The sequence below is a fragment of the Doryrhamphus excisus genome, linkage group LG16 (assembly GCF_037039965.1).
Source record: "Doryrhamphus excisus strain RoL-2023G ecotype Guam linkage group LG16, RoL_Dexc_Guam_v1.1, whole genome shotgun sequence".
Classification (NCBI taxonomy): domain Eukaryota; kingdom Metazoa; phylum Chordata; class Actinopteri; order Syngnathiformes; family Syngnathidae; genus Doryrhamphus; species Doryrhamphus excisus.
This window is the reverse complement of record NC_136372.1, coordinates 14,093,768-14,215,663: the sequence shown is the minus strand read 5'-3', so window position 1 is coordinate 14,215,663 and position 121,896 is coordinate 14,093,768. Positions and strand designations below refer to the sequence as shown.

General features: G+C 40.0%; 1 long non-coding RNA gene across 1 annotated transcript; it reads right to left on the bottom strand.

Moving 5' to 3' along the window:
• Positions 1-4,596: 4,596 nt before the first annotated feature.
• LOC131103126 (uncharacterized) lies at positions 4,597-73,386 on the bottom strand. Its single transcript, XR_009119562.2, has 4 exons — positions 72,887-73,386; positions 27,658-27,716; positions 7,087-7,135; positions 4,597-5,074 (listed from the first exon to the last, which is right to left on the bottom strand). It is a non-coding gene; the product is annotated as an uncharacterized LOC131103126 (long non-coding RNA).
• Between the last annotated feature and the right edge of the window lie 48,510 nt (positions 73,387-121,896).

Genomic DNA, 121,896 nt, shown 5'->3' with positions numbered 1-121,896 from the left:
TATTTTATTTTATTTTATTTTATTTTATTTTATTTTATTTTATTTTATTTTATTTTATTTTATTTTATTTTATTTTATTTTATTTTATTGGTTAGGGTTTGGGTTTGGGCGGACGTTCAGTAATCATTCAGTAACTGTTACATTTGTTCACTTCCTGCTTTCCTAATATAGTTTAAGTTAATTTTTTTTTAATGTTTTTTATTTTTTATTTTATTTATTTTATATTTGTCACGTACCAAAGTACAAGGTGATATGAGCATCCAATGACATAATGTGTACCATAGTAACTGTCAATATAGTGATATATACAGTGAAATGTGTCGCTTTTAATAAACAGTCTGCTTCCCAGAAATTCACTTATCACTGTCAGGTGTGGAATCAATTAACCGTGATAAATGAGGGATTACTGTACAGATTTAGAGACGTAGCAAATAAGGTAAATCCATCACACAATTCATCACCTCTGTCGAGGAATGGCCGTAGAAAGACTGTGGAGTGAAAAAAATTCCCACCAGAGCAGAGCAGATCCACGTCATGGTCAGCGGTTGCCTACGGAGGTAACCGATACCCAGCCCGGGTACTCACCCAAGCCCCAAAAAACGCACGTTGTCCCACACGGGCCCCAGAAAGGAGGAACCGGCACCATTAATCACATCATAACGAGAAAGAAGGACTGTAAGCCGCAGAAAGTGAGTGGCACAAGTGGTGAAGTGGTGAAGATAAAGAGAGGAGTGCGTGTGGGAAAGAGAGGTATTTTATACGGGGCACGGCGTATACAACTGTGTAATATACGTCCATAACATGACAGCTGGACCCGCTCCAGGCGAGCGGTTAGCTGTGTCATTTTTCCCCTCAGATGCGGCTCCGTTTTATTTGGAGTCGGCTTCAAGGAGTTTTTTTTTTTTTTTGGAAGAACTGAGGTTTGGCTCCGTGCTGCATGTCGAGCTCACTTCCAATTATCCCCATTAAAAACATTTCCAAGTGGATATTGCCATTTTTGTCAACGTGATACTTTAGACATTTATGTTTATTAGTCCGTGTTCATCAACACGCATCAACAATGGTAATGGTTTCATTTCATTTGAACATGCATCAGATTACAATTGAATGCATCACATAATCAGTTCACAGTTCCACATGTCCAAAAGGAGTAGGAAGAAGCAAAGCTTATTAAATCCTACCCCTCCATCTGGTACTTTTAAATTCAGTAACTGTTACATTTGTTCACCTCCTGCCTTTAAAATTTTATTTTATTTTATTTTAGTAACCATTCAGTTACTGTTACATTTGTTCACATCCTGCTTTCCTAATATAATTTAAGTAAAAAAATATTTTTTATGTTTTTTATGTTTTATTTATTTATTTTTATTTTATTTTTGTCACGTACCAAAGTACGAGGTGATATGACAATTTTTCATCATACAATTATTTATGATGATTATTGGTTCAGTGATATACATTTTTAATTTAATTTAATTTAATTTAATTTAATTTAATTTAATTTAATTTAATTTAATTTAATTTAATTTAATTTAATTTTTATTTAATTTTATTTTATTTAATTTTATTTAATTTTATTTAATTTGTACCTTTAAATGGCATCATTGAAGCTAATGACTTGCTATGGCTGACCAAGCTAGGATACCTGTTATGTTGTCTTAGCGTTAGCATTAGCCTTCATTTATTTCACTGTTTAAAATAATCACAAATGAATATTTAGTACGTGGTGTTTTACGACTATGTTACACATCCTCTAGTTTCACTTTGTATGAGCAGAATTATTGATAATTACTTGATTTTGAAGTTTAGTAACCACGACAATGCTCTTGTTGTGTTAGCGTTAGCATCAGGCTAATATTACTCTTTAAGCTTGTGTGTATTGATTGTTTTGTTATTTATTAGATAAGCGGTAAAAAATGAATAAATGAATGAATATTATGAAACCACTAGTTTTACTCTGTTTTAGCAATTTATGCTAATTCGGGTTAGCTGAATGTGCTAGCATAGATTAGCATCTAGCTTTGTGTTTGCTAAAACGGTGAGAATATTTTTAAATTCAGGAATAATAATAATAATAATAATAATAATAATACTTTTGGTCATGTTTATTGATTAATTGTGACAAAACAACAAAATTGTTATATTTTAAGTTTCGATGTTTTGGTCCTAGCATGTTGTTTAGTAGAAAGTTATGGCAACATGGTGTAGTAGTAGTGACACTGCACTTTACCCACAAATTGATTTGGTCTCACTCCATCATGTCCTTGATTGCTTACTTTGAAGGACAAAGGAATGTCCGCCCGAGCTCATTATGGGCTGGCGAGCTGTTTATATACTGCCAAGTACTGCCCCATTTCCTGGGCCTTGCACTGTTGTCTTGGCAACACAGCATCCAAGAACATCAGCGAGAGTGGGGTGGGGGGCCGGGGGGGAGGTTGGGTCGCATGATGTCATTCCATGGCATGGGGTGGGGGGAGTGGAGTGGGGGGGGGGGGTAGGGGTCCAATCAAACCCTGAGAAAATTATGTCACCTTTTGTTGAGCCGCTCCATTCAGGACTATAGAAGTGCAGTGAATTGAGAGCTGCAGAGAGGTCATATTTTTCCTCTGCAGTGTGTATGTGTGAGAGAGAAAAAAAAAAAATAAAACGGGGTGGGGGGGTAGCAGGGAAGTGCATTGTGGTCATGCTAATGTTTAGGCGGGGGGGATAGAGATGGCATTAAGATGTCATGAGGCTCAACTTCCAAAACATTTGAGTTTTTTCACACGCCAATGACCTCGTCATTGGCAAATTTGATTGCTCGTATGAACTCTTTGGAGGATTTGTCAAAGGAATGTTGGGAACCTAAAGAAAAGCAGCTTCCTGATCATGAAAACCACTTAGCTATTAGTTTGAATATATAACGGTATATTATGTCTTATTACTCTTATTATGTCTACTATAATGGGGAAAAGGTACACACTACAAAGTATAAAAATATTTGGTTTGTAAATAAGAAATCTTACATGAGTTTTTCCTCTTTCCGAATGGAATCTTTATGAATGACTTTTCCCGAAAACACAGTATACATGAAAAGGAATATTGTAATCTCCTGTCCACATGCGCCGCTATAATAAAACAGAATAGTCAACAGGGCATGTGCAGTAAAACGTAAACAAAAATCAACATCATGTGATACCGACTTCCCCGAATTTTTAATTTAATTTAATTTAATTTAATTTAATTTAATTTAATTTAATTTAATTTAATTTAATTTAATTTAATTTAATTTAATCTTGAAATTTAGTTTGGATTAAAAACAAACTTTCCGCAGCAGTACAGTGCCGATTGCTGGCCTCCATTTTTAAAACCAAAGAACGTCTCGAACTGCGTATTACGTCATATCTGAGCATGCGCTGAAAGAACGTGGTCATAATTTCAACCAGACCATATTAAAATGTAGTAAAAAATATTTTTTTTGGTTTTGTATAATAGAGTTTCCTGACAAAATCAAAAAGCCTTGATGCAATAAACAAATGTTATGTGATTTTTTTTTATGCATTAAAATGTAAAACGGGTCGTTGTCGACCCTAACACAAGAGGAGGGTTAATGACGGCGAAGGTGTAGATGTCATTTTCATTTTGAGGATTTTAAGATAATTTTTTTTTGTGGAAAAAATATTATTCAAAGAGTATCATTTCAATACATTAAAGGAATTTTTAATTATTAAATTATAATTTATTTTAAAAAGATAACATAATTGTGATAATTGCAATTGTTTTAATAATATTATTATTACTATTATTATTATTATATTTCTTTTATTATTATATTTCTTTTGGTTAATTCTTCCCCATAAACACACAAAATCACACATACAATAATATACTGTAACTAAAACATACATGTAAGCCCACAAACAAAATGTAATAATTTCCTGCAAATGTAATAGTTATTACATTTGCAGGAAATTCAGTATTATGTTTGCAGTGGGCAAATTTTATTACGTTTGTGTTAAATTTATTACATTTGCGGAATTATTACATTCAAAGTTGCAGATTTGTATCATGTTTGTGGGTGTAACACACGTGTCGTGAGGACAGCACAACATTTATGATGGTAAACTGAAAATGTAATTAAAAAAAAACTATATTTTTCACACTAGAACCAGTAGCGTAAATCCACATTGTTTATTTACAATTATTGATTCAGTGATATTGTTAATATATATTTATTTGGGGTAAAGAAATGTAAGATTAGATGTTTTTAAATCCAAGCAGACAAGCAAAGAAGTCAACACATAATATGATTATTTTTAATTACAGCAAAAATTGAATACATATATAAATAATATTACAAAGACAATAATAAGCGCAAAGTGTCATGTCTTCCAGACAAACCCCAGGCCATAATTGGGGACATAAAGTTTACTTAGTAGCTGAGTGGCATTTAAATCCACATCCTAACCTCAACATTTATGACTCCATTGAACATCAGATGACAGCTTATTCATTTTGTTTCAACTGCACTAAACCGAGGGATTGAGTTCAGATTAATTGGCAATGAAAATTCAAAGCATGTGACGTTTTTTTTTTTTTTTTCGTTTTTTTGCGGTCTAAATACTGGCTCGGATTAACTTCTGATTATTTTCCTTTTGCAGTTCCAGCGCTTGTTGATGTATCCCGGATAACACAGTAGATGTGACATGGACGGCGTTTGAGCTATGAAAAGCAGATGTCCGCACGGGAAAATATTAATCCAAGCTCAGTGTAGAATAAGTCAAACAATATGTCCATCCGTTGTGGTTAACGAAGGTACGCTTACAGCGCATTCACCCAACTCGGCTTCGCTTTTCCAGCTTCCAGACAGGACTTGACTGATCTATCTCATAATGTCCGCGAAATCGAATCCTCTGCATCGTTCCTGCTGGGTTTATGTCAAACCTCTCCCCCGTCCAAAAGTAGCTGACGCTGGATCTTGACGGCGAGATTGTCAGTGATGTAGCACATGCTGTCTGACGTCTTGCCAGGATAAAAACATCTGCGGACGGTCGTGCACGTCGGCACGGTCCAAAAACCAGGATTTAGCCTGTTCCTAGAAACATAATACACAAAACTAATGATTGAAAAATACTTCCACATACATGAACACTGAAGTTGGACGTTTTAAAGACGTACAAATTGCATCCATAAGCTTTTTAATTTGAATTTATTTTTATTCATTCATTCATTCATTTTCTGCCGCTTCGGGTCGCGGGGGTGCTGGAGCCTATCCCAGCTGTCTTCAGGCGAGAGGCGGGGTACACCCTGGACTGGTGGCCAGCCAATCACAGGGGACATATAGACAAACAACCATTCACACTCACATTCATACCTATGGACAATTTGGAGTCGCCAATTAACCTAGCATGCATGTTGTTGGAATAATTTTACTTTATTTTTGTTTTATTGTGTGTGAGACTCATTGTTGTACGCCCCCCCTGCCCCAAGTGCACATTCATTCATTTTTTACCGCTTATCCTCACAAGAATCATGGGTATGCTGGAGCCTATCCCAGCTATCATTGGGCGAGAGGCGGGGTACACCCTGGACTGGGGGCCAGCCAATCACAGGGCACATATAGACAAACAACCATTCACACTCACATTCATACCTATGGACAATTTGGAGTCGCCAATTAACCTAGCATGCATGTTGTTGGAATAATTTTACTTTATTTTAGTTTTATTGTGTGTGAGATTCATTGTTGTACGCCCCCCCAAGTGCACATTCATTCATTTTCTACCGCTTATCCTCACAAGGGTCATGGGTATGCTGGAGCCTATCCCAGCAGAGGTGGGGTACACCCTGGACTGGTGGCCAGCCAATCACAGGGCACATATAGACAAACAACCATTCACACTCACATTCATACCTATGGACAATTTGGAGTCGCTAATTAACCTAGCATGTTTTTGGAATGTGGGAGGAACCCCACGCATGCACGGGGAGAACATGCAAACTCCACACAGAGATGCCTGAGGGTGGAATTGAACCCTGGTCTCCTAGCTGTGAGGTCTGCGTGCTAACCACTAGACCACCGTGCCGCCTTTATTTTTATTCATCAAGCCAAATAGATCTTATTCGATCAAACTGCATACAAATCACTGGCCCTCGTGATGACGCAACCGGATTCCAGAAAATGAACTGAAAGCCTTCCATGTTGCTTCCCATCATGAATCCTGAATTTAGTCAGTGAGGCTTTAGTCGCCATTTTGTTAGCTTATCTACTATACTATAGCACTAGACAACATCAATGGTATAAAATAAAGTTTTGCTAATCCCTGTAGCATCTCCTAAACTGCAATGTAACATTTAGGCCGAGCACTTGTGAGGATGCCGTCTAGTTCGAAGTTTGGATCGTTCCTCTGCATGGACTTCGCACCATCCCGAAGCTACTCGTCTGGTTAATTGTCTTTCAGGTTTACCTTTCAATTAACATCCGTCCTTCACCGTTCCATTTGGTTTTTCCCTTCTGTGATGCCTCACAGCTTGGCGCAGATCCAGTGCAGAGCAACATCAGCACACTGAACCAGGTCTCAACCTGCCTCCCAGCCTCAGCATGCCCACGGATGCCTGGGGCCGGCCCCTATCACCCTTCCTCATCAGCCCATCTCCTGTACTTGTTTGCGGGCACGCTGCCATGCTCTCACAGGCACATGGTTCTCCTTCATTTACACACAGAGACTCGCATTGAGGTCGAGCATCCACGTCTACCCTTATTGGTCTACAGTGGCCTTCATTGAGCCCGCTGGCAGCCCTGCGCAAGTCCATCATCGAGGTGCTTTGAAGGTCACCGACGCTGCGGTGGGCTATCTTGGCATATCTTCATTCGGGTTCCACTGGCAGGATGAGAGCGTTTGAAGCGATATCTCTGTGCCGCCGCATTCTTTACGGCGCTGTCACGACTTGACTTTCATAGCATCCTACTGAGACAGACTTCTGCTGCAATCTGTTTGATCAGCGAGCGCAGCATACTTGGGTCGTTGTGTCAAAGGTCAGTTTATATAAGAAGACGACATGGGATCATGCGGCATATTACGCTGAAAGATTACAGATCCTAATTACCTGGGGAACTCCATGGGATCTGGTTTCCAGCGTGCTCACCTGATATCATCTGAAAAAAAAAGAAAAAAAGAAAGGATGTTATTCAAAACGTTGAGTCCAACAATGCCTCATATGTAGTGTTGTGGTCACGAGACATCGGTAATGTTATGAGACATGACATGACCTTTCACCTTGCATGGAGACTGGCTACTAAAACAGCAGAGCCCAGCCGACATACCATGGCTGAGAAGAACATGCCATGGCTGAGATGAACATGCCATGGCTGAGATGAACATGCCATGGCTGAGACGGATATGCCATGGCTGAGACGGATATGCCATGGCTGAGACAGGCGTGCCATGCCATGTCTGAGACGGAAATGCCATGTCTGAGACGGACATGTCATGGCTGAGATGAACATGCCATGGCTGAGATGAACATGCCATGGCTGAGACGTACATGCCATGGCTGAGACGGACATGCATGGCTGAGACAGATATGCCATGGCTGAGACAGGCATGCCATGCCATGTCTGAGACGGAAATGCCACGTCTGAGACGGAAATGCCACGTCTGAGACGGACATGCCATGGCTGAGGCAGACATGCCATGGCTGAGGCAGACATGCCATGTCTGAGGCAGACATGCCATGTCTGAGACGGACATGCCATGTCTGAGACGGACATGCCATGTCTGAGACGGACATGCCATGTCTGAGACGGACATGCCATGTCTGAGACGGACATGCCATGTCTGAGACGGACATAACTCGGCAGAGACGGACATAACACGGCTGAGACGGACATGCCATGGCTGAGACGGACATGCCATGGCTTAGACGGACATGACACGGCTGAGACGGACATAACACGGCTGAGATGGACATGCCATGGCTGAGATGGACATGCCATGGCTGAGATGGACATGCCATGGCTGAGACGGACATAACACGGATGAGACGGACATGCCATGGCTGAGACAGACATAACATGGCTGAGACGGACATAACACGGCTGAGACGGACATGCCATGTCTCAGACGGACATGTCATGGCTGAGACGGACATGTCATGGCTGAGACGGACATGCCATGGCTGAGACGGTCATGCCATGGCTGAGACGGACATGCCATGGCTGAGACGAACATGACACGGCTGAGACGGACATGACACGGCTGAGACGGACATGACACGGCTTAGACAGACATGCCATGGCTTAGACAGACATGACACGGCTGAGACGGAGATGCATTGGCTGAGACGGACATGACACGGCTGAGACGGACATGCCATGGCTGAGATGAACATTCCAACACTACATAATGGTTAGTAGGTTTGTCTCACAATCAGGAGATATTAGTTTCGTCCAACAGTCCCACAACCAACATGCCCGGTCGGCAAACTGGAGACTCTTCATTGCCCGACTGTGACTGTCTAGGATTGGCCGGTGACCCTTGTTACTTGGAAGTACGTAGTGTCGCAAATGGATGGTCTGATGGTCTGGTAATGTAATCTTTAATTCTGGACCCTCCAGCCTTCCAACCTGTTGCTGTGTTTTTCACCCGAATGCGGCGTTATGCTAACCACATGGCTCATACTCTCCCTGGTATCTTCACGGACCATTGCAAAAATCCGGCGTTGATGAGTGACATACAGTAGATCACCTCAATCCTGAATGTGAAGCTAAGGTTTCAAGTCGGAGGTTGGCTGTACCTAAAATGTTGAGTCGTTTGAGTCCTTTGTAGCTATGCTAAATGTGCTGGTTGGAGTTATACGTAAAGGTCAACAGGTACAAGTCAGTATTGGATTGAGAAGTTGCAGGTTTCTCTATGCAGACATGTTTAAGACCAAAACTATGAGTGTTGGACCAAAGTCAGCTCAGACATTCATTCATTTTGAGGCCCTTGTTTCCTTGGGAACAAATGCACGGTTTCCGAGTGGCAATAACATCGCACCAGAAACAGCGGACACAACCTCATGATCTTTTCCCATCCCTTTAAAAATACCTTCACCTGACACAGCGCCCATTTCTCTTCTATCCTCTTTCGTATTCCCCCCCCCCCCCGCTGATCATGAGGTAAGTGAGTTATCATGTGGAACAGCAGGAGACTGGAGCTGCATGTGGCTAGGCTAAGCCTCCAGATGAGGTAATGCTTAAGAGGGCTGGCAAAGCCTGGCCGAGGGCTGCTCGGGTCTTGATTAGCTGGAGGGTAGGGGCTCTTTTTCTAATATCGGACGCCCCTTTGTGTGGTGAGATTAGTTCCTTATGAAAAAAACGCCCCTGCTGACACGCCTGATGGGATCGGAGCCTCCTGCCCGCTTCATCGTCTCGCGTATAAGCTCTCCACACAAGGCGGGTACAATCAACTGTGACGCTGGACACTCTCAGGAGTAAATAAACATACAAATGCCTCCTCATGGGGCATCCTCTTTTCCACAGCTAACATATGTCAGTCACATGGCTGAGACGGTTGAGACGGACATGCCATGGTTGAGTCGGACATGCCATGGTTGAGTCGGACATGCCATGCCATGGCTTAGATGGACATGCCATGGCTGAGACAGTTGAGACGGACATGCCATGGTTGAGACGGACATGCCATGCCATGGCTTAGATGGACATGCCATGGCTGAGACGGACATGCCATGTCTGAGACGGACATGCCATGTCTGAGACGGACATGTCATGGCTGAGAGGGACATGCCATAGCTGAGACGGACATGCCATGGCTGAGACAAACATGCCATGGCTGAGATGGACATAACACGGCTGAGACAAACATGCCATGGCTGAGACGGACATAACATGGCTGCAACGGACATGCCATGGCTGCGACAGTTGAGACGGACATGCCATGGTTGAGATGGAAATGCCATGGCTGAGACGGACATGCCATAGCTGAGACAAACATGCTATGGCTGAGACGGACATAACACGGCTGAGACGGACATGCCATGGCTGCGACGGTTGAGACGGACATGCCATGGTTGAGACGGACATGCCATGGCTGAGATGGACATGCCATAGCTGAGACGGACATCCCATGGCTGAGACAGACATGCCATGGCTGAGACGGACATGCCATGGCTGAGACAGACATGCCATGGCTGAGACGGACATGCCATGGCTGAGACGGACATGCCATGGCTGAGACGGACATGCCATGCCATGGCTTAGATGGACATAACACGGCTGAGACGGACATGCCATGGCTGAGACGGACATGCCATGGCTGCGACGGTTGAGACGGACATGCCATGGTTGAGACGGACATGCCATGGCTGAGACGGACATGCCATGGTTGAGACGCACATGCCATGGCTGAGACGCACATGCCATGGCTGAGACGCACATGCCATGGCTGAGACGCACATGCCATGGCTGAGACGCACATGCCACGGCTGAGACGCACATGCCACGGCTGAGACAAACATGCCATGGCTGAGACAAACATGCCATGGCATGGGGCATCCTCTTTTCCACAACTAACATATGTCAGTCACTTTATCGACGTCAATGAAAATCACATGGTGGACCACGTCTAGCTGATAATGTTGGAAAAAAAAAAAACATGATGAATCCGAGGGGATTTATTCCAAGTAGCACCGTAAAGACAACTGAGGCTTTAGGGATGATTTCAATTATTTGATATGATTTCTGATGGTCCATTAGCTCACAATAAAGCTGCCACTTTAGGAGATGTGTAAACAGGGACTTACAAACAAACCCCTCTGAACATTTTTCCAGATGCCTAATTGCCTCTCAATTAGAGACTTTTCCTACATGAAGCTCATTTAAAAGTTTTCAAACACAACCAAAAAAAAAAAATCTCATATCTGTCAAACACACAAAGTAAGTGGCCGCTGTATACACACACCGACACACACAAAAAGGCACAAAAACCAGTCAGGGACACTGGCACAACCTTGCGCCAGTGGTCCCTTTAAACCAGTCATGTGAAACGAGGCGTTTCTTTCTGCAAATCAGATTACATCTTCAAGCTGAGGTCTGCAGGTCCAAACACACTTTTTTTTTTTTTTTTTGCCTTCTTATTTCATCTAAACTATAAGCATCGGTAGAATACTCATAAGAAATAGCCAGCAATGTGCTGTTATAAAGCAGAAAATAGTCAAAGTGAATCATTTTCTTTGTCAAACATAATCACAGAGGTCTGTGCTTTCATAGCAGAGCTCGGCAAAGGAATGAGGCACTTGCAGCGGCATGTTTTGGCAGGAATGCAAAAGATAGATAGATGAACGAATAATTCATCTTCTATTCAATCTTGATTGACACCGTGAGAGGTATGACTTCAAGAACATGTTTGTTATTGTGATTGTAGTTTGCAGTGTTGGGGGAAAGTCCTGTGTCTTGACATGAGGGTTCAAAATGACAACTATGGTATTAATGGAAGAGTCCACTCCAGTATCTAAATTGATATATATTTTTTTTAAACCACATTTTGTTTTCCCAGGAAATTGTTTTGGAGATATGTCATGGTTCTTCTGTCATGACCAAACGTCCTATTTTATACCACATTGTCATGGTTGTCCTGTTTTGTTTTGGGGTTTTCTTTAAGAAAGCAATGAAAATGTCCTGAGTTTCATTGTTTTTTTCGTTGTGGCATTAACTTGACCGGCATTAGGAAAATCTGTTGCATGTGACTTAAGAGTTTGCGGGTGGGGGTGCGTGCCGCAACAAGGCCAAAGAAAAAGCAAAGTTACTGGGAATGCCACGCACAATGGGAGTTCAGGTTTCAGAGGGCACATTTTCCCCTAAAGTATTGGTTCCGTACAAAAACTTACATTTGATCTTAGGTTACTTTGGGGTTCTGGTTTTGAACATTCTTCCTTTGGAATTTGTGTTTCTATGTATTTCTATGGGGCTGCATGGTGGTCAAGTGGTTGGTGCGCAGACCTCACAGGTCGTTACGAGGCAAACGACGCAACAGCAACTTGTTGAGATGGGAGAAGGCACTTGGAATAAAGACATGGGAAGTGACTAGCCCTGTGGTGCCCAAAGTGCGGTACGGGGGTCGTTTGTGGCTTGCAAACTATAATAATAAAAGGTTAAATTGCAAAAAAAGCTATAAAATTATGAGAATACAGTCTACATATTTATATTTATTATTGGCCTGTGGCCTATAATGATATAATTACAAAAATATAATTCAAAAGGAGTAGAAAGAAGCTAATTTTTACTTTATCAGTTTATCATTGATGAAGCCTGTCACACATGTACACCCATGAAGCCTAATTCAGTCAATTGTCAATAGCACAATAGTGTCCCTGCAGAATCTGACACTCCTTTAGAACTTTATTCTGACCTGAACAATTCCAACACTGTACAGCAGGAGTGGAAAAACTACGGCCTGGGAGGCCACATGAGGCCCACCAAGCGTTTGAATCAGGCCCGCCAAAAACTCTCTATGTCAAGAGGTGCACGCTGGAAAAAGGTGGGATGAAGAACACATGAAGCCTAATCCAGTCAAGAGTCAATATCACAATAGTGTCCCTGCAGAATCTGACACTCCTTTAGAACTTTATTCTGACCTGAACAATTCCAACACTGTACAGCAGGAGTGGGAAAACTACGGCCTGGGAGGCCACATGCGGCGCATCAAGCGTTTGAATCAGGCCCGCCAAAAACTATCTATGTCAAGAGGTGCACGCTGGAAAAAGGTGGGATGAAGAACACATGAAGCCTAATCCAGTCAAGATTCAATATCACAATAGTGTCCCTGCAGAATCTGACACTCCTTTAGAACTTTATTCTGACCTGAACAATTCCAACACTGTACAGCAGGAGTGGGAAAACTACGGCCTGGGAGGCCACATGCGGCCCACCAAGCGTTTGAATCAGGCCCGCCAAAAACTCTCTATGTCAAGAGGTGCACGCTGGAAAAAGGTGGGATGAAGAACACATGAAGCCTAATCCAGTCAAGAGTCAATATCACAATAGTGTCCCTGCAGAATCTGACGCTCCTTTAGACCTTTATTCTGACCTGAACAATTCCAACACCGTACAGCAGGGGTGGGAAAACTATGCCAGTTGCTTTTTAAGTATTTCAACTTTTAAATTTCAAAAAATACAATTTTGTAGTAGGGCCACACCCAATATTTAGTATCTTTATTTAAGAGTCAATCTAAAAAAATGACCTTTTCTGGATAAGCGGCAGAAAATGAATGAATGAATGTATTTCTATGCATAGAATACTTATAGAACATATTGAAATTTTTGAGTTTCTCATTGATGGGTTGAGTGTCCTGGTTTTTGGTTGTGGATCCATTTCTTACCCCTTAAGGTTACTCCTCTCGTCTATTAAGATATACACATCTCACTATGCAAAGTACAAGCATTAATACGTATGCTGTACATACAGGACTATACACTGTACTTTTGATACAAATTGGGTATTGGATCTAAAAACTCACTGCCTACCTGAACATCCATATGCAATTACGTTTTATGTCGTTCAATCTGCGTTGAACTGTAAAAACTTGGACTTAATCAAAGCCAGACTACCGGAGGAAGTACGGAAGAAGTCGTTCCCGACCAGACTTAAATGAGGCTCCATGCTTCTAATCAGAAAGCCATTCAACAACATCAATGTATCCATCAGGGCTAATCAACAAGCAAACGTTGAAAGAAGTCAAGTACTTATTTATCAATTTAAAAAAACAATCACTGCGGTCTTTGCGTTCATCGTAATGAAGAAAATCCTATACACAGGCCGTGTGGTAACGTTTGCCCTTAGTGTTTTTTCCCTTATAGTGAAGCGTCAGCAAAGCTCAACTCAAGTTCAACTGGGGGGGGGGGGGGTATGGGAGGATCAGTCTATCTTCACAATGACACCTGAGATGACCGGCAATGGCGACTGGCGAGGAAACAGCAGGACGGCGCCCTAGTTAAGACTGCCATGGATGCCATGGATAAAAGGACAGGAAAAGGTGGAGGGGAGCCGGGGGGGGTAAAGCTGGCCGTGGTTCTAGTTACAACAGGAAGAGCTCTCTCAACCCTCAGATCACCTGCCACACCTGCAAAGGCCAGGATATGATTCAGTCCGATGCTGCCAGCGGAATGCGGCTAACAATCGGTCACCTGCGTTTCAGGTAAGACCTCCACATGGGGTACCCTCTATAGTTCCTGTGGTCTCAAGTCTTATCAGGGTTTTATCATTGGAATAAAAAGATTCCGTTGCAGGGATAATAGTGAGGTAGATTGTATCATGTACTGTAACTACAGAGGCATTCAAGGACTCATTGAATTACAGTAGAACCTCCAAACATAAACTGAAGTTCCAGCAACATGAGGAAAAAAATTTCGTGGTACGTATGTCTGTCTCAACCATGGCATGTTTGTCTTAGCCATGGCATGTCCATCTCAGCCGTGTTATGTCCATCTAAGCCATGGCATGTCCGTCTCAGCCGTGTTATGTCCATCTAAGCCATGGCATGGCATGTCCGTCTCAGCCATGGCATGTCCGTCTGAACCATAGCATGTCCGTCTCAGCCATGGCATGTCCGTCTCAGCCGTGTTATGTCCGTCTCAGCCGTGTTATGTCCGTCTCAGCCGTGTTATGTCCGTCTCAGCCGTGTTATGTCCGTCTCAGCCGTGTTATGTCCGTCTCAGCCGTGTTATGTCCGTCTCAGCCATGGCATGTCCGTCCCAGCCATGGCATGTCCGTCCCAGCCATGGCATGTCCGTCTCAGCCATGGCATATCTGTCTCACCCATGGCATGTCCGTCTGAACCATAGCATGTCCGTCTTAGCCATGGCATGTCCGTCTCAGCCGTGTTATGTCTGTCTCAGCCGTGTTATGTCCGTCTCAGCCATGGCATGTCCGTCTCAGCCATGGCATGTCCGTCTCAGCCATGGCATGTCCGTCTCAGCCACGGCATGTCCGTCTCAGCCACGGCATGTCCGTCTCAGCCGTGTTATGTCCGTCTGAGCCGTGTTATGTCCGTCTCAGCCGTGTTATGTCCGTCTCAGCCATGGCATGTTCGTCTCAGCCATGGCATGTTCGTCTCAGCCATGGCATGTTCGTCTCAGCCATGGCATGTCAGCTGGGCTCTGCTGTTTCAGTAGCCAGTCTCAATGCAAGGTGAAAGGTCATGTCATGTCTCATAACATTACTGATCATAACGCTACATATAACTTGTCATTCAATATTGTTTGACAAATACTAGGCCATAGTCAACCATGAAACAGCAATCATTTATGAATTAATTATCGTGACATAACGAGGGACGACTGTGCTTGGTTCAAAGTAAGGCATTCAAGGTCCATTTTGACCCCCACCCTTCCTGGCCAGATAAAGGGTTAACATGCACACAACACAAGGGTCAAATAAAGCACAGTGTAGTATCTTCATCTGGAGTGTATTTCCTGCCCGAGGGCTACGCGTTCCTTAACATAGAAAGACCAGAATTTCAGGACAAAGCCATGAACTTCTAAGTCAAATTCCAAAAGGGCGGCTTATGTCGGTTTAGAATGCAAACTTGTTGTTTGTCATTCTCTTACCAAGAAGCAAGATATGCACAATCATCAGTGTCGAGGGGGGGGGGGGGGGGTCCAAAGTTCAGTTTGGAAGAGAAATTCAAGAGGGTAATAAAATTACAGCAAGCAGCTCATTGAAAGGACAAATTAGACTACCTTCCATGCTTTTTCCTGGGAAAAAAAAGTGTCAAATTTTACAAGCTGACAAGTGAAGAGACAGTTATATTGTGCAACAACAGAGGAGGGTTATTATCTTGTCTGCACCAAAATGACGCCAATTGATTGTCGGCCATTTTTATTTGAAAGCAGCAGAGAGAGAGTAGCAAGCAGCCGTGCCCACGGGAGCTGTGAAATGTTAGTTTTGGAGTCAAGGTAAACAGCCTCTCCCATGGTGGGCCTGTACCCTACACAGAGTAAGCACATGTTTCCCATTGTGGTTAAAAGGGAAGGGGATTAACGTGGAGTGCAGCAAGAGCCACAGTCATACACCCCATGGTGGGATCAGAGTGCTGCTGGGGTCTTTCAGGACTGCTGATGCAGCCCGGTTGTGGAAGTGGATGGTGCACGGGGAGAAGTCATCCCTAGATATAGCCGACAAACCAGTCATGGTCCTCTAGAGGTCAGATTTGAGGGGTCATACATGTCAATATGTATGACGACATAAGAATCATGAAGATATAATATCTATAAAAAGAATCAAAGAACGAAAACAAAACATCTGGGTTTTTCCCGGAACCTCTGAGTCAAACAGACCGCATGCAGGTAGCACAGCGGACACTTTAAGGCAAGAGACTGTGACTGTGCAGCCAATTAAAGAACAATTTATAAAGGCAAAACGTGCAACGGGCCATTGAGGAAGATATGCATAGTGGAGCATATCTGCGTTTACCACAAAAGCTGCCAATTAAGTACCACCCCATGACACTTACACCCCATCACACTCGGCTGGAAAGCCCTCAGAAAAAGTCTTGCTGTACTGCGTAAGGTAGGGCCACACCCAATATTTAGTATGTTAAAATGCGTGAAGGAATTAATGTTACCGAATGAGAGAAGAAAATGTTGGTTATCAGAGGGAAAACTAAGCAAATCGATGAACATAAAAACTCTCTAAATTAAGAGGTGCACGCTGGAAAAAGGTGGAATGAAGAACACCTGATGCCTAACCTAGTAAATTGTCAATAGCACAATAGTGTCCCTGCAGAATCTGACGCTACTTTAGAACTTTATTCTGACCTGAACAATTCCAACACTGTACAGCAGGGGTGGGGAAAACTACGGCCCGAGGCCACATGCGGCCCACCAATCCCGCCCACCAGTTGCTTTCTAAGAATTTCAACTTTTAAATTTCAAGAAATTCAATTTCGTAGTAGGGCCACATAATCCAGTCAATAGCACAATAGTGTCCCTGCAGAATCTGACGCTCCTTTAGAACTTTATTCTGACCTGAACAATTGCAACACGGTACAGCAGGGGTGGGCAAACTACGGCCCGGGGGCCATGTGTGGCCCACCAAGCATTTGAATCCGGCCCGCCAGTTGCTTTCTAAGTATTTCAACTTTTAAATTTCAAGAAATTCAATTTCGTAGTAGGGCCACACCCAATATTTAGTATCTTTGTTTAAGAGTCAATCTAAAAAAATGACCTTTTGTGGATCTGCTTGTTAAAATGCGCTGAAGGAATTAATGTTACCGATGCAGAGAAGTAAATGTTGGTTATCAGAGGGAAAACTGAGCAAATCGATGTACAGTATCAAACAGGAAACATACAACGGGTGCGTTATTGGACTGTAAATAACACACTCCAATGTGTTTATTAATGTAGGGTAGAATCAAAATAATTTTGTTCCTCCCCTGAAGACTTCTGGTGTTTCAAAAAACGTTTTTATGTTCTGGGTCAACAAGTTAGCATGTACATTTTTGTGATTATTAGCATGTCAATTTTTGTGATTATTAACAAGCTTTCACACATTTAAAAAAAAAACATAAAAAACATAAAAACTTTCTATGTCAAGAGGTGCACGCTGGAAAAAGGTGGAACAAAGAATACATGAAGCCTAATCCAGTAAATAGTCAATAGCGCAATAGTGTCCCTGCAGAATCTGACGCTCCTTTAGAACTTTATTCTGACCTGAACAATTCCAACACCGTACAGCAGGGGTGGGAAAACTACAGTCTGGAGGCCACATACCAAGTATTTGAATCCGGCCCGCTAGTTGCTTTCCAAGTATTTCAACTTTAAAATTTCAAAAAATCCAATTTCGTAGTAGGGCAACACCCAATATTTAGTATCTTTGTTTAAGAGTCAATCTAAGAAAATGACCTTTTCTGGTTCTGCTTGTTAAAATGTGTGAAGGAATTAATGTATGGGTCAACTAGTTAGCATGTCAATTTTTGTGATTATTAACAAGCTTTCACACGTTTTAAAAAAAAAAAAACATAAAAAATCTCCAAGTCAAAAGGTGCACGCTGGAAAAAGGTGGAATGAAGAACACATGAAGCCTAATCCAGTCAAGGATTAGGAGCGGGCAAATATGACCAATAATAAACAAATGACTAACATTCCCAGTATGTGTGGTTACAAGCCCCAAGGCTCCAAGAGACCCCAACAGGGTCTGGATCCAATCCCTGCTGTTTATCAGTGTGAGTAGACGCCGCCACTTGTGAAACCTCGACAGAAAGCACTCTAGGGACAAAGTCCAACCCCCGAAATCCATCAGTCTTCATCAGATCTAAAAGCTTTTACAGTACACGACCCTATCCTAATCATCGGTCAAGTAAGTTTACCCATTTACGCAATAACAACATTTGACTATTTCCCCAAACTAAACCAGTCGGCGTAATCACCGAGTTATTAATCCACATGAAGCAACTCCTGACTGTAAAAGGAGTCATCAATCTCAAACACATTTTGTAATCACTTTTAGAGCCAAACCGCAAACGCCGAGTCAATAAGAAAACCACCAGACCAACATCTACCCCTTAACAATATTTAGAAATGGGGGTACTGCAGGGTCATGTTCAAGGGCAAGGAAGGGGGGGTCACCTTAACAATTTAAGAATGGAGGAGCGGCGTTATTGGCCAGCATATTGCTTGTTTGGTTGTGTGCTGCCAAGGAGATGATTGCAGCACATTGAAGATGGACGACATATGACTTTGACTGTTAACAGATGTGCTAATTAACAACGTGTCATGAAAATTGAAGCACTGAAAGACACAGCCAATGTTCTTCAGAACAAAAAATGTACTATTTGAGACTGAATCAACAGCGCCTCTATTGGTTGTGGTCAAGTAGAGCAGAATTTGGACAAAAACCGACAAAAATCCTACTGAATTGTGCCACACCATCTCAGTTATGATGACAGAGGTACAATAGTGTCCCGGCAGAATCTGACGCTCCTTTAGAACTTTATTCTGACCTGGAAGGTGGAATGAAGAACACATGATGCCTAACCTAGTAAATTGTCAATAGCACAATAGTGTCCCTGCAGAATCTGATGCTCCTTTAAAACTTTATTCTGACCTGAACAATTGCAACACCGTACAGCCAGAATGGGAAAACTACAGCCCGAGGCCACATGCGGCCCACCAATCCCGCCCGCCAGTTGCTTTCTAAGAATTTCAACTTTTAAATGTCAAGAAATTCAATTTCGTAGTAGGGCCACACAATCCAGTCAATAGCACAATATTGTCCCTGCAGAATCTGACGCTCCTTTAGAACTTTATTCTGACTTGAACAATTCCAATATCGTACAGTCGGGGTGGGAAAACTACGGCCCGAGGCCACATGCGGCCCACCAATCCCGCCCGCCAGTTGCTTTCTAAGAATTTCAACTTTTAAATGGCAAGAAATTCAATTTCGTAGTAGGGCCACACAATCCAGTCAATAGCACAATAGTGTCCCTGCAGAATCTGACGCTCCTTTAGAACTTTATTCTGACCTGAACACCTGTATATGCACATGCGGCACACCAAACGTTTGAATCCGGTCCGCCTGTTGCTTTGTAAGTATTTCAAAAAATTCAATTTCGGAGTTTGCTGTGGTCTGATGTTTAAAATGCTCCTGAAAAAAGGGGACATGAGAACACACAGCTGATAGTATGACACTTTTATAGATACAATTAAACAAATAATTCAATGCGGACTGTTTTTTATAAGCGTAAAATTGTGTGTGTGTGTTAAATATATATTCCGGCCCCCCAGACAATTTTGTTAACTAATAAAAAGTTTGCCCACCCCTACCGTACAGTATACTGTATGCATCTCCAACTCACTCTCTTCCTCATTGCAACAACACTCGACTACAGCAAGGGGCATTCAGGGACACTTTTTTTTTGGGTAAAAACAATGATATTGGATATCGACACTAAATCCAACTTTAACTTCTCCAAGCCTCAATATGACTGCGTTGGTGCGTATGATGAGCCAGTCACTCTAATCCACCTATTTTGTTCTGATTCAGTGTGACAAAAAGTCGAAAGGACGGCGTGTTGCCTTCTCCGCCTGTCTGGCCCACAATGCTTTTTGCCTGCTGAGCTCAAGAGATCCACCAAAGCCTGAAGGACTTTTCCTTCACAACCCCAAGCTGGTTTTCCCTCCAGCACAAAAGCCATCTGGGGTGCGACTTGAGAGCCTTAGATACAAAATAACTCTTTCAATCAGGGGGGGGGGGGTTCTGCGTGCTTCAGATTGCAGGGGCGCCGAGGTCGACGCCGCCAACACCCCACACCACCACCACCGCCGCGGCCATTCCAATCCTGGTCTACATGACTGACTCCGACTGAAAGCCCAACACGGCACAAAAGTGCTTCAACAGAAAGACCACCTGCTCATCAAACTAAATTGCACTCAGCAAGAGCGATGGGGGAATAGAGAAAATGGAAAAAAAGAAGGTGTATGACAGGGATGGGGACAAATGAACACAAAGAAATACATGTCTGTGATCTTGGCAAACAAAAGAACAAATTGCGCTTCGGCAGGCGCGACACCTGAGGGTCAAAATCGGCATAAGATCCCACTCAGCGCTGTTTGTACGCGAGTATGTGCATAAAGCTTCCATCAGTTCCCACGAGAGGTGCACACTTCTACCTTTCAGCCTTTCATCTTGGCTTCTTTTGTGTTCCGCTGCACTTGTTTTTTGTGTTGTCTGGCTCCTACAATTGACTGTTATTATTCCAAGCAGCATTATCTTTATTAATGCCACAGGCCTCCTCCGGACAGAGCGCCAGGTCCGGTCAGAACTGCGACCAATTTTCCCCCTGAGATAAAAGCTCAGCGGAGAGCTGTGTGCCAGCCAGACAGCTCGGACAGGCCTTCATCCTCTCGACTCGTTCTTGGAGAGAGGTAGAACGGATGTGGCTTTCATCTTGGCGCTCGGATCACAGGAAAAAAAAAAAAAAACATCACTCGCCATTTCAGCTTTTGTCAGAACAAACTGAGATTATTATTAGACTGAAAATTGAACACCAACCGGCGCAGTTAATGACGGCCAGCCGGGGCCATTTCCCAAAAGTCAGTCATGCATGATGAGTTGTTTTAAAGACGGTGTGGAGAGCTGACGTGTGGCCAGGGCGCCCCTCCACACCCCCCTCCGGGGGCTGAGCCGGGCCAACGAGCGGCCAGAACCTCGGCTTAGTGCCTCGAGCCCACCCCGCTCGCTCCGCTGGTCACACAGCATCAGCTCCCGTCCCCAGCTCGGACACTGATTTATGGGACAGGAGGATTACGGACAAGCCAGCCGTGAGGACCACCCATATGGTGGCACAGGGTGAGAGACCCCCACCGGCATACACAACTCATACGTAAAACAAATGAAGATTTACTTACGCGGACACCATGACAAACAATATTAAAAACATAAAAAAAAGTTTCTTTACTTTATTTGCGTTTTATTTAACCTACAAATGTAATGTTATTTAACCTACACATTTGTAATTGTAATGGTTTTATTTCATTTCAACAAGCATCAGAATGCATCCCATAATCAGTTCACAGTTCCACATGTCCAAAAGGAGTAGGAAGAAGCAAAGCTTATTAAATCCTACCCCTCCATCTGGTACTTTTACAATCAGTAACAGTTATATTTGTTCATTTCCTGCCTTTCTGATATAATTTAAATGTTTATTTTTTCATTTTTAATTATTGTTTTTTATTAATTCATATTTTTTTATTAATTAAGTAATATTATTTATTATTAATATTAATTATTTTTTAATTTTACTTATTTTTAAATTTTATTTATTTATTTATTTTATAATTTTTTTATAAGTGAAAATAATGTTTTACATTTCAAGTCATATAAAACCATTTAAATGAATTATTCTTTTTTAAGACTTACCATAAGACAGGAAACTAATTCACAATTCACAAGTGGATCCGTTTATGATCGGCCATCGTAATACAGTTTAAGGTTTTTTATTTTTTATTTTTACATTTTTTTTATTTTTTTGTCCCCTACCAAAGTACGAGGTGATATGGCCATACAATGACATAATGAGTACCATAGTAACTGTCAATATAATGACAGTTGTAGGTTAAATAAAAGTAAAATAAAGTAAAGAAACAATCAAGTCAAACAATCATTATGACCTTGAAGAGAGGAAGCTTTTCCTTCGTGATATTTGAGCGTTTCGCAAGTGATGGAGATGATGACTTTTATGATGTTTATTATGACATCATTAAAAAGTCTTTCCATCATAGGGACTGTTACACCCGCACACGTAATAACTGTCCACAAACGTAATAAACCACAAACCTAATACAAATCTGCAGCTTTGAATGTAATAATCCCGCAAATGTAATACATTTCACACAAACGTAATAAAATTTGCCCACTGCAATTGTAATACTGAATTTCCTGCAAATGTAATAACTATTATATTTGCAGGAAATTATTATTATTTTTTTTTGTGGGCGTACATGTGCGTTTTAGTTACAGTATATTATTGTATGTGTGATTTTGTGTGTATATGGGGAAGAAATAATCAAAAGAAATAAAATATAAATTTTAATAAAATACAAAATATAATAATAATAGTAATAATAATTAAAATACAAAAAAACAAAAAAATAAAAACAATTGCAATTATCACAATTATGTTATCTTTTTAATTTAAAATAAATTATAATTTAATAATTAAAGATTCCTCTAATGTATTCAAATGATACTCTTTGAATAATATTTTTTCCACAAAAAAAGAAAAAAAAGAATAATATTGTTAAAATCCTCAAATTGACATCTACAATTCTCCCTCATTAAAAGAAGAAAGAACAAACAACAACAACAACCCAAAACATCATTATTTTGTCTCATATTACATTTGTGGGAAGTTATTACAATTACAGATTTTCACTTTCCCACATATGTAATATTTGCAGGAAATTTGCAGGAAATTCAGTATTACGTTTGCAGTAGGCATATTTTATGACAAATGTAATACATTTGCGGGATTATTACATTAAAAGCTGCAAATTTTGTATTACATTTGTGGGCAGTTATTACCTTTGTGGTTGTAACAGGGACCCTTTAAGAGAGATGATGGTCAGGGTTCTTCTTACAAACAGCACCACAAAGTATTGCAGAACCGAAGCTGCATTGAACGCGTCAGTCGACAAAGACAATTTAGAAGAAGGATCCTCAGTTTATCCAAAAGGAGACTGAGGGCAGCAGGGAAATGGAACCTGGAGACTATGGAGTATGAGCATCAGGAGCTTCAGCTCCGGTTGTCTTTTTAGAGCGTTGACACTGCACACACTTGAGCTGGGTGGCCTGAACATGAAAAGCGGTGCTGGGCCGTTTGTCATTGCTCTGTTAACCACTCAAGTGGGAGGCATTAGCTCACTTGAGGCTTCCTCCTCGTTGCCGCAAAGCTCATCAGAATTCATACAAAATCCCCAGGATACAGCAGATTAGAGAAGGGATTCAGTCACGTTGTGTTATTTTGATTGGGTCTCTGTAGAGATGCACAATTGCAGCAAGTGATGTGGCACTCTGATTCAACACGCACAGCTCGTTCAAGGACTGCTCTCATTTATCGCGCTTAATCGTTTTCTCATCTCCCCCCCCAAGCTTGAGCGGAATGAAATAGAAAAAGAGGAAACGAGGAAGAAAAGCAGATATTTGTCACTTGCCTGGGGGGGCTAAGCAGAACCCCGCCGCGCACGGCGGTCGGATGAGCTCAACAATAAGACTCAGTGACAAATCGGACGTGGTGCATTCCTTGTGCAAACACGGGGCCTCATAAAGGGGGACAGGTAGGCAAACACTCACCTGCCCTGAGCTAACAACGCATGTGGAGGCCAAACGTGCACCGACACATGCGCACACTCGCATGTCGATATGTGGAGACAAGTGTTGGGGAGGAAATTGGTCAGGGACAAAAGCTGATTAAATGTTTTTTCCTGCCAAAAATAACTATTTCGCTTAAATGATTTTCACCTTTAGTGTCAAAAATGCAAATATCATGCTCAATTGGTTAAGAACATTTCCAAAAAATAGCATTATTTATATAATACATTCATAGTTAGAGCACAGAAATCCTGCTTATATGATTTTTTAACAGTATTAGAGCCCCCTAGAAATGAAATAACACCCCTATAGTCATCTTTACACTCCTATTACCCAATATAGTAGACATAACTAATAATGAAACAAAGCTTTGTCTTCAAATATATATTTAAATAACTTTAAATTATTAAATTCAATTATTAAAATAGCTAAAAATTATTTTAAAAAATAAGTAAAATAAAACAAAAAAATTAAATAGTAAAAAATGCATATATAAGAAAAACAAAACAGTCAATTAAATTATTAAAATAACTTAAAAATGATAAAAATAAGTAAAATAAAACAAAATAATTAAATAGTAAAAAATGCATATATACAACAAAAACCAAACAGTCAATTAAATTATTAAAATAAATAAAAATTAAAAAAAATAAGTAAAATAAAACAAAAAAAATAAATAGCAAAAAATGCATATAAAACAAAAACAAAACAGTCAATTATATTATTAAAATAACGTAAAAATGATAAAAATAAGTAAAATAAAACAAAATAATACTTGTGCCTTTAAATTAAAACATCAATACAAAGCAGAACCCGTAGCCCCTCCACCACAGGCCCTACCCGGTTAGGGTGCGTCCTGGGCACTGCCTGGTCATGTGACTCCCACTAGTCATCTTTTGCTTGGAGGCTGAGAGGTGGAGGGCAAGGACAAGAACGAAGCGGAGAAAAAGGACATGGGCGGGGTTAATACTGTCAGCGGACACATGGGAGAAAACAAATTCCTGTCCCATCGCCATGGAGATGCGTCAACAGCATGCCGGCGGGGGGAAGAAGGAGGAGGCGGGAGGGGGAATTGGCAGAAGGGGGCACAGGCTGACCTGCTGTAGTTAACAATTCATCCCTGTATCCGGCTCCCAAATGATTGGGCAAACACGGAGTTCTGTGGAGTCAATAGGGCCTGCAAAAGGGGCTGAGAGGGGGACATCACCCCGGGGTTGACACGGCTGACAGGCACACACTGCTTGGTGGAGGGTGGCCCGGCTGACAGGAGGCGTGTGGGGCGGGGGGTGATGTGGGAGTGTGTCCAAGACCATTGAGTACTGTATGAGACAGTACATTAGCGGATGACTAACGTGGTTTTCTCCATCCATCCATTTTCCTCCGCTTATCCGGGTCGCGGGGGCAGCAGTCTTAGTAGGGAAGCCCAGACTTCCCGGTCCCCGGCCACCTCCTCCAGCTCCACCGGGAGGACACCAAGGCCTTCCCAGGCCAGCTGTGAGACATAATCCCTCCAGCGTGTCCTAGGTCTGCCCCGGGGCCTTTTTCCGGCTGGGCATGCCCAGAACACCTCACCAGGGAGGCATCCGGGAGGCATCCGGACTAGATGCCCGAGCCACCTCAACTGACTCCTCTCGATGTGAAGGAGAAGCGGCTCTACTCTGAGCCCCTCCCGAAAAATCAAGAGGAGGAACCGTACCTCACCCGGATGTGGGATACCGGGACCTCAACCTGGAGCCAGGCCCTGGGGCCTTTTCCCGGCTGGGCATGCCCGGAACACCTCACCAGAGAGGCGTCCGGGAGGCATCCGGACTAGATGCCCGAGCCACCTCAACTGACTCCTCTCGATGTGAAGGAGAAGTGGCTCTACTCTGAGCCCTTCCCGAAAAATCAAGAGGAGGAACCGTACCTCGCCCGGATGTGGGATACCGGGACCTCACCCTGGAGCCAGGCCCTGGGGCCTTTTCCCGGCTGGGCATGCCTGGAACACCTCACAAGGGAGGCGTCCGGGAGGCATCCGGACTAGATGCCCGAGCCACCTCAACTGACTCCTCTCGATGTGAAGGAGAAGCGGCTCTACTCTGAGCCCCTCCTGAAAAATCAAGAGGAGGAACCGTACCTCGCCTGGATGTGGGATACCGGGACCTCACCCTGGAGCCAGGCCCTGGGGCCTTTTCCCGGCTGGGCATGCCTGGAACACCTCACCAGAGAGGCGTCCGGGAGGCATCCGGACTAGATGCCCGAGCCACCTCAACTGACTCCTCTCGATGTGAAGGAGAAGCGGCTCTACTCTGAGCCCCTCCCGAAAAATCAAGAGGAGGAACCGTACCTCGCCCGGATGTGGGATACCGGGACCTCACCCTGGAGCCAGGCCCTGGGGCCTTTTCCCGGCTGGGCATGCCCGGAACACCTCACCAGGGAGGCGTCCGGGAGGCATCCGGACTAGATGCCCGAGCCACCTCAACTGACTCCTCTCGATGTGAAGGAGAAGTGGCTCTACTCTGAGCCCCTCCCGAAAAATCAAGAGGAGGAACCGTACCTCGCCCGGATGTGGGATACCGGGACCTCACCATGGAGCCAGGCCGTGGGGCCTTTTCCCGGCTGGGCATGCCTGGAACACCTCACCAGGGAGGCGTCCGGGAGGCATCCGGACTAGATGCCCGAGCCACCTCAACTGACTCCTCTCGATGTGAAGGAGAAGCGGCTCTACTCTGAGCCCCTCCCGAAAAATCAAGAGGAGGAACCGTACCTCGCCCGGATGTGGGATACCGGGACCTCAACCTGGAGCCAGGCCCTGGGGCCTTTTCCCGGCTGGGCATGCCCAGAACACCTCACCAGGGAGGCATCCGGGAGGCATCCGGACTAGATGCCCGAGCCACCTCAACTGACTCCTCTCGATGTGAAGGGGAAGCGGCTCTACTCTGAGCCCCTCCCGAAAAATCAAGAGGAGGAACCGTACCTCACCCGGATGTGGGATACTGGGACCTCACCCTGGAGCCAGGCCCTGGGGCCTTTTCCCGCCTGGGCATGCCCGGAACACCTCACCAGAGAGGTGTCCGGGAGGCATCCGGACTAGATGCCCGAGCCACCTCAACTGACTCCTCTCGATGTGAAGGAGAAGTGGCTCTACTCTGAGCCCCTCCCGAAAAATCAAGAGGAGGAACCGTACCTCGCCCGGATGTGGGATACCGGGACCTCACCCTGGAGCCAGGCCCTGGGGCCTTTTCCCGGCTGGGCATGCCCAGAACACCTCACCAGAGAGGCGTCCGGGAGGCATCCGGACTAGATGCCCGAGCCACCTCAACTGACTCCTCTCGATGTGAAGGAGAAGCGGCTCTACTCTGAGCCCCTCCCAAAAAATCAAGAGGAGGAACCGTACCTCACCCGGATGTGGGATACCGGGGCCTCACCCTGGAGCCAGGCCCGGGGGAGGGGCTCGCAGGCGAGCGCATGGTGGTCGGGCCTTCACCCGTGGAGCCACACGGGCTCTCCCCCTCGTAGACCCACCACCTACGGGGGCAAGCATAAGGGTCCGGAACGTGGTTTTCTTTTTTTTTTTTTTTAATTCATCATCCAGCTTAACGTGATGACTGCATGGCTTTGAAGTCCCGAGCGGAGATACAAGCTTCATCTTTGCCAAAAACACCCATATGTCTTCCACACTAGCAATTAAGAACGTTATAAAGACATGACGCCTCCTGATGACAGCCCGCTTATTCAGCACAAGTTTTTTTTTTACGGTACGCCGCATCAACAAGAGACGCCGTCAACGCACTGAGATCATTCCCAGCGCCTTTTTTGGAGACGCGGTACTCACCATCTTGATCTGTGACAGCCATTAACAGCTCATTCTTGTTGGAATTTGGAATCCTTTCACTGTGGAAAGAAGAGACAGGCAAAGCGTCACACACTGACTGCACAGTATCAGGTTAAAGCAACAGGAAGGAATAATTGCTTGCTTGCCCCCTGGATCACCCCCAAAATACGAGAAGTGGCATTTAGCTTGAAGAAAATGGGAGAAAATACTCCAATAAAAGTTGGATAAGTGAATTTGGTCACTCTGGGAATGATGCAGACAAGTAAGGAAAAACGATTCTTGTCGATATTCAACAGTACCAGGGGAGGATTTTGGGTTGTGGGGGGTGCTGGAGTCTATCCTAGCTGTGTTTGGGCGAGAGGCGAGGTACACTCTGGACTGGTGGCCAGCCAATCACAGGGCACATATAGACAAACAACCATTCACACTCACATTCATACCTATGGACAATTTGGAGTCAATTAACCTAGCATGTTTTTGGAATGTGGGAGGAAACCGGAATACCCGGAGAAACCGCATGCATACACAAGGAGAACATGAAAACTCCACACAGAGATTTCTGGAGAAAATCCAGAAATGGCCGAGGGTGGAATTGAACTCGGGTCTCCTAGCTGTGAGGCCTGCGTGCTAACCACTCGACACCCGTGCAGCCTGGTTTAAGTTACATTCATTCATTTTCTATCGCGTATCCTCACCAGGGTCACATGGGGGTGCTGGAGCCTATCCCAGCTGTCTTCGGGCGAGAGGCGGGGTACACCCTGGACTGGTGGCCAGCCAATCACAGGGCACATATAGACAAACAACCATTCACACTCACATTCATACCTATGGACAATTTGGAGTCGCCAATTAACCTAGCATGTTTTTGGAATGTGGGAGCTAAACTGGAGTACCCAGAGAAAAACCAGAGATGGTGGACTTGAACTCGGGTCTCCTAGCTGTGCGGCTTGCACGTTAACCACTCTGGTTTAAGTTACATTGTGAAAAGAAACTGCCAAATTTTAGCGTGCCACACAAAGTTTGTATTGTAATTTGCATGCAAACAAAACACAAGGTGTCCTGGCAGGATGAAAAGTAGATGACGTGAAGTCGCCGTGGCAACCACAAAACCACACTTATTCTAATCATAAGCCAGCACAACCTCACGATAATTCTTAAATTGATACTTTAAGGATCCATTTATGAATATTGTTGCTTTAACTCTCTTTGAAGTGAAAAGTATGTCATGTGAGACCAAGATGGAAAATGGTGGACGCCAAAAGGAGCAGGTTCTTCACAGCGCTGCCTGGCAATAACGTGTCAGAGACAGAAATAAATAAGTCAAGCCAAGGGTGGATTTCATCAATGTCACCAAACGCAACGGGAACGGTTTTGTTGAAGTCAGCGCTTAACTTCATGCCCAGTCAGAAATCGGTATTCCCCCCAAAGAAACGAAGACCAAAATGCCATTATCCACGTGGCTGTCCCACTTTTCTGACCCGAAATCTGGTAAGGGTGTGCTACTGGTTCTCTGGTGCGATTCACGTCAGAGCAGAACTGTGTGATCGTTTAAAAAAAAAAAAAAACACTGGCGAAGCCTGTTCTTCCTTTAAAAATGATATAAAGCGTCCATAAAGTGACGTCTTAACATGTGGCGGGAAATAAAAGAAGCGTAAAAATAGCAGATGTTCAGAGTCACTTCTGGAAAAGGTGTGTCGAGGAAGTTGTAGTCTAAATTTAGCGTATTTACCGCCATCAATTGAGTAAATTGAGCGGCTGGCTCGGGAACGTGGAAAAAAAAAAAACGACAAGAAGACCTAAAGTAATATTTCTCATTGATTAGCATGAGCCAGACTTTTAATTGAAATTAATTCACTTAAGTGTTTAATTCTCAAATAAGGATTATGCATCAAAAGTTTTTCTTTACTGAATATAAACCTACTACACCCGGGGTCTCAAACTCAATTTACCTGGGGGCCACTGGAGCTAGGGTCTGGGCAAGGCTGGGCCGCATCAAGTTTTCAAAAAAAAAAAAAAAATCGCATTTATTAAAACTTTTTCAGTGCTTTGGTTCCGATTTTCTACAATAAAAGCTCTGATAAAACGTTCCACTGATCTCAAATATCTTCATTTTTATTTTTCTGCACAAAATAAGATGAAAAATAAATAAATCAAGAATAAAGAAAATCAATTAATCAGTAATAAATAAATATAATAATAATAATAAAACGGCAAATAATAAAAACTTAAGAAACCACATATAGTTGGTGGGTAGACAAATTATTTTTTCAGATTAAAATGAACAAAGCATTATTAGAGCCCTGTAGACATGACAAAACAATAGTCACATTTATACTTTTTTTATTTACAACATATTGCGCAACTGCAGGGTCTTGAGACACATGCTAACTCGCAAACTAGAGAGCTAGCGACCTAAACGGTAGCCTTCAAGTTATTTCCTTTAAACTTAAAATAGCCAAAAACTTACCACTTCCACACGGATAGGGAGGATAACTATTAACAGTTATTTAACCTTTAACATGAACATTAATCAAACGTAATAATTTTTTTTCTGGGTACATGATACCATACAGCATCCATATCAAACTTGCGGGGGCCGCACTAACATTAAACTTTCATATCAAGGCGGGGGCCTCAAACGAGGTACATTAAGTACATTACATTTAAGTACATTAAATGAATCTTTAATTATTAAATTATAATTTATTTTTTATTAAAAAGATAATTGCAATTGTTTTAATAAAATTATTATTACTATTATTATTATTATTATTATATTTTATTATTTCTTTTGATTATTTCTTCCCCATATACACACAAAATCACACATACAATAATATACTGTAACTAAAACGCACATGTAATAATAATAATTTCCTGCAAATGTAATAGTTATTACATTTGCAGGAAATTCAGTATTATGTTTGCAGTGGCCAAATTTTATTACGTTTGTGGGAAATTATTACATTTACGGGATTATTACATTGAAAGCTGCAGATTTGTATTACGTTTGTGGTTTATTACGTTTGTGGGTGTATCACCCCGCCCATAAGACGACCAATTTAGGGCTGACCGGAACCACAAATATTGTATAAGACATATTCAAAGATAAAACATTTTGGAGAATATGACTTATCAATGTGGTGGGGCACTGCCCCTGCCCCCCCTCTACTCTAGGCGTGTGCATGTGTGTGTGTGGCAGTCTGGAGAGGATGCCTCCAGGCCAGGCTGAACAACGAGCAAAGTAGAAGTCGCATGTCAGCTCTAAAGCATGCACGTATCTAAAAAACACAAGCGTAAACACGGGCGATGTCAGGGATTACACACCCGAGATATCGCCGCAGGAAAGCCCGGGCAGGTGTAGCCATCAGGGCGGACGCATTCCCTCCCGTCTTTGCTTCTTTTTTTTTATTCCTCCGTCTATCTGACTGACAGCTCATCCGCTTGCCTCATCTCCTTGACTGGATGACAGCCATGTAAACACATGCATGCCTTACTAGTCTACCACTAGTATACCACTAGTCTACCACTAGTATACTACTAGTCTAACACTAGTATACCACTAGTATACCACTGGTCTAACACTAGTCTAACACTAGTATACTACTAGTCTAACACTAGTCTACCACTAGTCTACCACTAGTCTACCACTAGTATACATTTAATCTACCACTAGTATACTACTAGTCTAACACTAGTCTACCACTAGTCTACCACTATTATACATTTAATCTATCACTAGTATACTTTTAATCTACCACTAGTATACTTTTAGTCTACCACTAGTCTACCAATAGTCTACCACTAGTATACTTTTAGACTACCACTGGTCTACCAATAGTCTACCACTAGTCTACCACTAGTATACTTTTAGACTAACACTAGTCTACCAATAGTTTACCACTAGTATAACTCTAGTCTACCACTAGTATACTAATAGTCCAACACTAGTCTACCACTAGTATACCACTAGTCTACCACTACTCTACCACTAGTATACTTTTAGTCTAACACTAGTCTACCACTAGTATAACTCTAGTCTACCACTAGTATAACTCTAGTCTACCACTAGTATACTACTGGTCTAACACTAGTCTACTACTAGTCTACCACTAGTATACTCCTAGTCTACCACTAGTCTACTACGAGTCTAACACTAGTCTACCACTAGTATACTTTTAGTCTAACACTAGTCTACCACTAGTCTACCAGTAGTATAACTCTAGTCTACCACTAGTATACTACTGGTCTAACACTAGTCTACTACTAGTCTGCCACTAGTATACTCCTAGTCTATCACTAGTCTACTACTAGTATAACTCTAGTCTACCACTAGTCTACCACTAGTCTACCACTAGTCTACCACTAGTATACCACTAGTCTACTACTAGTCTAACACTAGTATACTACTACGCTAACACTAGTATACTACTAGGCTAACACTAGTCTACCACTAGTATACCACTAGTATACCACTAGTCTACCACTAGTATACCACTAGTCTACCACTAGTCTACCACTAGTATAACTCTAGTCTACCACTAGTATAACTCTAGTCTACCACTAGTCTACCACTAGTATAACTCTAGTCTACTACTAGTATAACTCTAGTCTACCACTAGTCTACCACTAGGTAAAAAAGGAGGATGATGCTCATGCTAGCACACATAGTAAAGTATTAATATTACATATTGTGATAAAATGAATATTTGGACACTTTCTCATAGAACCCTGACCTTTTCAGTGTGTGTGTGTGTGTGTGTGCGTGAGTTTGACCCACACGTGGCCTTCAATTAGGCCAACACACAATCCCTCAACAGGGGCGCCCATGTGTTGCCTAATTATGACAAATAGCACAACTCATGCATATGGGGAGGAAAGGGAGTGGGGGGGGGGGGGTCAACAATGCTTTGCATGACAGGCGAGGAAGGGCAACATTCAAGCTAAATTCATTGTAAGTAATGAAAGGGAAGGATGCAAACTAAGCCAAATTTTTATGTCACTTTTACTTTTAATTAATCGTATGCCGGCTGCATGGCAAATGAGCGCGCAGGCCTCACGGCTAGGAGACCCGAGTTTGATGCCACCCTCGGCCATCTCTGTGTGCATGTTCTTCCTGTGCATGCATGGGTTTTCTCCGGGTACTCCAGTTTCCTCCCACATTCCAAAAACATGCTAGGTTAATTAACGAATCCTAATTGTCCATAGGTATGAATGTGAGTGTGAATGGTCCAGGGTGTACCCTTCAGCGAAGTAGCCAAAAGACTATCAGCAAAGTAGCTTGAATAATGTCAACAAACATAGCCAAAAGAGTATCATCAAACCTAGGTCAAAGAATATCAGCAAACCTAACTAAAATAATATCAGCTAATGTAGCCAAAAGAGTATCAGCAAACCTAACTAAAATAATATCAGCTAATGTAGCCAAAAAAGTATCAGCAAGTAGTTTGAAGAATCTCAGCAAACATAGCCAAAAGAGTATCAGCAAAATTAGCTAAAAAATATCAGTGAAGTAGCCAAAAGAGTATCAGCAAAACTAGCTAAAAGAATATCAGCAAAGTAGCCAAAAGAGTATCAGCAAAGTAGCTTGAATAATGTCAGCAAACATAGCCAAAAGAGTATAAGCAAAACTAGCTCAAAGAATATCAGCAAACCTAACTAAAATAATATCAGCTAATGTAGCCAAAAGAATATCAGCAAACCTAACTAAAATAATATCACCTAATGTAGCCAAAAGAATATCAGCAAAGTAGTTTGAAGAATCTCAGCAAACGTAGCCGAAAGAGTATCAGCAAAACTAGCTCAAAGAATATCAGCTAATGTAGCCAAAAGAGTATCAGCAAACCTAACTAAAATAATATCACCTAATGTAGCCAAAAGAATATCAGCAAACCTAACTAAAATAAGATCACCTAATGTAGCCAAAAGAGTATCAGCAAACCTAACTAAAATAATATCAGCTAATGTAGCCAAAAGAATATCAGTAAAGTAGTTTGAAGAATCTCAACAAACGTAGCCAAAAGAGTATCAGCAAAACTAACTAAAATAATATCAGCTAATGTAGCCAAAAAAGTATCAGCAAACCTAACTAAAATAATATCAGCTAATGTAGCCAAAAGAGTATCAGCAAAACTAACTAAAATAATATCAGCTAATGTAGCCAAAAAAGTATCAGCAAAGTAGTTTGAAGAATCTGAGCACACATAGCCAAAAGAATATCATCAAACCTGGCTCAAAGAATATCAGCAAACCTCGCTAAAATAATATCAACTAATGTAGCCAAAAGAGTATCAGCAAACCTAGCTCAAAGAATATCAGCAAACCTAATTTAAATAATATCAGCTATCAGCTAATATCAGAATCTCAGCAGACATAGCCAAAAGAGTATCAGCAAAACTAGCTAAAATAATATCAGCTAATGTAGCCAAAAGAGTATCAGCAAACATAGCCAAGAGAGTTAGCAAACTTAGCTAGGATAATATGGATATTAGATAACTGGAAGTTATGCGTCATGTTAAGAATTCGGTCATGTCCAACTATGAAAAAAGTAGTTTGAAGAAACAACCATTCACACTCACATTCATACCTATGGACAATTTGGAGTCGCTAATTCACCTAGCATGTTTTTGGAATGTGGGAGGAAACCGGAATACCCGGAGAAAACCCACGCATGCACGGGGAGAACATGCAAACTCCACACAAAGATGGCCGAGGGTGGAATTGAACCCTGGTCTCCTAGCTGTGAGGTCTAAGCGCTAACCGCTAGATTGCCGTGCAGCCCAGCTGGTATTGTTTTATGATATAATTGTATATAATAATATTACTATTATATGGCCTATTTCATGGCATTGATTCAGTTTGTGTGCAAAGCAACTTAAAAATGATGCAATTGAGAGAATGGAGTAGATGAGATCACAGGAATAAAAGGCAATCAGATGTTTCATTTGTCTTCATTCATTTGTCCTCCGTTTGACGTAAAAAAAGGAGAAAATGTCTCTTAGCCGATAATTGCAGGGCGTCGATCTGAAACGCGCTCCAACACAAACTGCAAGTCATCCCACCAACGACAACTGCCGATCATCTCCTTTTGCTACCTTTTTCCGCTTGGTGTCACATCTTGTCAGACAGGTAGGGTTTGACGGACGAGCAGGAATGCGAGTCGAGGGATTTGTGTTGGAATGGCGGTCCATTCTTTGGGTGTTCTTATGCAAACACAGCGCCGCTACGTCCTGTTTTTACGCCTTTGGCACGTCACTCTTCAAACTTGAAAACAGGCTGCTCATGCAAGAGAGCAAACAGTCTTCTAATGCCTCGCTTGAACGTAACACACACACCTTTCACCATATCACTCAGTAAAAACAGCAAAACATATGAAGAATTGGGTATATAGTATCTACTGTATTTTTTTATTTTATAATCTATATATTTTTCTATTTATATATAGTCTTTTTTTATTTAAAAAGTTTTTCCTTTTTTTCATAGTTGGACATGACCGAATTCTTAACATGACGCATAACTTCCAGTTATCCAATATCCATATTATCCTAGCTAAGTTTGCTAATTCTCTTGGCTATGTTTGCTGATACTCTTTTGGCTACATTAGCTGATATTATTTTAGCTAGGTTTGCTGATACTTTTTTGGCTACATTAGCTGATATTATTTTAGCTAGTTTTGCTGATACTCTTTTGGCTACATTAGCTGATATTATTTTAGTTAGGTTTGCTGATACTCTTTTGGCTACATTAGCTGATATTATTTTAGCTAGTTTTGCTGATACTCTTTTGGCTACATTAGCTGATATTATTTTAGCTAGGTTTGCTGATACTTTTTTGGCTACATTAGCTGATATTATTTTAGTTAGGTTTGCTGATACTCTTTTGGCTACATTAGCTGATATTATTTTAGTTAGGTTTGCTGATACTTTTTTGGCTACATTAGCTGATATTATTTTAGTTAGGTTTGCTGATACTCTTTTGGCTACATTAGCTGATATTATTTTAGCTAGGTTTGCTGATACTTTTTTGGCTACATTAGCTGATATTATTTTAGTTAGGTTTGCTGATACTCTTTTGGCTACATTAGCTGATATTATTTTAGCTAGGTTTGCTGATACTCTTTTGGCTACATTAGCTGATATTATTTTAGCTAGGTTTGCTGATACTTTTTTGGCTACATTAGCTGATATTATTTTAGCTAGGTTTGCTGATACTCTTTTGGCTACATTAGCTGATATTATTTTAGCTAGTTTTGCTGATACTCTTTTGGCTACATTAGCTGATATTATTTTAGCTAGTTTTGCTGATACTCTTTTGGCTATGTCTGCTGAGATTCTTCAAACTACTTTGCTGTTGTTTGTCTATATGTGCCCTGTGATTGGCTGGCCACCAGTCCAGGGTGTACCCCGCCTCTCGCCTGAAGACAGCTGGGATAGGCTCCAGCACCCCCGCGACCCTCGTGAGGATAAGTGGTAGAAAATGAATGAATGAATGAACAATACCAGGTGTCCATATATATCCATCATCTAATATCGTGTTATATTGTCCCAAAGTGGGTCAATAAGAAGCCCACTGTGACTTTACTCCAATCAATAGCATTGCTGGCTTTGCCGGTTGAACTTTATTTATAGCGTCTGTCTGGCATCTGTCGCATAAAGCATTTTTAATGATGTTTTCCACAGAGATGCCCCACTTGGGCTTACATAACACGTGAATCCGACAACAAACCGATGGATCGGACAGTAAAGTTCAGGGGGTGGAAATCCATCAAGTGTGGAACACAAGAGAGAGCGAGAGAGGCAAGCAGGGTGAGAATCCCGCCCTCTGCCCCCCCCCATATCAGAGGAGCCCTTGGGAGAACTGGATGTGATTTGTATGTGTGTTTTTCAAGAGGGGTGCTCATAAACAGGCATGAAAGGGGCCCCTCTATTCAGCCCACCAGCCGAGATGCGCTTCACTGGGCCCGCCTTTTGTTTTGGCCTTAAACATAAAAAAGTGGGGGTAGATTATCTTGATGTTTCCAAGCCCTGTGATGCCATTAGATGGGTGCCCGCGTTTGGGTGGAAAAAGGCTTCAGTGGCGCTTGAAGTGATTTAAAAGATGCGAGGAGGGAGCGCTGCCCGCAAATCCTGTTTGGGAGCGACCCCGGGCAGGAGAAAAGGGAGGCAGAATGCCAAGGGAGCCATCATTCTATAGTATGCAAAGTTGCTCTCAACTTCATGAGTGCCGTGGATGTTAAAACAAAAGACGGCGAGCATTCCTTTGTCACGTGACGAGGGTCAATGCGCCGCCGTAGCGCGTGGGGTCAGGAAGTGCACCAAACTTCCCACGCTGGTACACTGATGGAGAGGAATACGCTTCCCTACTGGCAGGTGTTTGGTGCCCCCAGTGCCAATGCGGAGATGAGGAATTGGGGGTTGGGGGGCGGGGGGGCAAAAAAAAAACACACGCCACTTCCTCGTCAGCATGACAAATCGTGTTCCCATGGCAGAAAAGGACGATCAAAAAGGAGCACGTCTAATCACGGGGAGTCATCGGTGACATCAGCCAGGTGGAGTTATGACACCAAAACTCCATTCACTCTTCATATTGCAAAATGATAACACTGACTTTGCTGATCCTATGAACAGACCATGACTAGGCCATCAGGTCTAAAAATAGCACCGCATTCACGCTATGTCATGTTAAAAAAAACAGCCACACCATGCATGGTTTTACTTCTCTTGCAAACCACTAATAATAACCAAGAAAAATTATATAATATAAATTAATAATATAAAAGTTTAACACAGGTTTCACAGGTTTCAGACCCAACCGTGATAAGAGAATTTCCACTTACTATATATTCAGAAATCAAATATGTTCATAGTTAAAACATAAAAAAACCTTCTCTAGAGCCCTCTAGATATGACATAACACCCCTAAAGTCACCTTTACACTACAATTACTCAATATAGTAGACATAAAAAGACATAAATAAGACATATACAACATAGAAAACCTGTTTACAACCTTCTAACTACAGTTGAACATGATTAGAGCACTCTAGATATGACATAACACCCCTATAGTCACCTTTACACTCCAATTACCAATATAGTAGACATAAAAAGACAAAATAAGACATAGAAAACCTGTTTAAAACCTTCTAACTACAGTTTAACATTATTAGAGCCCTCTAGATATGACTTAACACCCCTATAGTCACATTTACACTCCAATTACCCAATATAGTAGACATAAAAAGAAAAAATAAGCCGTATAAGACATAGAAAACCTGTTTACAACTTTCTAAATACGGTTGTATAACATTATTAGAGCTCTCTAGATATGACTTAACATCCCTATAGTCACCTTCACACTCCAATTATCCAATATAGTAGACATAAAAAGAAAAAAATAAGACGTATAAGACATAGAAAACCTGTTTACAACTTTCTAAATACAGTTGTATAACATTATTAGAGCCCTCTAGATATGACTTAACACCCCTATAGTCACATTTACACTACAATTATCCAATATAGTCGACATAAAAAGAAAAAAATAAGATGTATAAGACATAGAAAACCTGTTTACAACCTTCTAAATACAGTTGTATAACATTATTAGAGCCGTCTAGATATGACATAACACCCCTACAGTCACCTTTACACTCCAATTACCCAACATAGTAGACATAAAAGACAAAATAAGACATATAAGACACAGAAAACCTGTTTACAACCTTCTAAATACAGTTGTATAACATTATTAGAGCCCTCTAAATACGACATAACACCCCTACAGTCACCTTTATATGCCAATTACTTAATATAGTAGACATAAAAAGACAAAATAAGACCTATAAGACGTAGAAAACCTGTTTACAACTGTCTAAATACAGTTGTATAACATTATTAGAGCTCTCTAGATATGACATAACAGCCCTATAGTCACCTTTACACTCCAATTACCCAATATAGTAGACATAAAAAGACAAAATAAGACATATAAGACATAGAAAACCTGTTTACAACCTTCTTAATACAGTTGTATAACATCATTAGAGCCGTCTAGATATGACATAACACCCCTATAGTCACCTTTACACTCCAATTATCCAATATAGTAGACATAAAAAGACAAAATAAGACATATAAGACACAGCAAACCTGTTTACAACCTTCTAAATACAGTTGTATAACATTATTAGAGCCCTCTAGATATGACATAACACCCCTACAGTCACCTTTATATGCCAATTACTTAATATAGTAGACATAAAAAGACAAAATAAGACCTATAAGACGTAGAAAACCTGTTTACAACTGTCTAAATACAGTTGTATAACATTATTAGAGCTCTCTAGATATGACATAACAGCCCTATAGTCACCTTTACACTCCAATTACCCAATATAGTAGACATAAAAAGACAAAATAAGACATAAGACATAGAAAACCTGTTTACAACCTTCTTAATACAGTTGTATAACATCATTAGAGCCCTCTAGATATGACATAACACCCCTACAGTCACATTTACACTCCAATTACCTAATATAGTGAACATTAAAAGGCAAAATAAGACATAGAAAACCTGTTTACAAACATCTAAATACAGTTGTATAACATTATTAGAGCCTATTATTAGATAGCTAATAAGTACTGGAACATATTTGCTTTTGGGATGGCACATGATCACATGGGAAGACCTTTTGCTTGAAACAAACACAGCCTGTTCTTTTAATAATCTCGCTTACACACACACACAACGGACTTGGACTTGGACCTCGCTAGACCTTGGCTGGGGGGGTGACCGTCGAGATAAATGAATATCTGCAATGTAGGATTCAATGTTAATAAATCGAATATTAGAGTATAGAAAATGACTGTCTAATGACAAGAATTCTACTACACGGCAATCTCCTTCATCCGGAGCTGGAAGGAAATCTAATAGGCATGAGAGAACGAGCGTCAACAAAAGGGACCGGGGCAAACAAAACCACTTATGGATGAGCGCGCTCCACAACAGGACGAGTCTTGTTCCACACTAAATGACGCTGGGCTCCTCTTTTCCAGTTATATCATGTCTCTGTCAGCCCTGGTGGCTTTTTCAGCGGCTACTTGCAGTACATGCAGTACATGCAGTACATGCAGTACAAAAATGGCATATGGCTTGCCATCTAAAGTTGCAATATTATTAAAAAAAAAACAACTAATAAAATTTGGACATATTGAAAATTTTAAATATTGGAACCCCCGCCCCACCTAATACATCTTCATGCTAATAAAATTGTATTATTTGCAATCATAATATTTAATCAAAAAAAATTACTGTAAACTCGTTTTGAAAATTCTTGTAAATATTCTATAATTATTATTTTATTACATAATATTTTGACTTTTGTTTCTCATAATTTTAAGACTCAAAAAAAATATTTTTATTAGATATTTTATATTATTATTATATATTATTTTTTTAATATTTTGATTTTATTATTTTTAAATGACAGGTGTGTTTTTCATTTCCAACTATTTCAACTTGTTGTAATTTTTTTTGTCATAATTCTGACTTTATTCCATGATATTTTGACTTTATTCTCATAACATTATTACCATTTCTGTAACCTAATTTTACAAAATTACAAATTTATTAGTTTTTTGGTTTTTCATCATTTTAAGTTTTTTTTTGTTTTTCATCATTTTAAGACTCAAAAAAGGTATTTTTTTCTATAATATCTCAACTTCATGCAACTAAAAATTTTAACTTTTCCTTGCTAGATTACTTAATTTTTTTTACTTTATTCTTGGAATTTTTTTATCATATGATAAAATCATATTTAAAATATGAAATTATATATTTTTTAAAAACCGACGCAAATGGCCTCCTGGCCGCACTTTGGACACCCCTGCATTCCAATTATCCAATTATGCAAATTGTACGACAACGACGTGAGGCCAGCCAACCAAGTCCCCAAACGGATTGCAGTGGTTCGGGGAACACGGCGGCGCCATAAAACGCAGCAGGGTATAGCCCGGAGAAAACACCTTTGCTAATTTGATCGCACAAGGAAGTGACTGCGTTTGTTTTGGCTGGAAAACGACGAGGTTCTCACTTTGTGCCGCATCCAACAACGTCAAAACATTTCTCCCTCGTCATCCCTCCCGGTGACCCTCCTTGCACAAGCATAAGCCGTGCAGCACTCTCTGTCTAACCGGTTGGTGGCGAAATCGCAGTCTATTGTGATACCCGTTGTCATGGATACGCCCAGGTGCCGCTCACGGGCCCGGCCCGGCCCGGCCAAGACGCCGGCTAATCCCTCTCCGTAGCGCAGTGTGTCAATAATCAGGAATGCGCACTGCCTAAACTGAAGCATTGTTGCTGTGCCAAGAAAAATCACAACTCCGAGCGCTGACACCGCCTCTGGGCACTGCTGTCTCTCGCGCCGGAGAAAGAAGTGACAAGCGGAATAATAACGGGTTACAGTGGATGGAAAAGGAGGGGAGGCTTTGATATGTCTCCAGACAGCTTACAATTGTCTAAATCATAAAGCTCCCCACTACAGGTGGGGACGTGTCAAGCCGTACGTACAAAAGCACTTTAGTGGCTTCTTATTACCGGCGTATGAAAGACGCCGTCCTCCTGAGGAGACCAGCTGCCGTTGGGACGTCTTCGAAGCCACGCTAAGCCCCGGGACAGCAGGAAATATCATCTCCATTTCGCTCAAAATCTCATTTCAATTTACAACAGGGTGGGGGGGCGGACAAATTTTTGTCCAGCGAGGGCCACATGTGGGAAAAATTGAAAAAAAAGATGCAATTTTCCTACTTTGAAATCTTAGAAATTTTAGTTTCTTTTTTTTTAAATAAATATTTTAACTCAAATTTATTTTTAATTTTTTAAATAAATTTTAATTAATTTTCATAATTGTCCTAATATTAGGACTTTATTTCCATAATATTTTGTCTTTATTCCCATAATATTGCAACCTTTTCCCCAACTTCTCCAAATTTTAGTTGTTTTTTAAAAATAAATATTTAAACTATTGTTAAAATAATTTTACATTAATTTTAATTATTTTTAATTAATTTTCATAATTGTCCTAATATTATGACTTTATTTACATAATATTTTGCCTTTATTTACATAATATTGCAACCTTTTCCCCAACCTAATTTTGACTTAAAAGCAACAGGACAGCAGGAAATATCATCTCCATTTTGCTCAAAATCTCATTTCAATTTACAACAGGGTGGGGGGGCGGCCAAATTTTTGTCCGGTGAGGGCCACATGTGGGAAAAATTGAAAAAAAAAGATGCAATTTTCCTACTTTGAAATCTTTTTTTCCCTAATTTTAGTTGTTTTTTTTTTAAATAAATATTTAAACTCTTATAAATTTAATTTTAATTAATTTTAATTTTTAAATTAATTTTAATAAATTTTCATAATTATCCTAATATTAGGACTTTATTTCCATAATATTTTGTCTTTATTCCCATAATATTGCAACCTTTTCCCCAATTTCTCCAAATTTTAGTTGTTTTTTAAAAATAAATATTTAAACTATTATAAATTTATTTTTAATTAATTTTAATTATTTTTAATTAATTTTTATAATTGTCCTAATATTATGACTTTATTTACATAATATTTTGTCTTTATTTACATAACATTGCAACCTTTTCCCCAACCTAATTTTGACTTAAAAGCAACGGGACAGCAGGAAATATCATCTCCATTTTGCTCAAAATCTCATTTCAATTTACAACAGGGTGGGGGGGCGGCCAAATTTTTGTCCGGTGAGGGCCACATGTGGGAAAAATTGAAAAAAAAAGATGCAATTTTCCTACTTTGAAATCTTTTTTTCCCTAATTTTAGTTGTTTTTTTTTAAAATAAATATTTAAACTCTTATAAATTTAATTTTAATTAATTTTAATTTTTAAATTAATTTTAATAAATTTTCATAATTATCCTAATATTAGGACTTTATTTCCATAATATTTTGTCTTTATTCCCATAATATTGCAACCTTTTCCCCAACTTCTCCAAATTTTAGTTGTTTTTTTAAAAATAAATATTTAAACTATTATAAATTAATTTTTAATTAATTTTAATTATTTTTAATTAATTTTCATAATTGTCCTAATATTATGACTTTATTTACATAATATTTTGTCTTTATTTACATAATATTGCAACCTTTTCCCCAACCTAATTTTGACTTAAAAGCAACGGGACAGCAGGAAATATCATCTCCAATTTGCTCACATTTTTTTCATTTCAATTTACAACAGGGTGGGGGGGGGGACAAATTTTGTCCAGCGATATATGAAATGTGCAATTTTGCTAATTTTAAATCTTTTCCCCCCAATTTTAGTTGTTTTTTTAATAAATATTTAAACTCTTGTAAATTAATTTTTACTTAATTTTAATTAATTTTCAGAATTGTCTGAATATTAGGACTTTATTTCCATAATATTTTGTCTTTATTCCCATAATATTGCAACCTTTTCCCCAACCTAATTTTAACTTAAAAGCAACTTAAAAGGCAATTAAATATTTACATAATATTTTGTCTTTATTTCCATAATATTGCAACATTTTCCTCAACCTTAAAAGCAACGGTACAGCAGGAAATATCACCTCCATTTTGCTCAAATCTTTCTCATTTCAATTTATAACAGGATGGGGGGGGGCGTCCAATTTTTTTCCAGCAAGGGCCACATGGGGAAAAATTAAAATATGCAATTTTGTTACTTTGAAATCATTTTTTTCCTCAATTTTAGTTGTTTTTTAGAAATAAATATTTAAACTCTTCTGAATTAATTTTTAATTAATTTTAATTAATTTTAATAATTGTCTGAATATTAGGACTTTATTTCCATAATATTTTGTCTTCATTCCCATAATATTGCAACCTTTTCCCCAACCTAATTTTTAACTTAAAAGCAACTTAAAAGGCAATTAAAAAAAGTCAAAATACTATCATAATGTAAAAATAATACTAACAAATAATGTCATAATTGTACAGAAATAATATATATATAAAAAAAGAGTAGGTTAACGTTGAAATACTAATGAAATCACGATATTCTAAAAGACTCTTTTATATTATTAATATTATTAAATTATGTGTTAATTATTATTATATTAATAATATTATTTAAATTAAGATATATTAATATTATGATATTAAGGTTATAATTCTGAAAAAATAATAATTTTACAAAAATAAATGTAAAAAATTAAATTAAAAAAAGAGTAAAGCGTGAAGTTGACAGTAAAAATATTTTTCACCTTATGGCAACATTGAGAAGTTTTTTTTTCTTGAACTTGCTATTTAAAAAAAGTCAAACTACTATCATAATGTAAAAATAATACTAACAAATAATGTCATAATTGTACAGGAATAATATATATATATATATAAAAGAGTAGGTTAACGTTGAAATACTAATGAAATATTCTAAAAAAAACTCTATTATATTATAATTATTATTATATTAATAATTTTTAAATTAAGATATATTAATATTATGATATTAAGGTTATAATTCTGGTAAAAAAATTAAATAAAAAAAAAGAGTAAAGCGTGAAGTTGACAGTAATAATATTTTTCACCTTATGACAACGCTGAGAAGTTTTTTTTTTCCTGAACTTGCTTTCGAAAATCAAATTTGCAGCCTTTCATTTTTCACCGTGGCCCTCGCTGGAAAAAGTTCCAACACGAATTTTAAGCATCAACGAAGAGGTTAAACCACGCCCATCCCTCGTCATGCAACATTTTAAAGCACCATCTTAAATCAATACTGTACATGGAGTACTTCCACATCAAAAGAGCTGGCAGCCCATCCTACAGTATGACTACAGCTACTCCAGACACTAAGACAATAGCTGGCTTGTTGTCTCTCCACGGTATCTCCACACAGATGCGGCTCAACCCGTGAGACCGATACGGAATGCCCCGCGACACAAAAGCTCCTTTTAAGAGCTTCACTCGGTGTGGGCTGGGGAAACGCAACCAGTTTGATTTCCTGGCCGCAATGAGAAGGAGCATCCTTTGTGGAGCCGCGTTGTTATTTTGACTTAATACGTGAAAAATGACAGCTGAGTTTTTTATGCTGCAATGATGGGATTTAATGAGTCTCAAGCATGTGCTTGTCTTCCAATGAAAAGCAATCAAAAGGGCGGCAGATGTAAAGACAAGGGCGGCTTTCAGTGTCAAGGACGCCATCTTGGATGGCAGCTTGACTTGCTGTCGACTGACATCCTTGGTGCTTTGTTCTTTCCTATAAAACAATATGGAGTAGCAAAGCATGCTCATTAAATTTAAATAAAAATGTAATAGAAAATATCATAAAAAATAAAATAAAATAAAAAAAATATATAAAAAATATTAAAAAATATTTTTTAATATTAAAAATATTTAAAAATATTTTTTTTATATTGAAAATATTTAAAAAATATTACAAATATTAACAAATATTTTAAAAAATATTAACAAATATTTTAAAAAATATTAAACATTTGAATAAAATGTAAAAAAATTTAAAATATTAAAAATATAAAAAAATGTAAATAATAAAATAAAAATTTAAATAAAACACCAGATGGTGGCGCTGTTATTAAAAACCCCATACATCGGACCGACCTGAAATTTCTCACACAGCTCCGCAAAGCACCAGCTCGAGGACTTTAGTCGAGGACGCCATCTTGGTTGGCAGCTTGACTTGCTGTCGACTGACAATCCTTGGTGCTTTGTCCTTTCCTTTAAAACGCTATGGAGTAGCAAAGCATGCTTATTAAATTTAAATAAAAAATAAAATATAAATAATATATTTAAAAAAAAAATAATAAAATAACATTTTAAATAAAACACCAGATGGTGGCGCTGTTTTTAAAAACCCCATACATCGGACCGACCTGAGATTTAAAATATTTTAAAAAAATATAAAAAATGTTTAAAAATATTAAACATTTAAATAAAAAAATTTGAATAAAAAATATTAAAAACATTAAAAAAAATATTTTAAAAAAGAATAAAATAAAAATTTAAATAAAACACCAGATGGTGCACTGTTATTAAAAACCCCATACAACGGACCGACCTGAAATTTCTCACACAGCTCCGCAAAGCACCAGCTCTAGCTTTAGGGTGTTTTGTCAAATCAACACAAAATTTGGTGCACACCTTTAGAGGTTTTTACATGTGTATAAAATTTGAGCAAAATTGCTTGAAAAACATGTCCGCCATCAATCAAAACGTCTTTGCAAAGGCGTGGGCAGGACGTCATTAACCATTTGTCTTCTTTTATTACATGCATGCATTCAAAGCCCAAGTGTTGTTGGTTCGATTCTCCATCCTCCCGTGATCATGTCGAAGTATTGTGCCAAACAGTGGCAAAGCGACTTTAATTACCTCCACCCGATGGTGGCGCTCTTATTAAACCCCAAAGTTTGACCCCATAAATCGGACCGACTTGAAATTTCACACACAGCTTGATCACCCACTGTAACTTTACGGTGCTTACTCCGAACTAAATTTGTTAAGGGGAACGACAAGCACATGCATGTAAAATTTGAGCAAGATTGGTTGAAAAACATGGCTGCCGTGAAGCAAAACAGAATTTATTACCCATAAATCAAAGCCCATTTGTGGAATGATTAATGATTAATTAATCATTTTGAGAGCATGGTCGTCTCTCACAACCTGAAAGTAGCAGGTTCAATCCTCCAATCCTCTCATATTCAAGTATCCATAAGATAATGAACCCCCAGTTGCTCTTGTTGCTGTGTCATCAATTCTGAATGTGATGACTGTTTATGCATGTGCAAAAACATTGAAAATATTAAAAAAAAAATATGAATGGATTATGCAGTAAAACCTTCACCAGACCAGACTGAGGAGGCGGGTAGTCGCAGACAGTCTAACAAGCGCAAACACTTGACCTTCCGTGTTGCAACCTGAACTTGACCCCGGAGTCAACCCTTTTAGGAGCCTGTGTTAAAAGAGACGATCATGTGACCTGCAGAACTCGCCCTTCACTTAGCAAGCGCTCACTCGTCCCGATTTCACGGGTGTAATTTTCATCCACATTGTTGGATATGTTTATGGGCGTGGGCGTACATGTGTGTGTGTGTGTGTGTGTGTCATCATCAGTCAAAGTAACACATAAACACACTCATGTCTTCACCTGCCGCAACCTATCATTAGCGCTGTCATGAAGGCACCTCAGCAAGAGGCCTTGCAATCCCAAACAACCGCAGGCACACACACACCTGGAGGCCCAAACACACACACACACACACACCTCCTATTCTCTGCAAAGCACTGTCCTTTCTCCCCAACAGCAACGGCAACTTATTTAAGTCACTTCCTTGCAAATGTGATGAGCGCGTAAGATCGCCGAGCAAACATCGGCTGACGTCGCACACTTCACACACAATCTCCACACGGCCTGCTGTGTTTAAGTCTGCCCCGTGCAAACAAGCACTTGAGCCCGAGTTAATCGGGAGTACAATGGAACACCTCGGGAAGGTAGGATACCTTTGGAAAAAAAAAAAAAACTGTAATCACAGCAATGTTTGCGCTCCTCTGGTAGGTAGCAAGACTTCCAACAAGCGTCATGACGTTCTGTTCAGGGACGGATTAGCGTGAAGCAGCTAACTACGACAGGTGAGCAAAAAACCTGAATGGTAAATCAGGCCTTAAAGGCAACAGTGTGCATGTTATTGACGTGCTACAAGAATGAGCAGACGCTAACACAATGACTACGCACAGTTCGGCGCAACAAATCATGTGACTTAATAACAGAGTGCCGTGCCACTGAGATGGTCCAAGAAGCATCTTTCTCCTCCTTGAGGATGTCAGCCGAGGACGATGAACCGCAGCTCCCCAGTGCTGGCGGCACTTATGCAGACCATGACTCTACCACCACCGCGTTTGACTGTCAGTAAACCCCATAATGTTGCCATTACACTCGTGTTGCAGCTGTACCGCTAAACAAGCTGTGCACAGACTTCTCTAAAATCAACGTCCACTTGAGTAATGTCTCTCTTTTGGTGACAGAAAATGGAGGGATGGGCTTCGTTTACATACGTTTAATCTGATACCAGTTCCAAACGGGTGCCCAAACCAGCACTTGGCTATTACGATTGCTGTTATTATTTTTAAATGTTATACTACATTATTATCTTCCATTCCAAAAATTGGAAAATAAATCATTATTATTATTGATATTAATATTTGTTTTTATAAATTGTATTATTATTATATTATATTATTTATTTGGTTTTATATAGTTTATATAGACTCAACCCAGTGCAGTTCCGCTCCGATTTTTTTGTTTTTTTATTTGTTTTATTTTTATTTAATAATATTTTTAATATTACAATATCATGTTGTATTGTTTTAGATTTTTCATATTTTAATATATTTAGTTAATTTAATTTTTTTGTGTGTAAATGGTGCCAAAACTGGTACTCAAAAAATTTAACAAATTATTATGGTTTATATTTATGTTATTATATTATAAACATTACTATATTATATTTTATTTATTTTTGCTTAAATGGTGCTAAAATTTGGAAAAAAAAATTGTTTTTACTTTTATTTAATGTTTTTATTATTACAATATTATGTTGTATTATTTTATATTTTTCATATTTTAATATATTTTGTTAATTAAATTTTTTTGTGTGTAAATGGTGCCGAAACTGGTACTCCAAAAATTTAACAAATTATTATGATTTATTTTTATGTTATCATATTATTTTATTTATTTTTGCTTAAATGGTGCCCAAATTTGAAAAAAAATGTTTTTTGTTTTATTTTTATTTAATAATGTTTTTATTATTACAATATTATGTTGTATTATTTTATATTTTTCACATAATATTTTGTTAATTGATTAATTAATTTTTGCTTAATGAATAAGCAACACATATAGGTAAAAAGATTAAACTTAAAAATGGTAAACATTATTTATACTTATTAATTCATTAGATTATATTATTTATTATTATATTTGATAATTTAATATTCTTAAATTTATTTTCATACTCAAACAGGCTTGAAAGCATGCAACAATCGAATATGAGCCAAGCCAAGCTCTCGCTCTGAAACACGTCGTGTATGAATGAGCTCATCAAACAGCAGTTTATACAGTTGGGGGGTCTGTGCAACATCACGTCTGAGCTGAGCCACGGAAACTTGACGGTGTCTCCCCGCTTCATTTACATACAACAATATACAGGACCGAGACCCGCTCCTCCCAAACACACACACACACACACACACACACACACACACACACACTGAAGGCATGCTAAACTCAAGCTGAGTCCCTGTGACAAAAACGTTTGTTTGTTTGCAGTTTGTTTGTTTTGAACAGCATCAAGTGTTTATGTGGTGTTCAAAGACCGTCCAGAATCGCTTTACTGACTCTTTTTTTTCCACTCAGGTAAAGATGCACATTTGGAAAAGGAGGTGGGGGGGGGTGATTGCTGTGAGAAAAATGCAGAGTCGTCTCCAGTAAGTGGAACTGCTGAAAGATCCAGCCTGGGGTTACGTGTGTATGTGTGTGTATGTGTGTGTGCGTGTGTGTGTGTGTGTGTGTGTGCAGATGTTTGAATGATGACACAAAACACATCCAGGTACGGTCCCGCCATCTGTACTTCCTCCAACCCCCGCAAAATATATCCCTGCCATCCCTGCTGAGAATTTGCGGTGTGTCGGAATGAAAGAGGCCTTGTCTTAGGGCCTAATCCTCGGACGATTAGTCAACGCGTCTCGATTAAAAGCTGACAAAGAAGACACCCCCCACCACCACCAACACCACCACCCCCCCCCCCACCACCCTCCAATGGCAGCCCACAGGTGTCCATGAATTGTCTTTTATGAAACACCTGGAACATTTGACTTCAACGTCAGCTAGCAGCGTTACTTATCCCAGCTCAGGTCAATTGACGCGTTGCCATGGTGATGACATCATAACGTGACCGACACATTTTGCTCATCCAGGTGCCCACCCAGGACCACCACCCACGCACCCTCACCTTTGGATGGTGACCGGCCAGCAGCGCAGAGGAGTTTGAATCCAACGAGGAAAAAAAATCCTAATTTTACGCGAACCATGTTGTAACATTATGAGTAAAAATAACGCCATTTTAGTAGCAAAAATTATGAAAAATTAAGACGGAAAATGATGAGAAACAACAAAATTAAGTTGAAAAAATTTTATAATATTACAAAAATGAAGTCAAAACATTACAGGAGTCAAGTAATAATAAAGACTAAATTCTAAATAGTAAATAAATAGTAGAATTTTTTTTTAAAAAATGTTAAAAAGTGGTAATTAATTAGAAAAATTTAATAATAATAATTTCAGAATATTATGTGGAAAAATAACGTTGTTTTAGTCACAAAATAATGAAGAATTAAGTCGGAAAATTATGAGAAACAACAAAAATAAGTTGTAATTTTTGTAAAAAATGTAATAACATTACAGGAATTAAGTCAAAATATTACAGGAGTCAAGTAATAATAAAAACTAAATTGTAAGTAGTAAATAAATAGTGGGAAAAAAATGTAAATGTTAAAAAGTGGTATTTAATGAGAAAAATTGAATAATAATAATTTCTGAATATTATGTGGAAAAATAACGTCGTTTTAGTAGTAAAATGATGAAGAATTAAGTCGGAAAATGATGAGAAACAACAAAAATAAGTTGTAATTTTTGTAAATTTGTGGGGAAAAAATGTAATAAGATGACAGGAATGAAGTCAAAACATTACAGGAGTCAAGTAATAATAAAGACTAAATTGTAAATAGTAAATAAATAGTAGACATTAAAAAAAATGTAAATAATAATGTCGTTTTAGTCGCAAAATAATGAAAAATTAAGTCAGAAAATGATGAGAAACAACAAAATGAAGTTGTAATTTTTGTAAATATGTGGGGAAAAAATTTAATAACATTACAAGAATGAATTCAAAAAATTACAGGAGTCAAGTAATAATAAGGACTAAGGTGTAAATAGTAAATAAATAGTCGAAAATTAAAAAAAAATAAAAAAAGCGGTATTTAATTAGAAAAAATAATAATAAATTTCAGAAAATTATGTGGAAAAATAACGTCATTTTAGTAGTTAAATGATGAAAAATGAAGTCGAAAAGTGATGAGAAACAACAAAATGAAGTTGTAATTTTTGCAAATTTGTGGGGAAAAAATACAATAACATTACAAGAAGTAAAAACATTACAGGAGTCAAGTAATAATAAAGACTAAATTGTAAGTAGTAAATAAATAGTAGAAAAATTTTTAAAAAATGTTAAAAAGTGGTATTTAATGAGAAAAAATTAATAACAAAAATTTCAGAATATTATGTGGAAAAATAACATCATTTTAGTAGCATAATGATGAACAATTATATCATAACATTATGAGAAAAGTTGGAAAATTAGGTTGTTCAAGTTCTAATATTATAGGAATAAAGTAATAAACTAAGTTAGGACCCCCCCGCCATAGAATGTACATTAAATCCAACATGTGATGAGCCGGTTTAGGTTCATACATGCTAAAGTTTACTTTCAGTACTTCATTTACTACCACAACATTCCCGACTATTCCCGCTATTCACTGCTGAATGGCGAAGCAGCTCAGTTCCGTTGTTGTCAAAGTGCGTTTAGGCCTTAATCTGTCCCTTGTTAACCAGTGGCAGCTTGAGTGTCAGGAAATGACCTTTAACCCCGCGGACCGACTACTGTACTTCCCCCGTCACATCCATCGTGCACCAAGGCTTGAGTGAAAAGTCAAAAAAACGGGAGTAGTAGTCTTTGGGGGCCGGACATAGAGACTTTCCCTAAAAGTGGGAATTGGGGGGGTTCAAATAACAATGACAAGATGGAGGGCTTGAACGCTTCCTGCCATCACATGTTGTTAGGAAGACCGCAGCACTTGCCAATCAGACAGCCGGACCCGCCTGGTTCAGGGGGCCCATGGGGTCAGAGCACACATGGTTTGAGTTGGGTTCCATGTCGGAAGGGGTAAAGGAAAGAAGGAAGGCCAGGGCGCAGGAACCCACCAATTCTCTCTTCCTGCTCCTGCTGGAAACGTGATCCGCGTGCCCATCAACACGGAGCACCGCAAATGTCCAGGAGGTGGCCATGGAGACGGCGCGTTCGTGGCAGAGCGCCCCCGTCGCCCCCCGCCCCCAATTCAGCCTATCAGTTCCCTGGGAGCCGTGCTCATGTTTCATAATGAGCTGGGAGCAGCAGATACAAAAGCTTTCACTCACGCACCAAAAGTAGACATTTCTAAGGATGACCTTGACCAGCACTTCTCAACTGGTGGGTCGGGGGCCTTGGCTGGGCTGACATCATACGGATTATTCTAATGACATTAAAAAAAACTTTGATAAATGAGAAATAAATTTTAAAAAGTCCTGTGCAGATCTCCAGCTGGTCGGAACTCAGAGGACTGACCTCACTGAGCAAACAAAAATTCACTTTCCGAGGAAGACGTGTGGCGTGCCAGCTGTACCAAACGCTCCACGAAAACGGGAAAAAAAACACAGAGCCCACAAAAGCCTTATCAGCCTTTGAAATGTGCAAAAGTTTTGCCAGAGACCTCCTTGGCATCACACCGCCTGCTCGGAGCATGTCCCCGAATACAGTGCACCTTGTTGGGCCACACCAGATGGCTCTTCTGGCTCTATACTCTGGTTCTCCTGACCTCCATGGCGGCACACCAGCTGCTCTGAACATGTGCCCGAATACAATGCACCTTGTTGGGCCACACCAGACGGCTCTTCTGGCTCTATACTCTGGTTCTCCTGACCTCCATGGCGTCACACCAGCTGCTCTGAACATGTGCCCGAATAAAGTGCACCTTGCTGGGCCACACCAGGCGGCTCTTCTGGGTCTATTCTGTGGCTCTCCTGACCTCCGTGGCATCACAAGGGATGTCCGGAACATGTTCCCGAATACAGTGAACCTTGCTGGGCCACAGCGTGCGGCTCTTCTGGCTCTATTCTCTGGTTCTCCTGACCTCCGTGGCGTCACACCGGCTGCTCAGAACATGTGCCCGAATACAGTGCACCTTGCTGGGCCACACCAGGCTGCTCTTCCGGCTCTATTGTCTGGTTCTCCTGACCTCCGTGGCGTCATAAGGAATGTTCGGAACATGTGCCCGAATACAGTGCACCCTGCTGGGCCAAACCAGGTGGCTCTTCTGGCTCTATACTATGGTTCTCCTGATCTCTGTGGCATCACAAGGGATGTTCGGAGCATGTGCCCGAATACAGTGCACCTTGCTGGGCCACACCAAGCGGCTCTTTCAGCTCTATTCTCTGGTTCTCCTGACCTCCGTGGCGTCACAAGGGCTGCTCGGAACATGTGTCCGAATACAGTGCACCTTGCTGGGCCACACCAGGTGGCTCCTCCGGCTCTATACGCTGGTTCTCCTGACCTCCATGCCGTCACACCGGCTGCTCGGGACATGTGCCCGAATACAGCGCACCTTGCTGGGCCACAGCAGGAAGCTTACGTTCTATACCAGCACAAGCACTTTTGGGGTTTTTTTAAACTTCAGGTGTGCGGTCCTGACCTGACATTCAACCACACACTGTGGAAACATGCTACACAGCACAGATGATAATGGGTGCAGAGCGGGAGAATATATAGGTGACGCATGGGTGAGGCTGTAATTACAGGCTGTTGCAAGAGTCTTAATTGCCTCTGCCTCAGAGCCAAGTTGATGTCAGTTCAACTCGCTCCTGTTAGCGAGAACTCCCGGTGACCTCCTCGTCCCTCCCTGAACAGCGGAAAGATGACTCAATCTTCTTTCGAGCGCCACAGGTTATGCTCGGTCACGTTAACAGTGTGCCGCGCTTGTAAAAAAAAACAAAAAAAACCATACATGTATTCTTTAAGAACTCCATTAACGTGTTTGCGAGGATCCAAGTCACAAACAAAGCAGCACGGTGAGCTGCTTCTGCGAGAGCTTGCAAGAGGCCATTTGTTTGTGCACTGCGGCGTCTGGCACTTGGAGGAATTCTTGTCCCAGCAGGCAGCGGGTTTTTACAGTGTTGTTGCAGAGGAGGAATGATTTCATGATAAAAAAAAAAAACACAGTAAACACACACAGTGACTCTGCAGCGCACGAGTGCTAACACTGGCAGAAGGTGAAACATTTCAAATGTTCCCACTGAGTCTGAAAGACGATAACACCACGTCTGCTGCACGATGTGACGTACAGCCACGCTGTGCTAATGATATTTTATCAATTCAACACTGGCATGGAAACAGGAGTTCAGGACATTCAGGATTACTTTATTAAGTACACCTGCAAAATGTAATTATATACCGTATTTTCCTGACAATAAGTCACACTTTTTTTTTCATACGTTGGTTGGTCCTGTGATTATATACAAATATATATTATATATAAAATCAAATAAGTATTGTCATTTTTCTAAATATTTCACTATTTTTTAAAAAGAAATATTCTTTTGTAATATTAGGACTTTATTCGTACAATACCCAACCTAATTTTCCAAATATCACTATTTAGGATTTCTTCAATATTTCAACTCTATGCTACTAAAATAAGATAACAAAACATTAATTAGCTGCTTTCCTCATAATATTATAATGTTATTCTTGTAAAACTTTTCTTATTATTAAAAAAAAATTTAATATTTTGACATATGCTCCTTAATTTTTTTTCGATAATTTTTCTCAGAATTATGACTTTATTCCTAGAATATTTTGACTTTCTTCTCTGAGAATTACTGAGTTTTCTTTGTTTCCTCCTAATAATACAACTTAAAATGCATTTTTTGTTGAATATTTAAACTTTATGCAAATTGTTAATATGACAAATATTCTTGTTAGATATTTTTTCTCTTAATATTTTAAGTTGCTGAATTTTTTTGTTTTTTCACTCTTATTTTTAGAATGTGGAAAAAAGTGGTCCGTGCGCAGGCCTCACAGCTAGGAAACCCGAGTTCAATTCCACCCTCGGCTATATCTGTGTGGAGTTTGAATGTTCTCCCTTTGCATGCGTGGGTTTTCTCCGGGTATTCCGGTTTCCTCCCACATTCCAAAAACATGCTAGGTTAATTGGCGACTCCAAATTGTCCATAGGTATGAATGTGAGTGTGAATGGTTGTTTGTCTATATGTGCCCTGTGATTGGCTGGCCACCAGTCCAGAGTGTACCCCGCCTCTCGCCCGAAGACAATTAACCTAGCATGTTTTTGGAATGTGGGAGGAAACCGGAGAAAACCCGGAAAAAGCTGTCTATTGCTCAACAATAGACAGCAACATTGTTGGTCTTCTTCTACGACTGCAGGTTTAAATATCACTACAGAGCATTGTCGCCACCTATAGGAGTGTTAATAGATGACGCTCCGTTGCATAAATCCCACTGAAATCAGGTCAGCGCCCCACCGTCGGAGAATCTCTGTTCTCGACTTGAGTCTTTGGCCGTCACAATCCGAGATGAAGGTTTCGTAAGGCGAAAACGGCCAAAACCTCGCATGCAAACATGTGCAGCCTCTGATCTGCTTACCGCGATTAGACGCAAATGACCCGGCTTATGACGTGGAAAATGATTAACCGTTTATATCCGACACACGTAGACACCAACTACGCTCACCAGTGCCTTAACTTTGTGTTGTTTTTTTTTTTTTTTGACTAGATTGACTTGAGGTTGAATGAAAGGCTTTGTGTGTGCAAAGCATAACTCATCAGATGTGCTTGAAACTGCTGCTGGTGTTGGAGGTGATGCAGGGTAATTACGACATTAAGGGAAAGGAATTCAAAATAAATGTAATCTCTCAATACCCTTCACTTCTTTAAAGCCAACATGCTCCGTCTTGTAGCGGGACACACAGAGAGAGCAAGAGAGAGAGAGAGGGGAAAACCGTGTGGGAATGTTCTCACAGTAGGAACATAAGTCCCTGACTCAAAAATGCTCTATGAGAGAACTTGTAGTTCCAGGTGACCCAAAAGTAACTGGACTTCTTATTGGTTGGGGATGAGGTTTCAGTTCATTCATTCATTCATTTTCTACTGCTTATCCTCACGAGGGTCGCAGGGGGTGCTGGAGCCTATCCCAGCTGTCTTTGGGGTGAGAGGCAGGGTACACCCTGGACTGGTGGCCAGCCAATCACAGGGCACAACCATTCACACTCACATTCATACCTATGGACAATTTGGAGTCGCCAATTAACCTAGCATGTTTTTGGAATGTGGGAGGAAACCGGAGTACCCGGAGAAAACCCAAAGATGGCCGAGGGTGGAATTGAACTCGGGTCTCCTAGCTGTGAGGCCTGCAAGCTAACCACTCGCCCTGTGCTGAAACCATTCATTCATTCATTTTCTTCCGCTTTTCCTCACAAGGGTCATGGGTATGCTGGAGCCTATCCCAGCTGTCTTCTGGCGAGAGGCGGGTTACACCCTGGACTGGTGGCCAGCCAATCACAGGGCACATATAGACAAACAACCATTCACACTCACATTCATACCTATGGACAATTTGGAGTCGTCAATTAGCCTAGCATGTTTTTGGAATGTGGGAGGAAACCGGAGTACCCGGAGAAAACCCACGCATGCACGGGGAGAACATGCAAACTCCACACAGAGATGGCCGAGGGTGGGATTGAACTCGGGTCTCCTAGCCGTGAGGCCTGCGCGCTAACCACTCAACCACCGTGCAGCCCGCTTTCTAAAAATAACAGACACATGAGCAAATATAGAAAAATCATCAATTTAAAATATTAAGAAAAAAATATCAAACAAGAATATTTGTAATATTAACAATTTGAAATATTGTTAATATTAAATTAAATATATATGTATAAATAAATGTGACTAAATAAATAATTAAATAATATATATATTAAACAAAATAAATATAAATAAGTTGAAATATTCAACAAAAAATCATTTTTAAGAAGTATTGTATTATTAGAAGGAAAAAAAGAACATGCAAACTCTACACAGAGATGTCATTGTATGGTCATATCACCTTGTACTTTGGTACGTGACAAAAAAAAATTAAATTAAAATTAAAAAAACATTTTTTTTCATTAAATTAAATTAAAATCAGAAAGGCAGGAAGTGAACAAATGTAACAGTTACTGATTGTAAAAGTACCAGATGGAGGGGTAGGATTTAATAAGCTTTGCTTCTTCCTACTCCTTTTGGACATGTGGAACTGTGAACTGATTATGGGATGCATTCAATTGTAATCTGATGCATGTTCAAATGAAATAAAACCATTACCATTACCAAAAATTGGAAATGAAATGGACACTGTTCACGGACAGAAACCAAGGAAATGACTAAAATTGCACCATGACAAGGAATGTGAATAAGTAACTTGTAAACGTTTTGAGTTTGTTTGCATGAATGTTGACGCTTTGTTTAAAAAACAGTTGAAAAACTAAAGTAAAAAGAAAAAATAAAAAGGACTAAACAGTCCTTAATACAAATCTCAATCTGTTCTTTCCATTGTTAGTTAACCCGGCTGCCAAAATATGCAATGACGTGCAAACGAGCTTGTAAACGAACGTTGCACACATTGTAAGATCTCCAAACTCTTAAGTGTAAAACTGTCCAATGACGATGCACAAGAGGGACTGATATAATCTAAAGACACATGAGCAAGCTTATACACACACACACACACACACACACACACATAGAAGGTGCTAGAGTGCCAGCTGTGTTAATGACGTGGGCGAAATATCCTGCCAGCACAAGTTTTTATAATTTGTCCTCAATTTCTAGGTGTGGTGCTTTGTGTTCTATATCTAATTACAGTTATTTAAGCATTCTAGAATGCAGCTGGAACTGTAATACAAGATTACTGATGCTAAACAACAGCTAAGATCGACACATTTCAGCCTGGTCTTATCCTACACACACACACACACACCGTGCATGGACACAATGCACTTCCTGCCCAGGAGTGCATCGTTCACGTCCAAGATCAAGTTCTCATTAACAAGTTTCTACCTGTTAATGAAGTAACGGGAAAGGGAAATTCCACATGCAGATTCACCTTAAAAACTTCAAGTGTTCCTTCCACTTGTGACCTGTACACACACACACACACACACACACACACACACACACACTCACACTCGTACAAATACTGGTGCGTTTGTCAGTTGTCGCCATCATCAGCCTGACACCTGGCACTCGGCAAACAATTATAAACTCATCAAGCAAGCGGATCCTGGTGGTGTTGGAAGTCTAATACGGAAGGACAGGTGGTCACAATACGATACGGACTAAGTTCCAAATAAATGGCTTTACACGGACGTGGATGCACGTTTGGTTGCATTAAAAACATCAAAGAAAATAAATATAACAATAAAAACAATAAAACAAATATAAAATAGTCATAGTCAGAGCATTATTAGAGCCCTCTAGACATACATAACACCCCTATAGTCAATGTTACACTCCTTTTACCCAATATAGTAGACATAATAAGAGAAAATAAGACACACAGGACAATGGAGACCGGGTTTTGGGTTTTCTCTGGGTACGCCCCCCCCCTCCCCACTATCCAAATATATGCATGTTATATATACATGCTAATATATTGTAAAAAATTAATATATTAATAATTAATATAATCTATTAATATATTAATAATTAATATATTATTAAATCTACATGTTTATTCAAAGCACAAAGTTAATTTGTGACTCTAAATTGTGCAAAGGTATGAAAGTGAGTGTCAGTGTTTGGTTGCCCAGATGTGCCGTGCATTGACCAGTCCAAGGTGTACCCCGCCTCTCACCCAAAGTCAGCTGGGATAGGCTCCAGCACAGGGCACATATAGACAAACAACCATTCACACTCACATTCATACCTATGGACAATTTGGAGTTGTTAATTAACCTAGCATGCATGTTGTTGGAATAATTTTACTTTATTTTAGTTTTATTGTGTGCGAGACACATTTTTGCATGGAAAATGTTGTAATAGAATTATTCCTGTTTTTTTCCCGCCCCCCCCCCCAAGTGCACATTCATTCATTTTCTACTGCTTATCCTCACGAGGGTCGCGGGGGGTGCTGGAGCCTATCCCAGCTGTCTTCGGGGCGAGAGGCGGGGTACACCCTGGACTGGTGGCCAGCCAATCACAGGGCACATATAGACAAACAACCATTCACACTGACATTCGTACCTATGGACAATTTGTAGTCATTAATTAACCTAGCATGCATGTTGTTGGAATAATTTTACTTTATTTTAGTTTTATTGTGTGCGAGACACATTTTTGTACTTTGTATGGAAAATGTTGTAATAGAATTATTGCTGTTTTGTCCCCCCCCAAGTGCACATTCATTCATTTTCTACTGCTTATCCTCACAAGGGTTGCGGGGGGTGCTGGAGCCTATCCCAGCTGTCTTCGGGGCGAGAGGCGGGGTACACCCTGGACTGGTGGCCAGCCAATCACAGGGCACATATAGACAAACAACCATTCACACTCACAATCATACCTATGGACAATTTGGAGTCAATTAGCCTAGAATGTGGGAGGAAACCGTAGAAAAAAACCCAGAGATGGTGGAGGGTGGAATTGAACTCGGGTCTCCTAGCTGTGAGGCCTGCGCGCTAACCACTTGACGACTGTGCAGCCTTGATTTATTCATTTACTACTAAAATGTATGTCCAATTTGCTTATGTGCACATATTAGATACTGTATATAAGTATCATTTATCTGTATCAAGATCTAAATATCTTATATTTCTGAATGCACATCAGAAGCAGCAAACAAAAATCTCCATCACAACAAATAGGTCAGGAATCATGCGGTAGATGTCAATCTGCCCCCGCCTGTGAAGCGGCAACATATCTTGTCGAAAAAGAGAAGTGGAAAACGGTGGCATCCAATCTGGCCTCACCGCAGATCCGACTGTTTACGAGACCCCAGGCCCAACCCGCTTTTTTACTGCTCTGTTTGAACAATCAGCTACAAGCCAAACAAACGCAAGGAGGGATGTTTTGCAGAGCGCTGTAATGGGGAATGTGGTGGTGGTGGTGAGGGTGGGGGGGTTAATACGTGTTCATTAGTTTTAATGGTGCCGAATGAAAACGAAGACTCCTTCCTGCGAATATAAACAAACTTAACAGAACCTCTGCTTTCTGTCTCGTGACTTTTTTATCCTTATTATTATTATTATTATTATTTTAAATATGATGCAAGCTCCATGATATCCTGCAGAACATGCACTTTCTCGACGCTCTTCGTTCTATTTCCAGGTCAGGAGAAGAACTAGAGCACCAAATATACAAAGCGGCGAGACTTCTTTGTTTAACTCCGACAGAGACGGCGTGGGACGTTGTTTGATTTCTACTACTGAAACAACACACGGGTTCCACTGGTCTGTTTTAGGCTCGCATGACTCCCATTAGGGACACGCTGCTGGCACCGGGCGGGCCCCCACATCTTGACTCCACCTGAACTGAGATGGACCACGCGAGGCAGGACCAGTGGCCCGCATCAGACCCCGACCACTACCTCCAACGCACATAACCTGAATATAAACACGGCTTGGGTCTAGTTGAGGATATGGAGACCCTGTTTATTTATGGACAAGTCTGGGTTTCGGGCACACAAGATAGATACGTGAGGGACACCACAAAAGCTTCTTCTTATCTGAGTCCAAGGTTCAAATCATCTCCGTGAAGGTTTTATTTTATTTTACGCAAAAAAAAGCTCTGCAGTGACGTCAGCTGCTCCAACGATTCCATTGACGGGTGGTTGAGGGGGAGCAAAGGTGGAACGTGGGCGTGAGAATTCAAAGAATTCCTCCGTGTGTTTACCGGTAAGAAAAACCCAGCCCATGGAAGGTTTATGGAAGTACGAGCTGAGCTTTCATCTTTGCTACGTTCTCCTCGGCGATATCAGTCCAATGTAGAATTTTTACAATAGCGCTTTTACAGCTTAATGGGCCCCGGCTGCAGAAACCCAGACATGGTCAGGTGTTTTTATGGCGCTTGGAGGTCCTTTGTGACAGGGCCAAATGTCACCGCGTTACTGTACTGCAAGACGGGCGGCCGAGAAGGGGGCGGGGATTAATTGCGCTTTTAGAATGTGAGAAAAAGTCCTTCCAGTGAATGCAATTTACAAAGTTTAGATTTAGTGACTCTAAATTAGGGGTCTCAAACACGTGGCCCGCAGGACACAATTTTGAGGCCCCCGCCTTGGTATGAAAGTTTAATGCAAGTTTGATATGGATGCTGTATGGTATCATGTACCCAGAAAAAATTATTACGTTTGATTAATGTTCATGTTGAAGGTTAAATAACTGTTAATAGTTATCCTCCCTATCCGTGTGGAAGTGGTAAGTTTTTGACTATTTAAGTTTAAAGGAAATAACTTGAAGGCTACCGTTTAGGTCGCTAGCTCTCTAGTTAGCGAGTTAGCATGTGTCTCAAGACCCTGCAGTTGCGCAATATGTTGTTAATAAAAGAAGTATAAATGTGACTATAGTTGTGTTTTGTCATGTCTACAGGGCTCTAATAAGGCTCTAATTTAGGCTCCAGCGCCCCCCCCCCCCCCCAAGCAACCTTAGTGGGCACACTAGAAAATGAATGCATGAATGAATACAAGTCTTGAATGAATACAAGACATGAATAACGACTGCTGGAAATCAGTGTTGTTTTAAATAGTGGGGCGGACCCCCCTGGGGGGGACAGTCAGTGGAAGGGGCACAAGAGGCTTTTGTTTCAATGCAGACCTACCAACATGTACAATTTTATAGTACTCAACATGCAATTTGACTCTTGACTCAAATCGAGAGGGTGGCACAAAAAAAATGTATGCCCCTTAAAGGGGCCACGACTGGTACCTAGTGACCAGTATGGAATACTACACATCATCACATCTTTCAGTACGTCGTCTTGTGTCGTATTTTACTCCATTTATTCATTCATTTTCTACCTCTTATTCTCACGAGGGTTGCGCAGTGGGTGCTGGAGCCTATCCCAGCCTCTCACCCAAAGTCAGCTGGGATAGGCTCCAGCACCCCACCCCACCCCCCGCGACCTTAGTGGACACACGCGGCATAGAAAATGAATGCATGAATGAATACAAGACAGGAATAACGACTCATGTGTTGCTGGAAATCAGTGTTTTTTTAAATAGTGGGGCGGACCCCCCTTAGGGGGGGGGACGTGGTGGACAGTCAGTGGAAGGGGCACGAGAGGCTGTCGTTTCAATGCAGACCTACCAACATGTACAATTTTATAGTACTCAACATGCAATTTGACTCTTGACTCTCTAGTATTTCAAATCGAGAGGGGGGGCACGAAAAAAATGTATGCCCCTTAAAAGGGGCCACGACTGGTACCTAGTGACCAGTATAGAATAAGTCCTTCCACTGAATGCAATTATCTTTATTCAAAGCTTTTGTCATCTGATTTGAACAAAATCCCTCAAGTAGAAGTCCTCCATATGCTTATCACCTGATTCAAATAAAAATGGGTGTCAGGGCATGTGAGTCTCCCCTTCATTGTCTCATGGAGGAGGAGCCATTTCTGTACTTTCTTTAGGTTGAGGTTCCATTCATTTCAGCAAATTTTCCATTGGTGCATACTTGGCACTTGAACGCCTCATTATGTGAATGCCGTATTCAGGGGGGACGATGCAGGAAACAGGAAGTTGTTCATTGTTTTGTGTGCGTACAATACAAGTGTATAAGTATTGCTTCATTTACGCCAAAAAAAAAATTAAATATGCAATTTTTTATAAATAATACGCTATACGCAACCACAAAACAGTATTATATATGAATTTATATATTTTTGAAAAAAGGGCTTCTTCTTCTTCTTGTTCTTTTAGTATAAAAATTCCCGTGCCATGTACGTCAAGATGCATAGAACGACGTACCTCGCAGGGCAATAAAACGCCGATGAGGTATAAACGTATAAACATTACGCAGCGGCGAATCAGCGAGCGTCTCCAGCTAATTACGACCACGCTGCCTTTAATGCCTGTTTATACGGGACTCCTAAATGAATGCTGCCCCCGGAGCTCCTTCCAACACCACTCAGTGGGACGGGAAAAGCCGAGGGAAAGTGGGTGGGGTTAGGGGGGGGAAAGGGAAAATTAAAGTAGGATAGGGATTTTACTTTGCACTGTCTCACGCGAGTAAACAAAATAAAGACAAGTTGATCATAAACGAAAGGAAATGAGGTTTAGCCGTAGGATAATGTTGACATTATTTCATTAAAGTCCTTCTATAGATGATTAAAGAACTCCAGGAAGTAAAAGTCACATGCATTTGGCTTTCAAAAATCAGAGAACACGATTAATAACGCCATCATGTTGGACGTCAAGGACTCGGAGATCTCAGAGGAAGGGCTTGTGGCCGAGTGTAAGTTTGAAATCCAAGTCCCAAAATATTCCCCTGCTGTAGACCAGGATAGCTGGTCTGGACTTCAGTACCGAGTCCACTCTCAATATGCTTTGCTTTTTCGTGTTTCTGGGCGACTTTTCTGCAACACACAGCTGCAGATATCTGCTGGAGAAAGTGCCCTTAAAACAGGAGAATGTCCACAATCCCTTCCTCGGATTCGAACTCGAGTAACTAGAGCCCTGCAGCTTTAATGTAATGTCATTTAATTACAATAGAGTGACATAAAAACTAATTAAAAGTGTTTTTAAATATCATGTAAACAATACAGCTGAGTGGTTAGCGTGCAGGCCACACAGCTAGGAGACCCGAGTTTGATTCCACCGATTCCATCTCTGTGTGGAGTTTGCATGTTTTACCCCGTGCATGTGTGGGTTTTCTCTGGGGTTTGCGTGGGTTTCTTTTTTTTTTCTAAATATTTTACTTTTTTTTTCAAAAAGAAAACTTGTAAATATTTTTTTGTAATATTAGGACTTTAGTCATATAATACCCAACGTAATTTTCCAAAAAAAATCACTATTTGAGATTTCTTCAATATTTCAACTCTATGCTACTAAAATAAGTTAACAAAACATTAATTAGCTGCTTTTCTCATAATATTATAATATTAGTCTTGTAAATCTTTTCTTCTTATTAATTTTTTTTATATACATTTGGACATACTGTGCTCCTTAATTTTTTCCGATGTTCTTCTCAGAATTATGACTTTATTTCTAGAATATTTTGACTTTCTTCTCTGAGAATTAATTAGTTTTCTTTGTTTCCTCCTAATAATACAAAAATATATATTTTTTGTTGAATGTTTCAACTTATTTATATTTATATATATATTATTTAATAATTATATATTTATATATTTTTTATTTAATATTAACACTATTTCAAATTGTTTATGTTACAAATATTCTTGTTAGATATTTTTTCTCTTCATATTTTAACTTGATGATTTTTCTATATTTGCTGATGTGTTTGTTCACTGTTTTTTTTAGAAGGCGGGCTGCACGGCGGTCGAGTGGCCTCACAGCTAGGAGACCCGAGTTCAATTCCACCCTCGTCCATCTCTGTGTGGAGTTTGCATGTTCTCCCCGTGCATGCGTGGGATTTCTCCGGGTACTGCGGTTTCCTCCCACATTCCAAAAACATGCTAGGTTAATTAGCGACTCCAAATTGTCCATAAGTATGAATGTGAGTGTGAATGGTTGTTTGTCTATATGTGCCCTGTGATTGGCTGGCCACCAGTCCAGGTTGTACCCCGCCTTGTGAGGATAAGTGATAGAAAATGAATGAATTAAGCAAAAATGTATTAAAAAGTATGTAAATATAAGTGTGCAAAGCTAGTATTTTAAAGTTGAATTAGCAGACCTCCCATGCTTCCAAACAGACTTCCTTTAAGGATCCATAAAATCCCAGCCTGACCAGGTTGGGACACATGTGGTCCAGTTCCAGCATGCTAACAGTGAAACGCTGCAGATGCCTTTTTTGGATTATTAGTTGGAGGTGGAGAGAAGGCGGCCTGGGCTGTGTTGCAAGCGTCTGCTGTGTTGTGGCTTGTCGACATGAATGATTGCACATTGACTGGGAATAAACAGGAAATAAAGGCCAGGTATAGAGAACGACTTACAAGCTGCGATAAGACAAATGGAGCGGCATGATAAGAGAAAACTCTACGTGCAAGAAGACTTTGGCATGCATTGTACTACAGAGTACTACAGGTGTGACTAGCTAGTATTTAGGAGTATTAACGCTATTTGTACCAAAGAAACTTGCTTAAATAAACACCTAATTACTTGTGGGAAGTTAAAACACACCACACTGGAAAAGAGCCCCACCTTTGTAGTCATGTGACCTCTACCTTGGCCATCATTCATCGGCTGCACTTGTTCAGGTTGGAATTTAACACACAGGAAGCCAATAAGAAGGCCAAAAACGCCATGTTTCGGCAATTAAAAGACCTCTCATAACTGCCATTTTGTCAAATGTCATCAAGTTTATTGGCTTATCAATGTCGGAACACACAGAAGAAAGGTTTATCTTCAAAGAAAAGGAGAGTGAGAATGAGGGGCAATAAGGAGATCATAATGTTAATCTGCTTTGCAGTGAGGGCACACAGCCTCCCTTCCCACTGCCAAAGGACAACACTTCCGTGTTGCCACATTGCCATCTAGCGGCCAAACCTTGCAATGACACGCTTCGTCCGCTGTGGAATTTATATGAGCCACACCCGAAATGACAGGTAAATTGCTCAGTACAGTACCTCGTCCATTATCGAAGTAGCTTTTAAAAGTACAGTAATTTATTAAGTAAACTGTCGTATTCATTCAGGTTTTTCCAGATCGATCACTTTTCGATCTGGTGAATTACACAACGTCATCAAAACAAGGTTAAAATGCTATTATGTTAAGAACACAAGGTACAATTCTTACCCGAGTTTGGCAAAGTTAACGATCTATGTAAGGTTCATTTCCTTTGCAGCATTAAGTTGAATAATGACAACATGTTTATTGCTATAATGACATGTTATGAACAATATAATAGCCGCCTATTAGCATTCATTTCTATTATGTTGCATTTGTTGGAGTGTATTCGCGATCAGGAGAGTCTGATTCAGAAAGAGGCTCAATTGTGGCCTCTAGCGGCGAAATGAAGGTAGTTTTTTTTCTTGCAACTGTGGTGAGATTAAATGAAATCATACATCTTTGCCACCAACTGTGTGAAAATGTAAATATTGGTCATCTTATGTTCTTTATTCTAATTAAATTATATTTACATTTACATTGTACATTTTTTGGTAAAAATTAATGAATGAATTATATATTATATTATTATTTTATATGATATTATAGATGTGTATATATATAATGTATATATTATATATGTATTTCTATTTAATTTTTGTATTTTTATAAATACTTAATTTTGTTATATTATGTTATATATGTATATATAATTATACATGTATTTCTATTTAAATTTTGTATTTCTATTGAAATACTTAATTTTGTTATATTGTGTTATAAATTATTGTTATTATATATTATAGTATATATTATTTTTTTAATGATATTATATATGTAATATATATTATTATAGTTTGCCTATATGTGCCCTGTGATTGGCTGGCGACCAGTCCAGGGTGCACCCCGCCTCTCACCCGAAGACAGCTGGGATAGGCTCCAGCACCCCCGCGCCCCTCGTGAGGAAAAGCGGTAGAAAATGAATGAATGAATAAATATATTATTATATATGTATTTCTATTAAATTTTTGTATTTCTATTTAAATACTTAATTTTGTTATACTATGTTATATACTTGTGTGTGTATATTTATAACAATAACATGTATTTTATGTTTTTTATTGGGTCAAGTGTGGATCGGAATCAGCTCAAGTCAAATAATAACAAATAAATAGCGCCATGCAGCTGTAGTGGCCACTACAAGAACTGCAGCTTCATCAACCGCTATTGGGCAATTACTCGCATTTTCCACAAGAGGGCGGTAAAGTATTATAAATACCGCATGCAAGACTTGCAGTTTTCCAATTTAAACGGCTATAAAATACACAGGTTTTGATGTCATATCATAAAATACCATCCGTCCATCCTCAATCTGCCATTAAGATACTTTTAATCCACTCAAATCTAATCAGCTAAAGTCTACCGAGTGGGATTAGTGCGGTTTTGACACTTTGTAACAATGAGCAATGGCCTGTCGACAGCGGCCTGGCATGCGGAGACGCTTCGGTCATTTCCATGGTGGTTGGGGGCACTTTGGCGGAATAATGAGGGCTTATCGCTTGTCTGGGACCTTGACAGCCAATTACTGCACAGTCAGTCTGTCAGCGGCTGCGAGCTCGCCGGCCAAATATGAGCACGGGCGCGAGAACTCTAAACTAAGGGCCAGAAAGTTGTCAGACTTGGCGGGCGATGGCGTGCAGAAATAAGCATTTAATTGATTAATAGGGGAAATGAACAACTAATCAGTGAATCAATCAGTTTCCTTCCAGGCCTGGTGGTCTGCTCAAGTCACACGGGACATTTCACGCTCCTCTTCACAACAAAAATGTCTTCTTTATCCTTCTGTGCCGGGACGGGAAGGAAAGCGGGGAGAGGCGTGAAAGAGCAGATGGAATGAAAAAGACCTCCTGAATGAGGATGTGTGTGTGTGGAACTTTCTAAATATGTAGCAGCGGTACCATGGCAACCCACGCCCGAAGGTAGCCAAGCCGAGATATGGTCCCAGGTTGGGTGGAATGTGATGTTTGTCAAACAAAAGAGGGAGATTTTCCCTCCAAAATGCGAGAAGAAGAAGAGAAGTGATGGGAAAAAGGAGATGGAATGTAAGGTATTTAAGGATACCTTTACTGGGAAAGAATGGGAGGATGTTTATGCTAACTGGTAGGAATACACACGCCAGGCCAGTAGTTGGCGATGTGGCAGTACACGCTTGGCCTGGATAATGACTCCATGACTGCAATAATACACAAGTTTTAAATACAGGACTGAGACCGCACATTCGACCCCCCTATTTGCATTCTACAGGCACACAATACAAAAAATAACACAGAAAATTATGTTTAAAAAAATACAAATTAATAAAATAAATAAAAATTTTAATTAAATACAGAATAAATCCCAGAAATACAAGAGAAAAAAAATAATAATGACAAAATAACATCTGACATAATATGTAAATAGATGAAAAATAAAACTCTAAATGTAAAATTACACAAATCCTAACTTGGTTTAACTTTTATCAAAATGTAAAAATGTAAAATTAAAAATGAATCATTAATTAATCAAATGTAATTCAAACTAAAAAATTCATGACAATAAAACAAAAATTCTATACTTAAAGTTAGTCACATTGAAATGTAAAAAGATGGAGAAATATATAAAAAAAATAATAAAAACTGAGGAAAAACACTTAAATGTAAAAACAAACAAATGTTAAATCAAATTTAAAGGTAATTCCAATTTAAAACATAAAAAAATGACAAAAAATGCAAACAATTATATATGTTATGTTTTTAATGCATCTAAGTTTTTAAATATGTAATAAATAATAATAATATAATAAAATAGTGGAAAAAAATAGTGGTAAAAATAAGAGAAACACGGAAAAGTTACTAAAACATGAACAAAAACAAATGGATGAAAATAAACAGAAAAAAATCTAAATGTAAAAATTACACAAATCATAACTTTAACATTTAAAGAAAAATGTAAAATTTATAATAAATCAAATGTAATTAAAATAAAAATAAAAATGCATGACAATAAAACTAAAATGTTATACTTAAAATTAGTCAAATTGAAATGTAAAAAGATGGAGAAATATATAAAAAAATAAAAAATCAAAAAATGTAAACAAATGTAAAAGTCATTCCAATTTAAAACATAAAAAATGGCAAAAATAATTAGATGTTGTTGTTAATGCATCCAACTTTTCATTAATAAACAATAAAAATAAAAAGCAAAAAAAACATTCAAATATGTAATAAATAATAATAATATAACAAATAGTGAAAAAAATAATAAAAAAAAAAGAAATAAAAAATAAGAGAAACTAAAACATGGACAACAACAACAAAAAAAAAGAAAAAAATAGCATCCCTTCTCCACTCTCCATCATCCTTCCTCAACTAGCTGGAAGATGCTGCATTCCGTGACACTTTTCCACAGAGCCTGCCATCCTACTTCATTCCCGAAGCAGCGTGACGCCACCTTAACCTGGTGATGGCGTCTACAATACTTTGCTAGTTGCTACTTCCCAGATGAGTGCAATGAGAACCTCTCCAGGAAAAATCACACGTGTGAGATGAGGAGGGAAAAAAAAAAAAAAAATCACAAAAACACTTTACACAGCGGGCCCCAGCTTTCCCTTCTCCCACACACACACACACACACACACATAAACACATAGGAAAACAAAGGTACCATTTTACTCAGGAAGGGTCAGCAGTTCTCCCCATCAGACGGGGGCTTGTTCTTGGTCAGAGGCTGCTGCCCAATCTCAGACCAACCCCCCCCACAAGCTCCGCCGGCCCCCCTCGGGCCCCCTGCCGGCCCCCGCCACCCCCGGAGACAAGCTCCCCATTGTTCGCTCCGTACTAATAAATGACAGTTCTCCTGTTCGGACCAACTTTAAATCCAAAACTGACAAATGGGGCTTATGATCATTTGCCATGAATCCCTGCACTAAACGGTCATGTGACACCGATGATGAAGGGTTACACTTTCCCGCCAGTTGACTCCACCGAGTAATACGCCTGGCGCTTCCGAGACATAAAAAAAAGTGTCATTAATGCAAGAGTAACCGCTTCTTCTGCGCTTGGGAGAGCAGTCGGTCATGACGGCAGGGGGGTTCACCGTCAGGTCACCTGCTTCTCAGGTCTGGTTCTTCAGTTTGATCCAAGGTTTGGACATGAAATATGACCTCATAAACACACGCCTGACTGAGGTAACACCATCTGTTTACCTTTTACCCCTGTGAGAACCACAAAAATGTTCATATTATTCTGCAGAAACAATAAAAAAGACCAGCGTCAGTGTTAATATTTGACAAGAAATGTCCTAAAAAAATCCAAAAAATTACTTTTTATGCATACCTGGATTAGTATGTGACAAACTGTACCTGTTGATTTGTACTGATCAAATTTCAAGACATTACTACTACCACATCACTACTATCATGAGAACCAGAGTACAAGGGGGAGAGAGGCACCTGCTGCAGCCCAACAAGGTGCACTGTATTCGGACACATGCTCTGAGCAGCTGTGGTGCTGCTATGGAGGTCAGGAGTGGCGGCATTCAAATGAGGCTATGACTTTAGCGTAAAAGATACTTGATTTTCTTACAGATAGATACATTTTTAGGTCAGTGAATGCATCATGTAGAATTCACACAAAATTTTTCCAATTTGCAAACTTTAGCTGTTAATTTTTTGGAAAAGCGTGAGGAACGTTTGGAAACGCTCACCTCAATAGCCACGTTTACATGGACCCAAATATTCCAATTCCATTCGGGTTATTTGCTCAAACGGAAAGAATGTAACCTTTGTATACACCTCATTCCGAAAGAAAAGTGCCAATCCGAATGAATATATAATCGGATTCACAGGGGTGGAATATTCCTTTCCCCAATCCGATTGAGGTATCTTGTAATCGGAAAGTTGTCAGGGTTCGTTCTTCTTCGTGGTGTTTTTCTTCTTCTGTTGTTTATTGGTGGTTGGCAAGCAGCTTTCGTGTGCATTAGCACCATCTGTGGAACAGAATCTAAACCCTTCTATACGCCATTCACAAGTCCAGTTTTATTAAAAAAGAAAATACATATCTATATAAAACATGTCCCGAGCTTAATTATAAAATATTAGCAAGATTGAACTTTATCTTTTCCTGTTCCCGGGTGCGTTCTTTCAGCGAATGCTGAGATATGACGTAACACGCAGTTCGAGACGTTCTTTGATTTAAAAAAATGGAGGCTAGAAATCGGCACTGGACTGCTGCGGAAAGTTTGTTTTTGATTCAAACTAAATTCCAAGACTGGACAAAGGAAAAACCGGCAATACGGAGTTATTCCAAGAAGTGAAAGAAAAACTGGAGGAAGTCGGTATCATGTGATGTTGATGTTTACGCTTTACTGAGCATGCCCCATTGACTATTCCGGTTGATTATAGCGGCGCATTTAGACACACAATTGGAATATTCCTTTCCATGTATACCATTGCTTTCGGAAAGGTCATTCGGAAAGAGAAAAACTCCTCATGTAAACGTGGCTAGTGTTGTCCACTTGTCGAGGATGAGAAGTGTCTAATTAGGATGAATGATCAGCTAACTTCCTGTACCAAAAGTGACACAAAAGTGTTACTTTTGAGGGCATCGGTAACGGTTCTCCATGGAGGGTGCCGACATGAGCCAAGGGTCAATGCTTGGCGGCGCAGCGGTGGTCCACTCATATACCACCAAAAGCAGAAGAAGAAGAAGAAGAAGAAGAAGAAGAGCTGGTAGTGTTTAGTCAAGGCCTTCCTTGCTCGTTGACACAAAGTCTGTCTTTGTCCGCCTCCCAGGGTGCCAGATAAAGGAATTCTTGTGTGTTTGAAGGCTTGGGGAGGGGTTGCTTATGTGTGTATGTGGTGGTGGTGGTGGGGGGGTTATGGTCTGACCGAGTTTATCTGACACTTCAGCTCCTTTTGTGAAGGCAAGTGTCCCACCGCCAATGCTGGCCATGAGAGTCACTTGGCATTAGACAGAGGGTCCCTCTTCAGCGGAGAATGGGAGTCTTGTTTGGGGACGGAGCGTGTGTGTGTGTGTGTGTGTGTGTGTGTGTGTGTGTGTGTGTGTGTGTTTGCTGTATGATGGACATAGAGTGGCGCTCTGTCCCTCAACCTTGACAATAGACAAGTCTTTCTTGCAGAGGTCTGACGATGACTTGTGTTGAGGTAGAGTCACAGCGACAATATCGATAAAGTTTTAATATTTACTTATTTTATTTATATTTAAGTGTAGTTTTTTGCACACCTGGTAGGTATGAACGACTTGATTAAATTTGGATTTGGCCAACAACATCACTATTATCAGGAGAACCAGAGAACAGGGGCAGAGAGCCACCTGCTGTAGCCCAGCAAGGTGCACTGTATTCAGGTACATGCTCCGAGCAGATGATGTGATTCCACAAATGTTTCTGGTCAAAATTTTGCACTTTTTTTTTGCACTTTTCTTCAGGTGGTATTTTGTGTTCTGGATGTTTGTTTTTGTTTTTTTTTTGTTTTGTTTTTTTATGTATTTGGTACGTTCTTCCACTTAAAGTGAATGTTTGTTTAAAAGTGAACTCAAGGTGAAGTCATAAAAGAGCGCTTGATTTGCTCTACTGCACAGGTAATTTCACATTATCTGAGCCTTTTATCGCTATGACATCACAATTTCCTCAGCCTGATTGCCCCCCCCCCAGTATTGAGCGTTCATTTTCCCAAAATGAAAATCTGGTTAACAATTTGTCCCGATTTGAACAAAATAACAGTCGAGTGTTTCCGTACTGAGGCAAATCTTGAAAAATAGATATATTTTTTTACATTCTCCCAAAGAGAATCAGAGCTTTTCTTCTTGTCACTCACTCACACAAGATAAGCTCATGACGTCTTTCAGGTTGACTGTTTATGTTGTGAAATCTGAACAGTATGACTCAAATATTAGTTGTGTGACTGAATGGAGTCACTGTGTGGCACAGGGTGGGTGAGTGTACTACACTGGAAGGGGAGGCGGGCTCTCGGAGCCAACAAGTGCAGGTGTAAGGTGCATGGGTGCCCGGGAAAGAGGGGGGTCTGGGGGGGTGGGGGGGTCACGCAAAGGATGCAGTCAAGTTTGAAGCATTTCTTTCAAGTCTAACTAAATGAACGGATGGTAGCCGGTGGTGTCAAGACCGGACGGGAACATCTTTTCCCAATCTGAAGAGTCCGGAATGTGAGCACGTATTATATTCTATATAGAACCTTAATTCATGGAAAATTCCTAAAATTCCAAAACACATCACATAATGCCATAAACATTCTGACTGGCATCAAGAATTCTTATACTGATCACAGACCACCTAAAAAGCCTGTTGTAGGGGCACAATTACTAGTCAATGGGGTGACACCCTCCAAAAAAATGATTTTGTACCCTTGGCATCTTGGGAATACACCTGTACCCCCCTTTGACCCCCCCTGGCAAACAGCACCCGGCCACATGGATGCATTATTAGCCTACTGGAGTCCCAAAGTTGCAATAATGTGCAACACAAATATCTTAAATAAATCTGACATACCTGCATGATCAGGAGATGCTCCGTGAGGTCAATCCAGCTAAATATTCCAAGATATTCCAAGATTCCATTCCTTGTATTCAATCCCATCCACGACAATATTCATGTAGAATAAGGAAGAAGTATCCCAAGGGAGTCCCACATGTCCGCTGAGGTCCAGCGGACTCCATGCTGGACTTAAAAGAGGTTAGTACTCCTTTATATTCCACAAAATGATCCCCAGCGGTTATGTTAAATCCTTCACATGTTGCCATCATGATCCACTTTTGTTTACAACGTAAACATTCATCGCAATGTTGTTGTTTGTAATCCTTCACCCGTGTGCACGCACTAATATCTCTTGAGAATAATTCATCCAAATTCGTAATTCCAGCAATAAAATTCCAGAAGGGACTTTAAGGAGTTCTCCAGTAAGATCCAGAGCAGCGATGGAAGTTCAGCTGATTTTCCTTGACGAGGCTCCCTCGTCCAGCGTCTGAGCCGCACTGAGCCATAGTTGGAGCACAGCAGCACAGCACGTGCTGCTATATCATGACGTCAGCACAGAAAGGCATCCCGGGAAATGGAGTTTAAAGCCGATAAAGTGCGATAGCATAGAAAGGGTGATGTTTTTGATTTATAATTTCCATTGAACGAAAAGTGTATGTTATGTTTGTGTAAAAAGCATATTTTTTCATCACTTTTTGAAAAAAATAAATAAAATTAAATTAAAAATTAGAACAGAATTAAAAACAATGAGTATTAATAAAAACAATTAAATAAATAAATAAATAATATGAGTATTATTATTAAATAATGTGTAAAATGTGTAAAACGCATACTGTTTCATCACTTTTTGCAAAAAAAACTATAAAATAAAATAAAAAAAATTAATTAGATAAAAACAATTAGTTTAAAAGTACAGTTTATAACTTTGACTGTAAATGCAATACTTATTTGAAAGTATTCTATTTTTTATTCCAACTTTGATGACACAAAACATGCAAAATATTACTTTTATTTACAATTTATGTCAATTCATTAAATAAAGGCCAATATATTTTCTATATGCTAATATATGCTAATACACAATAAAAATAGGAAACAAATCATAAAATAGTAAATTATTTTACATTTTAATGAAATGGGTTGTGGGGGTACGCTGGACCGATCGCCAGCCAATCACAGGGCACATATAGACAAACAACCATTCACACTCACATTCATACCTATGGACAATTTGGAGTCGCCAATTAACCTAGCATGTTTTTGGAATGTGGGAGGAAGCCGGAGTAAATGGAAAAAAACCCACGCATGCACGGGGAGAACATGCAAATTCCACACAGTGATAGCAGAGAGTGGAATTGAACTCGGGTCTCATAGCTGTGAAGCATGTGCGGTAACCACTCGACCACTGTGCAGCCCAAACTTTCTTATTTGAACAATTTCAACTATATTGGGTAAAAGAGCGTAAAGGTGATTATATAGGGGTGTTACTTTATGTGTGGAGGTCTCTAATGTTCATTCATTCATTCATTTTCTACTGCTTTTTCCTCATGAGGGTCGTGGGGGGTGCTGGAGCCTATCCCAGCTGTCTTGGGGCAAGAGGCGGGGTACAGCCTGGACGCTAACCACTCAACCACCGTGCAGTCCAGTTATTTTTTTTTAATCCAAAATAAAAAGTATGTGAAATACTATGTGAAATGTAGTACTTTTGAATTATTAAAAAAAATATATTATTTGTATACATTTGCACATAAATAGAGGCTACGCTATTCGCCTTCACACCCAAGTGTGTCATTATGTCATGAATCATGGCGGTCAATTTGTTTGTCACTCATCGGGTGTCAAGCGTGAAGGCGGCTTGCGTGTGAGCAGTGCGAGTGAGTAACGATGATCATCTGTTGCGCTGATGCAAGATAAGTTGGTGCCTTGAATCACCTTCCCATGAATGAATCTCTTGTACTTTGTCTTACTGCACTTTCATGTCCTTACGCCTCCGGGCTTGCTTGTACAGTATTTGCGGGATCACAGGCTCCCTCTGTGCCTCAAAACAAGGACCGGTATTCCCGGGAGCGGACTGAAGACTTATAGATGGTTGGGGTACCACCGGAAGATGGATAGAGGTATTAGATGTGTAGGTGTGCCTGATCATGTGACTGGTCAGTGTATGTTTGCTATGTATTGGCTTCCCAGGGTAAAATCACCTTGAAGTTATTCCCTGACCTTAGCTCCATTCCGCTTTTTTCCGCATGCTCCGCATTTGGCCTCGCTCCAGGAGTACCTGAGCCGCACGCGATTCTGTCAGTCGCAGGTAATCGACGCCTTTCTTGTGTGCCGGCCCGGCTTGAAAAGTTGCTGGTTGGTTTGCGAGCAGAGCATTGCGTGACAAGAGGCTGGGATGAAAACACAAAGACATTGTTTTCAGTGATCAGCAACCCCCTTTATAGTAACTGAACAGCATTCCTGGCTCACATTCCTAAGCCACCGCCGCTCTGTGAAGAGTTTTTTTTTTTCATCTTAAGGGGAAGGGGGGGGGTTGTCAAGAAAAAAAAGGAAAGTAAGAAGTACTACACATTTTAACGCGGATGTCATTAATCTCAAACATTAATCAAATTAGCATCGATGAATGTAAACAACCGAGTCAGCAGATTCTGTATCGGTTAGCATCAGTAAACATGTGAGTAAATGTGCCCAACACTCCATACTCATGCAGGTAAGTGTCTTATATTCACAGAATAGGGATCATTTCGCACCTACTATGGTCATAGACGACCACAATGCACCCCAAAGGGCATCTGCTAATAGTTGATTACTATTGGGGTCCATTTGTGGCTGCTGAGTATTCTATAAATATATTTACATAACACAGTTCATTCATTCATTTTGTACCGCTTATCCTCACGAGGGTGCTGGAGCCTATCCCAGCTGTTTTCGGGACGAGAGGCGGGGTACACCCTGGACTGGTGGGCAGCCAATCACAGGGCACATATAGACAAACAACCATTCACACTCACATTCATACCTATGGACAATTTGGAGTCGTTAATTAACCTAGCATGTTTTTGGAATGTGGGAGGAAACCGGAGTACCCGGAAAAAACCCACGCATGCATGGGAAAAAATGCAAACTCGACACATAGATGGCTAAGGGTGGAATTGAACTCAGGTCTCCTAGCTGTGAGGTATGCGTGCTAACCAATCGTCCACCGTGCTGCCCAAACTTTCTTATTTTAACTATTTCTACTATATTGGGTAAAAGAGCGTAAAAGTGATTATATAGGGGTGTTAATTTATGTGTGGAGGTCTCTAATGTTCATTCATTCATTCATTTTCTACTGCTTTTTTCTCACGAGGGTCGCGGGGGTGCTGGAGCCTATCCCAGCTGTCTTGGGGCGAGAGGCGGGGTACACCCTGGACTGGTGGCCAGCCAATCACAGGGCACATATAGACAAACAACCATTCACACTCACATTCATACCTATGGACAATTTGGAGTCGCTAATTAACCTAGCATGTTTTTGGAATGTGGGAGGAAACCAGAAAAAACCCACACATGGTGGAATTGAACTCGGTTAAGCCTGTGTGCTAACCACTAGTCTACCGTGCAGCCCAAATGGGGATACTTTTATTGGAGGAAGTGGCTTTACAAGCTGCAATAGAACCTCAGGTACTGAAGTTAGTCATTTTGTTGTTTTGAATACCAACCATTACTGGTTAATTGGAACACAAAATGGGTTTTGTGAGGTAATTAAGCCTTGAATTTCATAGATAGCTGCAAGTAATGGAAGGTATTTAAGGTGGACGGTTGAATCTCCTGTGGAGGCGGGCAACAGGGGGTCCTCAAAACAGCTGTCAGATGAATATTGTTCAACATCATGGTTTACGTGAAGGCTACAAAAAGCTATTTCGAAGCTCTTCAGGTCTTAGATCCACCAGTGGGCATCCTGTTGATGGAGCTGGGGTAAACTCGGACTCCGCATAAGGAAACATTTGTTCCCACTGTGGTTGAATGGAGTGCTTGTGCTGGAGGTAGTCAAAGAGATACAAGAGGATAGGACATCCAAACAGTTGAACACAAGAGCTTTTGCTCTGAAGCCCCCTCTCTGTGCGGGTAATGAATGTCCTCTAGTCTTATGATTGCACACGGATCCAAAAGATATGACTGACGCCTTTGTCCTCGCCTCCATGTCGCTGGACGGTCGCGGAGGTCAGTCGATATTAAATTTGTGTCCTCGTCATGAGGTGAACTCGTGTGCGGACGTCCGTCACTTATTTACATTCTTGGTTGAGACTTCAAGCCAAACTGAGGCCCCTTCTCCGTAAAGTGTTTTCATGCTATCCCAATTTAGGGAAACCAAATGAATGAAAACCAACCTCGTTATTGGAGGCTCGTACTTTAAAGACCGCATTCAACTCAACAGGGTACACCACGTCTGAACAAATAAATGCCTAACCTCAAATTGAAGCCCCCCCCAGATTAGCATTCTTGTAGCCACGTTAGTTTGCTTTGGGATGTAGCTCATGGAGAAACATCTTGCTGCTCTGCACGCATCGATAACTCATCTGTTGTTCATGGCGGTTAATTGGTTCCACACCCAACCGTGATAAATATAGGATTCTTTACTTACAAATGAAATATTTTCATAGTTAGAGTGTAGAAAACCTTATAAATATTAATAAATAATAAATAATTATATAAAATATAAAAAGTTATTTATTTATTTAAAATATTTTTAATATAACATTTAAAATTAACTGATTAATTTAAGCATGGAAATATCTTTACTAACTTCTAAATACACTTTTTAACATTATTAGAGCCCTCTAGACATAAAATAACACCCCTATAGTCACCTTTACACATCTATTACCCAATATAGTATTTCATCTCAATTTTGTGATATAGGTGGAAAAGCCTATTATTAATATCAACTTTGTTATGGCGGTCGAGTGGTTAGCGCAGAGACCTCACAGCTAGGAGACCCGAGTTCAATTCCACCCTCGACCATGTCTGTGTGGAGTTTGCATGTTCTCCCCTTCCGGACACTCCGGTTTCCTCCCACATTCCAAAAACATGCTAGGATAATTAGCGACTCCAAATTGTCCATAGGTATGAATGTGAGTGTGAATGGTTGTTTGTCTATATGTGCCCTGTGATTGGCCGGCGACCAGTCCAGGGTGTACCCTGCCTCTCGGTCCACGGTACTCCCATACACCCCCAAATAGCCAAAAACTTACCACTTCCACACGGATAGGGAGGATAACTATTAACAGTTATTTAACCTTTAACATGAACATTAATCAAACGTAATAATTTCTTCTGGGTACATGATACCATACAGCATCCATATCAAACTTGCGCGGGCCGCACTAACATTAAAATTTCATATCAAGGCGGGGGCCTCAAACTAGTGTCCTGCGGGCCACGTGTTTGAGACCCCTGATATAAGCTATCATGCATGTGTAAATTTGGTTGTTTCTTTTACTGGGGTTAAGTCCATGACAGGAAAATGAGAGTGGAAAAAAAAAAAAAAAAAAGCAACAATGAAATATCAACGTGTGACTCACAATGAATACGACCGTGACTCACGTATAATCTTTATGCCGGGGATTAAAAGGGAATTTATTTGGGCAAACACACCTTGTGGGTGGTGCTTGTGTATCATGATGGAAATACACCACATCTTTTGTGGAAGTATGGTGGATACTGAATATAGCGTGCACTGTGTGCATGTGTGTTTTGGGCTATGCGTGACTGGAAGAAATACACCTGTCTCTGTGCTCAGGTACAACTGTGTGTGTGTGTGTGTGTGTGTGTGTGTGTGTGGGCATGCAGAGGCCTGCCGCTATAGAACAATGCTCTCTATTGTACGTCGCACTCCGACTGCAGACGCTCACACGAGAGGAAGCCCTGCGCCCGCTTGAAAGTGTATCCCCACTCTCGCTTTGCTCGCACATGACATGACATAGTCAAATTATTTATAGCAGGCATATTATGCTGACCGCAAAGCGCCCCGGGGATGAATCCCGACAGCTCTGCCTTTTTACACGCAAAGGTGCCAATCACTGGGGGGAGCACAGAAATGCACACAAATGTGTGTAAATGTAATTGCATATTGTACCTAGTATTCACAGTATTCAGCTACATAATTGTATGTACAGATTAAGATCATAATGTACTCATGACTCCATGTGGTTTGTTGCCATCATCTGCAAAAAAAGCAGCTATCAATGTGCTTTATTTTGGCGATGATAATAATAAACATTGCAGCAAAATTGTTACAAATTAAAGTGTATGCATGAGCCAAAATTGAAATTATAATACTGTACATTACGGGTGCACAATTATTACATGATGTCACCAGTAGAGTTCGGGTGGGCAAATCAAACGCTCCTTTTTTTCACTGCCTGTGCTTTTCACACTTTTCAGAGAAAGACATTTTTCATTCTGGTTGTACCAAATGTTCCATTATTAGGGGAAAAAAAACAGATCAGAGACCACTGCTCCGCTGCTCGGAGTGTGTGCCCGAATACAGTGCACCTTGCTGGGTCCCACCAGGTACCTACATGTGGGGAAAATGTGCTGATTTTATACATGGTAATGGTTTTTATTTCATTTGAACATGCATCAGATTACAATTGAATGCATCACATAATCAGTTCACAGTTCCACATGTCCAAAAGGAGTAGGAAGAAGCAAAGCTTATTAAATCCTACCAGTCCATCTGGTTCTTTTATAATCAGTAACTGTTACATTTGTTCACTTCCTGCCTTTCTAATATAATAATAAAATTATAATAATAAATATAAATGAAATATTAAACATAATATAAACATTAATAAATAATAAATAATTACATAAAATTTTATGCGTTATTTATTTATTAAAAAAATGTAATATAACATTTGATATTAGCTGATTAATTAAAAATAGAGCGTAGAAAACCTGTTTACAACCTTCTAAATACACTTTTTAACATTATTAGAGCCCTCTAGAAAGGAAATAACAACCCTATAGTCACCTTTACACACCTATTACCCAATATACTAGTAGGGGTGTAGGGGGGACTAGGGGTGTCCAGACTTTTTCCCAACAAGGTCCACATAGTGAAAAATGTATTTTGATATTTTGTAAAGCAACACATTTGGATATATTTTAAGAAAATACTGTATCTAAATTTTGTGATGTAGGTGGAAAAGCCTATTATTAATATCAACTTTGTTATGGGGCTTAGCGTGCAGGCCTCACAGCTAGGAGACCCTAGTTCGATTCCACCCTCGGCCATCTCTGTGTGGAGTTTGCATGTTCTCCCCGTGCATGTGTGGGTTTTCTCTGAGAAAACTTGAACTTGGGTCTCCTAGCAGTGACGTCTGCGCACTAACCACTCGGTCGCCGTGCAGCCCCAGCGTCAAACATGTCATGTGAAAATGTTAGCATACTCTTGTGACCCTAAAAATATGGGATTAACGTTTTTGCAGGGGTACAGAATTGAACTAGGGGGGCGTACAACAATGAATCTTGCACACAATAAAACTAAAATAAAGTAAAATTATTCCAACAACATGCATGCTAGGTTAATTGGCGCCTCCAAATGTATGAATGTGAGTGTGAATGGTTGTTTGTCTATATGTGCCCCGTGATTGGCTGGTCACCAGTCCAGGGTGTAGCCCGCCTCTTGTCCGAAGAATATTAATATATTATTTATATATTATAAATAATTATAATTATATAATAATTATAATTAATTATAATAACTATTATTAATTATAATTATATATAATATATATATTAATTAATATTAATTTTTTTTTGTCTTTTCAGTGTGGCTCCAAAACCGGTTTTTGTGCAAAAACTAAAGAAAATTTTCTCTCTAAAGCAGGTAAAAAAAACAATTGTAATGGGCTCACAGTCCTTCACTTTATCCCAGGAATTTTGTTCTGGGAACAGATCCTAAGAGATGAGGAGCACAGATAGTAAGGAGCAAGACAAAGCAATCGACACGCAGACAAGGATGAAGAGTCTCGGTTTGGCGACTCATTTATTGTCCGATCGGGATGAAATGTGCAAATACTTAGCTGCCGAGCACATTCATCTGTTGGCCACATGTGGGATAAAGTATGACTGAGTAGCCACAAAAGAGGCTTTTTTAGAAGAATTACCAGGAAGTGAAGATGAAAAAAAATTCACCTTTAAGTGTGTGGGTGCGTGCATGTGGAACACCAGTGTCTTCTTCTGTGTGTGTGTGTGTGTGTGTTCACTGACTAACGCAACACAGTCTTCATAAAGGTAGTATTGTTAAGTTGCGTGCGAAGCTCATGCTCTGCGTCCCCGCCCACCCCTGTAAACCATGGCCCTTTTTTTTTCCCCTGCTACACCTTCCCCTTTCTTTTCGCTACAGGTAAACATTTGATGTCCGCACGCAATCCCCACGGAGACTCCGCCCCTTGTTCTCTCCTCTGGCTTTCTTTCAGTGTTACTCATACGCACACACACACTCTGCTCCCCATTCTTTCTGGCATTCCTGCTCACACTGACTCAGCACCTGTTTCCTCCATACCTGAGCGAGCGACTTGGAAATAGTCTATGGTGAAAAAGGGCTCAGATGTGTGCTTGTCACTGCCGTCTTTCCATAAAAAGGAACTATCTAGTTTTGTTTTGACAGCAAGCTAAACACATTAAATACTGCTGAGGAAAATTAAGAAAAATACATAAATAAATGGGCGATGAGTGGTTAGCGTGCAGGCCACACAGCAAGGAGATTCAAGTTCAATTCCACCCTCGGCCATCTCTGTGTGGAGTTTGCATGTTCTCCCGGTGCATGTGTGGGTTTTCTCTGGGTATTCCGCTTTCCTTCCACATTCCAAAAACATGCTAGATTAATTGGTGACTCAAAATTGTTCTAGCATACTTGCAATACATAAACAGTGGTGCCTTGGTTAACATCATTAGGTACGACTCAAACCAAAACGGACTTTAACCAAGGCATATTTTCAAATACAAAATAATGTAAATCCAATTAATCAGTTGTAGACACCCAAAAACATGAACACATCGACAATAATTGTACTTTTAAGCGCATAAAATGATACAAAAATATTACACAGCTAGAAGACCCGAGTTCAATTCCACCCTCGGCCATCTCTGTGTGGAGTTTGCATGTTCTACTCGTGCATGCGTGGGTTTTCTCCAGGTACTCCGGTTTCCTCCCACATTCCAAAAACATGCTAGGCAACTCCAAATTGTCCGTAGGTATGGATGTGAATGTTCTACTTCTATACTTGCAATACATGTACAGTGGTGCCTTGGTTAACATCATTATTCAGTTCAGTCAGACTCAAACCAAAACAGACTTTAACCAAGGCAAATTTTCACATACAAAATAGTGTAAATCCAATTAATCAGTTCAGGACACCTTAAAACATTAAGATGTCGACAATAATTGTACTTTTACATGCACAAAATGATACAAAAATAAAAACAAATAATTACAAAATTGCATTTAACATTGGTGGAACCCCCCCCACAAAACCATCAATTAACTAAAACCAAGGCAAACATTTTGGACGTTAACCAAAAACCACGCTAACCGGAGCGTACATTAACCGAGGTTACCACTGTATTCTCAAAGTTTTGTCATCATTAGAGGAATGCGTTGCTAGTTCAATTCTCACATGGCATGTTTGACATGGGAGCTTCACGGCGAGCCAGTGGTTAGCATGCAGCCCTCACAGCTAGGAGACCCGAGTTCAATTCCACCCTCGGCCATCTTAGTGTGGAGTTTGCATGTTCTCCCCGTGCATGCGTGGGTTTTCCGGGTACTCCGGTTTCCTCCCACATTCCAAAAACATGCTAGGTTAATTAGCGACTCCAAATTGTCCATAGGTATGAATGTGAGTGTGAATGGTTGTTTGTCTATATGTGCCCTGTGATTGGCTGGCCACCAGTCCAGGGTGTACCCCACCTCTCACCCAAAGACAGCTGGGATAGGCTGCAGCACCCCCGCAATCCTTGTGAGGATAAGCGGTAGAAAATGAATGGGATTATTATTATTATCCTTCTCATGAGCAATGATAATGTACGTATATGTATGATTGATGTACAGGATATTTACTGTATATAAGCAGAAGCAATTTTCACACTTAAAACAAGAGGTCTGCAGGGAAATGTGGTGCTTAAAAGTAATGTTCTTGGGAAATAGTCTTTGGGAACTGTCGGGGCCATGTGTGCAGGAAGAGCACTGGGAAGTCATTACTTACTTAATAACCTTTATTGGCTTGCTGTTTAAAAAACATCGCACAGGCAATCTGCTTTGCAGTCTAATAGCCGTTTAAGGGAAAGTCATGAAACAGGGGGAAAAAAAAAAATCTCTTTACCAGTGCCAATTTCAGTCACGCACAGCCCTCACGCTTGAACACAAACCTGTAAGAGTGAAGGGAGGGCTGACTGGTTCCGACACATCTTGGACGACCATCATGTCAAGGCAGAGATCGACACAGAGTACCCTGCCAATCTTACCAGCTGCACGTTGGACTGTAATCAGATGTTAGTGATGATTGCAGGATGGGAACACTTTTTTAAAATCTCGACACAGTAACACTCCTGCAAGAACGCCGGCCTGCAAATATGCAGGGAATGCCCTTTCTGTCACAGGGCACATATAGACAAACAACCATTCACACTCACATTCATACCTATGGACAATTTGGAGTCGCTAATTAACCTAGCATGTTTTTGGAATGTGGGAGGAAACCGGAGTACCCGGAGAAAACCCACACATGCACAGGGAGAACATACAAACACATAGATAGCCAAGGGTGGAATTGAACTCGGGTCTCCCGGCTGTGAGCCCTGCACGCAAACCACTCCACCGACGTGCAGTCCTCATGTCAAACATGTCATGTGAAAATGTTAGCATACTTTTGTGACCCTAAAAATATGGGATCAACCAAACGTCTTTGCAGGGGTACAGAATTGAACTAGCAACTCATCGTCCAAAGTCATTGAGCATTCATCTAATGATGATGAAATTTTGAGAATACAGTGGTAACCTTGGTTAATGTACGCTTCGGTTAGCATGTTTTTCGGTTAACATTGAACATTTTTGCCTTGGTTTTAGTTAATTGATGGTTTTTTTTGGGGGGGGTGTTCCACCAAAACTAGGTAAAAGTAATGTTAAATGTAATTTATGCACGTGAAAGTACAATTATTGTCGATGTGTTAATGTTTTTAGGTGTCTAGAACTGATTAATTGGATTTATATTATTTTGTATGTGAAAATTTGCCTTGGTTAAAGTCCGTTTTGGTTTGAGTCAGACCTCGAACTGAATAATAATGTTAACCAAGGCACCACTGTGTATGTATTGCAAGTATGCTAGAACATTCACATTCATACCTATGGACAATTTGGAGTCGCCAATTAACCTAGCATGTTTTTGGAATGTGGGAGGAAACCGGAGTACCCGGAGAAAACCCATGCATGCACGGGGAGAACATGCAAACTCGAGGGTGGACTTGAACTCGGGTCTTCTAGCTGTGAGGTCTGCGCACTAACCACTCGGATGCCGTGCAGCCCCAGCGTCAAACATGTCATGTGAAAATGTTAGCATACTTTTGTGACCCTAAAAATATGGGATCAACCAAACGTCTTTGCAGGGGTACAGAATTGAACTAGCAACTCATCGGCCAAAGTCATTGAGCATTCATATATATGTGTAGAACTGATTAACTGGATTTACATTATTTTGTATGTGAAAATTTGCCTTGGTTAAAGTCCGTTTTGGTTTGAGTCAGACCTTCTGGAACTGAATAATGACGTTAACCAAGGCGCCACTGTATATGTATTGCAAGTATGCTAGAACATTCACATTCATACCTATGGACAATTTGGAGTCGCCTAGCATGTTTTTGGAATGTGGGAGGAAACCGGAGTACCCGGAGAAAACCCACACATGCAAACTCGAGGGTGGACTTAAACTTGGGTCTCCCAGCTGTGAGGTGTGTGTGCGCTAACCACTCGGTCACCGTACCGACCCACTCCAAACATGTCATGTGAAAATGTTAGCATACTTTTGTGACCCTAAAAATATGGGATCAACCAAACGTCTTTGCAGGGGTACAGAATTGAACTAGCAACTCATCGGCCAAAGTCATTGAGCATTCATCTATATGTATAGAACTGATTAATTGGATTTACATTATTTTATATGTGAAAATTTGCCTTGGTTAAAGTCCGTTTTGGTTTGAGTCGGACCTTCTGGAACTGAATAATGACGTTAACCAAGGCACCACTGTATATGTATTGCAAGTATGCTAGAACATTCACATTCATACCTATGGACAATTTGGAGTCGCCTAGCATGTTTTTGGAATGTGGGAGGAAACCGGAGTACCCGGAGAAAACCCACACATGCAAACTCGAGGGTGGACTTAAACTTGGGTCTCCCAGCTGTGAGGTGTGTGCGCTAACCACTCGGTCACCGTACCGACCCACTCCAAACATGTCATGTGAAAATGTTAGCATACTTTTGTGACCCTAAAAATATGGGATCAACCAAACGTCTTTGCAGGGGTTCAGAATTGAACTAGCAACTCATCGGCCAAAGTCATTGAGCATTCATCTATATGTATAGAACTGATTAATTGGATTTACATTATTTTATATGTGAAAATTTGCCTTGGTTAAAGTCCGTTTTGGTTTGAGTCAGACCTTCTGGAACTGAATAATGACGTTAACCAAGGCGCCACTGTATATGTATTACAAGTATGATATAATGGATTTCAATGCATTTTGAGCACAAGCCACAAGGGTTGCAATTTTTTTTTTTTTTTTTTTTTTTTACATAACTCCAACAATCCGCTGTAAGACAAAAAGCAACAATATTACATTAAAACCTCGGCCACTCAGATTTAGGCCTGAGTTGGTTGAAGGACAAAACAATCCCATAAAAGAGATTATTTCAATCCCTACATTGTTGTGTCTCCTGTGACAACTAGGGCCACTACTCTCTTTCATTGGGGGATTTTGGCGCCCTCCGACCAGCCCAATTAGCAGCCCTGCTGAGGTGGTGCCATTGTGCAAACACAAACAGTTACTGTACCAGCAAGAGCAAGAGCAAGAGCAGCCCCCACATGGGTCATGTTAAATGAATATTAGATTTGTTGTGCCTATAACAAGTTACCTATTGTTGTGCTGGCCTTTCTGCTGCTCTGGAAAAAAAAGCCATTCAAACAAGATAATCTGTCTGCGTCCCGTCAATGCAGCGCTCTGTTCCACCGCACTCGAATGAAGCACCGAGACAAAGGGGCTGTTTGATTGGGAATATGAAGCAATGGGTGTTGGAATATAAAGCAATATGTCCCCTTGGCGGCACGGCGGTCGAGTGGTTAGCGCGCAGACCTCACAGCTAGGAGACCAGGGTTCAATTCCACCCTCGGCCATCTCTGTGTGGAGTTTGCATGTTCTCCCCGTGCATGCGTGGGTTTTCTCCGGGTACTCCGGTTTCCTCCCACATTCCAAAAACATGCTAGGTTAATTGGCGACTCCAAATTGTCCATAGGTATGAATGTGAGTGTGAATGGTTGTTTGTCTATATGTGCCCTGTGATTGGCTGGCGACCAGTCCAGGGGGTACCCCGCCTCTCGCCCAAAGACAGCTGGGATAGGCTCCAGCACCCCCCGCGACCCTCGTGAGGAAAAGTGGTAGAAAATGAATGAATGAATGTCCCCTTGGCTTTGTCAGATACGAAAAAAAATAACCGAACTCAGTAGTTCCTGTGATGCAGTTACAGTGTTTGTGTCTTGTTTCATTCTTTTGTCGTTGAGGCCCAAGGATGTCCTGGATATGAGAAGAAGGAGCTTATTGTCCGTGCTTGGAGAAATGCCAGGCAATACAACAAGGAAGCACACGCTGTATTTTTAGCATCTGTCAATCAACAGACAGCAATTTATAATAATGGACAGCAAGACATCATTGCTTCAAAAATTGGTTTGAGCACAGACCTAAAACCTTGCTTCTTAATGCACAAGACTAGACACACACAATAATTAATAAACTTTTTTAAAAAAAATAAAAATTTTAAATTTTAAAATTAATAAACACGTCTAAAAACCTCAGGTAGGGTTTAACAAGAAGATACTGATGTTTGGGTTGGTCACCTGTCCAGACACAGTCTCAAGTTCCTGTTTTTTTAATGCACAAGATTAGACACATGCAATCCAGAAAATAAGTAAATGTCACAAAAAAGTGGGCTAATAAATTGACACACAATAAATTGTTTCAGAAAATAACAGATGAAATGATACAGCACTCTACAAGAAGCAATGAAGTCTGTAAAATTAAATAATTTAAAAAAAAATTGTTAACTATAATGACGAAAATGGTGATATTAATGATGATTATAATGATGGTAATAATGATAAAGATTATAACAATAATGATAATGATAACAATAATAATATTACAATGATAATAATAACAGGGGAAAACAAGACTGTGGCATGAACATGATTATATCTTGCAAAAAAGGGTAGGCATTTATAAGCTTTTGCTTCAGCCTACTCCTTTTCGGCTTGTTATCAGATAGTTGAATACAAATGTAAATAATGGAAAGTTATATTTTGATTGATGTAAGAAATGCACTGTAATGTTTCATATATTTGCCCAAATAAAGGAAAAAAAAAACAGGCTTGATGTTTTCTGGTTGATGCAGCCACCCTACTGGGGTGTCAGTCATTCTGTCCTAACAGTATTTTATCGTTTCAATACAAAACTGGATTCTGGGTGACCTGAAATGGCTTAAAAATGCCACAAAATTGGACTTTCCCACTAAAGTTACAGGGGTAGCTGCCTAAGCAGAACACAGAATTCCGACTCCCCCTGGAAGATCCAGATTCTTTCCTGGGTCTTCCCTAACAGAGGCGTTCGGGAGGCATCATTTTTAACTGAGCAAGCCATCTAATCTGGCTTCTTCTTCAGTGCTTCAGTGCCGTGCTGCCCCATAACAAAGTTGATATTAATAATAGGCTTTTCCGCCGATATCACAAAATTGAGATGCAGTCTTTTCTTAAAATATATACAAATGTGTTGCTTTACAAAATATCAAAATACATTTTTCACGATGTGGACCATGTTGGGAAAAAGTCTGGACACCCCTAGTCTACTATATTGGGTAATAGGTGTGTAAAGGTGACTATAGGGGTGTTATTTCATGTCTAGAGGTCTCTAATAATGTTAAAAAGTGTATTTAGAAGGTTGTAAACAGGTTTCTATGCTTAAATTAATCAGCTAATTTTAAATGTTATATTAAAAAAATATTTTAAATACATACGTAAATAACTTTTTATATTTAATATAATTATTTATTTTTTTATTAATATTCATTCATTCATTTTCTACCGCTTTTTCCTCACGAGGGTCGCGGGGGTGCTAGAGCCTATCCCAGCTGTCTTCGGGCGAGAGGCGGGGTACACCCTGGACTGGTAGCCAGCCAATCACAGGGCACATATAGACAAACAACCATTCACACTCACATTCATACCTATGGACAATTTGGAGTCGCTAATTAACCTAGCATGTTTTTGGAATGTGGGAGGAAACCGGAGTACCCGGAGAAAACCCACGCATGCACGGGGAGAACATGCAAAACTCCACACAGAGATGCCTGAGGGTGGAATTGAACCTTGGTCTCCTAGCTGTGAGGTCTGCACGCTAACCACTCGTCGACCGTGCAGCCCTGCATTCATACAAATAAAGCCTAAATTAAAATGAAGTTACCGGGTACTCATTCATTTTCTATACCCCTTATCCTCACAAGGACCAGGGGCATGCTGGAGCCTACCCTAGCTGTCTTTGACCGAGAGGCGGGGTACACCCTGGACTGGTGGCCAGCCAATCACAGGGCACATATAGACAAACAACCATTCACACTCACATTCATACCTATGGACAATTCGGAGTCGCTAATTAACCTAGCATGTTTTTGGAATGTGGGAGAAAACCCACGCATGCATGGGGAGAACATGCAAAACTCCACACAGAGACTTGCCGAGGGTGGAATTGAACTTGGTCTACTAGCTGTGAGGTCTGCGCGCTAACCACTCATTCACCGTGCAGTTTGTTTTTTGTCATAAAAACTAAGGTTACATGGCGTCTGTGTGTATTACTGTGTTAGTTCATGGCAGCTGTTTATTTGTATACAGCCTCGCTAGCTAATGACAGGGTGGCGAAAGAAAACAATGGCAGCTTCTTAAAGAAAGAACGGCGCCGACAAAACAGATCTGACAAAGTGCTAAACTATTTTTTGGGGCTTTACTGATGCCAAACATGAACAGAGTGACAAGTAGTATTTGGGATGACAAAACCGCACAGAATGCAGGTAATGACAGGACTGTTGCGGCATCAAACCCATACTAGACACCATATCAGTGGCGTCCAATGGAAGCCTCCGTGATGTATAAAAGGTTCATTTGTATTAGAGCATCCACATGTGGAACCACAACCACTTGAAGGGTGCGCCGTCATCACCCGGACCCCGCCGTATGGAGTCGTTTTAGCTGACTTTGATGTGTGAGAACGGTATGTGGAGGTCCGCATTTTTTTTTTTTCCAGCGCAGTCGCTGACTCAGTCGACCGCGAGCTAGCGTGACAGCGGAGGGAAGCTAGCGTTCCCTCCCCCTCCCCGTCGGAGACGCACAATGAAATGAAATATGGCTTAAGTGACTGTTGCCCCCAGGCGCAGGACTTCAAACAAAAGCAAAAGAAGATAAACTTCTCAGTTTGAACACTCAGGCAGTGTTCATAATTAGGGCCTTTTTAATAATTAAGTGGGTAATTACCTCATCTTTGTGTGTAGGAGTTTTCATTTATGAGGATTTACATGCTAACTACAGAAGGATTATTATTATAATGGCAACAACGACTATTGCAAAAACTGACATTACTCTATCAATTGATAGAGCCTATCCCAGCTGTCTTGGGGCAAGAGGCGGGGTACACCCTGGATTGGTCGCCAGCCAATCACAGGGCACATATAAACAAACAACCATTCACACTCACATTCATACCTATGGACAATTTGGAGTCGCTAATTAACCTAGCATGTTTTTGGAAACCGGAGTCCCTGAAGAAAATCCAGAGATGGCCAAGGGTGGAATTGAACTCGTGTCTCCAAGCTGTGAGGCTTGTGCACTAACCACTCGATCGACGTGCAGCCTGGTTTAAGTTACACTCATTCATTTTCTATCACTTATCCTCACAAGTGTCGCAGGTGGTGCTGGAGCCTATCCCAGTTGTCTTCGGGTGAGAGACAGGGTACACCCTGGAGAAAACCCACACATGCACGGGGAGAACATGCAAACTCCGCACAGAAATGCCTGAGGGTGGAATCGAACTCAGGTCTCGTAGCTGTGAGGCCTGCGTGCTAACCACTCGGTCGCCGTGCAGCCAGGTAAAAGGAAGTTCATCATTATTATTGTTGTTGCTGACTTACACATACAATGGTTCTGATGTCAATTGCATGTATGATGAATATACTGTGTATATACATATATATATATATTAATCATCACAGCTTCCTATGTTGGGTTTCCAACAAACTGTAAAAATGGGGGCGACCGGAACATTCATTCATTCATTTTCTACCGCTTATCCTCACAAGTGTGGCGGGGGTGCTGGAGCCTATCCCAGCTGTCTTCGGACGAGAGACAAGGTACACCCTGTACTGGTGGCCAGCCAATCACAGGGCACATATAGACAAACACATTCATACCTATGGACAATTTGGAGTCGATAATTAACCTAGCATGTTTTTGGAATGTGGGAGGAAACCGGAGTACCCGGAAAAAAACCCACGCATGCAAACTCCACACAGAGATGGCCGAGGGTGGAATTGAACTCGGGTCTCCTAGCTGTTAGGGCTGTGCGCTAACCACTCATTCACCATGCAGACCCATTACTTCCATTAACATCTGAAATATCTCATTTATGACTATGTATATTTGTTTTTACATTGCTGTCAGAGCTTTTCTTCTTGTCACTCCCTCACACAAGGTCTTATACTCTATAGAGTCGTCTTATATGTGGGTCAAATTTTTTTATTAGTGTTATGATTTGTGCAAATTTCCGGTCCTTTGTATTGAGTAGTGGACTCCTACAGAGCAGTTATACATACCATAACCAACAGCTTTCTAGATCTTCCAGATTCTGCACCTCTTTCTGTAGCATTTATATGCATTTCCTGCTTCCCTCATAAATGGTATGTTTAAATAATTACACCCACGGCTCACCTTTATGCACACCCACTCCGCTGTGATTGGTCACACTCCTGAGCGCTCTCGAGGACTTCCAGTTACATAGGTTTGGCAAGCCGAAATGAGGTCAGTAGAACTCGATGTTAGAAAAAAAACTCTAAAACCGAGCCATTCAAAGCTTTGGCATTGTTTAACACAAGAATACAATATTGTAACAACATTTATAGGTAATTTTTTTTGTTTTTCTTTTTTTTTTTCATTTTTTTAATTCCACTCTTGCATTCTAATCGTCCTCACTTCAGTACGTGTGCACTGTCAGGAGCTGTGTTTATGATACCGGAGGAGATGATGTATTTTTATTGGGGTCAGCTGTTCCTCTTGTCTATTGTTTTCATTTTTTTTTTTTTTTCCTTTTGAGTGACACAAAGTCCATAGTCTGCTGCCAACACACTACAGATGACGCGGCCACTTACTGAACAGCGTTCAAGGTAACGACGGCTATTTATTTTGGATGAAAGGGTTTGGCCTGGTTATGTATTATGTTGCTAAACTGCCGTGCACCCCACTTTACCCAAAAGTGGGGATCTTCAGAATGTCACAGTATGTGTCAGCCTGCAGGACTCATGCAGCCCCAGACCACCACAAGACACCATTATCTTGCTCCTATAGCGTCCTTTGAGAACAACAACTGTACTCACATGGATAGAAGTCGTTATTACTTGAAGTAATACATCATATGCATGTACTTTAGTGGCCGTCAGGAGAACATTAACATTGTGGGAGTGCCACCCACAATTCAAAGCTTCCACCCTACTGTATATTTAAGTGTTGTTGCTATCTAAACAGCAGTTTTGTGTGCATGCTTGCATAACATGACACTTGCCCCCCCCCCCTCAGAGTTTGCATCAAGTTATCTTGCATGTTTTTCTTTCACTTAAAGCAGATTTTGACTAACAAGCAGTTGCTGCGTGGTGTGCGACTATTAGCAAGATGCGTCATACCGTCGTCACGGTGGCGGCGCTCTGCAAACAAGAAAAGCGGCTCTGTATTTTTGGATGGTTGTCGTGGCTTTGCACTGGCACGCCGTCAAGATCCTACCCCTGGAGAGAGACAGAAGATTAATGACATCTAGTCACGACAGGGCGTTTACGGCTGCAAACCGGGACAGAGTTGGGGGCGGATAGGTCAGGTAAAGCGTGTTCTTTCTGCTGCTGTAAACCCCCATCGTCAAATAAGGAAACTATATTTAGCTGAGTGTGAGACTATGAATGTATTTCATGTAATAAACTCCTTATTGTAGTCCTTGCTTTGCCAAAGCTACATAAAGGTTTTCGTTGCCAGTTATGTCACTATTATTGTTATTGTCATAAATCAGTAAAACCATTTGAGCCCTTCAGACATGAAATAACACCTCTATAGTTGCCTGTACACTCTTATTACCTAATAAAGTAGACATACGACATAGAAACCCTGTTTAACACCTTCTAAACACAGTGTTTTCACAATATTAGAGCCCTGTGGGCCTGAAATAACACCCCTATAGTCACCTTTACACTCCTTTTACCCATTATAGTAGACATAATAGGGGAAGATAAGATATACAAGACCTGTTTACCACCTTCAAAATCTAAATACGGTGTTTTCAAAATATTAGAGCCCTCTAGACATTACATAACAACCCCATAGTCACATTTACACTTCTATTACCAATTACAGCAGACATAATAAGAGACGATACGACATAGAAGACCTGTTTACCATGTTCTAAATCTAAATACAGTGTTTTCACAATATTAGAGCCCTCTAGGCATGAAATAACACCCCTATAGTCACATTTACACTTCTATTACCCATTATAGTAGACATAATAAGAGAAGATACGACATAGAAGACCTGTTTACCACGTTCTAAATCTAAATACAGTGTTTTCACAATATTAGAGCCCTCTAGGCATGAAATAACACCCCTATAGTCACATTTACACTTCTATTACCCATTATAGTAGACATAATAAGAGACAATGAGACATAAAAGACATTTTTACCAGCATCTAAATACAGTGTTTTCACAATATTAGAGCCCTCTAGGCATGATATAACACCCCTATAGTCACATTTACACTCCTATTACCCACTATAGTAGACATAATCAGAGAAGATACAACATAGAAGACCTGTTTACCACGTTCTAAATCCAAATTCAGTGTTTTCACAATATTAGAGCCCTCTTGGCATTAAATAACACCCCTATAGTCATATTAGGACCTCTATTACCACTACAGTAGACATAATCAGAGACAATAAGACACAGAAAACCTGTTTACCAGCATCTAAACACAGTGTTTTCACAATATTAGAGCCCTCTAGACATGAAATAACACCCCTATAGTCACATTTACACTCATTTTACCCATTATAGTAGACATAATAAGAGAAGATACAACATAGAAGACCTGTTTACCACGTTCTAAATCTAAATACAGTGTTTTCACAATATTAGAGCCCTCTAGGCATGATATAACACCCCTAAAGTCACATTTACCCTCCTATTACCCATTATAGTAGACATAATAAGAGACCTGTTTACCAGCATCTAAATACTCTATGTTCTCACAATATTAGAGCCCTGTAGACATGAAATAACACCCCTATATTGACATTTATACATTTATTGACCCATTACAGTAGACATAATGAGTTTTCCACCTTCTAAATACAGTGTTTTCCCATCATTAGAGTTGTCTATGATTTATTTATGTATTTTGATGTGATAAAGCAAAGAACCAGAGAACCAGAGTGTAGAGCAGGAGGAGCCACCCGGCGTGGCCCAGCAAGGTGCACTGTATTCGGGCATATGTAGAAGCAGCGGAGCTAGCACTTCTGGTGGTTGATAAGTTTGTGAGTTCAAGAGAATGTCACAGGCAGGAGAAAAAAGGAGCGCTTGATTTGCTCACCCGCCTCATTGGAGCGTTTTGTTTTTTTAATTATCAGTTATCAGAGCTGTTTTTTTTTATTTTTTAATGTTATCAAATTTATTGGTATGATGTCATACATCCCTGATATCGGCACTAGAATGATTGTGCCCCCCCAAACTGGCCCCTACCATTGTCAGTAATAATATGGACAGTTGTATAGCAACATCCTAAAAGAAAAAAGTATTTCCAGCGCTGCACCTGGAGGAAATGTGAGTAAGGAAAGCAAAACAGCCAAAGGCAGCCGTACCTTTCAGCATCATTCTGTTAGGCATGTTAGCCCGTACAGCTGCCTGTTATCTGCGTTGTTTCCCAACGTGTCTTTCCTCAGAGGTACCCCCCCCCCCACCCCCCAAATACTATGTTAACATCCGTTGGGGCCAAATCCTCTTACCCAAACACCTGCTGCTTATTCCAATGCTAGAACCCGCCAGAGCCGGGAGCGGTGAGCGGACCTTTTGGAGAGGGGGGGGGGGGGGTGCTTTTGTTGGCACGCTCCTGCACTGCTGTATCCTGGGGAATGTGTGGAGGTGGATTAAAGTGAATAAATATTATTCTATCACAGAAATGCATTGAATGTTAAAGCTGTACTTACGTGTGTTATTATTTCTGCCTTTCCACAGCACTCGGCGTCAGTTGGTTTGGGGGGAGGGGGGGTAACCTATGAAAAAGCATTGCCAAAATCAGGTTCATGGCAAACTCATGTTAGCATGTGTGATTATTATTGTTATTGCTTTTTATTATTGTTATTGCTTTTTATTATTGTTATTGCTTGTTATTATTATTGTTATTGCTTGTTATTATTATTATTGTTATTATTATTATTGTTATTGTTATTATTATTATTATTATTATTATTATTATTATTATTATTATTATTATTATTACTTTTATTATTACTATCATTATTACTATTACTATTTTATTATTATTATTTTTTTTATTATATTATTACTTATTATTACTATTATTATTATCATTATTGTTATTATTATTATCATTATTATGATTATTATGATTATGATTATTATGATTATGATTATTATTATGATGATTATTATTATTATTACTTTTATTATTACTATCATTATTACTATTACTATTTTATTATTATTATTATTTTTATTATTATTATTATTACTTATTATTACTATTATTATTATCATTATTGTTATTATTATTATCATTATTATTATGATTATGATTATTATTATGATTATGATTATGATTATTATTATTATTATTATTATTATTATTATTATTATTATTATTATTATTATTATTATTATTATTATTATTATTATTATTATTATTATTATTATTATTATTATTATTATTATTATTATTATTATTGGCACGCTCCTGCACTGCTGCATCCTGGTGAATGTGTGTGTCATTTGGTTCATGGCAAACTCATGTTAGTATGTGTGATTATTATTGTTATCGCTTGTTATTATTATTATTATTATTACTATTTTTATTATTATTACTATTTTTATTGCTATTATTATGACTATTACTTTTATTATTACTATTTTTATTATTATTACTATTACTTTTATTATTGCTATTATTATTTTTTATTATTACGATTACTTTTATTATATCACTATTATTATTATTATTATTATCATCATTATTATTGTTGTTATTATTATTTTTATTACTTTTATTATTTTTATTATTATTATTATTACTATTATTACTATTACTTTTATTATTTTATTATTATTATTATTATTATTATTATTATTGTTGTTGGCACGCTCCTGCACTGCTGTATCCTGGTGAATGTGTGTGTCATTTGGTTTGGCTCAGGAGGAGGGGGGGGTTACCTGAAAAAGGATTGCCAAAATCAGGTCCATGGCAAACTCATGTTAGCATGTGTGATTATTATTGTTATCGCTTGCAGCTGCTGGACTTGGAACACTGACCTGGAGCAGAAACCCGATTATAACTGCTCCGTATTTTCCGAGGTGATGACCCTCCTGTTGTTGCCGCTGTTGATGATGCAGTGATTCCCAAGGCCAGCCGCGCCGGGTCGCAGCTCCACAGAGGGGCCAGTGTTTGTAGCAGAACAACTCTGACGGACACGCACAAAGAGACCTTTGGTTCGGCCGTGACGCAGCGGGAATGCAGTTGTAGTTCCGTGGGAAGAGACCAAGACACAAGCAGACACATCTCTCTTCCTATCCCTGCTCAAAGAAGAGGAGACGTAGACACCAACAAAGCCCTCACATGCTACGGCCCATGAATCACTGGAGGCATTATTTCCCTCCAAGATGAATGGTAGACTCTGGAATTGAACACACAGGTAGTAGATTGTAATTAAAAAAGGAGCTCATTGGCATCTTCTGTTGTTTTTTTTGTTTACTCACCCGACCTTTGAGATATCTCTTCTTCTCTGATGGGAGTGCATTAGTGCATTATATATATATACATATATATATAAGGGTAGTAAGGATAATTCATAATGTCGCCTACAGAGAACACACTAACTCCTTATTTCTAAAATCACAAATACTTTAAAAAGCCATTGCATTTCAATATGTGGAATCAAACTATGGGATGGATTGAGTAAGACCCTCAAACAATGCACAACAATGAGCCAATTCAAGAAACAATACAAGCAGTTGATGTTTGCTAAAGGATGAAGAGTCTTGAACCAGTCATGATGTGCTATATATATATCACAATAGCGACGGTTACTATGGTACCCATTATGTCATTGTATGGTCATATCACCTTGTACTTTGGTATGTGACAAAAAATTAAAAAAATAAAAATTTTAAAAATTAAAAAAACTTACATTTAAAAATTAAAAAAAATATATTAAAAATATTTAAAAAGATTAAAAAGATTAAAAAGATTAAAAAGATTAAAAAGATTAAAAAGATTAAAAATAAAAAAATAATACAAAATAAAATAAAATAATTAAAAAAATTAAATTATATTATGAAAGCAGGAAGTGAACAAATGTAACAGTTACTGATTGTAAAAGTACCAGATGGAGGGGTAGGGTTTACTAAGCTTTGCATCTTCCTACTCCTTTTGGACATGTGGAACTGTGAACTGATTATGGGATGCATTCAATTGTAATCTGATGCATGTTCAAATGAAATTAAACCATTACCATTACCATTACCATTACCATTACCATTACCATTACCATTACCATTACCATTACCATTACCATTACCATTACCATTACCATTACCATTACCATTACCATTACCATTACCATTACCATATTGCTGTGTCGGAATGGTGGACCTTTGTTATAGCCTAGGAATTATGTTTGGAGGGACTCCTGGTCGAGTTCAAGGCCCTATGACCACCCAATGCAAAGACTGATGGTGACCCCCCTCAAAACCCCAACCCAGCATTCGTGTAGTCTTTCCCCTCCTGCAGACTCCTTCACCCAACCTTCAGGAACCGCGACCCATCCGACTCTCCCCTTCCGAACTTCCCCGCCCTCACCGTGCCCTCGCTGGCACCTCTGCCCCCGCGTACCGGCCTCATTCATCTCGCCACCCCTCTTCGGCCAGGGGAGCTGAAGGCCCTCTTTGTACGCACACCCTGGGAGATATTAACCCCCTGTCTCTGCGCTCCCACCAAACAAAGAAAGCACTTACTAACCACTAAAGCCTTAACAAACACTGCCTTTCAAATGAACCCTGCTCCGTGCGTTACGGAGGAAAAGAAGGGGAGTGGTGGGGATGGAGGTGGGGGGGGGGGCGGGTGGCGGTGTCCAGGACAGAAAAGCCCACGACATGTCGCTTGTTTTTACAGATTACAGAGAACCTTGTAGTTCTTGTATTAGTACTTGGATGTCGTTAAGTTGGCTTTCTGGTGGTGCTGTTAGTACTTTGGCATCGAGTACTGTTGTAGGGGTGTTTGAAAAATCCAACTTTTGGAAGTACTGTCCAAATTTTGTTGATTTCCAATTCTGTCAGTGAAAACACAATGAAAAACAAACGCACCTATGACTCATGAGAGAATATTCCAGTGTCCGAAATCACCAAAACACAACCAACTACTGGATGACCTTTTGTACTCAAGTGCACATAACGTTTGGGTGACTTCACCCTCAAATATTTTGGTTAGCACTTTAATAGCACCACACTCTCAGCAGCTCTGGGAGCAGAGACAATTTACAAGTGCAGCCTTTACTGACACCTACAGGACTGGGGTGGTACAGCATGTCTTTTTCAATTAAACTACAGCAGCTTTGCTGTAGTCCTTAGTTGGCCTCTAATGGAAAGTAAACCAATCAGCACTTTCTGACTGTCCCGGCTTCAAACGCGTCGTTTTCCCCATCCAAGCATGCGGTAGCGCGAAGGTCAAAATGAGACCCAGAAGGAGTCAGAGTGGATCGAGTGGCTGGAATGGTCTTCCCACATCTGCCAATGAATGAGGCTTTGTCTGCACAGCAATGAGATCCATATCTTCCATTCGGCATGTCTCGTGTCGTCACTAATCAGGAGCAGATGAGCAGACAAGTTGTGTTTGCGCTGTGTGTGTGTGTGTGTGTGTGTGTGTGTGTGTGAGGGGTTACATTTTGGTTTCAACCCCGATGGAAAAATGCACTCTAACATTGAATGGCCTCTGTCAGCAAGTTATTGAACACATAAACTAGAGTTCATGTAGACTTCTACTACTTTTAGGGCGTACTATCTGACCACAGGATTAAAATTACTTCAGTAAATCCTAATTCCTCTTTCTTACTAATGACTATGCTGAAAATGCAACTCAAATACAATCAATCATTAGAAATTTAATTATAGTTATTATAATTATTATTATAATGTTAGCATGCAGGCCTTACCAGCGTTGGGCATGTTACTTTAAAAAAGTAGTTATAGTTACTAGTTACTTCTCAAAAAAAGTAACTGAGTTACTAACTGAGTTACTCCACAACAAAAGTAACTAGTTACCAGTAAAAGTAACTATACTATAATACTATACTATCTTACGAAACCTTAGCCAATCCTCATTGCTTATGTGCTCTAAACACCCGCCCACTCAAGTTCTCTGATTGGCTGAAGACGCAATTTTACTAAAACCTTAGCCAATCCTCATTGCTTATGTGGTTATGTCACCCCCTCCCTTGTCACTCTGCAACATTCTCACACTCTCACTGCGCTGTAGATTAGTTACGAAGTCAGATGGATGGATGGTTGGATGGTTGGATGGATGGATGGATGGTTGGCTGGATGGATAGATAGATGGATAGATAAATGGATAGTTGGATGGATGGTTGGATGGTTGGATGGATGGATAGATGGATGGATGGTTGGATGGATGGATGGATGGATGGATGGATGGTTGGATGGATGGTTGGATGGCTGGTTGGATGGATGGCTGGTTGGATGGATGGTTGGATGGATAGATGGATAGATGGATAGATGGATAGATGGATAGATGGATAGATGGATAGATGGATAGATGGATAGATGGATAGATGGATAGATGGATAGATGGATAGATGGATGGATGGATGGATGGATGGATGGTTGGATGGATGGATGGATGGATGGATGGATGGATGGTTGGATGGTTGGATGGTTGGATGGTTGGATGGTTGGATGGTTGGATGGTTGGATGGATAGATGGATGGATGGATGGATAGATAGAGGGATTGTTGGATGGATGGTTGGATGGATGGTCGGATGGATGGATAGATGGATGGATGGATGGATGGATGAATGGTTGGATGGATGGTTGGATGGCTGGCTGGATGGATGGATGGTTAGATGGATAGATGGATCGATAGATGGATAGTTGGATGCATGGTTGGATGGATGTATGGATGGATGGATAGATAGATGGATAGTTGGCTGCATGGTTGGATGGATGGATGGATGGATGGATGGATGGATCGTTGGATGGATGGATGGATCGTTGGATGGATAGATGGATAGTTGGATGCATGGTTGGATGGATGTTGGATGGATGGATACATAGACATTAACACAGCAGTGAAATTGCCAACAAAGTGTCATTCAATTCCACCGTCCCCATCTCTGTGTGGAGTTTGCACACGTGGGAAATTAGAGACGGATACCAAGGCCTGTTTTCCCATTTTTCCTCTCTCTTTGCTCAGTGAGACGGTCAAAAATGAAAAAAGGGAACTGTCAACTCAAGAACAAATCTGCCTTTCTGGTGAGGTATGCAGACAGAAGTTCCATCCGAATGGTCCGGCGTTAAGCAAAGACAATATTAATAGCTTCCTGGTACTTGATAAAAAATGAATAGCAGCCCAAAATGATTAAGAAGCATAAAGTCAAATGAGTTTTTCCACAGGTGAAGATATTCCGCATAGATCAGAGTCCAAACGAGTGAGCTTATTCAGCGTTGTCCTGTTGAAAAATGGATGCCCTCTGCAACATCTACACATAACCATCTGCCGTTTGACGCCCCTGCACAACCTGAAGCTAGGTTAATTAACCACTCCAAATCGCCCGAAGACAGCTGGGATAGGCTCCAGCACCCCCACGACCATGGTGAGGATAAGCGGTAGAAAATGAATGAATTTAATTTAAACCAGGCTGTACAGCAGACGAGTGGTTAGCGCGCAGGCCTCACAGCTAGGAGACCCGAGTTCAATTCCACCCTCAGCCATCTCTGTGTGGAGTTTGCATGTTCTCCCCGAGCGTGCGTGGGTGTTCTCTGGGTACTCCGGTTTCCTCCCACATTCCAAAAACATGCTAGGTTAATTGACGACTCCAAATTGTCCATAGGTATGAATGTGAGTGTGAATGGTTGTTTGTCTATATGTGCCCTGTGATTGGCCCTGTGATTACCCTGCCTCTCGCCCTGAAGACAGCTGGGATAGGCTCCAGCAGTGAGGATAAGTGGTAGACACTGAATGAATGAATGTTCCGGTCACCTCCATTTTTACTGTTTCCACACACATTTACCTCGTGACCACGCAACATCAGGACCAATTAGGGGTTCGGTATCTTGCCTAAGGATACTTCAACATGGTCATGACAGGACTGAGGATTGAACCAGCAACTTTAAGGTTGGGAATCCACTTTACTACCGCCCCAAGTTTATAGCAACCGGTATTCAAAGTATTGTATTGTGAGTATTGTGGCCGTAAATTGCAGTTATGGTACAAATTAGAGGTCCTAGCACCTTTGGTTCCAATCTGCTGCTGTTGATAGGACTTTGGATCACCTACGTACATTAGTGGACTAACAATAGTACAATAAAGTCTCGTTATATCGATATTCTAGGGAGTCGGAAAAAATACCGATATAACCGGACTATCCATATATCCGATCCTCGGCCAGCTATGTGGGGCGGGTTGAGCATGACCTGTGAACCAGGAAGTGCGGGAATCGGTGTGTGTGCTGCGCTCTGGTAGTGGAAGTGTGAAAAATAAAGTTGACTGGAAGCAGCCGTTTGCCGTGTTCTTTTTTGGTATTGAAATCCTTAAGCAAAGATTGATTTCAGCTGCTTTTGTATCGATATAAGCAGAACAAATTGACTGGCGGGAGATGAAAAGGGCATCGTAGTAACCAGATTATCATAATAACCGGGTATCGTACTAACGGAACTAATTATATCATAAAAGACTAGAAATTTGCCGGGAAATGAAAATTGTATCGTAATAAGTAGTAATTCGTTATAACCGATATCGATATAACGAGACTTTACTGTATTGTGTGTTTATTAGCTTGTGATCACGTCATTGTCACTTGCACACATCTTTGTAAGGCGATGTGGACGCCAAGTGACTTCTCGAAGTCCCTTCCTTCATTCCGTCAACCTGCAGCTTGTTCACGGAACCCACAAAGAAAAACACATCGGCCAAATCTGGCTATCAAATTTATTCCACGGTATCATAGTACGCCGTTACGAGTGTTTGGGTTAGCATCATCTATCTCGCCACTTAGCTCTGATAGCACATCGGACAAGATTTGACATGCTAGAAATCAGTCAACATTTCTAATACAGAGAGAGGAGAAGAAGGAGGGGGGGGGGGTGTTGAGTTCCCAATGCATTCCCAACTTAACGAGTGCAACCGCAGCTCCATTCCTCGACTTCCCAACGCTAACCTCAGCATCGACGCTTCCAAACGCTGACTGACCCAAACTTCCCAGGATGAGAAAACTTCCAATCTAAATGTTATTCTTCTGGCTCCTCAAAGGATACATTGTGTGTTGATCCAGAAGGACATACCAGTCTGTGAAAGAAGCTCTTTCTTGAGTTTTTTTTTTTTTTTTTTTTTTTTGCTCATTGGCCCCCTCCCAGTCTCTCCGAGGCAGGCTGTCTCTCTCTCTGACAACAGCTGCTTGCCTGAGCGGCGAGGATCCAGACATCTGTACGGCCCTGAGCCTCATCCGCCAACAACTCTTTTTCCAAGTCTTTCCAAAAACGTGATATTCATCCCACTTATGAGGTCGCCTGAAGCCTCGTACCGACCCCCATCCTTCTTCCGCACTCTCGTGAATTCTATTCAGGTCCAAAATAATTTAACGCCATGGATGGCGGTTAACCTCAATGACTGGTCTTAATAGCTGGAGACAAGCACCACGACCTCCGTTTGACTTATGCTTACATCTAATTATGTGCGTCTTTGAAAAATAAACAGTAGATCGGACATGTTTGTGTGCCTCTGCTGGGAGTTTTACCTCCTAACCCTGAGAACCGGCATTCCAGTGCGGAGGACTTGCTGCCTATGTTCACAAAGGGATCTACTGAGGGAGGCCGGAGCGAACAGAGATCCTTTGTACGGAATGAATGTAGCCCGTGAGAAGTTTTGGGAACGCCGCGGTTTGAGAAACATCACAAAGTTGCTTTTATGAAGCCCCGCTACTCAGAATCTATCCACTTTCCACATGGGAGCTCGAGGTTGGCTGGCACGTCCGTCAGCTCGCCTTGACTGGCAGTCGGTCCGTAAAACATAAAACATAGCGTGGGAACCGGACTGCTAACTGTGTCGAGTTCTTGAGGTCTTTACGTAAGCGTACTTATGTAGCGAGTCAATAAGCTACCCTGCTAGTTCTCCATCTCAGGTGACCTCTTTTTGGGGTGTGATTGGAGCTGTTACAGCTTCACCTTCATATGCAAGAGGCGGGGTACACCCTGGACTGGTAGCCAGCCAATCACAGGGCACATATAGACAAACAACCATTCACACTCACATTCATACCTATGGACAATTTGGAGTCGCTAATTAACCTAGCATGTTTTTGGAATGTGGGAGGAAATCAGAGTACCCGGAGAAAACCCACGCATGCACGGGGAGAACATGCAAACTCCACACAGAGATGGCCAAGGGTGGAATTGAACTCGGGTCTCCTAGCTGTGAGGCCTGCACGCTAACCACTCGTCTGCTGTACAGCCTGGTTTAAGTTAAATTCATTCATTCATTTTCTACCGTTTATCCTCACCATGGTCGCGGGGGTGCTGGAGCCTATCCCAGCTGTCTTCGGGACAAGAGGCGGGGTACACCCTGGACTGGTGGCCAGCCAATCACAGGGCACATATAGACAAACAACCATTCACACTCACATTCATACCTATGGACAATTTGGAGTCGCTAATTAACCTAGCATGTTTTTGGAATGTGGGAGGAAACCGGAGTACCCGGAGAAAACCCACGCATGCACGGGGAGAACATGCAAACTCCACACAGAGATGATTTTCATATACGAAATAATGTAAATCCAATTAATCAGTCTAGTCTAATCTAGATTAATCTAGACATCCAAAAGCATTAACACATCGACAATAATTGTACTTTTACGTGCACAAATTTTAGGGTCACAAAAGTATGCTAACATTTTTCACATGACATGTTTGACAAGGAGGCTGCACGTCGGTGGAGTGGTTTGCGTGCAGGCCTCACAGCCGGGAGACCAGAATTCAATTCCACCCTCAACAATCTCTGTGTGGAGTTTGCATGTTCTCCCCGTGCATGCGTGGGTTTTCTCCGGGTACTCCGATTTCCTCCCACATTTCAAAAACATGCTAGGTTAATTGGCGACTTCAAATTGTCCATAGGTATGAATGTGAGTGTGAATGGTTGTTTGTCTATATGTGCCCTGTGATTGGCTGGCCACCAATCGTTAAGAATCGTTAAGAAAATCAGAAGCGCTCCACCGCAAAAACAGACTCTTCAACCCAAAGAATTTCTCAACATTTTTTGGGATGTCTGCTCATCCCATGAATGGACTATTTGTCGGGCGCTGAGACAATGTGGGAAGAGGCAGAGGCGCTAAAAACCTGGGAAGCGTGGGTGCGCTACTCTGACAGCTAGCGCTCTGTCAAAGTATGACGGTGTAAGACTCATGCCGAACCGTCTGTGACAGAAGAAGATGTGTATCCAAGTGAAATGTGTCATTCAGGGGAATGAGAATAGAAGAGGAGAAGAGGAGAGGATGGAAAACGACCCCCCCACCCCCACCCCCACCCCCACCCCCACCCCACAGTACACGGGCTGACCGCACTCTGCAGGAATGCACTGGTATATAAACTACTTGGTCTCTTTGCTACAAGATGTGACGGCCATGACAAAGACTCCTTTCTTACTGCTTTTAGTAAGTACAGCACCAGGTGTATCCACACATACAGTACTGTACTGTACTGTACTGTACCCAATGGATCGGGTACTGTAAATATTATGGGCATACCAGAAATGTGTGTGCGTATCCACTTGCAAATCATTTTACAGGACACAATTATAGTTAAAATAAGATTTAAAAAAAAAGTAACTAAAAACATAAAATAAAATAATAATAATGAAATAATTAATTAAAATGAATTACAATTAATCCGAATTAACTATAATAAAATACAATAATACAAAATATTATAATGCTAACAATAATGATAATGATAATGGTAATAATAATAATAATAATAATAATAATAATAATAATAATAATAATAATAATAATAATAATAATAATAATAATAATAATAATAATAATAATAAATGAAACAGTAAAAATTAAAAATAAAATAACAAAAAAAATTAATAATAATTAAATAAATAATTTAAAGTAATTAAAATTAATCAAAATTTAACTGTAATAAAATACAATAATATCCTAAAAATAATAATAATAACAATAATAAAAATAAAGTTAAAGCTCAATGAAACAGTAAAAATTAAAAATAAAATAACATAAAATATATAGACTTATATATAATATATATATACTTATACAAAAAAGTAGTAAACAAAACAGACATAAAATAACATAATAATAAATAAATAAATAAATAATTAAAAGTAATTAAAACTAATAAAAAATAAACTGTAATAAAATACAATAATATAATATACAAATATATAAAATAATAATAATAATAATAACAATAAAAATAAAGTTAAAGCTAAATGAAACAGTAAAAAAATAACACAATAATAACATTATAATAATTATAATAATTGAATAGTTAAAAGTAATTCTGATTTATCAAAATGTAACTGTAATTTAATACAATAATATAATATAAAATATATAGAAAAAATAATAATAAAAATAAAGTTACAGTACAAAATAAAATCCAAATGAAAAATAGAAAACTTAAAAATGAAGACAATAACATTAAGTTTACTTTCCATAGTATTGCCCCTTCAGAAGATGTCCTGTAATGAAAACGATATCAATGCTATCATAAAAAATGCTTTGCTTTGTGTTCAACTGAGGTTCCGACTATGAATCCAGCGACTCCTAGAGACGTCCATGTTGTGTTAACCATCATCTCCTCGTACGTTTTACAGCCATGCAACCACACCAGGTTGTTTCTCTCAACAAAAGCCCATCTTGTCCCAACTGTCACCCTTCACATTCCTGACGCCATGTAATGCATCTCTAGTACATCATAGTATTACCACGGTTGACGCAGTATCTCCAGGAGTAGTTACAGTGCCTTCTTTGTTCGCCTCATGTTTGGTTTTCCCTCCTAAAAACTGGAGGGGGAGCCAAGAACAGACGCAGACACTCGGGAAAACCACAAAGGCTTAGAGACCCATGATTCCCAGTGGACCTGCTGGTCAAAACAGACCCAGTCTGACCTTTCTCGGTTTTTGCAGCCATATTTGGACAAGATGTTTTGAAAGTTGCTTGTTGGATTTAAACTTGGGTCAGTCTGTGCTGGAAGCACTCATGCAGCCCAAGACCAAGATCTCACTGCTCTCATGTGTTGCTAGCTATTTACACAAATATGTTTTCAGTGACGGTACATATACCTGTACACAAGCTGCACACTGACTACTCTGTGACGGTGTGTCCACAGTGACGTCCGACGATTGTTATTGGTTGTAAAATTTGATTGTAATATTTGTCAACATTATGGGCATACCAGAAATGCGTGTGCGTATCTACTGCAAATCATTTTACAGGACACAATTATAGTTAAAATAAGAAAAAAAAATAAAAAAACAAATGTGAATTAAAATTTAATTTAAAACATAAAATAATTAAAATTAATTAAAATGTATTAAAATTAATTAATATTAAATACAATTTATTAAAATGTATTAAAATTAAACTCTAATAAAATACAATATTATACATATACGTATATATAAAACAAATAATAAAAATAAAGTTAAAGCTAAATGAAACAGTAAAAAATTATAATACAATAACATAAAATATATCAAGAAATAAAACCAAATCAAAATAAAAAATCGAAAACTTAAAAATTAAGACATAAAATAAAATAGCAATTAAGTATACCAGAAATGCGTGCGCGTATACACTGCAAATCATTTTACAGGACACAATTATAGTTAAAATAAGAGAATTTTTTTTAAATAAATGTAAATTAAAATAAAATTGAATTTAAAACATAAAATAATAATAATTAATTACAATTAAATACAGTTTATAAAATGTATTAAAATTAAACTGTAATAAAAATACAATAATATAATATACAAATATATATATATATATATATATATAAAAATAAAGTTAAAACTAAATGAAACAGTAAAAAACTAATTAAAATTAATCAAAATCAAACTGTAGTAAAATACAATAATATAATGTAAAAATATGTAGAAAAAAATAACAAAAATAAAGTTACAGTAATTAAAATTAAACACAATTTATATAAATGTATTAAAATTAAACTGTAATAAAATACAATAATATAATATACAAATATATATATATAAATATAATGAAAATAAGATGAAAGCTAAATGAAACAGTAAAACACTAATTAAAATTAATCAAAATTAAACTGTAATAAGATACAAAATAATATAATATACAAATATATATATATATATATATATATATAAAGTTAAAGCTAAATGAAACTGTAAAAAACCAATTAAAATTTATCAAAATCAAACTGTAATAAAATACAATAATATAATGTAAAAATATGTAGAAAAAAATAACAAAAATAAAGCTACAGTAATTAAAATTAAATACAATTTATAAAAATGTATTAAAATTAAACTGAAATAAAATACAATAATATAATATACAAATATATATATATATAAATATAATGAAAATAAGATGAAAACTAAATGAAACAGTAAAAAACTAATTAAAATTAATCAAAATTAAACTGTAATAAAATACAATAATATAATGTAAAAATATATAGAAGAAAAATAATAAAAATAGAGTTACAGTAAAAAAATAAATACTATCAAGCAAGAACTTCATCCGTCGTTCTTCTTATTACGACAACAAATAAATGTTTTTTGTGGTTACAGTCCACTTAGACGGGTGCAGCAACAGAATAAAGTCTTTTGTGCGGTCATTATTTAGTAATGACTACTCTCATTTGTTACAACTTAATTGTCTGGCTGAATGTTTAATTACCATTTGCACTGTTAACTGCATTTGTGGTTCCCCGAAGAACCGCTAATAAAGCAACACAGATTACTTCCAGTGTCAATGTTCTGAAAAAAATGAATTTCACCTGACTAACAGACACTCCGACTGTGATATGAAGCTGGAGTAGAACGTTGCAGCTCAGTGTGTCTTTATCAGTCACGGCCATACGGGAGCAAAAGCGTCATAAATCACTTCAACAAAGGAACACTTTGTCTGCTGCGCGGCACGAAGAGACGGACGAGAGCAACATCTTGAGCAAATACGCTCGTTGCCGGTGAACTTTGACGCCAAAAAGTCAAGATGCTTACAGAGTTCATGATGTGATACGTTGATAAGCATCATGGGTAATGTCAATTCATGCTGTGGCCTCGGGTGGTTAGCGCGCAGACGGTAGAAAATGAATGAATGAATTAAAATTAATTTAAAAAATATATATATTATATATACAGTATATTCATCATACATGCAATTAGCATTCTCAACTGCCATGCAGGCATAAAGAGAAGCAATCCAGTCCATCTGAAGCATTGTATGTCTAAGTCAGCAACAACAATAATAATGATGAACTTCCTTTTACCAGGCTGCACGGAGACCCAAGTGGTTAGCACGCAGGCCTCACAGCGAGGAGACCCGAGTTCAATTCCACTCTCGGCCATCTCTGTGTGGAGTTTGCATATTCTCCCTGTGCATGCGTTGGGTTTTCTCCGGGTACTCCGGTTTCCTCCCACATTCCAAAAACATGCTAGGTTAATTAGCGACTCCAAATTGTCCATAGGTATGAATGTGAGTGTGAATGGTTGTTTGTCTATATGTGCCCTGTGATTGGCAGGGCCACCAGTCCAGGGTGTACCCCGCCTCTCGCCCCGAAGACAGCTGGGATAGGCTCCAGCACCCCCCGCGACCCTTGTGAGGAAAAGCGGTAGAAATTGAATGAATGAATGAATGCTGTGGCCTCCTGAAAAGGATGCGTTAACATGTTTTGTCCAGTAGGTGGCATCACTTCACTGAAGAAGAACAAGGACTTTGACATCAATGGGTATCATATTTATAATTCATGCTTTGGGAAGAAAACTGTGTCATTTTGGAGCCTATCCCAGCTTACGCATTTAAGACCAGTATCACAGAACTCAAACCCCCCCCAGACAAGAATTTGACCTTACGCTGACACTGCACCGTCTACTGATGCAGTATGAAGCCATCAGGAAACATGTCCATCTTTGGTGCCGTCCAGGGGAACAATAAAAGATAAAATGGTAACAATAAGTCTTTAGTAGCGGAAATCAATAAGGCCGTATATCCAAACACCACTTGGAGGGATATTGCTATGCTTATCATGAGATTTAGCTGATAAATGTGATGTCAGTCAGTGGAGCAGCTGGATGCATCTCTCGCTTTATCAAGGGGGGGGGGGGGGGCTCGACTTAAGCAGTGACAGCAATCGGGACACTGTGGTGCTACATCCGCTGTGACAGGTCATGATAGATGATAAGACCAACGAGAGGTTGTTCAACTTGGCTAACACGTACAGCTTGGAGGTACGTTATACAATATGTTGAATTTGGGAAAAAAAAAAGCGATGGCCGACGATTGTTATTGGTTGTAATATTTGATTGTAATATTTGTCAATATTATGGGCATACCGGAAATGCATGTGCGTATCCAGTGCAAATCATTTTACAGGACACAATTATAGTTAAAATAAGAGAAAAAAATTAAAAAACAAATGTAAATTAAAATTGAATTTAAAACATAAAATAATTAAAATTAAATAAAATTAATTAAAATTAATTAAAATTAAATAAAAATAATTAAAATTAAATACAATTTATTAAAATTAAATTCTAATAAAATACAATAATATACATATATCTATATATATATCTATATATATAACAAATAATAAAAATAAAGTTAAAGCTAAATTAAATTAAATTAAATGAATTTAATTAAAACATTTAAATAAATGTAAATTAAAATAATATTTAATTTAAAACATAAAATAAAAATAATTAATTAAAATTAATACAATTAATTAAAATTAATAAAACATAAGTTGGGGGAAAAAAAACAACGTTGTCTTATAAATCAACATTCTCACGAAGGTTCGTGGAGGTGCTGGAGCCTATCCCGGTTCTCTTCAGGCGAGAGGCGGAGTACACCCTGGACTGGTGGCCAGCCAATCACAGGGCACATATAGACAAACAACCATTCACACTCACATTCATACCTATGGACAATTTGGAGTCGCATGTTTTTGGAATGTGGAACGAAACCGGAGTACCCGGAAAAAAACCCCAGAGACGGCCGAGGGTGGAATTGAACTCGGGTCTCCTGGCTGTGAGGCGTTCACGCTAACCACTCGTCCACCATGCAGCCTGGTTTAAGTTACATTCATTCATTTTCTATCGCTTATCCTCACAAGGGTTGCAGGGGGTGCTGAAGCCTATCCCAGCTGTGTTCGGGCGAGAGGCGGGGTATGGCTGCATGGTGCACAAGTGGTTAGCTCGCAGGCCTATATGTATATATTATATATACAGTATATTCATCATACATGCAATTGGTATTCTCAACTGTCACGCAGGCATAACGAGTACATCTGAACCATTGTATGTGTAAGTCAGAAACAATAATAATAATGATGAACTTCCTTTTACCGGGCTGCACGGCGACCGAGTGGTTAGCACGCAGGCCTCACAGCTAGGAGACCAGAGTTCGATTCCACCCTTAGCCATCTCTGTGTGGAGTTTGCATGTTCTCCCATGGATTTTCTCCGGGTACTCCGGTCTCCTCCCACGTTCCAAAAACATGCTAGGTTAATTGGCGACTTCAAATTGTCCATAGGTATGAATGTGAGTGTGAATGGTTGTTTGTCTATATGTGCCCTGTGATTGGCTGGCCACCAGGGTGTACCCCGCCTGGGAAAAACATGGCTAGTGTTGTGCAAGCAGTCGGCATGCATCTTCATTTGGTTTGCATTACGTTTTCAACATAAGCACGGAGAAAAAAAAGATAATGAAACGTAGCCTGCTTCAAAGTAATTGACTCAGGTTTGACTCATTAAGGCCTGAGGAGCCTTCAGAGGATTGATCCAAGCACCTAGTCTGTGCAGTCAACCCCCCCCCCCCTGCGGGCATTCCCCATTCCTGTTCATGCTTCCGATCTGATCCATTGATTTCAGCCATAAAAAAGCCTTGACACCTATAGTGGGCGAGGGGCTGATGGCCATCAAGCGGTTTTTTTTTTTTCTTCCAAATTACGACACAGTCCTCACAGTTGTTATTTCCGGTCTCAAAGGGAACACAAAAACTGAGGACTACAGACATAAATTCATAGCGTCATCGTTTTAGAGGAAATGGGGGTTTATTAAGTCGCCAGAAAATGAAACGCCTTTGGCCTAAGGTGAGATTGAAAGTGAACCTGTGGTGATCAATCAATCTTTTCCACTCCGTCGCAAACCAGAAATAACATGCATGGACAATCTTAATCTCTTCGGAAAAATCACATGTGTGGTGTTGAACAGAAACTAATAAGCAATATATAGTATATATATTTATTTTTATTTAATATGGCCTATCTCCTCCTTTGCCTGGCATTTAGGTTTATGGCATACAAGCTAATTGCACGTCTGTCACTCACACACACACACACACACACACACAAACACAAACACAAGGGACTTCCTAGACATACACACATTCTGTTTTTTCCTCCCTCGTTTAAAGGTTGAGCCTCACAGGACGATAATCCTTTTGTTCAAAGCTACAACCACACACTAATTAAATACGGCAAACAATCAACTCATAACTGGGAGGAGGAAGACGCTTCCATGCCGACAACGACTTTTGTCTCATTTGAAACCATCTGCTTTTAAAGGTCTTTTACGTCTGGAATGACGCATTAAACACGCCCATAAAATGACAGACAAGAGACAGTTTTCCAAGCCATGATAGCGATAACGATTTTCATCAGACATCAGTACGAAAGTCTATTATGTTCCGCAGGGTCAAGGCTCCCCCTCAGGGAGAAGAAGCTACACTGATGAATCCAGATTATGTAGTACTGCCAAATGTGCAACAAAAATAATATACATTATGACGGTATTGATTCATAATTTCAGGTTCTGAACCACAGATGTAAGGTAACGCTTTTATTCCTGAAGGGTGAGAATTTGACAAAACATGCACCCCGACTTTGCTGTCTGTGTCAGTATGTGTTTTCGACAAATTATCACCAAATTTGGCACCCAAATTACAAAAAAAGTAAAGCATATAGAGTGGTGCCTTGGTTAACATCATTAATCCGTTCCAGAAGGTCCAACTTAAACCAAAACGGACTCTAACCAAAGCAAATTTTCCCATAAAAAAATAATAATTCCAGACATGCAAAAATGTTAATTTATAGACAATAATTATAGTTTTCCATGCACCAAATGCTGCAAAAATAATTACAAATTGACAAATTAGACAATTGAATATTTAACATAATTTGTACCTCGTTTTGTTGGGGGGAAAAAAACACACAGAACCATAAATTAACAAAATAATACAAAATAACCACAGCAATCTACTGCAATCACAATTTGCAAAAATTAAAAATATGAATTAAAAATATAAATTAAAAATATAGCAAACTAAATATCAACATTCTAGAACCAGCACTTACAGTACCTTACCATTAGAACACAGAACACGTTTATAGCAGTCGATTAGTTCCAGACCAGATCATGGTAAATTAACTTCCCCTATACTCTACCCCCTGTAGTCACCTTTACACTCACACCAGTGCACACTGTTGCTAGCTAGCAAGCTCGTGAGCTAACCAGTTAGCCTCAAATGTATTATTTATTTCTTCGAAACTTAGGAGAAGATTTTAAGTGAGGAAGTACTAAGGAAGAAAAACAAAGAAGAGAAAAAACTTACCACTTCCACACGGAATAGGAGAACCTTTCTTCATTTTGCATCTACGACATCGAGTGCAAGGAGAGGCCGTGTCATGTGACATTAGCACCACCTAGTGACCAGAATATTACATATTACTTGCATTTCAATATGTTTAGTAATAATAAACCATACACAACACAAAATAGCTATAGTTTGTTTATGAATACATTTCTGAAAAAAAGGGAAATATAGGTGCTAGCTAACGTCCTTTTGCCGTCCCGTGGGACCACTGTTATGGATATGGATAAAATTATTATATCATATTCCTTCCATGACAAGGTGTGAAATCCCGTAACTGCTTCAACCGCTGAGTGACACATGACTTTTACTTTCACTATGAGCCGAAGGAACTTTCTGGAGCTTTAACGACTGCAAAAAATATCAGGAAATACGCATGCTGTGTTTCGGGATGCAGCGACAACGAAGCCAACCTATAAAAGTTTCTCTTGAGGGATTTGGACCCCACAGTCATAGTTAAAATGTGGCAAATAAGAAGCACCATTTGGCATATTTAAAGACCTGTGGAAATCAAATCCTCGTCAAATGATTCATCTCTAGGCGATGACATCCTACCAAGATTCATTTGGCTGTGCATGCTCTGTTCAGGCAATTTGTCAGGGGGGGGGGGGGGGAGCATCTCTGCGTGAAAGTACCCAAACAAGCACAGCGGTAATGGGCTATTTGGATGCGGCACTGCTGGTTGGATGCTTTCGTTTCATATTCCAACTTGGAAAATGCACCAGGAGTGCAAAGAAGGAGGGGAAAAATGAGTCAAAGAAAAGCGTTTGTTTGGGCTTCAACAGGTTCACTCGAGATCGGTTTCAAATAAAAATGGATAAAATAACTTTTCATTCATTCATTTTCTACCGCTTATCCTCACGAGGGTCGTGGGGGGTACTGGAGCCTATCCCAGCTGTCTTTGGGCATATCTAGACAAACAACCATTCACACTCACATTCATACCTATGGACAATTTTTGTAGTCGCTAATTAGCCTAGCATGTTTTAGGAATGTGGGAGGAAATCGGAGTATCCGGAGAAAACCCACACATGCACGGGGAGAACATGCAAACTCCACACAGAAAAGGGCAGAGGGTGGAATTGAACTCGGGTTTCTTAGCTGTGAGGCCTGCGTGCTAACCACTCGGTCGCTGTGCAGCCCGGTAAAAGGAAGTTCATTGTTATTATTGTTGTTGCTGACTTATACATACAATAGTTCAGATGTATTCTTTATGCATGCGTGACAGTTGAGAATGTCAATTGCATGTATGATGAATATACTGTATATATAATATATAAAGGCCTGCGACCTAACCAGTTAACCCTAACCCAATTACTTAAATTAACATCTGAAATACCTCATTCATGACGATGTATATTTAAGCTAAGGTTAGCAAACAGCAAATGTTAACATGATGTTGATCAGTGCAGTCAGGAGCAGCTAAGAAGTACAATATCAGGCGTCTTGTACTCTATAGGGTAGTCTTATATGTGGGTCAATTTTTTAATTAGTGTTATCATTTTTGATGATGGCCAAAGGTGGAATTGAACTCGGGTCTCCTTGCTGTGAGGCCTGCATGCTAACCACTCCGTCACCGTGCAGCCCGGTAAAAAGAAGTTCATTGTTATTATTGTTGTTGATGACTTATACATACAATGGTTCAGATGTATTCTTTATGCATGCGTGACAGTTGAGAATGTCAATTGCATGTATGATGAATATACTGTGTATATATATTTTTCTATTTTTTTAATCATCACAGCTTCCTATGTTGTGTTTCCAACAACAACCACCCTAACTCTCCACCAGCCATCCTCCTCACCGCGACCCTGAGAGCTGACCTGTTCCTGGTCACACATGCTCCATTACTGTGCAGAATCCTTGAAGAGCTGACAAGTGCGGCCTGATGATGATGATGATGATGATGATGCGAGCCAGCCAACGAGCACTGTGGCTACATGACTCTTGACACTCGCTGTGATTAGCCGTATGTAATGTATGTTTTCTTTACAAAATACTTTCTAATACAGTTATGTCTTGTGTCTGTAAGTAATGTGCAATTATAATTATTCATCGTCTAAGGCGTCCTGGTGTTTGTTTTGCCTGTATGCATTTGCAAATCCCCATTGCACAAACATCTCCCACAGCAAAGCAAGGATCAAGAAGAGCCTGACAGGATATACGAGGATGATTTGCTTGCTGCTTTAAAAAGTCTTATATTAGAGTTTATTGGGTTGCACATACAGAAGATAAGCAGAAGCCATTTTTGTTCATGCTTGGTTGGGTACACGCAGTATGTCTCTCCTGAGAGGCAGCTGGCCTGACGGGGAGAGAGGGCGGTGAGAAGCTTCGGCTACTCACCAACTGCTCTTATGTGCTCGTATTAAAGCCTCCGAGCCTGTTCTATAATACGGTGGAATATAGTCGAGGGAGGGGGGGGGTGGGGGGGGTTTGCACTGAAGCAGGATGAGGAATGCAATGGTGCATCCTGGTGGTACAGTGAGTTAAAACACTCCCGGTGTCATGTCTTACATGTCCAATTCCAGTGTTTACATTCACTAAACATGATCCAATGACCCATTGACCCGTGTCCTAACTGTGCTGCATGAATGAAAAAGCTGCGTAACTTTAAATTATATACTGGAGTCCTGTTTGCAGAAACAGTACCGTTCAAAAGGCAAAAGGAATTCCCAAAAATAGCATCCTCAGTATTTGCTCCCGACAAATAAATTGTTCATACAAGAGCAGAAGCTGAGGATTTACCGTAATTAACAAAAAAATTATATATATTTTTTGTCCCTACAACTAAAAGACGGTTTGACTTATATGCGGGTTCTAGATATTTTTAACCAAACAGGTGGTGTCAACATCTCCCCAAACAATTCAAAGCTTTTCTTCCTGTCATTCACACACACACTAGTAACCTGGCAACTGAGACCGTCCACAAAACAATAGTCTCAAAGGGCGGGCAAGTTAGTTAGACTAGCAGATGACTCAAAGACAATCAAACAAAACAACAACAACAACTCTTCTTGAAAAAGAAGAGTCTTATATACTGTGTTGTCTTATGTTCAGTTCAATAAGAAGGCATAATGGCAGATGAGTTAAAGATGTTTGATTTTACATATTTTGAAAATAGGAGTTGTCTTATGTTCTGGGTCGTCTTATGTTCAGTTCAATACAGTATAGTCATCAAAGGTATAATGGCAGATAAGTTAAAGATAATCTACTTTTTTATCTTTGATTTTACATATGTCTTTGAAAATAGGAGTTGTCTTATGTTCTGAGTTGTCTTATGTTCAGTTCAATACAGTATGGTCATCAAAGGTATAATGGCAGATGAGTTAAAGATAATCTACTTTTTATATTTGATTTTACATATGTCTTTGAAATAGGAGTTGTCTTATGTTCTGGGTTGTCTTATGTTCTAGGTTGTCTTATGTTCGAGTCAATACAATATGGTCATGAAAGGCATAATGGCAGAGGAGTTAAAGAAAATCTACTTTTTTAATCTTTGATTTTCCATATTTCTTTGAAAATAGGAGTTGTCTTATGTTCTGGGTTGTCTTATGTTCAGTTCAATACAGTATAGTCATCAAAGGTATAATGGCAGATGAGTTAAAGACAATCTACTTTTTTATCTTTGATTTTACATATTTTTTCAAAATAGGAGTTGTCTTATGTTCAGGTTTGTCTTATGTTCAGTTCAATATAGTATGGTTATAGAAGGTATAATGGCAGATGAGTTAAAGATAATCTACTTTTTATATTTGATTTTACATATGTCTTTGAAATAGGAGTTGTCTTATGTTCTGGGTTGTCTTATGTTCTAGGTTGTCTTATGTTCGAGTCAATACAATATGGTCATGAAAGGCATAATGGCAGAGGAGTTAAAGAAAATCTACTTTTTTAATCTTTGATTTTCCATATTTCTTTGAAAATAGGAGTTGTCTTATGTTCTGGGTTGTCTTATGTTCAGTTCAATACAGTATGGTCATCAAAGGTATAATGGCAGATGAGTTAAAGATTATCTACTTTTTTATCTCTGATTTTACATATTTTTTCAAAATAGGAGTTGTCTTATGTTCAGGTTTGTCTTATGTTCAGTTCAATATAGTATGGTTGTAGAAGGTATAATGGCAGATGAGTTAAAGATAATGTACTTTTTATATTTGATTTTACATATGTCTTTGAAATAGGAGTTGTCTTATGTTCTGGGTTGTCTTATGTTCGAGTCAATATAATATGGTCATCAAAGGCGTAATGGCAGATGGGTTCAAGACAATCTACTTTTTTATCTTTGATTTTGTATTTAAAAAATATGTTTTCCATATTTCTTTGAAAATAGGAGTTGTTTTATGTTCTGGTTTGTCTTATGTTCGAGTCAATACAATATGGTCATCAAAGGCATAATGGCAGATGAGTCAAAGCCAACCGACAAATGGTCTTCTTTTTGTCTTTTATTTTGTCTTATATTCTGGGTCGTCTTATGTTCGGGTCATCAAAGGCAGACCGACAATCCGTGCCATGCTTGGCTGAACTTGTCACCTAAAGTCAGTCGTCAAGTCGAGTGCTCCCATCCATCCTCAAGCGTTCCCTTGGAGGAGGTGTAATCATGCATGTAGATGAGGCACATAATCAATGTGATCGCTCCCCCATGCCAGTTATTAATGAAATCCACCGCCTTGCACAATAGAAATAAACAGAACCAACACCGATGTTGCTGCTATTAATATTCTACAAGATGAAAAACAACTTGAGGGTCTCTATCTTTCAGCGAATTCCCGTCCCTCAGCTTTCACTCAAAAAACAGGACCTCTATCTGACCGCTGATCCAAAACCAGAACATTAGGATCCCCTTGTGATTGACTATACTGCACCCGTTTTATCTGGATGCACCTGTTAAATCGGCGCCGGTGCGTTCAAGCACAAATGGAAGAAAGGTTTCACGAACCTGAAGCAGATATCAGATAATATCAGGAAATTAGAGACTGATATCAAGGCCATTTTTCCTCTCTCTTTGCTCAGTGAGACGGTCAAAAATGAAAAAAGGGAACTGTCAACTCAAGAACAAATCTGCCTTTCTGGTGAGGTATGCAGACAGAAGTTCCATCCGAATGGTCCGGCGTTAAGCAAAGAGAATATTAATAGCTTCCTGGTACTTGATAAAAAATGAATAGCAGCCCAAAATGATTAAGAAGCATAAAGTCAAATGAGTTTTTCCACAGGTGAAGATATTCCGCATAGATCAGAGTCCAAACGAGTGAGCTTATTCAGCGTCATCCAAAAATGGATGCCCTCTGCAACATCTACACATAGCCATCTGCCGTTTGACGCCCCTGCACAACCTGAAGCTCCATTGTTCTATTGTTCAAATATTGAACAACAATATGAAATATTGTTTGTTCCACTCCCATTTTAAGAAAAATCCAATTAAAGTGGATGAGTGGTTAGCGTGCAGGCCACACATCTAGTAGACCCGAGTTCGATTCCACCCTCGGCTAGGTTAATTAACGACTCTAAATTGTCCATAGGTATGAATGTGAGTGTGAATGGTTGTTTGTCTATATGTGCCCTGTGATTGGCTGGCCACCAGTCCAGGGTGTACCCCGCCTCTTGTCCGAAGACAGCTGGGATAGGCTCCCGCACACCCGCCACCCTTGTGAGGATAAGCGGTAGAAAATGAATGAATGAATATTCCGGTCGCCCCCATTTTTACTGTTTGTTGGAAACCCAACATAAGAAGCTGTGATTAATATATATATATATATATATATATATATATATATATTATATATACAGTTTATTCATCATACATGCAATTGGCATTCTCAACTGTAATGCAGGCATAAAGAGTACATTTGTATGTATAAGTCAACAACAATAATAATGATGAACTTCCTTTTACCGGGCTGCACGGCCTTTACCACGCAGGCCTCACGGGTAGGAGATCCGAGTTCGATTCCACCATCCCTGTGTGGAGTTCGCATGTTCTCCCCCGTGCATGCATGGGTTTTCTCCGGGTACTGCGCTTTCCTCCCACATTCCAAAAACATGCTAGGTTAATTAGCCACTGAATGTGAGTGTGAATGGTTCTTTGTCTATATGTGTGCCCTGTGATTGGCTGGTGACCAGTCCAGGGTGTACCCCGCCTCTCGCCCCAAGACAGCTGGGATAGGCTCCAGCACCCCCACGACCCTCGTGAGGATAAGCGGTAGCAAATTAGTGAATGAATGAATACGGTATATTCACCATACATGCAATTAGCATTCTCAACTGGGTTAATTGGCGACTCCAAATTGTCCATAGGTATGAATGTGAGTGTGAATGGTTGTTTGTCTATATGTGCCCTGTGAGTGGCTGGCGATTAGTCCAGGGTGTACCCCGCCTCTTGCTTCGAAGACAGCTGGGATAGGCTCCAGCACCCCTTGTGAGGATAAGCGGTTAAAAATGAATGAATGAATGAATATGACAATATATTGCAATCTATTAATTTCATATAAACTACATTACACTCTGTGTGTATTGCCTGTGGTTGTTCTATGACACTACAGTGCCAAGGTGCTGAAAGCAATGCACAGTGTGAACTCTCATCCTGCCCGTTCGAAGGTGTGAAAAAAGGAAATCAGACACGCTTGCACACAGCAATATATTGTTGAGTGCATTTTCATTTATTGTGTGCTTCATTAATGAAGATGATTTATTAGTGTCCCAGGCTAAAGGGCCCACAAGACATGAAAAGTCTAATCTTGCGAGATCTTGTGACACCCTGTTTTATGCTCTGATCCGTGAAAGAGCAAACTCGATGTGAATATTTGCCACCATGCAGTCAATTCCAAACACACGTTAAAGCCGCTCATTGCTCGGAGAATATGTTGCATTCGGTTGCCCTATCAGGCCTTGTACACATCGGCATCGCTATATCTCGTTTCATTGTTGGAGACTCATCTTAACATCCTGCTCGTCTTCGCCATGTTTAAACACAGACGTGGGTGCTCCGTGCTCCGTGCTCCGTGCCCGGCCGCCGTCTTTATTTGCATTTAGAGTGAGAGGCGACCACAAGTGGTTCCCAGAGAGGTGTGTGTGGAGATGCATGTTAATGCCAGGTGTGAACACACTTTGGGCTTTGGTGATTAGCTCTCTAGCAGTGCATTTCCGGAGCAGGTTACGACGACGGGCCAATTAGATGGCCGTGGTGCCTTGGAAATAGATGCTTTGAAAACCAACATGGATTTGAAATGAGCTTGATCAAAGGCCTCAACTGGGATGAAAATGAAAATTTTGAGTCGTTAATTAACCTAGCATGTTTTTGGAATGTGGGAGTTAACCGGAGTACCCGGAGAAAACCCACGCATGCACGGGGAGAACATGTAAACGCCACACAGAGATGGCCGAGGGTGAAATCGAACTCAGGTCTCCTAGCTGTGAGGCATGCATGCTAACCACTCAGTTGCCGTGCAGCCCGGTAAAAGGAAGTTCATCATTATTATTGTTGTTGTTGTTGACTTACGCATGACAGTTGAGAATACCAATTGCATGCATGATGAATATACTGTATATATAATATATATATATATATATATTTTTAATCATCACAGCTTCCTATGTTGGGTTTCCAACAAACCTCCCGGGCCAATTACATACGTGGTGCCTTGGAAATAGATGCTTTGAAAACCAACATGGATTTGAAATGATCTTAATCAAAGGCCTCAACTGGGATGAAATCTACAATCGTAGAACAGAGACGCACGAAGGTTCAAACGCCCTCGGAAAAAATAAAAATCTGTGACTCAAGCCTCATCTCAGCTACTTTTAACACAGTCCATTTAAAGTTGAAAATGTTGCAAATGCTCACTCCAGCAACTCCCCCTGGCATTAAAGCAATTTCAGGTTCATACTCCAATGATAAGCAGCTGCAAAGCCGCAAGAAAGAGGGAAATGATGACATTGGAACTGTTCTACGAGGGAAAAAGGAAGTTCATTATTATTATTGTTGTTGATATCAGGTGTCTTATACTCTATAGGGCTGTCTTATATGTGGGTAAAGTTTTTTATTAGTGTTATCATTTTTGATGATGGCCGAGAGTGGAATCAAACTTGGGTCTCCGTGCTAACCACTTGGTTACCGTGCAGCCTGGCAAAAGGACGTTCATCATTATTATTGTTGTTGCTGACTTAGACATACAATGCTTCAGATGTACTGGATTGCCTCTCTTTATGCCTGCATGGCAGTTGAGAATGCTAATTGCATGTATGATGAATATACTGTATTCATTCATTTGCTACCGCGTATCCTCATGAGGGTCGTGGGGGGTGCTGGAGCCTATCCAAGCTGTCTTGGGGCGAGAGGCGGGGTACACCCTGTACTGGTCGCCAGCCAATCACAGGGCACATATAGACAAACAACCATTCACACTCACATTCATACGTATAGAAAATTTTGAGTCGTTAATTAACCTAGCATGTTTTTGGAATGTGGGAGGTAACCGGAGTACACGGAGAAAACCCACGCATGCACGGGGAGAACATGTAAACTTCACACAGAGATAGCCGAGGGTGGAATTGAACTCGGGTCTCCTAGCTGTGAGGCATGCATGCTAACCACTCAGTTGCCGTGCAGCCCGGTAAAAGGAAGTTCATCATTATTATTGTTGTTGCTGACTTACGCATACAATGGTTCAGATGTACTCTTTATGCCTGCATGACAGTTGAGAATACCAATTGCATGCATGATGAATATATTGTATATATAATATATATTTTTTTTTAATCATCACAGCTTCCTATGTTGTGTTTCCAACAACAACCACCCTAACTCTCCACCAGCCATCCTCCTCACCGCGACCCTGAGAGCTGACCTGTTCCTGGTCACACATGCTCCATTACTGTGCAGAATCCTTGAAGAGCTGACAAGTGCGGCCTGATGATGATGATGATGATGATGATGATGCGAGCCAGCCAGCGAGCGCTGTGGCTACATGACTCTTGACACTCGCTGTGATTAGCTCGCGTAGGTCATGGAACCCCATTCCCTGTGTC